Source organism: Nycticebus coucang, chromosome 3, assembly GCF_027406575.1.
Source record: "Nycticebus coucang isolate mNycCou1 chromosome 3, mNycCou1.pri, whole genome shotgun sequence".
Taxonomy (NCBI): Eukaryota; Metazoa; Chordata; class Mammalia; order Primates; family Lorisidae; genus Nycticebus; species Nycticebus coucang.
In genome coordinates, this window is record NC_069782.1 from 16,825,432 (window position 1) to 16,969,610 (window position 144,179).

A 144,179-nucleotide genomic window follows, 5' to 3' on the forward strand; every position below is an offset into this window, starting at 1 on the left:
TCAAAGAGGGCTCCAGCTTCAGTGGTGGACTTCACAGTCTGACAGCATGCCCACAGCTAGGTCAGGGCCCTGAGGGTATGTAACAGGCACATTAACTGTTGGAACCAAAGATAGGAGCCAGGGGAGACATGGAGGATTGATAGTGGCCATAGTGTTTTGATTTTATTGGCTCTGGTTACCGTTTCTGAGGGAGTTAGATGCTGTGGTGTCAGAATGAGAGTTCACGAATCCATTCCCCCACCTGTCCTTGATGAGGCATTGCAAGTCAGATGTTCACCCACCTTGTAATTTTTAACCATGTTAAGCTATTTTTCTCTAGGTGACTCTCTTACAAGCAGCATGTATTAAACATTTTTCTTTTTTTTTTTTTTTTTTTTTTTTTTTTTGCAGTCTGGCCGGGGCTGGGTTTGAACCCGCCACCCTTGGCATATGGGGCCGGCGCCCTGCTCACTGAGCCACAGGCGCCGCCATAACATTTTTCTTTTTTAATGCTCTCTGAAAGTCTTCGTCTTTTAATAATGAGTTAATTAACAGATTTGTTTATACAACTGATGTTTTTGGTATTATATGTATTATTTTATTTTATGCCTTCCATTTTTTATTTATGCCCATTTCCTTCCCCTCTCCTTTTCCAGGTGATATAGATGATTTTGTTTACCACTTACCTTTCGCAGTGACTTGAAAGCTAAGAATTCTATTTTATATTCTACCACTAGTTCAATTGTCTTTGATATTATAAAAGGTCTTCAAACCTGTATTTCTTTAATATGTCAGAGTTGAGGGCCAAACAATAACTTTTTTTTTTTTCTTTTTGGCTTCAATGAGAGGAATTTATTTCTTCACAGTTCTGTAGGCTGGACAACCAAGGTCAAGGTCCTGGCAGGATTGACTCCTGGTGAGGCCTCTCTCCTTTGTTTGGAGATGGCCGCCTTCTTGCTGTGCACCTCCCTACCGTGGCCTTTTCTCTGTGCATACCAAATGATAATTTTTAATCCCTGAATACATGAGGACTTTATTTATGTATTTATCTATTTTGAGATGCAGTCTCACTCTGTTGCCCTGGGTAGAGTGCAGTGGCATCATCATAGCTCACAACAATCTCAAACTCTTGGGCTCAGGCAATCCCACTGCCTCAGCCTCCCAAGTAGCTGGGACTAAAGGCACCCGACAAAATGCCAGGCTAGTTTTTATATTTTTATTAGAGACAGAGTCTTGCTCTTGCTCAGGCTGTTCTCGAACTCCTGAGCTTAAGGAGGCCACCTGTCTTGGCCTCCCAAAGTGTTAGGATTACAGGTATGAGTCATCATGCCTGGCCTACATAAGTATGTTAACTTAACTTTTAATCTTATCATCATATCTTTTTTTTGAAAACCATGTAAATGTTATTTTTTAGTATACCTTTGAGCTTTGAATTAAAATGTGTACAAAGGTTACTCCTAAGTACTTTGTGGTCCCTTGTGTTCACTACACTCTTCTATCCCATGATAGTTCTCCCCTCCCATCCATGTTGTACCAGCATCTTTGCCCTATTTATCTATCCTCTTCTTACTCTAGTTACAGTACTCTGATTTAAATCTAATCACCCAACACTATCTCTAGCAATTCTCCCCTCTGTCCCCTACATTAGCAATCTTTACTCTTCAGTACATCCAACCCACAAACATATACACATGCTGTTATCCCTCCTACCTTAAAATGAACAAACTTCTTCTTGAGACCCACTTCCCTGAAGCCAGTCTATTCTTTGCTTCCCTTTGTAGCTGAATTCTCTCCTTTCCTCCACTCTCTCTTAAGCCCATTCCAACTGGGCGTCTGTCCTATCATTCCCCTGAAATTGCTGTGGCCCCCAGTTCCCACCCTGAGACATCATCCCATGGTCAGTTCTCAGTTCTTATCTTACTTGGCCTGTGATATCAATTGCATATACACTGCTAATCACTTCCTCCCTCTTGATTTACTCCTTCACTTGGCTTCCGGGATACCACACCCTCTTGGTTTTACTATTCCCTCTCTGGCCATTCCTCCCTTTCCTTTGTGGGTCTCTCCTCTGTTATTGTTGGACAGCCCTAAGCACTGGACTAGGTCTTCTTCTCCATTACATCTATTCCCTTGATAATCCCACCCAGGCTCATGGATTTAAATTCCATTCATATGCTGAAAACTAGGAAATTTAAATTTCCATCGCAGACTTCTCATCTGAACTCCAGACTCTAATATCCAACTGCATATCCATCTCCTCACTTGTATATCAGATAGATACTGATAGACAGAACTTAACAGGTCAAAAGCTGAACTCACAATTTTCATGTCTTGAGCCTGCTCCCTGCCTAAGTTTCCCCAAATTTAGTCCAATTGATAGCAATTCCAATTTGATTAAGCCAAAAACTTTGACTCTTCTCTCACACTCCATGACCAATCCATCAGGAAATCCTATTGACTCTACCTTCAAAATATGTCCAGAATAAGTCCATTCTCCCACTTCACTATTTCCATCTTGGTCTGAGCTGCCATTTTCCTTCACCTGGACTATAGAAGAGTCTCCTAAGTGGGTTTCCTTTCTGCTATTTTGGTCGCAAAAGCTAGTCACAATATGGCACCCAGAGTGACCGAGTGACCATTTTAGAGTCAGCAGAGACCCATACTAAGAATAGGTCACAATACTAACATCTGTTGTACCAAAAATCTCAATCGTATTTGATGTGAACTGATCCTTTTGATGTGAACTGAAAAGCACCATATTTGCATAAATTTTCATAAGGCAATTTTTATTTAATTACAGGCACTTTACAGAATTTTCAATTCTGACTGACTCCCACTTATTCTTATTCTTGCTACATGCGCTCTGTGTATATGGACACTTAAAATGTGCTCTCTTATCAAATTTCAAGTAAACAGCACAGTATTACTATAGCCAATGTTGGGGCTCAGAAACCAATACCCCCAAGTATGGTGCTTTAACATGCTGAACAAAATAACCCCAAGATCTTTCTGATCTCCCCCCCATCCACTATCTCTTCCAAAAACACAAGACCCTTTACCTGTCCAACGTCAGAACCTATTGAGGAGGACAATTATTTTTTCTTCCTCTCCCTATTATCTTATCATCTATTGCAGAAAAGAAGACCAGGAATGTAACCACCCCTGGATGGACCCTTTTACAAGGTAATGTCTATCTTGGAGGCTCCTTCAAATTACACAGAACTATTTACAAGTTTTCTGGTCCATTCATTCTTCCTAGTAATCATTTGTTGCCCCTAAATAGAATTCTTCTTCTCTCTCCTCCCACAACCTGTTCTGTCAGAATGGTATATAGGCTTCTAAACCTCTCTGAGAGCTCAGTAATCACTGTGATTCCTGCTCCCTCACCAGCTGTGTATACCTTGATAAATGTGTATGCCTTTTCTCTGCTTAATCTGCCTTTTGTGAATTGATTTCTCAGGGAAACTTAAGAGGATGAGGGGGAAGTTTTCTCCTTGGCTCCGATATCACCTTGCTCTATATCAGATCCTTAGAACTTACTCATCTTACAACCGATAGTTGGTGCCCTTTACCAAGCATCTCCCTTCTTGGGTTCAAATCTTAACCTTAACATTTACAAAATCAGTAATTCTAGGTAAATGTCTTAGTCACTTTGTACCTCAATTTCCTCATCTGTAAAATGGAGATATTGATAGTATGAAAGAGCCCAGGGAATTGCCCCTCAAAATGTAACTCCTTGATAAAGACTATATTGAATGAAAGGCCCTGAGGGTTGGAAGGTGCTTTGGATGGGGCTTTTCCTCTACCTCCCTAAAGACCAGAAGGACTCATCAAGAAGAACAAGTGTTTTCCCTTCCTGCCCCAGTTATCTCAGTATTTTCTGAAAGAAGATCAAGAACTCAACCAGACCTGGCCCAGCTCATTTTTAAATAATGTTTGTCTCTAAGGGAATTCATTCCCAAAGGGAATTGTTTACAACTCAATCTGTGCCCCCCATCCATCCATTCTCTCAAGTATCTATTTGTCCTCCCTAGTTATCATTTGTTGCCCCTGAATATTCCTCATCTCTCCCCTTCCCTCTAGAACGAGGGTACATAAACTTCCCATGGGTACATAAGACCCCATGCCGATACTGGGTAATGACTCTGTGATTCCCCTATGCACTCATGTGTTTGCTGTGTAAATTAAATGAGACGATACATGTAAGTATTAAAGAAAATTAGTCATATCTACACATCTCTAAAACCCTGGGAGGTCCTATTTCCTACAAAAAAAAAAAAAAGGCTGAAAGCCTTCTAAGGGCCTCTAAGGCTCCGTGGCTCAGTGTCTCCTCACCCTGTGTCCTCATCTCTTCCCACTCTGTCCCTTGTTCACTCTACCTCAACCACCCTGGGCTCTGAGCTGCTCCTTGAACATCCAGGCAACCCTCCCCTCCAATGTAGGGGGCCTTTGGACCTGCTGTTCCTGTATGTACACCCCAAGGGCCATGCAGACTATCACCCTAGGCTGGCTAAAGGGAAGCCATGTTGCTTCCAGCATGCTTTCAGCTTGTTCTGTCTTAAAAGTTCAGAATTAACCAGCTGCCTGCCTGCCAGGCACAAGATTAGAAAACTACCTTGAGGAACAACAGGTTAAGAGTCTGGAACAAGCCAATCACAGAATACTAATGACAAGATCTACTGGTCAAACATTGCACAAAGCTCACTTTCTGCCACAACCCCCTTCTACCCCTTCCCTTTGTAGGTGGCTCAGTCTGAAGAGAAAGGGAAGATGGTTTTTGAGACAGTAGTTTGCCTTTTCCCCAGGCTGCTGGGACTTGAATAAACCACCTTCCCTTCACCAACACTGGCTTCTCCCGTTTGGTTCTCGGGTGGCAGGCAGTTGGACCCGTGTTCGGCAACATTCCCTCCGCCTGACACACCCTTTCCCCAGATACGCTCATGCTTCCTCACTCACCTCCTTCAAATCTTTCCTCAACCACCACCTTCCCAGGCCAGCCTGACCCAAACACCTATTGGGAGTTATAGACTGCACAGTGCTTCTGATCCACCACCCTGCTCCATCTCCCACTTTGTTCCACAATGCTAATCACTTTTTAATTTGCTAAATATCTTACTTATTCATTGCTCTTGTTTTCTATGTGTCTCCCCCTGCTAGAATGTAAGCTCTATGGGGCAGGGATCAATATTTGTTTTGTTTCACTGTTGCATCCAGGTGTCCAAGGCAGTGGCTGGACACACCCCTGATAAATGAATAATGGTCTTTCTGGTCACCTTTGTCTTCATCTCAGTTCATTTGTTCCTTGAATTCTCTTAACATGCCAAGCAGATAGATGCCTTTAAGCACTTTATGTTTTTTTGTAGAAAATTACGAGATTGCTTTCCCCTTTAAGCTGCAGAATCTCTCCATAGATGTATCATTCTTCTTTTTGTTGCTGTCTGTTTGATGGAGATCTTTAGGTCTCTCCTGGCTTCAGGTTTGCCAGTGCAGAGGGCTGGAGGAATAAACATCTTTAGTGCCACTTATATCCACTTGGATACCAGGAGGCCCCCTGCCTAGGATGTCAACCTGAAGCTCAGCTTTGCTCTGCTTCGTGTGTGGGCACACCCGAGGGAGGTGGTCTCCTGCTCCTGCTAATGCGTTCTCTGAATGAGAGGCATTCTGCAGGGGTTGGGGGGCCTAATGCATCCACACACAAACCTTTCCCCTCTTCTTCCCCATCTTCTCCTCCTAAGACAAAGACACAGAGGAACTGGTTAGCCCCACCTGTGAGGTTCTTCCCACCAAAGGACCCTAAATTTCTGGACAAGCCCTGGAATTTGCCCACCCCCTGTGGCCCCATATAAAAAGGGTCTCTAACTGCCCCTAGGGTGCAGCCCACCACCTTTGCACTGCGTAGGCTGATCACCGTCCCCTTTCAATGAACTTGGCCTGGACATCTCCACTCCGGTCTCATCTCTGGGCCCCACCGCTTACACCTTTCAGCAGTCACTCTGAAAACCAAATTGTTCCCATCACCTTGCCCCTCCTTCCTGTTTGTTCTCCTCTCAGAGTTTTATTTGCTTTTACCTGAGATGAACCTGCTTATCCCAATATGCTACCATGTCTATTCTGGGAGTAGTGCTCTCTAGAGGGATCTGTACACAGAGGAGCTGATGTGGTTGAAAACAGGATCAAGGCTCTGGCTGGCTCACACAAGTTCTGGGTACCTGGATGAAAGGCAACTCTCTGAATCCTGATCCATGGGGAGAGACTATGAGTAAGTCAGTGAGCTGGCTTCTCCTTTGGGGGAAGGGGGGTTTTGCAGTTCTGGTTTAAGGTACTTCATGAGAGGCTCTAAAATGCACTTTCTAGGGCATCCCCCACCATAAAATGGGTGGCAGAACTTCTCATTTACCATCTTTGCTTGTCTATTAGCTCTGGTAAAAAACAGGTGTTAGTCTTTTGGTGCATCTCCATTTAAATGGGATTTAAAGGGAGGTGTGGGGGACGCCTATCTGTGAGGTTGCAACTGCTGCTGTGTTAACCTAGACCTTACTCTGCTCCCCAATGGCTCATTCTTGTTTAATTTTCTTTGCATTCCAATAACTCATCTGGTTGGCATACAGGACATTTTATGATAACAGATTCTCCAGTGTCCCCTTCTGTCTTTCCCCTTGCATTGACCTTACTGTCCCTATTGAACTACTTGCAACGTCCTTTGATCACTTTTTCTTGCCTAGTGATTCTTCAAGGATTAACTCAAACATCATTTTCTTCCTGGAAACCTTTCCTGATAGTTCTAGTCAACATTTAATCATTATTTTTAACAAATATTTATGGAATGCCTACTATGCACCAAGTGCTGGAGATGAAATGGAGGGTGAAACAGACTTAGTCCTGCTCCTGGTGGAGTGCTGAGGAGAGAAAGGGATAACACCGTCATTGGTTAACTGGGGCTAGGTGTAAGGTGGGCCTATTCCCTACTCCTCAGATTTCTTTCCCAGTGGGAGGAGCTCTGGGAAAGAGCTCTGTAAGTCTCCCGGATTTTCTCTACCTCCTCCCCCAGGTGGGGAGGAGCAAATTTTTGGTGAATTTGGGAGAAGGAACTGAGAATGAGTGGCTTGAACCCTTCTTCCCTTGTTCACTATTCTATAATCCGCTTTGCAAGAAACACACGTTCTGCTTGACTTCTGCAAAAGTTGAATTGACATGACTAATCCTCAACATGGAACCAGGGATGACCCAACGCTGTCTGCAACTGACCTGGCCAGTGGGTCTGAGTCTGAGATTTCGTATGAGGAAGTTCACTTTCTCATAGACCTAAAGTCATATTCTCTAGTATCAGTTTCTTTGAACAGTTTATCTCTTGAAGGATTCAGGCGCAGGGAAAAAAGTCATTATGAGCTGAGCTCTCTCAGACCTCAGTTACTTAGCATTGAAAATCATATTTTGAATAGATCTTTTAGTTATCCTTTTGTAGTGCCCTTCTCAAACCTCTTTCATGATATTTATACACTGCTATAATAATATATTTATATATGTCTGCTTCTCTACCCAATGAACCTCTGCCTCTGGTTGTGCAATTTGTGCACCGGACAAAGCTGTCTGACTTGTGGGGCAAGTGGAAGCTAAAATCTGGCCAGCGCGCTATGTCCCTGTAGTTGCATCTTTGTCTGGGGTGGTATCAGTTCAGGGGTGAGGAGCTTTCTTTGAAATTTGCACAAAAGTTCCTCATATGCTAGCAAAGCCCTGTATCTTTGTATTTGATAAATAAATAAGTGCATATTCTTTAGATAAGAAGTGCTATTGCTTTATTCACTTGTAAGCATGCAGAAGGGAGGAATCCCATCCATTTAATTCCTTCTTTATCACCTCTTGTAAAAGCAACAATCCAATCTACCAGGCAGGACTCAGGCAGAATTGTGGAGGGGGAGGTATATCTGCTTTCCCAAGGTTAATTTCCTTTATTTTATCATTACTATTTGCAATTAAAGAGCAATAGAACAAACAATGGATTGAATTTAAAAAAACCAACATTCCGAATCTTAGTTTTCTTATATTTAAGTGGAAGTCTTTTAGATCTCAATGGGTGTGGCACGGGCAAAGCAACACAATATAGGAGATAAAGTATTGCACACCGTACTTCATACCGATGTTAGGGGTTGTTATTATCATTCCTTGGCTGCTTAAATTATATTCAGGAGTGTTTGCCAGCTCAATTAATGTGTGAGCCTCATACTGACAAAATATTGATTCTAACGATAACAGTGTAACACACTTATTTCTGGAAAACACCTAAAGGCATCTCTTTGAATTATTCATTTTCCAACTTCAAAAAAATTTAGCATCTGCACTCCTTCCTCCCCTTCTCTTTCTGTTGCTTAGGGGTTTTTTAATGGGATGATTTTTAGCAGATTCCACTTGATGAAGCCATTCTGGTTGTTAATGAGTTTACACCCCATCTCAGAGTTTTCTAATCAGGTGTATTCCAGAAGGGCAGGAGCATTATTACAATGTCTGCTTTAAAGTCCTCATGGGAGTGTAATTTGATGATTTGGTAGAATGGAGCAGGAAACCAGGGTCATTGTTAATAGGTGTACTAGAAGGCAGAGATTGGCGGTATCAACATTAATTCTGTGTGTCTTCCTTACTGTAGTTCCCCCAAAGTATAAAGTACAAAACATATAGAGCAAAAGAGGTATATAGTTCATCCTCAAAAGCAAAGGCAAAACCAAAACAGGGCATGAGTACCAGGAGCAAATGGAGGTATCCAACTGGTGAGAAGTATTCAGTCCATAGCACAAGCAGACAGATCAAATAAGCAATATGTTCTAGGACAATGCCCAGCAAACTGTAAACATTCACTACCGAGTTGTCATGACTATAATTATTATATCAATACTAGTTCATTAACTGGTAGTTTCTGGACACTATAATAAATAAATAAAGCAGACATGGTGGTTAAGTGTTTAGGAAGCTAGTTGGTCTGAGTTCAAATCCCAGCTTTCCCACATACCAGTTGTATGAACTTGGACAAGTAACTCAGTTTCCCTACACCTCAGTTTCTTCCTTCAAAAAAAAAAAAAAAACAAAACAAAAACTGGGAATAAAACCAATATCTACTTCGTGTGTTTTCAAAAGACCTGAATTATAGAATACGATGAAAGCAAAGAATGTGGATACCGGACACCTCAGGTGGACTCAGAGCCCTCAAATTTTTTGTGTTCCTCCCCAAGCCTCAAAGGAGTGCATAGGGAAAGAGATAACTGGCTGTGGGACACTCAGTCAGAAGGCTGAGTGCCACCTTATGGCTCTGTCATGTACCTGGAGTTCTTTTCAGATAGCTGCCTTGTGGGGCTTAGGGGTTTCTCAGGGTCGTTCGTGTTGCCACAATTCAGTGCCTCTGTCAGGAGCAGCTGACAGGGCAGGGCCGATTCCTGCTTCTTTCCTGTCTGTGGGATTGCCTTACTCTGTGCCACTGCAACAAAATACCTGAGATTGGGTAATTTATAAAGAACAGAAATCTATTTCCTGTAGCTCTAGAGGCTGGAGAGTCCAACAACAAGGCATCAGTAGATTTAGTGTCTGGGGAGGGCCCTGGCCTTTGCTTCCAAGATGATTCCTTGAACGCTATGGTCTCACATGATGGGAGAGGGGGCCTAAGCTAGTTCTTGCATTTTTATAAGTCATTGATTCATTCATGAGCATGGAGCCTTTATGACTTAACACTGCCCCACAGGCCCCTCCTTCTAGTACTACAGAGGAAATTGTCAGCCTGCATTTTGAAGGGGACACATTCAAATCATAGCAGGAACCTTAGGAAAATTACATAGACTTTCTGAGGCTCTGTTACTTTATCTATAAGATATAGACAATAATACCTGCTTTGTAGAGTTGATATGCAGATTAAATGAGAATATAAATGCAACATACTTAGTATCTGGCTAGGTACTAAGATAAATGGAAGATATATTTATTAGTCCAGTAAAATCATGAAATCATACAATTCAATAGCTGGTTATTAAGTACTCATTCTATGTCAGATACTGTACTGGATACCGTGAGACCACCAATAATTTATTCAGTGTATTTTTTGAGTGTTTTCTATGTCTTAGACATTATATCAGATGCTTACCTATCCAGGTGTTCAAGTCTAGACTATTCTGTTCTACTACTTGGTAGGACCCCAGGTTATGAACCAGTTTTTCTTGATACACGCGACAAGTACGATGCCAAGAACTTTAACGAACACTTAAAAATACAGGACTTCCTGCCTTATTTGTGGTTTCCCTTTCCACAGTTTCAGTCACCTGAAGTCAACTATGGTCTGAAAATATTACATGGAAAATTCCAGAAATAAATGATTCACCTCTCTTAAATTGTCTACCTTTCAGAGTAGTGTGATAAAATCTTGAGTCATCCCCCTCCCTCCTGCCTGGGATTTGAATGATCCCTTTGCCCAGCGTATCCATTCTGTATATGTTCCCTATTAGTCACTTAGTAGCCACCTCAGTTATCAGACGGCAAAACACTTAGTAGACGTGGGTTTAGTACTCTCTGTGTGAAACCAGCATCCCCTGTGGGCCTTGACAATTATCCTTTGAGCATAAGGTACTGTATAAGAGGCATAAAAGTTAGCTCTACCAAGGAGAGAGCCATTTTGGGACTTTTGCCTTAATTTTTCTTTTTTTCTTTGAATATCCTCTATCATTATTTGTTGTGTACTTTCTGATTCTAGGAATTAATTCATTGGATATACACATATTTATTGTGTATCTACTATGTGTGTACTAGATTCTACATGAAATATAATAAGGAAATAAGATACATTCCTAACTCTGGAAATTTTCTTATTAAACTTTGTCATTTTATTGTTTTTGAAATATACTTTTTTTTTTTTTTTGAGCGTTCTGGCATCATAGCTCACAGCAACCTCAAACTCTTGGGCTCAGGTGATCCTCCTGCCTCAGCCTCCTCAGTAGCTGGGACTTCAGGTGCCCACCAGAATGTGTGGCTAGTTTTTCTGTTTTTAGTAGAGACCTGCCTTGCTTTTGCTCAGGCTGGTCTTGAACTCCTAAACTCAGGGAATCCACCCACCTCAGCTTTCCAGAGTACCAGGATTACAGGTGTGAACCACCACACCTGGCTGAAATACACATTTTTAATTGACTATTTACCTTCCTGTGGGATAGATCTTGTAGCTCATTCCTCCTGTCTATCTGAAACTCTGTGCCCTTTGACCAAGGACTCCCCATACCCCACCCCACCCCCAGCCTCTGGTGACTGTGATTCTATTCTCCACTTCTATGAGTTTTAATTCTGAAAATTCCATGTATAAGTGAGGTCGGATAATATTGGTCTTTCTGGGCCTGGTTTATTTCACTTAGCATAATGTTCTCCAGGCTCATCTCTGTTGTTGCAAATGCAGAATTTTCTTCTTTTAAAGGCTGACTAGTATTCCATTGTGTATACCATCTTTAAAACGGGACTAGACATTGTAATTATTTACTGAAACAATATTCATAAACGCTTAGCACCCTCCCTAGCATAGAGAAGCATAATTTTTAGCCGTTGCTGCCAGCATTTATATTATCATTGTCATATTCATTCACAAACCCTCACAGTCCCCTCTGTGTAGGGCTATGCACATCGGTGCCCATTGTCTAATCATTTGTGTAGTTAGACATTTTATTTATCGCCCCATGATTTAATCTGATCAGAGAGATTCATTTAACCAAGTGCGCCCACTGAATAAATATTTACCGAAAGCCTGCTATATGCCAGGTACTGTCCTGGGCATAGGGGAGAGAGTGGTGAATAATCAACCCCAAGAGGCAAGGTTTCTGTCCTGATGGAGTTTACCTTCTAGTGGGGGACCAGGAGTTACATATACAAAATAGACTGCAGTGTCAGGTAATGATAAAATGGTGCACTAGGAAGAGAAGGGATTGAACACTTTTCTTCTTCCTGTGAGACTAAGAGCATTTTATTCCCGAGCCTGTCTCTTCCTATCCAGAGCAGGAAAGCACTGACCTCTTTGTTCAAGCCACTGTTCTCATTTCACATTTTAATCTCTGAATCCACAGAGGCTGCCTAAGAGGCGTCATGGTAATCAGCCTCGAGCATCTCTGGCTCTCCGATGAAGCACATGAGCTGATGTGACTAGGAGATCAGAGGCCGAGAGATTAAAGACAAAACCCGATGAGAGTAGCTAGACTTTGCCATAATGTTAAAAGAACGTAAATGTGGGTGTTCAATTTGACCTGAATATTGGTCAAAGATGCGTGGTTTGAGTTGCTAGTAGCCAGCAGGGAACAGTCTGACTTTGGTGTGACTGGTTCCTTTTGGTAGGAAGACATCTAATTGGCCTGATTTATTGAACTATTTAACATCCTCTAGAATAGATGCTCTTTATTTCACCATGATTTATGAATTGCTAAGTTCTGGCAGTGAGCTCTGTAGGAAATAAGGTGCAGGCGGAAGGTGTGGCCTGGGGCTGAGGAGCTTCCAAGGCAAGGAGAGGAAAATCAAAGCCTCCCAGCTGTCAGGAAGCAGATGGTGAGGCAGCCAAGGTGAGAGTCCGGCTGACCCTCATTCCCTGGATTCCCTGCACCTTTCCCTTCTGCTCTGCTCCCGGCTCCCCTGCCTCCTGCTTCTTGGGGGGCCTCTGCGGTATCAGATGAGGCGGACAGACCAGTTATCTCTGGGGTCCGGTTTGTGAACCCTGGAATCACATTTTACTTTTGTAAATATCCAGAGGAAAGAGACTAAAGAGGAGAGTCGTGAGGGGTAAGGAAGGAGGCGAGCTCTGAGGCCTCTTCGCTCCCAAGAAGCGGAGCAGATGTTTCTCATGTTACAATTTCCACTTCTGGAGCAGCTGAGCCAGGCGAGTATCATCCCTGGATGCCCCAGGGTCCGAGGTGGGGGGTCTGACCAGAAGCCTGAAAGGAGCCAGCAGCCCTCGCTCCTCAGCCTCAGTCACGCTCTGGGCCTTGAGCAGACCACGGGCTGTTCAGATTCCCTTCCAGGGATCCTCCAGGTGGCAGCTCTGTGACTGCCGACCAGACTCGCCTTGGCTCCCGAAGCCTTGGACGCTCAACCCACCACCCCAGCCCATGCATAGCTGATCCGATTGGCCCACGTGGGGCACCTTTCTGACCCTCTGCCCTCACTCCCTCCGGCCCAGGTTTCTCCTCAACCTCAGCTACCCTGAGCTCAGCTGCCCCTTGAGCCTCCTGGTTCCCATGCAGACCCGAGGAGCACGGTCAGCAGCCTGGCTGGACGCCCTGAGCCGCCGCGTGCACCTGCCGGGCCACGGACTAGACACTGAGTCACGGCTCACTTGCTGTCCCTGAAGCTCCGGTTTCAGAGGGAGGACCTGAGGGCTTGACTGGGAGGAATAGTTTCCCCCTTTCTTGCTGGGTGGTTTAAAGGTGTGGCAGCGGCAAGATTGCTGGGAAAGTTGTGGGTAGGCCGAGGGCCAAGCACAGTGAAGGTATCACTGGGTCAGCATTTGGTTCAAGCGTCCCCGGGCGCCTCCCTCGCCCCATCCCAGACTCCCACCACTCTCTAGCCAGGAAAAGTGGCTTAGAAGATTACCCTGCCTTCTGTTTATAGAAGTGGCACCATGCCATCCAATCCTCTCTGCAGCCCTGTGGGGAAACGAGGTAGGATTCTCCCATTCTGCAGAGGAAGACTCCAAGAGCTGAGGGGACAGAAGGCCAACTGGGCTCAGGCTGGGGAGCTGGTCTCCCGGCCCAGTACTGTCATCCCAGCAGGCAGCTGTGGAAAACAGCTGGATTGCATAATAAGAAAGGAGGGACTGAGAAATTCAATGATGGATTCTTAGGAAACTGACCTCCCACAGTGAAAAGATGGAGGCGTGGCTCGCTGGCCAACTGGGCATTTGTTCAGTGGCTGCACTGACCCAAACACTGCAATTTTTCCATGGGTGGGGCAGGGGGCAGTGTGATCTATTGGCTTGTAGGATCTTGGCCAAGTGGCCAAAATCCTGAACATTTGCTGAGTTTGCTAAGCAGACACTTGTGAACTTGAACGCTTGGTGTGGCTGTCTGAAGATGTGGGTTCATCACCGACAGGAGGGAAGTCTGGTCATTTTGTGCCTCATCTTAGGTCCAGAGTCATGGTCAGCCACTGTTAAGGCATTAAAGAGTTCGTCAGAGGAACCCACATCAGGGTTGGTGAGCAGCAAATCCTTACCTATCCAAGTGTGAGCATTTCGGACCGGTCTGCCTCTGCCTGGTCCCTGATTCTGTCTCCTGCATGTGGATAGACCTGTTACTGGACAGAGGTAGGAGTGGAGAAGGAGAGGAAGGAGGAGGAAGGAGAGGAAGGTTAGCACGGCATATATTTCTGGCACCTCTTTAAAACACAAAAATCCAAAAGCTGGAGGATTCTCTTCCATCCACATTTCAAATCTTAGGAAACCATCCAATTAACCCCACTGACCAATTCAGACTCTCATAAAACCATTTCCCAGGGAATAGAACTTAATAAAGAGGGAGTCTCATTCAGGCCTTTCCCAGTGCACCATTCTTCAGTATTTTTGACCATGATCTACATATTCATATACACGCGACTGAAACAAAAGTTTTACAGAGCTGTGTTTACCCTTACTGCCTGCAATGAATTCTGGTATGTTCTATTCCACTGTATTTTATGTCACTTAAAGTACGGATTGATCCGCTAATGGCATGATCTGAAAACTGTTAGAGAAATCTTTGTAAATGTCCTTAACAGCCTCTCATAAAATGGCTGCACTTCTAGGCCCATGGCCTGAACCCTGTAGAAAATGTCAGTAATAGCGAGGTGCTCACTGTGGCCCCACCTCTACAGAGCAAAAGGATGATGGGGAGCACGATCGTAAATCCTCAGATTATTACCTCCCCCCCACACACAAAAAAGAGACTAATGTGACATGGGGGACTATCAAAAGAGAAATGAGAGCGATCAATTTCACTTCCTTTATGCTGCGCTTCCTGGCTTTCATTCATGCTGTTTCTTTCCCCTGAAACCTCCACCCCAAGTCTGCCAATCTCTTAAAGTTCACCTATTCTGGGAAGTCTTCCCTGACTGTCTGTCTCTGCTTGGGCCTTTTAGAAAACACTTGACTCTACCCCTTATTTGACGTGACAGCATATGGAGCCAGCTGCGTCTGAATCCCAGAGTGCATAGCTGATGTCTCTTAGGGAGTTTGCCAAGCTTCATACACCAGCTGGAAGCCATGTTTGTGACGTGGTCTCCGGCCCCCTGGGCCTAGCTGAGCAAAGGAGGAGTGTCACCTGACCAAAGCTGGGCCAATCACAGTCTTTCCTTGGGGAAAGGAGAGAGACAGAGAGAGAGAGAGAGAGAGAGAGAGAGAGAGAGAGAATGAACACAGACCAATGCCTGTTTTCCTAAGGGCTTTCTTATTCTTAGCTCCAGAAGGAACTGAAGCCCCCTTGCTCTTGGGCCCCGTGACACAGTGCCTGCCTCATCAGTCCTGAAAATTACGCTTATGATCCAGGTGTAAGTCTCACAGGGCCCCATTCTCTTCAGTACACTGATTTGGGTGGCGTGGTCACCTCACCTTACACTGACTAGCTAGGGTTGCTTTTTGTTATTTACTTCTCTGTAGCCTACAGAGACATTTCCTGTGCATCAGCCGTTCTTTCTCTCAATGACTTATTTTTCCCTCAGAATGGCACCCCCTCCTCTGTGCTACCACTACCTCTCTGTCCTCTGAGCCAGAGACCTGAGAGTTAGCCTAGGCTCTTCCCTCTCCTTTACCTCGTGAACCCAATTATTCAGTCCTTAAAAGCCGAGTGCCCACCAAGGACCAAGCACTGTGCTATTGCCAGGTGTAGTGCAGTGAGTGAAACAGAGTGTTGTCCTTGAACTTGTACTCTAGCTCACAGACACAGTTGCAGGTTTGATAAACATGTTACAGGAAAAACACCCAGGCTTTCTGAGAAGGAATAATAGGGCGGGTGTGGGGCAGACTTGCTTTATACTGGGTGCTCCAGGAAGGCCTCTCTCAGGAAATGACTTTCAACCTGAGACCTGAAGGGACTGAAGGAGCCAGCGAAGGAAGGGATTTCAGTAGTCAGTTGACATCTTGGGATGATCACTCTGAAAAGTGATGGAGAATGAACCAGAAGGGGAACAAGTGGAAATAGGAAAACCAATTAAGTGGCTCCTGTAGTTGTCTAGACAAAAGTTGATGGTGGCTTTCATGAGGGGTAGTGGTGAGAAGTTAAAATGGACAGAATTGGGGAAATATTTTGGAGCTGTACATTAATAGGGGTTGGCAATGGCTTGGGTGTGGAAGAGGGTAGGGGCTGGTGGAGAGGGACAGAGGTGTCCACACGACTTCAGCAAGAGGGTAGAGAGCAGAACCATTTATTGAGATGGGCAAGAGAGAAGTGAGAAGAATATTTGATGATGATGTAGAGGGGTGATCAAGACATCCCTTTGGAACATGTTTAGTGGAAAGCATCTGTGAAAATTACAAATAACTATGTCAGCTTCATGGGCATGTGCAGTGCCCCGGGTTCAGCAGGGAGCTGTACCTGGTTTAATACTCTGCCATTACCACCTTAGAATTGTTAATAATTTGATTGCTGAACTTACATTTTGCAAGTGATGTTTGATTGGACAATGGAGGGTGTGTGAGCAGGAAAAATACATCTAATTTGCCTCCCTGCTGTTCCTTGCCACACCGTTCACATATAGTATTTGTTTCTACAATTATTTGCACAAATTCCAAGAGGATCATGGTACATAAGAGTTTAGAGAGACTCAAATTGAATTAAGTGTGTTATGTTCATGGCTGGCTAAGTGGGGGTATCCCACTGACATCCCAAGAGATCATCCCTTCCATTCAAACTAGAACTTGGCTTTGAACACGAAGACAAGGGCAATGATGTTCTAAGAGACATGAACCACCAAGGAATCCTATCACATTCACTTCAGGGGCTCATGCCAGGACCTTGGGACCTGGTGCAATGTCTGGCTGAAATCCATCCTAGTCCAGACCTGGTTGGTGGTTCAGCTTCCATGAACCCCACTGTCTCCCCATCTTTCCCACCCACCACCCCCATTGTCACTACACTGTCAGCCTAGTCAAAGGGCAAAGGATGATCTGCTATGAGCTTCCCAGGGTGTGAGGTAAGAACTAATATCAACCCAGGAGTCTCTGTGAGGGCTGAGCTAGTGCCCAGTGCTGGGGCTTGCAGGGAGATTATATGTCCCAGCCTCCTTTGCAGTCGCCGTGTGGCCATGTGAGTGGACTCTGGCCAGCGGAGTGTGGGTAGGGCTGAGCTAAGGATGTTAGATGGATCTCATGGTGTCTGGTGCTCTGAGTGGGAAGTCAGAGTTCAGTTTACCAGGCCGTTCTATGAATGACAGGAAGATGGGCTGTGGAGAGAGGTGGGCACTTCCCAGCAGCATAACTTAAGGATGGATAAGATATTTGTGATAAATTGTTCAGGTAATGACCCTAAATGAATCCCTCTTGCTGATAGCTGTGCCTTCATGTGGCCCTTCCCACATAGACTCTGGACTTGGCCTGACTTGTTTGCTTTGAACAATGTGACATCAGCAATGATGACACTCTCAGAGGCTGGGGAAGTGCTCAGGCTCTGGGGCTCACTCCAGCCACCCCAGCGGTCCCAGCTGAGCTCAATCCATAACTACCAAGTAACTGCAGCCGAATGAGGGAGCCCAGGTAAAACCAGTAGAAGAACCACCTGTAACCCACAGAACGCTGAAGAATAAAATAGTTGCTTTAAACCACTAAGCTCTGGGCAGTTGATAAATATACAGTCTCTTATTTATGTTTGTTTCCCTATAATCTATTACACCATCCGGCACGTAATTCACCCTTAACACATTTTTATTGACCTAGACTTTATCCTCCCAACAATACCTCCCAGGTGGGTATTACTATTGTATCCTGTTCATTTTTAATTATGAGAGTCACAGGAACACTTACTCATCGCAAGCCTATGTGCTGGGGGGACCATCTGATTATCCACATTCTTGTAGAGGATGAAATCAAGGTCCAGGTACATGCAGCAACTTGCCTAGGTCACCTACATTTTATGTCCCTGCTTTTAATAAAGTACTCATAATCTTTGTTATTTACTGAGTGATTACTATGTGCCACCACTAAGCATTTAGTATATATCGTAGCATTTTCATCCTTGCAACACGCACAGGAAGTAGGCACTGTTATCATTTCATTTTAGAGATGGAGAAACTGAGGCTCTGAGCTGAGGTCTGATCCCAGGTCTGCCTGACTCTCCCTCATGCCCTTCCCTGTTCCCTCCATGTGGAGTCACAGTCATGTGAGGGTTAGCTTCTAACACTAGTGCTGGCAGCAAAATTCATACGCAATGCAAAGTACTCTTGAAAATCTCTGAAGTCTCAGGCTGGGTGGAGTGGCTCATCCCTGTAATCCTAGCACTCTGGGAGGCTGAGGCAGGAGGATTGCCTGAGCTCAGGAGTTCCAGACCAGCCTGAGCAAGAGAGAAATCCCATCTCTACTAAAAATAAGAAAAAAGTTAGCTGGGTGTTGTGGTGGGCACCTGTAGTCCCAGATACTGGGGAGACTGAGGCAGGAGGATTGCTTGAACCTAGGAGTTTGAGCTTGCTGTGAGCTGTGATGCCATGGCACTGTACCCAGGACTACACAGTGAGACTCTGTCTCGAAAGAAAAGAAAAGAAAAGGTCAGAAGTCTCTGTTGAAACAAAGTACATATTACTCTATTTAGTAATAGATGAATAAAAAACATATAATGTATTTCAGGGCTGAATCATGTTAACAAAATGGCTTTTTTAAACATAAGAACTCCACTATGGCAGGGTGTGACTGCTCTCAAATTCTGCTCATTTTGTTCTGGGACTCACAGAAAGATACCATTTCCTAATCTTTTGCATTTAAATAGGGACTAAGGTGACTGGGTTCTGGCCAGAAGTGACTATCAAAGTCACTTCTAGACTTGGTCTTTAAATGCTTCTGTGATAAACCTAATGTGCATGATGCAATGGTACATTTCAAAACTATTAAGAAATGAGTATAATTGTGATTGATGTGTTACTTAGTTCAATGTAAACATTTCACATTGTATATTGAAGCAGTACCCCATAAATGCATCAATGTATAAAGTTATGATTTAATAAAAAAAATTAAAAAAATAAATGCTTCTGTGATCTTCTAGCCTAGAAGTGTGCAAACCATGGCCCCCAGACTGTTTTTGTAAATAAAGTTTTATTGGATGTAGTCACCCTCATTTGTTCACACATTGCCCATGACTGCTTCCATGCTACAACAGCAGAGGTGAGCAGTTGTGACAGAGACCATTTACCAAAATTTTGCCACCTCCTGCCCCAGTCCTCCCGTGCTGGATGCTGTGACGCATGCCCAGATCACCCTTAGTGATAGACGCTTGTTTTCTCAGCTGCTGGGAGTGCTGCTAGAAGGCGGTTCTCATCTACAGCCAAAGACTGATCAGCCCAGAAGTGTAACAGCATCACCACCTTGCTCCAACTCAGGACAAGTCTGGAAGGCCACCAGCTTGGCAGAAACCTTTTTGGGGACTGCATTGCAGCTCATCTTTTCCCTCTATCCAATCACAGACCTCCCCTTTACAGATGTTAATCTCAAAAGAACTCCCTAATAAACGGCCAGCCCCTGATTTCCACCTCAGCCTGCTCTGGAGAATCCAACCACAGCAGCTCTGCTCCCTTTCTGGGGTGTTCTATGGGACAGTGTCACAGAAGGCAGATCCTGATTTTGGAGCATAGCCACCAAGGAGAACCTCTCAATTCACTTCACATTGTAACAGTAAGTGGACAATCAGCCTTTATTGTGTCATGCCACTTAGATCTTGGTATTGATTGTTTCAATAGCTAGTTCTGCTTATGTTGATGAATACAGTCATACAGGGTGGGGTAATGACATCTGTCAACTATTAACCACATATATGATGGTGGTCCCCTAAGATTATAATACCATATTTTTACTGCACTTTTTTATGTTTAGATACACAAATACTTCATAGTGTATTACAATTGCTTACAGTATTTATTTATTTATTTATTTATTTATTTATTTTTTATTGTTGGGGATTCATTGAGGGTACAATAAGCCAGGTTACACTGATTTCAATTGTTAGGTAAAGTCCCTCTTGCAATCGTGTCTTGCCCCCATAAAGTGTGACACACACCAAGGCCCCACCCCTCTCCCTCTGTCCCTCTTTCTGCTTTCCCCCCCATAACCTTAATTGTCATTAATTGTCCTCATATCAAAATTGAGTACATAGGATTCATGCTTCTCCATTCTTGTGATGCTTTACTAAGAATAATGTCTTCCACTTCCATCCAGGTTAATACGAAGGATGTAAAGTCTCCATTTTTTTTAATGGCTGAATAGTATTCCATGGTATACATATACCACAGCTTGTTAATCCATTCCTGGTTGGTGGGCATTTAGGCTGTTTCCACATTTTGGCGATTGTAAATTGAGCTGCAATAAACAGTCTAGTACAAGTGTCCTTAAGATAAAAGGATTTTTTTCCTTCTGGGTAGATGCCCAGTAATGGGATTGCAGAATCCAATGGGAGGTCTAGTTTGAGTGCTTTGAGGTTTCTCCATAATTCCTTCCAGAAAGGTTGTACTAGTTTGCAGTCCCACCAGCAGTGTAAAAGTGTTCCCTTCTCTCCACATCCACGCCAGCATCTGCAGTTTTGAGATTTTGTGATGTGGGCCATTCTCACTGGGGTTAGATGATATCTCAGGGTTGTTTTGATTTGCATTTCTCTAATATATAGAGATGATGAACACTTTTTCATGCGTTTGTTAGCCATTCGTCTGTCATCTTTAGAGAAAGTTCTATTCATGTCTCTTGCCCATTGATATATGGGATTGTTGGCTTTTTTCATGTGGACTAATTTGAGTTCTCTATAGATCCTAGTTATCAAGCTTTTGTCTGATTGAAAATATGCAAATATCCTTTCCCATTGTGTAGGTTGTCTCTTTGCTTTGGTTATTGTCTCCTTAGCTGTACAGAAGCTTTTCAGTTTAATGAAGTCCCATTTGTTTATTTTTGTTGTTGTTGCAATTGCCATGGCAGTCTTCTTCATGAAGTCTTTCCCCAGGCCAATATCTTCCAGTGTTTTTCCTATGCTTTCTTTGAGGATTTTTATTGTTTCATGCCTTAAATTTAAGTCCTTTATCCATCTTGAATCAATTTTTGTGAGTGGGGAAAGGTGTGGGTCCAGTTTCAGTCTTTTACATGTAGACATCCAGTTCTCCCAACACCATTTATTGAATAGGGAGTCTTTCCCCCAAGGTATGTTCTTATTTGGTTTATCGAAGATTAGGTGGTTGTAAGATATTAGTTTCATTTCTTGGTTTTCAATTTGATTCCAAGTGTCTATGTCTCTATTTTTGTGCCAGTACCATGCTGTCTTGAGCACTATGGCTTTGTAGTACAGCCTAAAATCTGGTATGGTGATGCCCCCAGCTTTATTTTTATTACTAAGAACTGCCTTAGATATACGGGGTTTTTTCCCATTCCATACAAAACGCAGAATCATTTTTTCCAAATCTTGAAAGTACAATGTTGGTATTTTGATAGGAATGGCATTGAATAGGTAGATTGCTTTGGGAAGTATAGACATTTTAACAATGTTGATTATTCCCGTCCATGAGCATGGTATGTTCTTCCATTTGTTAATATCCTCTGCTATTTCCTTTCTGAGGATTTCATAGTTTTCTTTATAGAGGTCCTTCACCTCCTTCATTAGGTATATTCCTAGGTATTTCATTTTCTTTGAAACTATGGTGAAGGGAGTTGTGTCCTTAATTAGCTTCTCATCTTGACTGTTACTGGTGTATACAAAGGCTACTGACTTGTGGACATTGATTTTATATCCTGAAACATTACTGTATTTTTTGATGACTTCTAGGAGTCTTGTGGTTGAGTCTTTGGGGTTCTCTAAGTATAAGATCATGTCGTCAGCAAAGAGGGAGAGTTTGACCTCCTCTGCTCCCATTTGGATTCCCTTTATTTCCTTGTCTTGCCTAATTGTATTGGCTAGAACTTCCAGCACTATGTTGAATAGTAAAGGTGACAGAGGACAACCTTGTCTGGTTCCAGTTCTAAGAGTTTTACTCCATTCAGTAAAATATTGGCTGTGGGTTTGTGCTTACAGTATTTAGTGTAGTAACATATTGTACAGGTTTGTAGCCTGGGAGCAGTAGGCTGGACCATACAGCTCAGGTGTATGGGAGGCTGTCCCCTCTAGGTTGAGTTAAGAAACCTCTACAATGCTTGCTCAGTGATAAAAAAGAACCCAAAGCTGCATTTCTCAGGATGTTTCCCCATCATTAAATGACAAGCTTCTGATGCAGTGTGAGGCCTGCAGGAACTGGGACATACTGTGGGCAGCACAGATTCACAAGCGCTATTGTACACTTGCTGCAGGGCATCAGGCCTGTGAGTGGACAGAGGGTCTCACCAGTCACGCCCGTTCTGTTGTTCTCTTGCAATCTCTCTGTTATTTTCTCTCTCACGTAGGTACATATAGCAGGATTCTCCTATGTCAAAAGTGGGTGTGATGCGACTGCCCCTCTATCCCTCATTGGGCCTCCATCATCAAAGCATCTTTGAGCAACTTGCATTCTGCAATGGCTGAAGAATGTGGTGTGTGGACGGCTGAGAGGGGTAAGTGGGGGGGCCAAATCAAGCCCAGATGTCTGTCTCCCCGCACCCAAGCTGTGGGTTGGGACAGAACTCAGAGGAAGAGCCCCCGTGGGGATTCCCAGGAGCTGAACTTAAACAACCCCACTGCTGGCTGCCCACTGGGCATGGCCACCCTGTGTTGGCCCCACAGCGAGAGCGTCTGCAGAGGCAGCTGAAGCCCAGTGTGGCCTGTTGTCTCTTCTCTGTCTGAAGTCATCCTGGGACACAGGTGTGCACCCCCCACTCTCAGCCGACAAAGAAGATGAATCAGCTTCCCTGCAAGACGTGCCCCACAGCAGTCTGTCAGCTGCAACCCGTCTGAAGGAGCACAGTCCCCCTCCTGACCGCAGCTAATGAAACTGTGCAGTTTGCCCAGGGAAGAATCTGCACTATTCTTTAAAGGAACAATGTGAAGCACAGATGCACAGCTTCTGGCATGGGGCAGGGGTTCCCTGCAGGAGAGACAGCAACTGGACCAGCCAGTGCCTGGGCTGCCTTTGGGTCTAGGCATGCTCTTTCCCCCTTTTGCCTCTGGATTTTGGTTCTCAGAAATTCAGGTAGAAGTTCAAATGACTCTTCCTAGCACTTGGTATTTTCACAATATGCTCCCCCTCTCTGGCTTTCTATGACTCTTGATGTATTTGACTGAGACGTCCCAATCCCTGCATCCCTACCCCAGTCTCTGCTCTTGCTGTTCTCCAGGCCTGCTCTGCCATTTTATGGCTCCAATTTGTTAGGAGTCTTGCCACTGCAAATAAGCAAAGTCCAACTCCTATTAGCCTTAGGTAAAGAAAAAAAAATTCCACAAAAACTAGTTAGTGAGTAATTTGAGTAATGTAAGTTAAAATCCAGAACTGTTTGACTTCAAAGTCAGATATAACTGGATTCAGGGGTTCAAATGATTTTTCTAAGACCTGACCTGAGTCTATTTCTTCACATCTAAACAAGTTTTCTTCTATATTGGTCTCAGTTTCTGACAGGCACTGGATGGACTTACCCTGGCAGCTCCAGGCTCATATCCTCCCAGGTCAGAAATTCCATAGAAACAGATCACTTCTTTCTCCATAGTCTTGGGAATGGGTCTGACCATTTGGGGCACAAACATATCGCATGAACTAATCACACTAGTCACAGGGGTGGGATTTCCTTTATTTTCCAAGTGTGAGTTGCATACTTAGCCTCAGGGCCAGGCAGTGGGGTCTGTCCCCAAAGGCAGTTAGGATCCTATTATGAGAAAAAGGTTGAATGGATGTGAAACAGCGAAATCAAGACAAAATTTACAGTGTTCCTCTGAAGGTCAAGTTCATCCTTAGGCTTTTGTATAACTCTGACCTTCCCTCAGGTGCTTTCCTGTTGACCCCAGGCCATGTTCTCCCCTCTGGTCACTGTAACTGCTCAATAATTGGATGTTGGATTGAACATACCTCCCATGTCCGGCCCCCCGTGTCCGGAGGGCTTTCCTGGCAGGACAAGAAGTACCATATGGGCAGGATAGGAGAGGCAGAAAGTGCAAGTGCGTTTCCTTTCCCCATTTGAAACCCCATGGAATGAGATGGAAACAAGCCAGCATTAATCTGGGGGGAAAATTTTTTTTAACAGTGAACATGTAGTTTAGGGCAGGTATCAAGCGCTGGGACCAATTCTCTCTCTCTCTCTCTCTCTCTCTCTCTCTCTCTCTCTTTCTGTGTGTGTGTAAATGAGAACACCCCCAGTAGCAGCCTCCAATTTCAGGTAGGTGCCAAGATTTGCCAGGCTTCGGGGCCAGCTGGGCACTTGTGCAAATCATTGAGTTCTTGCTGGCCAGGGCTGTATGCCGTATATTTCTCTTGCACCACACTGTGTGGCCTGCATTTTGCTGAATGCCTAATAATTACTCAACACACTTTTGTTGGGTAAAATTGCATTGTAGATGCCAGCACTCAAGCTGGTAGCCAAGAGGTCTGGGTTGTAATCAAGTCTCTTGACCTTGGCCAAGTTAAATAGCTTTACAAAGCAGCCCCCAGCAGGATTACAGCTGTTTTTGTCGAGTGCTTCTAGTACACACTGCTTACATTTTGGTTCCCTCACAGGACCCTGTGAGATAACCCAAATCTTGCAGGGTAAGCTTCCCAAGGTCAAGTCTGAGGAAAAATTGTATATAATCAAAGTTTCCCTTGAAACTTCTTATAAGTCATCCATAAAGTAGAATTTAAAAAGACTACAACCTAATGCAGTAATACTTGTAAATTATGTGGAAGGACAGAGCAACATATTAAATGTTATTTGGTGAGTGTGTATAATCCACAGGGCAGTATGAGGGAGCAGCCATTCATGGACTCAGTACAGCAAGATTCTTACCACCAGGAAGGTCGGGAAGGACAGTACAGCGAGATTCTTACCACCAGGAAGGTCAGGAAGGACAGTACAGTGAGATTCTTACCACCAGGAAGGTCAGGAAGGACAGTACAGCAAGATTCCTACCACCAGGAAGGTCGGAAAGGACAGTACAGTGAGATTCTTACCACCAGGAAGGTTGGGAAGGAAAGTACAGCAAGATTCTTACCACCAGGAAGGTCAGGAAGGACAGTACAGTGAGATTCTTACCACCAGGAAGGTCAGGAAGGATAGTACAGCAAGATTCCTACCACCAGGAAGGTCGGAAAGGACAGTACAGTGAGATTCTTACCACCAGGATGGTCGGGAAGGAAAGTACAGCAAGATTCCTACCACCAGGAAGGTCGGACAGTCCAGTGAGGTTCTTACCATCAGGAAGGTCAGGAAGGACAGTACAGCAAGATTCCTACCACCAGGAAGGTCAGGAAGGACAGTACAGTGAGATTCTTACCACCAGGAAGGTCGGGAAGGAAAGTACAGCAAGATTCTTACCACCAAGAAGGTCAGGAAGGACAGTACAGTGAGATTCTTACCACCAGGAAGGTCAGGAAGTACAGTACAGCAAGATTCCTACCACCAGGAAGGTCAGGAAGGACAGTACAGCAAGATTCTTACCACCAGGAAGGTCGGGAAGGAAAGTACAGCAAGATTCTTACCACCAGGAAGGTCGGGAAGGAAAGTACAGCAAGATTCTTACCACCAGGAAGGTCGGGAAGGAAAGTACAGCAAGATTCTTACCACCAGGAAGGTCGGGAAGGAAAGTACAGCAAGATTCTTACCACCAAGAAGGTCAGGAAGGACAGTACAGTGAGATTCTTACCACCAGGAAGGTCAGGAAGTACAGTACAGTGAGATTCTTACCACCAAGAAGGTCAGGAAGGACAGTACAGTGAGATTCTTACCACCAGGAAGGTCAGGAAGGACAGTACTGTGAGATTCTTACCACCAGGAAGGTCGGGAAGGAAAGTACAGCAAGATTCTTACCACCAGGAAGGTCGGGAAGGAAAGTACAGCAAGATTCTTACCACCAGGAAGGTCGGGAAGGAAAGTACAGCAAGATTCTTACCACCAGGAAGGTCGGGAAGGAAAGTACAGCAAGATTCTTACCACCAGGAAGGTCGGGAAGGAAAGTACAGCAAGATTCTTACCACCAGGAAGGTCGGGAAGGAAAGTACAGCAAGATTCTTACCACCAGGAAGGTCGGGAAGGAAAGTACAGCAAGATTCTTACCACCAGGAAGGTCGGGAAGGAAAGTACAGCAAGATTCTTACCACCAAGAAGGTCAGGAAGGACAGTACAGCGAGATTCTTACCACCAGGAAGGTCAGGAAGGACAGTACAGTGAGATTCTTACCACCAGGAAGGTCGGGAAGGACAGTACAGTGAGATTCTTACCACCAGGAAGGTCAGGAAGGACAGTACAGCAAGATTCCTACCACCAGGAAGGTCGGGAAGGACAGTACAGCGAGATTCTTACTACCAGGAAGGTCAGGAAGGACAGTACAGTGAGATTCTTACCACCAGGAAGGTCAGGAAGGACAGTACTGTGAGATTCTTACCACCAAGAAGGTCAGGAAGGACAGTACAGTGAGATTCTTACCACCAGGAAGGTCAGAAAGGACAGTACAGTGAGATTCTTACCACCAGGAAGGTCAGGAAGGACAGTACAGTGAGATTCTTACCACCAGGAAGGTCAGGAAGGACAGTACAGTGAGATTCTTACCACCAGGAAGGTCAGGAAGGACAGTACTGTGAGATTCTTACCACCAGGAAGGTCAGGAAGGACAGTACAGCGAGATTCTTACCACCAGGAAGGTCAGGAAGGACAGTACAGTGAGATTCTTACCACCAGGAAGGTCAGGAAGGACAGTACAGCGAGATTCTTACTACCAGGAAGGTCAGGAAGGACAGTACAGTGAGATTCTTACCACCAGGAAGGTCAGGAAGGACAGTACAGTGAGATTCTTACCACCAGGAAGGTCAGGAAGGACAGTACAGTGAGATTCTTACCACCAGGAAGGTCAGGAAGGACAGTACTGTGAGATTCTTACCACCAGGAAGGTCAGGAAGGACAGTACAGCGAGATTCTTACCACCAGGAAGGTCAGGAAAGGACAGTACAGTGAGATTCTTACCACCAGGAAGGTCAGGAAGGACAGTACAGCAAGATTCCTACCACCAGGAAGGTCGGAAAGGACAGTACAGTGAGATTCTTACCACCAGGAAGGTCAGGAAGGACAGTACAGCGAGATTCTTACCACCAGGAAGGTCAGGAAGGACAGTACTGTGAGATTCTTACCACCAGGAAGGTCAGGAAGGACAGTACAGCGAGATTCTTACCACCAGGAAGGTCAGGAAGGACAGTACTGTGAGATTCTTACCACCAGGAAGGTCAGGAAGGACAGTACAGTGAGATTCTTACCACCAGGAAGGTCAGGAAGGACAGTACAGTGAGATTCTTACTACCAGGAAGGTCAGGAAGGACAGTACAGCGAGATTCTTACTACCAGGAAGGTCAGGAAGGACAGTACAGTGAGATTCTTACCAGCAGGAAGGTCGGGAAGGACAGTACAGCAAGATTCCTACCACCAGGAAGGTCAGGAAGGACAGTACAGTGAGATTCTTACCACCAGGAAGGTCAGGAAGGACAGTACAGTGAGATTCTTACCACCAGGAAGGTCAGGAAGGACAGTACAGCGAGATTCTTACCACCAGGAAGGTCAGGAAGGACAGTACAGTGAGATTCTTACCACCAGGAAGGTCAGGAAGGACAGTACAGCGAGATTCTTACCACCAGGAAGGTCAGGAAGGACAGTACAGTGAGATTCTTACCACCAGGAAGGTCAGGAAGGACAGTACAGCGAGATTCTTACCACCAGGAAGGTCAGGAAGGACAGTACAGTGAGATTCTTACCACCAAGAAGGTCAGGAAGGACAGTACAGCAAGATTCTTACCACCAGGAAGGTCAGGAAGGACAGTACTGTGAGATTCTTACCACCAGGAAGGTCGGGAAGCACAGTCCCACAGCTTGGGCTTCAGTGTCATTCTGGGGCAGGGAGGCATTGAGTGGATCATCCAGTAAAATCTTTGGTACTATTTATATTTTCATTTTAATGTATTTTTTGTTTCTTTTCCTCTCTGTTTTTCACTGAATGAAAACGGACAAATTCACATAAATGAAATGTGGGATGCATTTCTTTAGTCTTATTCAATTAAAAACGTTGACCATAGATTTAGAAGGTACCAGCTGTTGAGATGGGCACAGGGACCTCCGTGATGAATAAAATGGGCATAATCTCTGGTCCAGTGTAATTTAAAATTTTTTCAGATTGTCTTATAAATGAAGAAAGCGAAGTTCAGACAAGGGATGGCCAGAGGTTACCTAGCAGGGCTGGGATTTGAACCCAGCTCTTCTGACTTCAATCCTGAGCTTCTCTCCACTACTCCCCACTGGCTTCTGTGATAACTCATATTACTTCCAAACCCAAAGTCAGAGTCCTGGAGTTTGTTGCCAAAGAAACAGGTCACTGGACCTGGCTATTTGCCTTGGCAGTTGGGATTTGGAATTGAATTCCTATTTGGTGTTGAATTGTTCCTTCCAGAAAGGGGATGGGTTGGGATGGAATGGTAATGGGAGCCCTGTTTGGTCCAGAGGGTCCACTCCCTGTGCTGCCCACCAGCCATAATGGTTGACCACCCTCTTGAATCCCCCGATTGATTACAAAGAGTTGATTTCTTTTTTTGTTTTTGATTTTTTTCTTACATTTATTATTTTTTTAATTTTTTTTTTATCGTTCAATCATAGCCATGTATATTAGTGCAATCAAGGGGTACAATGTGCTGGTTTCATATACAATCTGAAATCGTCTCATCAAACTGTTCGACATAGCCTTCACGGCATTTTCTTAGTTATTGTATGTAGACATTTGTATTCTGCATTTAGTAGGTTTCACCTATACCCATTCTAAGATGCACCATAGGTGTGTCCCCACCCATTGCCCTCCCTCCACCCTAACCTCCCCCCTCCCTTCCCCTTCCTGGGCCCTTTCCCCATATTCTTGTGCTATAGTTGGGTTACAGCCTTCATATGAAAGCCATGAATTAGCTTCATAGCAGGGCTGAGTACATTGGATACTTTTTTTTTCCATCAAAGAGCTGATTTCTTCTGATGCAAGAGGCAGTTAGACTGAGCCATGGCCCCCCAAATTACTGCTTTCTGGACTAAGTATGTCAGGCAGCTTTCCCAGGGGCTCTTGTCAAGGACAAAGGGGCTGGTTCTGGGTTTACGTCTCAACGGTTCTGTGTCTGATGTGTGTACCTTCCTTTCCACATGACCCGAGAACCAGGGTGCCCTCACTCCTGGTCTCACCACACCCACAAGCCTCTCAGGCCCTATTCTCAGAGGAGCCCTGGCGACGCTGCCAGCAGAACCCATCCCAAGCTTGTGGTTTGCCCTGGTCCTCAGTGTGCTGACCCAGCCCACCACAGGGTGGTGGCGCCAGGCTGGGGGCTCCTCCTAAACTGGGCACAGCCATCTGGATGAGTTAAAGAACCATCTTTAGATTGAAAACAGTGGCAATTCCCCTTCTGTGACCCAAGCCAGGGCAGATCTTGTATCGTCTGCTCGGTTTCATTAAGGAGGAGTTTATAATAAACAGAGGCTCAGGTTAGAATTGATGCCTTTATATTGCTCCCATCAGAAAGATAAAAAGAAAGCATTCAGCCCAAGGAAAGTTGGCTTCTCACACAGACTTCTTACCCTTTGGAGAAATGTCACTGCTTCATCACGCTCTATGTTCCTAGAGATGGATCATAAGAACTTCTTATTTACAAAGCAGCTTCTAGCCCCTTAATGACAGGCTAAGTATCAGCTGCTGGCAGGATATGTCGTGGGGAAGTGCTGTGCAATTACCAAGCAAATTCATCATTATTTCTGTCTTATAAACCAGAATATGTGTTAACTAATACTTTGGGGCCACTGAAAGTAATTACGGAGCCCCATCTTTGTAAGAACATGTAATTACCTTACGGTTGCCCTGTGTTTACTAAGCAAATCTATGCAATTATTATCTGAAGCCCAAATCCTGCCATCAGAGCCACAAAAGTGCACCCGAGGGCAGGTTTGCAGTATGTGCAGGAGGTCACCGAGAACTGGGGCCTCCACTTCCCCAATTCCAGCTCTGCCCTCATCCCTGGACTCTGAAAGGCCACTAGCAAGGCTTTGTGCAGTAAGTTGCTTGTCTCTGCCTGTCCCTGCCCTCACCTACCCCAACCCCTTCTCAGGCCTCCCTGCTGGGACCCCACGAAGACATGAAGCTCAGTAGGACATGGCTCCTATTTTAGAGAGCTCTAGAGAAAGGGGCAGACAGATGTCAGGGAAGGCAGACTTGGCATGGCAGGGAGGTCAGGAGCACAGGTTCTGGAGCCAATTTGCATCTGCAAAACGGATAACTGGAGGGCCTCCATGCTAGTAACTTGTGTGTTGCTTAGCCTGGTACCCGGCACACCCAGCGCCTGTGCTACACCAGGGCACTATTATTATAACGTGGTAAACACGCGGGGGAGTGCACGGCCAAGTTGTTCAGCACTGAAATGCTGCCATGAGATAAGAGCCTCCCTGCTCCTGGCCGAGAGACGTGCTCTCTCTCTGCTCAGAGCTGACCGAGCACCTCCTCCCGGATGGCTCCAAGGACATTAGCATTTTCTACCAGGAGCTGCGTTAACTGACGTTGCTCTCTGACTGCTCTTACTGAGCTTTTTGAGTTCTGGGTATGAGCTGTATTCTCATCTGTGTGTCTCTAAGACTGAGCATGGGGCCAGAAACGCAGTAGGCCCTCACGACGTGTTTGTTGAATGAATAGCGGTCACTCCATAAACACTTACTTGTTAAAAAAAAAAAAAATAGGGCGCCCTTCAAAGGCCTATTTGACCACGTGGCTGGGGCAATGAGCCAAAACCACAGATTTTATTTTGTTTTCGCTAATGTGGGTGCATGTGGGGGAGTTGGATTTTGAAAGGATTGCAGAAGAGATTTCCTTACTGTTCAGATGAGGGAACAAAAAAGTAATTAATTAAAAACAAAGAAACAAGGGCTCCAAGCAGGAGGCTCCCTTCTGTTCACTCCGAACTGACAAATTGACATTTGACCACGAGGCTGGGGCTCCAGGCTGGACCCCAGATCCTTGTCTCCACCCCCACCCGGCCTGGGCTGGCCTGGTGAGCCATAGGGCTGAAAGGAGTATTATTAACTGGTTTTGGTCAGCAGGTCTCCCAGCTGGTCCTGGGTCACCACGCTTCACTGTTCATTTGTGTGTTCTTAAACAAGGGGCCCCGGTATTAGCAAAAGATGAGATTTTTCTTTCTTCTTCATCAAATGTCCCTTCCCGGCCCTTTTCTCTCCTAACCTCATCTTTCTTTCAGTCTCAGCGTGTCTCTGGGTGAAGCAGATAAGGCTGAGCACAGGCTGGAAGGTCAGTGGCCCACCCCTCTTTGGTAAGGCATCCCAGCTTTGGCAGATTCTTAAATTTGATAAAAGAAAAAATGATTAAACGGTATACTTAACATTTTAAAGAACTTTCCTACAATGGACCAACGAGATTATGTGGCAAGCAGTTTTGTTAGTCCCATTTATGGTTACGGAACGTCAGGCTCAGAGATGGCAAATTGATCTGCCCATCACCACAACCAGTGGACGCTGGAAGGGAACCTAAGGACATATTTTCTACCTCCTACCTCTGGCTCTTTCGAATATACTGCACTGCTTGTGACTATCTGAAAGTCCCAGAAGAGCCTGCCTGATATCTTGTAGGCTAACAACATTTTAGATGAAGGTAGTTACAATTGAAAGCACACAGAATCCATTGTCATTGCATTTTAGAACTTTTTAGTTCTAAAAAGTTCTGGCCATTTCTTGGGTTTGACTGTAGGAGAGATGAGGATGAGCTGGAGGTCAGTAGGGAGCATGTTGACACAAAACTAAATGTCTGCAAAGTGATTTACCCACCTCTTGTTCATTCCACTCAACCAAAGAACACTCCAAGGGCAGAGCTGGGTATGGCAGCTCGGGCCTATAATCCCAAGACTTTGGGAGGCTGAGGTGGGAGGATTGTTTGATCTAGAAGTTAGAGACCAGGCTGGGCAACATAGAGACTTTGTCTCTACAAAAAATTCAATTACCTGGGCATGGTGGAGAATGCCTGTAGTCCCAGCTACTTAAGAGTCTGAGGCAGGAGGGTCCCTAGAGTCCACAAGTTTGAGGCGGCAGTGAGATATGATCAGGCCACCGTGGTGTAGCCCGGGCTACAGAGCAAGACCCCGTCTCAGGGAGGGGGGTGAAAGAACATTCCAAGGCCAGTTTATGCTCAGTTGGGCTGCTTGGGGAGTAGGGAGAGGAGCCTCAGATGGAATAATTCCCATGCTCTTAATGGAGCTTTCAGCTTTATTGGAGAAGCAAGATGAACAATACTTGACAGAAAGGATCATATCCAACGAGTGGTTTGGAAAATACGGCCAAGGCACTTAGAAAGAAATGAGGTTCGAAGTAGGTCTAGAAGGATGGTCAATATTGGCATAGGGGACAACGTCGTGGCTTGACCAGTGAGCAAGAAACTCAACTTGTAGGGCCCTGTGTTTATTTAAACTGTGATATATGATGCATATGTAATAGTGACAACCATACACAAATTATAAAGATTAACATTTAGGAAATGCTCACTATATATCAAGACTATCCTAAGAGCTTTGTATAAAATTAACTCATATAAATCTGCATGCTAACCCTATTCTGTAGATATTCTTATTATCCCTTTAAGGATGAAATAAAGTCTCAGAGAAGTTAAATAACTTGTCTGAATTACCCAGCTAGTAAGTGCTGGAATGCAAGAAATTTAGCTCTGGTGCCCACGTTCTTAAACACTACCTGCCTAACAGTTTGGAATAAGCATGAGTTGTTCACAGGAGTCTACTGTATACTAGAATCATTCGTTGTCCACTGCTCACATGTATTAATTTATTCACTGTATGTTACTCTGAGAGACTGCTTTGCATGGTGTCACAATCAGTGAAGCAGAGTTTAACAATATTAATATTTCTTAAAAGCTCAGCCAATTCTCTATTGGCATTTCTTGAAGAATATTGCAGGGGATCCAATTCATAAATCTTAGCAATATTTTCTCAAAATCCTCTTTTACCATTTCCATCAATTTTAACATCTCCCTAACTTCACAGTTATCCTCAAACCCCCTTTTTTCTCCTTCCTTCCTTCCTTCCTTCCTTCCTTCCTTCCTTCCTTCCTTCCTTCCTTTCTCCCTTCCTTCCTTTCTTTCTGACAGAGTCTCACTCTGTTGCCCTAGGTAGAGTGCTATGGCATCACAGCTCACAGCAACCTCAAACTTCAAACTCTTGGACTTAGCAATCCACTTGCCTCAGTCTCCCAAGTAGCTGGGACTACAGGCATGCGCCACTATACCCAGCTAGGTTTTTTTCTATTTTTGGTAGAAACGGGGTCCCATTTTTGCTCAGACTGGTCTCAAACTTCTGAGCTCAGATGATCCAACCACCTTGGCCCCCCAAAGTGCTAGGGTTACAGGCATGAGCCACCATAGCTACCCCCCTTTTTTCTTGTTCTCAACTTTCTACCAAAACCTGTGTTAAAATACAGGCTGGTGACTCTTGGCTCTTCCTTCCTTCTTCTCCTCTTTTGGTGCTTTTTCTTTTTCTTTCTTCCTAGTAACTCCTTCTCCAATGAAAATACGTTTCCCTTATTTCATATGTTCTTACTCCAGTGATTGTCCTGACCTATGTAAAACCTTCCAGGAATGTAACAGAAGGACTGAAAAGATCTCTTAGAAGAGAGAAGGAAGAGAGTAAATGGCCACAGTTGGACTTTTCTCGATGGGGAAGGCTGGTAGGATGGGGGGGGGTGAGCCCTTTGTTGTTTTATCTTTTCCCCCCATCACAGGGCTGTTGACTCCTGAGATATTGCTAAATTCTGGGGATACAGAGATGAGTGGGAATGGCCATTGCCTTCAAAGAGAAGGTCATTCAATGAGGGAGACCACAAAATAAGCAGATAAATACAACCCTACATGTCACACAGCTGAAGCACATAGAGTGTCAGGGAAGCTCTGTGGAGAGAGACACCAAGTTATTGAAGCACATGGAAACACAACAAGACTGACATTTTCATTCTAGGAAGGGAGCTTGGTCTGTGTCTGGAAGACCTCGAGGCTCTTTCACGTTTCCCAGAAAGGAAGCATAAGTAGGTGCTGGACGCACATTCGTTAAATGAATGAAAATGGGCTGGTGTTCGGGAATTTGCCTAACCCACCCCTACCCCCACCCTGATTTTAGGCTCTGTACTGTTCAAAGTAAAATCTTGAGTCTGTTTCTTTCGGGAAGCTCTCCCAGGTCACGCCAGCCCCCACGATATTCTCCGAATGCAGTAGGGACACCCCATTCTCAAGCCTTCTCTATCTTGTGCTTTGGCTTAATGTCATCAGATGTGTTTCTAGCCTTCCGCCTCAGACTCGGACACCTTAAGGAGAGGGGTCATGTCTGGCCAATCTCTTCTTCCTCCCATTTGGGTATGGTGGATGTGCCATTAGCAGTCCAGGAGTGGAATCAGACCATCTAGTCCAGCTTCCTCATGTACAGATGAGGTCACTGAGGCCAAGAGGGTGGGTGACCCTGGACGGGGGCCTGTGGCTGACTCTGGCACTGCCCTGGGAAAGTCAGGCTGACCTCCACCTCGAATCCACCAAAGGGTGACAAAGGCTGCAACAGTGACCCCAGTCACCACATTTCCTATTGCAATTCTAGAAAGGGGGTGGAGCTTGGAGTCAATGACTCTTCCATGGCAGGGGTAAGGCAGACATTGAAGAACAAGAATCAAAATTGTTTGTCCACCACTATAACTCCAGATGCTAAAAGAAGGGCTCATGGACGGTCTCAATTAACATTTGCTGGATGTCAACACAGAATCCCTACAATATTCATGTGTGTGTACATTTTCCTTTCTCTTCACAGCATTCCTAATTTCCCCATTTTATAGATGAGGAAACTGAGACCAGGAAAGCAAGAACAATCTGCACAGGTGGCACAGCTGTCAAGTGGCAGAGGAAGGATTCACACTCTGATTGGTGTAATCCCAAAGCCTGGGCTCTTTCCTCAATCTTTCAGCCATGTACACCTGTGGGAGTGGACACCAGGCACATTGAGATGTATCTGCTTACGTGTTTGCTATGCCACAACCCACACGTGGCATTATGATTATGAGCTGGATCAATTGTGTTCAGTGTGGTCTACAAAGTTATTCTGAGCAGGTGTGAACTAGGGCCAGAGTCATAAATGGGAGTCTGGGATAAGAAGGGGGGTGCTCCTCTCCTGTGGCTGTGCCTGCTGTTGATCGTCCAGCTCTTGTTGGCCTTCAGAGATCGGCCTAAGCTCACCTCCTGCAGAGCTTCTCCGAACCCCCTGTTTGCTATGTACCTTCAGCCTCAGCCCCTGCAGCACCTGTGCTCACTGCTCTTTTAGCTCCGGCCTCCTGGTGTCATGATCACCAACTTTGTTCATCCCTCCTGTTACCTAAAGATCTTACAGGTAGACATGGTCATGTTTATCTGTCTGTCTTGAGCACCTAGACCAATGGTTCTGAACCTTCCTAATGCTGCGACCCTTTAATACAGTTCCTCATGTTGTGGTGACCCCCCAACCATAAAATTATTTTCGTTGTTACTTCATAATTATAATTTTGCTACTGTTATGAATCGCAATGTAAATATCTGATATGCTGGATGGTCTTAGGCGACCCCTGTGAAAGGGTTGTTCGACCCCCAAAGGGGTCGTGACCCATAGGTTGAGAACTGCTGACCTAGGAATTACCGGGCACAGCAAAGTGGGCGCTTAAGAGATGTTGGGTGAATGAATGAATGAGCACAAAGAGCCATTAGGAATTCTTCACTCTTTGCTCCTCCTTGCCTCCCTCCATGGCTGTAAATGGCAGAGAGGTGACAGGTGACCGAGTATGTGCCTGGGTGGGCACCCACGTGTGCACTCAGACAAACCTGCCCTTATAAAGGAAGCTCAAGACTCAGTGAAGTGTCAGATGGACTCTCTGCCCGACCTGACCTATTTTCCTTCTGAACATTTGCTGTCCACGCTACTGTCAGCACATCCCATGCCCTAGCTTCTATTTTTATTTATTCATTATGCCTCATTTGCAGGAGCAAATGGTGCAATGGGGCTTAAAAATAAATATTTGAAATCAAGTGTCCGATGTGGCTCTCCCAGGTCCTGACACATTTTGCTCATTCTTAACCTTCCTGAGCCTCCGACGTGCACTCGTTGGAACAATCTTACCAGTCTTACCGTTCGTGGTGAGCTCTGATTTCAGCTGAGTTCTGATCGCTCCAACTCTCCCACATGGCATTGAATCCTCATGAGAAACGCAAATATTTGCCCCATGAGTAAACCGCAGATGTTCTGTTATCTTCACATTTGGGGTAAGCCAGGGAGGATTAATCCTGTCTAGGCCAATGCACTTTTTATTTTATTTTTTAACGGCAATCCTAGGGACAGATGAGGTAAGAGTACAAGAAAGCAAAGACTTTAGGCTTCTTTGTTAGAACTTATCACTTTGTAACAAAGCGAATTGTTGGCAGGTGCGGCGGCGCTCTCCCAGGAGACGGTGAAATCCTCAGACCGGTGTATTTCTTTTCCATTTTTTTTTTTTTGTAGCTGTAACATCCCCCATGGGACAATTGTGAGAGATGGAGCTTTGGGTGCTGTGACTGGCAGAGGTAAACGGGAGTGCTGGAACTGATAATAGAAGATGTGACAGTCACCAGTATCTTCATTACAAAATAAGAACTGGCTATTGAGCTCTCATCTAGTATCCAGCATGATTGAAAGCACTTTAGATTTATTATATTATCCCTGTGTATTAGTTTTCTATGATTGCTGTAACAAATCACCACTGTTTGAGACAGCCCAAGTGTATTATCTTACAGTTTGGTAGGCCAGACCTCTGACATGGGTCTGGCTGAAAGCAAGCAACAGGTGTGTTTCCTTCTCAAGGAGAATTCATTCTTTTTGCTTCTCCAGAGTTGAGAGGCCAACCCCTTTCCCTGTCTGCTTCTGACCCTACTCTCCTGCTGACCTCTTCGGCCTTCAAGAACCCTTGGGAACACTGCATAATCCAGGATAATCTCCTTATTTTGAGATCGATGAATCAGCAACTTGAATGCCATCTGCAAACTTAACTCCCTTTTGTCATATTTTGTCATATTAACAGGTTCTGGGGATTATGAGAACATGCTTGGATGATCATTATTCTGCCTACCCTACCTTGAAAGTAGGTAGTTATTACTCCCATTTTGCCAGTGAGGAGACTGGGGCACTTAAAGATGAAGTAACTTGCTAAATACCTAACTGGTGGTGAGAGGATAAAATGGGATTTGAGCACACAAGTCCGAATGTCTCAGTTCAGACGCCAGTCATAGTCTTGACCACAACATGGTACAGGGTCTTGGTAACAGTAGAAAACTTTTACATATTGTTTACTCTGAATTGAGTTCTATGCTAAGCATCTGTTTCCACCTAAAAGTGAGACACCAAAGTGGAGCCCCAGATTACATGACCATCATTAATTGAGCATCTAATAAGTGCCAGCCACTGTGGAGGATGCAATACACATGTAAGTTCATCATAATTCACCTTCTCACAGTATGGCGATACTATTCCTATCTCCATTTACCAGTGTAAGAACTAAGACTCAGAGAGATCGAAAGTTCTCTGTTGTGAGACTGTTTTCCTAGTCCAGGTTACTGACACCCCAAATTATGGTGATGGCAGTGGGTAGAAAAAGGGAACAAGAAAGCAATGCTCTAGAGGTAAAACCAACAGGATTTGGTGATTTCAGGATCCAGACTCATACCAATATGCCCACCTGACATCTCCACTGGACCAGTCCCCAGGTCTTAAACCTAATGTATTCAAACTCAAGCTTTTAATCCTTCCCCTGTCCATTCCCCCCACCCACAGGTCTCTGCCATCTTGTCCTGTACTAGTAGCTTAAGCTGGTTTTCATTTGAGATAGCTCAGCTTTTTCTTTTCACTCTTCTATATTTTATATGGTCAATATTCCATCATTTTCAAATCCTAAGTCTGTCTCTGAAATATATCTCACAATTTTCGACATCTTTGCATCTTCACTGCTGATAGGGAGATTCCACTCTCTTTCACCTAGACGATTGACGTGAACTCTGACTAGCACCCCCACTTTTACACTTGTCCGGTTCAATCCCTCCATAAAGTGGCAATGCAATGCAAGCCTGATCCTGCACTCCCCTGCTTAATCTCCTTCAAGAACTCCTGTTGCACCCAACTCTCTGTCAAGAGTGCAGACCTGGCAGGTGTAACTCCTTGGCAACCCCTGATATTATGTCCATCCCTATCTTTGACTTCATAGAATGTCAAACAGCCCTTGCGTCTAGCTCCTTTCCCTTAGCATGATGCCTTTGAGATTCATCTATGTTCTCTGTGTTGCAACAGCTCTTGCCTTTTAATTGCTGAGTTCTATTCCAAGGTACAGATTTGTTTGTTTATTCATTCACCACGTGAAAGACATTTGAGTTGTTTCCAGTTTCTGGCAAATACAAATAAAACTATTACGAGCATTTACATACAAGTGTTGGCATAGATATCTTTTATTTTTGCCGAGTCAATGTCTAGGAGTGGGATTGTGTCACATCATGTCAAATGCTTGTCAGCTGTAGTCCAAGTGGTGGCACCGTTTTATGTCCTTGCTGGCACGATGCACGAGTTGAGGTTGCTCTGAATCGTTGTCTGTACTTGGCGTGGTCAAGTTGTCTTTAATTTTTTATATCGGCTGTGTAGTAAGTGTGTATTGATGTCTCAGTGAGGTTCTAATTTGCATTTCTCTGATGACTATTAATGCGGAGCCTCTTTTCAGATGCCTATTTGTTGTCTGTATTTGTATATCTTATTTGATGACGTGTCTGCTTAAATCTTTTGCCCATTTTTTTAACTTGAGTTTTTTGTTTCCTTATTGTTGAGTTTAGACAGTTCTTTACAGGTTCTGAATCCTCATCCATTATTAGATGTATGATTTGCGAGTATTTTCTCCCAGTCCCTCCCTGGCTTATTTTTTTATTTTGACAGTGTAAAAGTTTTGATTTTGAGGAAGTCTGTTTTCTCAATTTTTCCTCTTACGGATCGTATCTTTGTGTTGTTTCTAAGAATTCTGCACAACTCGAGGCCAGAAAGATTCTCTTCTAAGTTTTTCTGTCTCCATCTGCATTTCGGTCTGTAACTCATTTTGAGTTACTTTTTGTATAGTCTTCAGCCATACCACCCTGAATGCACTCAATTTTGTCTGATCTCAGAGTTAATTTTTGTAGAAAGTGTGAGGTGCATATTTTCTTTTGCATGTGAACATCTAATTTTTTAGCATCGTTTCTCAAGAGGACTATACGTTCTCTATTAAATTGCTTTCCTCCCTTTGCTAGAAATCAATTGACCACGTTAGTCTAGGATTCTTTTTGCTAATTTATGTGTCTTCCTTTTTCACCAATACTACTTTGTACCATGAGATTTAAAACTTGGGTACTCTGTGTTGTCCTGCTTTATTCTTCTTTTTCAAAATTATTTCGTTTTTGCTAGTTCCTTTGCTTTTCTATAGAGGTCTTTTCTAACCAGCTTGTTGTCATATCGAAACAAAAAATAGGCTAAGATTTTAATCTTTATGAAACTGAATCAATTTAAGGAGAACTGAGACATTAACAGTGTTAAGAATTCTGACTTATGAACATCTCTCTCTATTTATGTAAGTCTTTTTAAATTTCTCTTGTCAGTGTGTTTTCATTTTCAGCATACAGATCCTGCAATATTTTGTTAGATTTGTACTTAAGTATCTCATTATTTTTGATGTTATCATAAATGGTATTATTTGTTTAACCTCAATTTCTAGCAGCTCCCTCCAAAGTCTTGTTAAACTCACTTCTGGTTCTCGGTAGCATTTTTGCAGTCTTTGGGATTTCCTGTGTGAAAAGTCATGTTGTCCGTGAATAAAGACAATTCTATTAAATATTTCTTCTGTAGGCCTCATGTTATTTTCTTTGCTTCATTGCACTGGCTACAACTTTCACGGTTAAGCATGGCATACACAACAGGAGCTGGGGCAAATGGCTATGAATACAAATAGTACCATTCATAAAGAGGAGGAGGGGTAAAAGCAGACATTGTCATCCTTGCTTTGCTCCCAGTCTAACAGGAGAAGAATTCAATCTGTTACCATTGAATGTGCTGTGAGCTGTGGTCCTTGGTGGATGCCCTTTATCAAGTTAGGAATGTTCCCCTCTGTTCCCGATGGAGTGCTATTCTGTTGCTATTTCGTATGTTGCATTGGAACGTGATGTTATACTGTAGCTAGTTCTGGGGTTCCTGCCTATACAGGACTCTCTAGGTCTTGTTAGGGCCATAGCTGTGTCTGATTTGCCTTTTGTTGTGTCTCCATAAAGGCTGAATTGCATTGCATAGCCATTTGCACTAACTTCTGTTAAGTATGCTATGCTTAACCCTAAGAATGCAAATATTCCTGTTGGTTCATTTATTTATTTGGTGTTACCAGATTACTATCTGGGTATCTTCCATTACTCTGAGTGAAATGAGATTTGATTTGCTGAGAGTATTTTTAATCTTTGAGATATCATTATGTGATTCTATTAGTCATATGAGCATTTGGGAGATTTCCCCCCACGTTTCTGCAGCAGAGTGTTTAGCTCAAATAAACCACTTCACAAAGCTGTCCTCATCTCCAGCTGCACTCCTAACATTACACAAAAGATTGCTGCTTGCTTGCTTTTTTCTTTCTTTCTTTCTTTCTTTCTTTCTTTCTTTCTTTCTTTCTTTCTTTCTTTCTTTCTTTCTTTCTTTCTTTCTTTCTTTCTTTCTTTCTTTCTCTTTCTTTCTTTCTTTCTTTCTTTCTCTTTCTTTCTTTCTTTCTTTCTTTCTTTCTTTCTTTCTTTCTTTCTTTCTTTCTTTCTTTCTTTCTTTCTTTCTTTCTTTCTTTCTTTCTTTCTTTCTTTCTCTCCTTCCCTTCCTTCCTTCCTTCCTTCCTTCTTTCCTTCCTTCCTTCCTTCTTTCCTTCCTTCCTTCCTTCTTTCTTTCTCTCCTTCCCTTCCTTCCTTCCTTCCTTCCTTCTTTCCTTCCTTCCTTCCTTCTTTCCTTCCTTCCTTCCTTCCTTCCTTCCTTCCTTCCTTCCTTCCTTCCTTCCTTCCTTCCTCCCTCCCTCCCTCCCTCCCTCCCTCCCTCCCTCCCTTCTTTCCTTCCTTCCTTCCTTCCTTCCTTCCTTCCTTCCTTCCTTCCCTTCTTTCCCTTCCTTCCTTCCCTTCCTCCTTCTGTTCTTTTCTTTTTTTCAAGACCGAGTCTCACTCTGTTGCCCAGGGTAGAGTGCGGTGGCATCATCATAGCTCACAGTAAACTCAAACTCTTGGATTCAAGCCATCCTCTTGCTTCAGCCTCCTGAATAGTTGAGACTACAGGCATACACCACCATGCTTGGCTAGTTTTTTCTTTTTTCTTTTTCCTTTTTTAAAAGTAGAGATGGGGGTTCACTCTTACTCAGGCTGGCCTGAAACTCCTGAGCTCAAGGCAATCCACTTGCCTTGGCCTCCTAGAGTGCTAGGATGATAGATATGAGCCACCATGCCTGGCCATGCTACTGTTATTTTTGATGCCAACTGTGAGCACTTCCTACATGACAGAGTACTGCCTTGTAGTTAAAATTTTAAAATTTAGGGTCAGAGTCACCTAACTTCAAATTCCTGCTCTGCTAATTCTTGTTCGTTCTTGACTAAATTACTTAAACTCTCTGCAACTCAATGTTTTCATCTGTAAAATGGAAGCTATAATAGCATCTACCGCATAGGTGTGTCAGGAGATGATTTCAGATTGGCCATGCCCTGCACTAGTGCATCCTGACTGCTCAGTATGTGCTGACGTGGAGAGCAGAGGAAGTTGTTAATGATGATAAAGGAGCTGATGACAATCAAACTGTGTGTTCAGACTTGACTCTGTGCGTAGTGGGACAGGAGCCTGGCAGGTACTAGTGAAGTCTGGCTCTGAGGGAGTCGTACTTGCAGAGGCCGGGACAGACCAGACATGCTCCCTGGCAGCCACACTGACCCCCTGAATTCTCAAGAATGAAGAAGCAAAACAAAGAACAACCCACTCACTCTAATATGTTACTCCTTTAAGAATGAACAATGATTAACAGACTCTCCCATTCCCCAGCCTCACATGTCACAAATAGCTTTCAAAGACAGTAACAATATTGTTTTCTGAAACACTTTTTCTTTTGGAAGAAAATTTTAACCTGGGGGTGTCAGAGACAGTTGCTGTGGATGGTAGTGTCTACTCACTTAAAACACTTGTGAAAAAAAATCCAAATTTCTTCCATGTTCTACAAGGCTCCTGTGACTAGACTCCCATCTCACTTTCTTGGTCTCACTTTCCCCTATTGGCAATGTAGAATAGTGGTTAAAAGCTCAGATTTTGGAGTTGGACTGCCTGGATTCAGACTTTGTGTTTCCTGGCTATTTGACCTCAAGGAAATTATTATTATTACCCTCAGGGTTTCTGAAGTGCCATAAACCTTTTTCCCCTCATGGTGTTGGAACCAATCGAGCAGCAGGAATTAATTCATCAACTTAATTACTAATAAGGCTTGATGGGACCTGCAGGCAAAATCAGGTTTCCCAAGTCTAGACATCTGGATTTGTCTGTGGGATGACTCTTACCCTAGGTGTTCAAGGCAGGTAAAGAACCACGGGTTTCTTCCTGAGGTAGTAGTCAGCTTACCAGATGGAGGGGTAGGGAACGTGCGTGTGTTGAAGGTGGGGGTGGAGGCAGGTTACTTTGAAAATATCAAGAGCTTGGAAGGGAGTGAAATTCACGTGTTCCGAGCTTTTATTAGACTCCCTACTTAGATACTGTAATCTTGGGATTTATAATAACAAATCTGTGTAAACAGGAGAATGTCCCTAGCTGAAGCAGTAGAACGTCCCTAGCTGACCACCTCCCTACATTGACCACCTCTTTAAGTTGACCTAATTTTCACAGATGGGACGTGCACCACATGTATGTATCGGTACAGTAGGCCTAGTTGTTTATGTTGACCACTTCCATCTGCTGATGAATTCATTACAGTTCCTTGGATGGTCAGAAATTACAGAAATTCTATCGTATTTGGTTTTCATCCCTGTTTCCGGGTACATAGCTCCTAAAACTCTTGAGAATCCTGAAAGTATCACTATCTTTTTGTATGCTGATGGGATGATCAGTGGTTGGGGTTCCTAGACAGTCTCAGTATGGGGGACTGGTACCAGGAGAGTGAACCATGATCAGAGTATTGGAACTTTCAGCCCCTCTCATCAATGGCCAATGTTTTAATCAATCTTGCCTATGTAATGAGGCCTTCAAAAGTACTCAAAAGGTCAAGGTTAGGAGACCTTCAGGATAGCTGAGCTTGGAGGTTCCTGGAGGGTGGTATGCCCAGGGAGGGCAAGGAAGCTTCCCCTTTTCCAAGACCCTTTCCCCCATTCCTGCCTCCCATCTGGCCATTGCTGATTTGTATCCCCTTATAATAAGCCGATGATCTAATAGGTAGATGTTTTCCTGAGTTCTGTGAGCTGTTCTGGAGAATAATCAGACACGAGGAGGGCTTTGTGGGAGCCTCTGATTTATAGCCAAAGGATCGGAAGCACAGGTAAAAACCTGGACTTGCAATTGGTGCCTGAAGTTGTGAGAGGGTGAGACTGGGCACTTAGCCTTCTGGCACTACCTCCAAATAGTGTCAGAAGAGAGTTACATTGTAGGGCATCTGTTGGTGTCTGCAGACAACTGGAGAATTATTTTGTGTGGGGAAAACTGTTGTCAGAGTGAATTACTGAGAGCAGTGTGAATATAGAATGAAAAACACCCCCCTCCGTATTCCGATACGTCATTTTGAGAGGAGGACATAAAAGGTGGAAGGCCAGGTAGAAGCTCCTTCCCAATCCTTTTAAGAAGCCTGAAGTCTCTCCTGGGCGCAGACAGAAATCCAGGCAGAGAAAAAGATGGGATTCCACTTACTCAATCTCTTTGTCCTGGTTTGCTCAGCTGCAGACGGAGAGTAATAAGATAACTCTACTTCGGGCTTGTGGAGAGGCTTCTAAGAGACAACACTTTTCTGTCTATGGTCTCCTCCCAGGCTCCTAAGGACACTCTGGGTTGCGCTGGATTTAGAGCTGCTTCTCCTGAAAATCACTGGTGTTTCCAGGTCTTCGGCTCTTACCTCGACCCCTGTCAAGGTCCTGGGATTAGGGTAGGGTGGCTCATGTTTCTCCAGGTGGGAATTAGAGGCTGCCACCGTGGGTGTCCTTTGCTTCAAACACTCTTGACCGTGGCTCTTCTGCTGGGGTTAAACCAGTAACTGTCACGCAACCAAGGATAGTGCTCTGTCCCCACCCTCTCTGGCCCAGGGAGACAGCTCCATCACTAGATTCCAAGAGAATGGTCTGCTGCTTTTCCTTCATATAATATTCGCTTCTCCTAAAAAAGCTTTAGGACATTCCTTCCAGGCTAAGGTGAGAGAAGGTTTGTGTGGTAGCACTCAGCGTACTATTTAACGTGATGCTACCTACCAGCTCAGAGGGGCATCCGTCCATCTCAGCTCCTCTCTGGCTGGGATGAATGTCTTGACTACAGTGGAATATTCCCCAGTGCCTGGGGACACTTTATATTTTTCCCTCTTAGCTCACCAATCTTCATCTCGATATAATGAGATTTAATTTAGTCCCCAACTCTTCCCATTCCTCTGCCAGGAATAATAGCAGGTCTTCAGCACATATCACATTGGTGGGGCTTTGCCTGGTGATGGCAGAGATCCCTGGAAAGGAAGGCACCTGGACCTGATGTCTAAGCCCAGTAATCAGTTAAAATGTGGAGCCATGGGCATTTGAGAAGAACCTACTGCAATCCGGGTTTCTCCTTTCTTTTGGGTTTGCAAGAAAACTGGGCCTAGTAGGATGACCCAGGATCTGCCAGGGACCAGCTACAGGGCTTCAGGCAGCTCACGAGCATTTTCTGAGCCTGAGTTAGGGGGATCCATTGGCACTGAGTCAAGATGATTCTGTCAGATCAAATTGACAGTTAAAAATTACTGCTAATAGTGCATTGAGGGCCCTGGAAGCAGGTCTATCCCAGTCAATGTTGACGGACCTCCATCAGGAAGGTAGGACAGTGGATGGTTAACCTTGGTTCTAATCTCAGTTCCACCAGTATTAGACTTGTGATCTTGGACAATGCACAATGATTCTGTGCTTTACTTCCTTTTTCTGTAAAGTGGATGATAATAGTAGTACCTACCTCTGAGAGTTACTGGTCAGAGAGGGGGCCAACCAGCCTGGGAGAAGGCACCAATCACTCTTCTTTGTTCAAAGTCAGCATTTAAATTTTCTTCAATGATTTTTTTTTTTTTTGTAAAATAACACGTGATAATGATTGAAGAAAGTTTTATAGCACAGAAAATTGCAAAGAAGGAAACGAAAGGTGATCTCCAGTCTCACCCCATGGCAATAACCACCTTCAAAATCTGTAATCATAATTTCATCCTCTCTCTCCCTCTCTCCCTCTTTCCACGTACAGATGAAAGAAGAGATAGAAAAAAATAGAAATAGGCCATGCAAGTCTTTAAAAACAAAAATTTTTAAATTAATTAATCTGTTATTTCATAGAAATAAAGGAACCTGAGGGAATTACTAAAACCTCACATGACTGTTTATGTCCAACTAGTGATAAGTTCCTCACTTTTTTTTAGTGATGGTAAATCAGAAAGGTTATAAAAAAAAATCAACAGGTTGAGGTTGCTATATTTTTAAATATAACTTTCCAATTTAGATTTGTTTATAATTTCCCTAATATGGCAGGCTAGGAAATTTGATCTTCTTACTTTCACCTACCCTCTATTTCACAATTTTTATTAGTTATATAATTATTCTTTGTATTTTATTTTTAAATGGCAATTATTATTGCTAAATAGCTCTAGTTTTATATTCTAATATGTTAACATTCAGCACCCATTCTTTTAAAACAATTTAAAATCTGTTTTTCTGAGTTCTTTATTTCATCCACCTTTTGGTTGGCTGGATTTGATGGACAAGTATTTTTATTTCTTTCAAAGAGCTCATTATGCTATAGTCTCTGATTGTGTGTGTGTGTAGGGGGGAGATGTATGTATATGTTTCCATTTGGTTGTTGCTTTGAATTTGAAGGTCAATTCCTTGGCTCCTAAAATTCTTAGGTCACTCTCCCTTTCCTCAGAATTTATAATTCTCTCTCTTATGCTACTGAGCTGAGATTAGCCTGAGTTTTATCCTTGTAGGGAACTTGGATCTTCTGCTTACGTACCCATGGGATTGAATGGGCGGGTGGGGTGGGGGGTGAAGTTAGGTATGGATGGTGGTAGAGGTAAGGGTGAGGTGGTCTCAGAAGACTGTTCTTTCTGCTATAACAAAATGCCCAAGATTTGGTAATTTATAAAGATCAGAAATATATTCTCCAACAGTTCTGGAGGCTGCAGAGTTCAAGACCAAGTGTTGGCAGGTTGGTGAAGGCCCCATCTCTGCTTCCAAGATGGTGCCTTCTGGCTCCCCTTCTCTGATGTCTTCTGGCTCCATCTTTCATGGGACCTGAACACTGAGTCTTCACATGGTAGACAGGATCCAAAAGCAAAAAGGGCCTGGCTAGTTACTCTAGCCCTTTTGTAAGGTCCCCAATCCCATCCATGGGGGCAAACCCTCATGGCCTAATCACTTCCTAAAGGCCCCACCTTTTAATACACAGACATTCAAGCCCCAGTATGGTAGGAGTGAGGCAGTTGAGTTAGTGTGAGGTGGTAGAGGTGGGAGTGGGAGGGAGTTGGGAAGACTGACCGGTAGGTGCTGACAGAGGTAGAAACAGAGTGGGTGGAGAGGAGAGACGGACAAAGCTCAACACTTGGGGAGATGGCACTGAATCTCTTTCTCCATAATTTTGCAGCTCTGTTAAGAATAGAGCCAACTTTGCAGGAAATGAGAATTTTCATGAAAAGTGAGAATATGATTGCTTTACCTTATGGAGAAAACAGCCTTCCCATTCGGAGCATCTTTGCAAGAAGACACAAGGAGAAACGGTACATTTCTATGAGTGTCTTAATTTAGAGAAAACTCTCTGCAAGGCAGCAATGGCAACCCTACCATTTTTCATGTTTAAAGAGTCAAGTTTCACTTTCCCTGCTAGCAGAGAGGCCTTGGGCTCAGATAGCTCCAATTTATTTCTGTTTGGCTTTGTAGACCATTAAGCAATAGATTTGGCCACAGACTTGCCCTTCCTAATGATGTTTTTCTTGGGCTAATATGAAAAACCAGTTGGCAATTGCTGAGTAACCACAGGATGACAGCTTAGAGCAAGGACACAAGGGTCCAGGTCTGCAACAAACGGCGAGAAGGAATGAGCATGTGATTTAGGCAATACTGAACCCACAAAGTGGGCAAAGTACCCCTGAAGAGACGTCTGTAAATCATTCTGCCAGAGAGTCTAACACAGATGGAGCCATCATGGCTCTGGAAAGCAACCATCACGATCCTTGAAGGACAAATGGGAAAAACCAGCCATTCAGTGCCAGGCTCCTTCCTTACTGAAGCCTAATTGGCACAAAGGGCTTTTATGATGTCCCAAAGCCAAGGTCTGTGATGATAGGACAGTGGAAAAGAAAACATACCATGCAAAATGAGACAGGGAAGCATTTGAAATCTGAGTTGGGCTCCAATTTTTCCATCTAGAAAAAAGAATATTCAAGGAACTTAATGATCTAAAGGAAGCAAATGGAAGGTTCTGGAGATGCTAATGAGAGCTCCCATTTCTTGAGCATGCGCTCTGTGCCTTGCATTGTTCTAAGCACTGCACACGCACATGACCTTATTGGATCCTGCCAGCTGTAAGATCTCAACTCTCCTAAGATCCTCATATCCAGGGTATGGTGCACATTGTCACTGACCCACAGAAGTACCTATAGCTCTAGTAGGGGAAAGACAACCAAGGAAATAGACCTTGGTGTGTGTTCTCTATGAAGGGTTCTCCACTTCCTCTGGGGATCCTGAGGTCCCTGTAACTGAGGAGGACACCCGTCCTACATCCCTACCCTTGCTGCATGGATGCACTGCGAACCCTGAATCTAGCTCCACTCACTCTTTTCGCCTGGCTCATAGTGGTGGCCAAGGGTTGCTGGAAATTCAAATGCTCTGACCTCTGGACTGTCTCCATCCTCACCCATCTATGACTGCACCTTTTGAGACTCCTTTCCTTTAGCAAATTGCCTCTTCCTATGTCCTGTACCTCTACCCCCTTGACTTGGAAGGCTTCAGGTCTTTGAGGGAGGCAAAGTTCTTTCCCTGCCAATTTCCACGCTTGCATGGGGAACAGTGACGTGCTCAGACTTGGTGGAGTCCTCGTCTCTGCCTCCGGGAGCAGTGTGCTTAGCGTGCCCTCTCCAATGCTGTTGGTTTGTGTGACCACAGTTGAAGGGGGAGGACAGTGACCTCCTCCTAAACACAGGAGATGAGAAGACTGAGGCTTAGAGAGGTGAAAATATTTGCTCAACTGAACACATCTAAAATGTGGCAAAGCCAGAATTTGAACTTAAACTCCAAAGTTCCAACTTTGAACCACCAAGGCTGACACGGAGGCACATCTCGGAATCAGCTCCAGAAATAAGCAGCAGTCATCCCCTCACACCTACCTAAACTTGACTCTTCTGCCAGCAGAGACAATCGTGGACTGTGGAGTTCTTACTGTCATGCCTCTGGCATACCAAGGCCTAGGTCCTCCTGGCCAGGGCCTGTTCCCCAGTGACAAGTTATGCTTAGACAGCAGGCTCTGCACCCCTTTGTCCTGCTTTCCTCCCTGTTTGCAGACCCCTCTCCTTCCTCTTTGCTTTCTCTCCCACCTCTAGTCCCCGCCAATATTATCTCTTTTTTACTTTGAAGTCAACCAGGAGATTTCTTTGCAGGGAGTAAGGGGAGAATGTGTCTAAAGAGATTGAAGAGAGAGAGATGGGAAAGGGCCCTGGTGTCCCTCCCACTTTTCTTTCAACTCTGACTGCTGATCAAAGGTCTGGGTTCCAAAGACAGGACCAGCGTCAGTACCTAAGGATGGCATTAAATGCTTAGAAAGGGGTACGGAATCAACTCATAAAGTGGATGAAAAACAAATAAATAAATAAATAAGTAAGCCAGGCAGAAGCAGGAAAAAAAAGAAAAGCCCTGCTGTTGGCCCAGTTTCCAAGGAGCTCTTTGATAATGCAGTGACTCTAGGCCATACACATTGGTCACATTATTTATCACTGGAGCATGAATGTCCTAACCACATCCAAGGGCTTTCACTGGGCTTCTTAAATCATCCAGGACCACAATGAAATGCAAATAGCCTAGTAGAGGATTGAGAACAAAGGAAAGGCAGTTCTGGCCCCCAGCTTCCTCCCTCAAATCTGGAGTTAGCCCCAGGGTCCAAGTGGGACTTTCTCCTTTGTTCACTCTGCCATCTTTGTGTGTTGCTCTATGTGGTTGGGATGACTGAGCTGGTCTGTGAATTTGGTTGCTGCAACTTTTGTTTTTTTGCTGTTTGTTCTTGAAAATTGTTGAGCCTGTTCCTGAGAAATGGAATGCACCTGCAAGTAATTTGCTTTCTCCACGTACCTGTAGAGCGTTTCTGTCTTTTCTCCCTTAAACTTCAGAAGTAGAAAAAAACAGGATGAAGCTGGCACAGTTTTGGTTGGGAGCAAGTTTAATATAAAGAGGAAAGAACAAGGCTCTTTTGGGCAGTGGGCTAGAGGTTTAGTTTCTCCTTCTGTCACTGAGCTCACTATGCAGTGTGAGTGAATGATAGAATCTCTCTGGTTTTCTGTTGCTCCCTGCATAAAATAGGGCCACTCTCTATGCCCTACTTCCTTTGCCTACTGGTCTGTAAGGTCCCCAGCCATGTGGTCTGGGTGAGACTGACATTTTCTTTAGCTCCAAGTATGACTCTGGCTTGGACCAATCAGCACGTTGCATTCTCTAGTACCATCCTGATTGGTTTAGATATAGGCATGTGATCTAAGCCTGTCCAATTGAAGGGAACTTTAGGTTTTGGCTAGAAATGTGGACCAGATTTTGTTTCTACTGGATGTGAATGAACAATTGTGTGGTGCTGAGAGGTATTTTCAACCATTTTACACCCTAAGGGGATGGACTATCTGAGAATGGAGCCAACATTAAAAAAAATGAACTAATTATAAATGAAGGAGGAGGAAGTACAGGAAAAGGAGGAGGAAAGAAGAAGAAGAAAGAAGAAGGAGGGGGAGGAGGAAGAGGAGGGAGGAGAGAAGAGGAAAGGAGGAGGTGAGGGGAAGGAGGAGAAGGAGGAAGAGGAGAAGCCAGAAAGAAATCAAGTCCCAATCTCAAAATATGAACACTAGACTAAACTTTGCTGAAAGCTTCCACCATCTCTGGGTCATTCAGTTAAATGAGCTAATGAATTCCCTTTATTGTTTGAATTTGGTTTTCTAAAAGGCATATAATCTAGAATTGACCTGAGTGCCAGGGAATAGACCTTTTGGCCTTCAGAGTTTCTTCTAGAGGGGAAGAGAAAACAACAACAACAAAATGTTTTTGGTTTACTGGTTTGTTCTAGGAACTGGGTTAGGCAAGAGAAAGCAGTGGGGAAGAGACTGTAATTCTGTCTTTAGACAAATTTGGCTGAGGTCCTTCAAATCCCAAAGGCGAGTCAAACCCCAAACCCGAGGGTGAGTAGTTCCAAGGCCTTCATACCTCAAAGGCAGCCTTTAAGGTGCTTTATCTCGCTGGCTGCATATAAGACTTTAATTGTTCATTGGGAGATTTGAGTTTCACAATATCATGAATGCTTCGAGTATTTAGCTTAATACAAATTTTCTCATAGGGCAAGAATATTCATATATATTACCAGGGTGAGCCCTGGTATTGAGGGAATTAATCTTTAAAGTGCAACTAAATACTAATCAGAAAGATAACTGGTTCATAAAAGCCCATGTTAGTCTCCCTTTTTTGGCTTGAGTCTTGGTTCTTTGAAAGCTGATCAGCACATTAGTGTTCACAAGACCTGGTACTTTGCAGATCAGATAGAATCTCATTGCACCAGCTTCCCTGATACCCTGGGGGAAAATTGGCCAACTACATCTCGCTGGGCAATGAGAGTTGGATATGTTTCTAAAGCCACTTTCTCTGTGGGCGTGGAAATTGGGGTATGGTCAATCATCAATAATCTGGGGTGCTGCAGACAGGATATTTACTGCCACACAGAATTGGCTTTATTGCTTCAACTATGTGGCATAGATGCCAACACTTTCTGTCCCAACTTTGAACTTAACACCAAGGACAGACATTTCTAGTCACCGGAGGACTCTTTCAATAAACAAGGAGGGTATCTTCAAATTTCTCAAGGCAGTTGTCAGGAAAGCCATTCCCTATTTCTTTCACTTAGGATTCTTTTGGTTACAAGACTTAGAAAACTCAACCCATTTAAGTTTATGCAGAGAAGGGAATTTGATAGCTTCTATGATGGCACAGTTCAGAGGAAAGGCTGGCGGTAGATCTGGCAGGAGTCAGGGCTCAAGTGAAAGCAGTCACAACACTGCTTCTGTCTCTCAGGTCTGCTGTTAGATCAGGCACTGCCCCGGAGCACCACCAGCCTCACTCCCGCGGGGAGGAGGCAGCCTGTGGGGGTGCCTCCCTTGCCAAGGTCAACCTCTGCTGAGACCCTGGAGGCGGCAGCTACTGCCAGAGGAGTTCCTGCAGCTGTGGCAGGGATGGGCAATAGCTCTGGAAGCAACACTGTCCCCACTGCTACTGCCCAGTGGCCTGTCCCTCTTCTAGTGCTGCCGTGCCTGAGAGGAATGAGGTGGGAGGTACAGCCTCAGCCTCCAGTTTCTCTCCTCTTGGGGTGTAGATTGGAGGGGGTAGATATGTAGTCTTGGCCCTCAGCTTCTCTCCCCAACAGGTAATGCTGGAGTGGCTGGGTCTGGGAGGAGATATATTCCCCTGCCCTCCCCAGCTTCTCTCCTTGAAACCATGGGAGACTGAGTGTGGCTAGGGGGCAGGCCTAGGAAACAAACTACTGGCTGGGGACTGTTCCCCACTCGGAAGAGATAGTGAGGCGCCCCTAGTGACTTATACTGCTGCTTACATTGGGCTCATCATCATATAATTAAACTTGCACATTTCAACCCTCATGGGTTCTTCAGGAAGGTTTTGTACTGAAGAAGCATGCATGTTGAAAAGGTTATTATATAATCCCAACCCATCAATTACCCCAAAGAAGGGAGACAATAGCCAATGGAAGGGGCACTGGTGAAGGTGGGACACACTAGTTGGCATGTAAAAGCCCATGTGTTTAGACTTCAGGGTCTGTTTCCTCTTGCAGAGAGGGACTGTCTTGCTCTTGAGACTATTTTCCTCACGGTTTGTGTGCTTCGTTCTGTACTAAATTCATGTTCATGGTGAGCACTTGGCGTTTTTAATCACTAGTCATGGACCAGGTACCACTGGGAGCCAAGACCAGGGAACATCCTCTCCCAGAGGGACATGGCACTGTATTGCCTTGATTCCCAGGGTGCAGCTTCCTCCACGTTTTCAAGGAGCTGTTCTCTTCTCCTAGCACTATATTCATTTAGACTCACAGCCATTGGAGAAAACGCAGCCTGGGATCCCCAAGCACTCCAATAAGAGCACCGGAATTGAGTCCCATTAGCTCGGATTGGCCTTATTTGGGTCACATGCATACCTTTCAGCCAACCTCTGTCACCTGTGTCATGTACTTTTCTCTGAACCAAGCACTGTCACCAAAGGAGGGATATATGCTGATTGGCCTAGCCTGATCATGTTTCCCCCCTAGCATCTAAAGGGGTAGAGATGATGGAGGAAGCTTCATTGGAAACAAAGGAATTTGGAAATGGTGTGTTCCTTTTTATGGGCTAGTAATACTACATACTCAATTGTACTAATTACCATTTTTTATATATCCATTCATCAGTTGATGGACATTTGGGCTGTTTCCACTTTGCGACTGTTGTCACTACACTCCCACCAGCCCTGCGCAAGGGGTCCAATTATCTCCCATGCTTGCCATTTACCCATCTTTTTCACTGTAGCTACCTTTAAGGCATCGAGTGTACCCACCATGCTTTTTATTTGGCTAAAACTTCCATCAGATAGATTGGGGCATTCACCTATGACCCCATGATCAAACTGGTTTCCCCACTGGTGCAAAAAACTGAGAGGGGCAATGTGACACCCTTTATCAACTGAAAGAATCATAAAAACATTGGTTTCTGGAGAAGGAAGTGATATGTCAGACCCCATCTTCTTCAGTGGACACAACTTTTCTGCATCATGACCAGCTTAGAAAAATTGTAAAGGCTTATGAGATGTATGCATATTCATATTACACATAATATGCTATTATATATAAACTTTAAAAAGGAGGATAGTTTTATTGATTCTAAGAGGCGATGAATACCTTTTAACTTAGAGGACAGATTTTTGAATCTGTCAATGAGAACTTTGGCATTGTTTTTGAGCTACTGAAGTGTTCGTATATGGACACTTTTGAGAAAAGTAGCATGGAAATAGGTTTTAATATTTAATGGTAAAATTATATGTAGAGCATTCATGAAGCTTCAGTGATATCAGGGACCATGGATTAAGGTAATGACTTAAACCTGTCTGCTCGTGAACAAGGATCAGGGCCCCAGACAGAGAAAGGAATTTGTCTAAGGCCAATTTGATTTAGAATCAAAAGCTATCTCTACTTTATTTCTCCTGATTTCCAGGGCCCAGCTCTTCATGCTGAGGTCCAGTGATGTCCTAACTCTGATACTTACTTTCTGGGCAAAGTTAAAGAAGTTAAGAGAGATAGAAAATTCTGGCATAATGTCTATTTGGGAATATGTTGCTCTTGCTTTCCTGGCATTTCTCTCCACTTATTTTGGTGACAAAGTCTTTCCTCTGCAGAAACTATTCCATTTACTTTAGTTGAAACCAACACTTCCCTATACCCATAGGGAGCACTTTGGTTCTCACAAAGCAAAGGGTCCACAGGGGTGGGCATGTGCCCTAAAGTTTGTATTCCTCTGGTCAGAGGGATTGGTTGAAGGATGAGTATGTTCCACAAACCAAGTCAACTGAAGACCTTGCTAGGATTTTTACTCAGTGCTATTCAGTGAAAAGTCTATGTCTTCCCTCTCCTTGCTATGGAGAGCTATAAATTTGAAGCTGACAATCAGAGTAACCAATTTAGTCACTCTGAAGAGGGAGCCTGTTTGGGAATGAAGCTAGCACAAAGGTGAGTAGAGGAGAGAGAGGGAGGAAAGGGGAAGCTGGGATTACTTAATACTGTACTGCCTTGAATTTCTCCAGTTAGGTGACCTACCAAGTTCCCTTCTCTGTTTATTCACCTTGGTTTGAGTGGCAGCTTTCACTTGGAACCCTAATAATTGGTGAGTTTGGCAATGATTCCCTGATGGTTGACACTGTGTCATTATGAAAACTTTGATGGCTGTCATAGGCACTAATAGCTTGGGCAGATGCAGGAAGTAGGAGTGAAGGATGGCTTTGGTGTTGGCCATGATAAGCCACTATGCTATTCTCTTTGATATTCTATTCAATAAAGCTGGTCCTCTAAGTTGAGTTCAAAGACAGTGGAAGGGTGTGGAGCTCTTACGCTCGACTCCAGGCTACAACGTCACATTCAGACTCCACTGGTGGGAAACCTGGTAACGACTTCGAGTAGTGGCCGATTCTACCACTCTAAGCTAGATTGCTTGGTATAAAATATTCCTGTTAGAACCGTCTAACTCAAAATTAGACAAAACTGTCACTGCGGGGGGTTGGGGGGAAAGACAAGATGGCTGACTGAAGCCAGCTTTCCACAGAGGCTCCTGTCCAGAGGGAAAGTTAAAGGACAGAAATTTAGTGAGTAACCTGGTGGATTAGAGCTGCACCAAGAGAGAAGGTTGAAGAACACACATCAATCCCGCTGAAGCGAGCTGTGACCCCAAGGATACAAACAGAAGGTACAAAATCCATCACCAAGCAGACGGAGTCCCCTCCCCCATGAGAACGGCTCAAACGGCTCAGAGTGCCCCACAAACAAACGAGCAGAGTTCAAAGGTTCTCCCACTACCCTCCATGGGAGAGATCCTCTAAAAACTGGGCCTACCTCCCCTACTGGGGTGCCATGGCATTCTCCTACCTGGCATAAAACTGTATATATTCTCTACCTACAATTCTGAGCTCTCAGCACTCCCCTCCACTCTCACTCTGAGGTCTGGAGGCCTGTCTCCCAGGAGTCCAGATTCTCGGGTGATTTCTCAAGGGTGTGGACAGGGCCTAGATTGCAGCTGGTCAGTACTGATTCTGCGGCATGGGAGTGAGGAGAGGATGGTTGGCTGAGAGGGAACCACACCTGAGTGGCGATGCCCCGAGGCGCAGAGCAACAGCTGTTTTTTGACAACAATAGGGCTCACTCCTGGATATTCTGAAGCCACACCCCCTGTCTCCCTGGGCAACCAGAGGAGGCTGGGCATCTACTCAGGTGGCAACCACCACGGAACAGATCTGGGATGGAAATGCAGGCCCCATGAGTAAAGGGTTTGCCTGAGGCAGTACCGGCGTGGGTGGAGTGCAGGGACTAGAAAACGCATGTGCAGAGCCGGGAAATTCCCAGGGCAGGGCTGACCCAGAGGACTGCTTTACTGAGCCTAAGACACACCCGGCCCTCAGGGGATCGTCAGCCTATAGACAAAGGAAGGCAGCAGGCTAGAACTGACAGCTAACTGAATACAAACCTGCAGGAGCAAAGACAGGGCCTGAGGCGCAGGCTCTGGGAACTCAAAACAGCTTCTCTTCTGTAGGGGAATTTAGCGGGGACAGAAACAAATTCCTGCAAAGTTGTTCTGTTCTGTCAGTAACATCAATTAGGGGTGGGGCTGGAACTGAGTGAACACCCCCCAGCCTCCATCAAGCGCCCAAGGTTGTCAGGCCTCAACTCCCCCTGCTAGATAGAGGCAGAGTGCAGTGGCCTGGCTGAGCAGATATAGATTTCCTTGTGATTCAAGCAGATACAAATCCCTGGAGTATCTGTTCACTAGAGGCAACTGGGTCACAGCCCTGCGGAGCTATCAGTGACTGGGTGTGACAGAGGTGCAAGGTGGGGAAGGAGGCATCAACCTTCCAAGACTAATCTATTTGCTGGGTGGGTCCTCCTGACATCACGGAGCACCAGAGCAAGTCATATCTAAGTTGTCACCAGACCCCTGCGATTGAGTTGCCAGAGACCTTTTAAACTCTCCCACCTGAGACAGGTGCTGACTGAGACAACTGATTTGGACTTTTGAACTGAGCCAATCGCCCAAAGATTATTCAAGTGGTGCCCTGGATGTGTGGTTGTAGGAAGGCTTGATTTTCCTTTTCCAATTGTTCCCGGGGGGGGCGTCGGAGTGACTTAATTGCTGGTATTTCCCCATAGCTGAGACTTCAACCCAGTGTAACTGTTTCACTAGGGTCGAACAGAGACCAGATGAAAACAAGACAGAGCCACTTAGCCCCACCACACCAAACAGGTCCCCAGTTTCTCAGGCCATAGCACTGTACAGGTCCTCAACAAAGCTCAAGGGGAAGAATCAGTGTAAAATAATCATGGGGCGGAATCAGCAGAAAAACTCTGGTAACATGAATAACCAGAATCGATCAACCCCCCCAAAGGAAAGATGGCAGATGTAACTGAAGATCCCATTCATAAACAGCTGGCTGAGATGTCAGAAATCCAATTCAGAATTTGGATTGCAAACAAGATTAATAGAATGGAGGCAAATTTGGAATTAGAAATTTGAGAAGCAATTCAAAAGTTGGAATTAGAAATTCGAGGAGAAATTCAAAAGTTGTCTCAAGAATTTAACGAATTTAAAGACAAAACCACCAAAGATTTTGATGCACTGAAGCAAGAATTTGCAGCCCTCAAAGATCTGAAAAATACAGTAAAATCCCTCAGTAATAGAGTGGAGCAAGCAGAAAAAAGGATTTCTGACATTGAAGACAACGGTTTTGAATGCTCCCAAACTCTCAAAGAGGAAGAGAAATGGAGAGCAAAAATGGATCATTCTTTCAGAGAGCTCTGTGATAATTTGAGGAAGGCTAATATCCGCCTCATTGGAATCCCTGAAAGTGATGAAGTGGCCTCGCAAGGCACAGAGGCCCTTCTCCATGAAATTATGAAAGAGAATTTTCCAGACATGCCAAGAGATTCTGAAATTCAGATAGCTGACAGTTTCAGAACCCCAGCACGACCAAACCCGAATAAGACATCCCCCAGTCATATCATAATTAACTTCGCTAAACTTAATATGAAGGAGAAAATTCTGAAAGCAGCCAGATATAAGAAAGCCATTACCTGCAAAGGGAAGAATATTAGAATGACTGCAGATCTCTCTGCTGAAACTTTTTAAGACAGAAGAGGGTGGTCATCGACTTTTAATATCCTAAAACAAAATAACTTTCAACCCCAGATCTTGTATCAAGGTAAACTGAGTTTCATTTATGATGGAGAAATTAAATACTTTAAAGACATTCATATGTTGAAGAAATTGCCATAACCAAACTAGCTCTTCAGTATATTCTCAGACATATTCTCCATAATGACCAGCCAAATCCTCTACCACAAAAGTAAACTCACTCAGAAACTTTTGATCAAACTCCAACTTCCACAGTGGCAAAAGGATTAAAAATGTCCACTGGACTTTCAAAAAACTCGACACGCAAAATTTTACCAGACTTATCAATATTCTCCATTAATGTGAACAGCTTAAACTGTCCTATAAAGAGACACAGGTTAGCTGACTGAATACAAAAACTCAGGCCAGATATTTGCTGCATACCAGAGTCACATCTTACCTTAAAAGATAAATATAGATTAAGGGTGAAAGGATGGTTGTCCATATTTCAGGCAAATGGTAATCAGAAAAAGCAGGTGCTACGATTCTATTTGCAGGCACAATAGGCTTTAAACCAGCAAAAGTAAGGAAGAATAAGAATGGTCACTTCATATTTGTTAAGGGTAATACTCAATATGATGAGATTTCAATTATTAATATTTATGCACCCAACCAGAATGTGCCTCAATTTATAAGAGAAACTCTAACAGACATGAGCAACTTGATTTCCTCCAGCTCCATAATAGTCAGAGATTTCAACACTCCTTTGGTAGTGCTGGATCAATCCTCCAATAAGAAGCTGAGCAAAGAAATTTTAGATTTAAACCTAACCATCCAGAACATTTCATCCCAACAAAACTGAATACACATACTTCTCATAAGTCCATGGAACATACTCCAAAATCGATTACATCTTAGGAGGTCACAAGTCTAACCTCAGTAAATTTAAAGGAATAGAAATTATTCCTTGCATCTTCTCGGACCACCATGGAATAAAAGTTGATCTCAGTGACAACAGGAATATGCATACTCATACAAACACATGGAAGTTCAATAACCTTATGCTGAATGATAGCTGGGTCAGAGATGAGATTAAGAAGGAAATTGCCAAATTTTTGGAACAAAATGACAATGAAGACACGAATTATCAGAACCTCTGGGATACTGCAACGGTAGTCCTAAGAGGGAAATTTATAGCACTGCAAGCCTTCCTCAAGAGAATGGAAAAAGAGGAAGTTAACAACTTAATGGGACATCTGAAGCAACTGGAAAAGGAAGAACATTCCAACCTCAAACCCAGTAGAAGAAAAGAAATAACCAAACTGAGAGCAGAATTAAATGAAATTGAAAACAAAAGAATTATACATCAGATCAATAAATCAAAAAGTTGGTTTTTTGAAAAGGTCATTAAAATAGATAAACCTTTGGCTAACCTAACCAGGAAAAAAAGAGTAAATCTCTAATCTCATAAATCAGAAATGACAAAGATGAAATAACAACAGACTCCTCAGAAATTCAAAAAATCCTTAATGAATATTACAAGAAACTTCATTCTCAGAAATATGAAAATCTGAAGGAAATTGATCAATATTTGGAAGCACATCACCTTCCAAGACTTAGCTAGAATCAAGTGGAAATGTTGAACAGGCCAATATCAAGTTCTGAAATAGCATCAACCATAAAAAATCTCCCTGAAAAGAAAACCCTGGGACCAGATGGCTTCACATCAGAATTCTACCAAACCTTTAAGGAGGAACTAGTACCTATATTACTCAACCTGTTCCAAAATGTAGAGTAGACTACCCAACACGTTCTATGAAGCAAACATCACCCTGATTTCCAAACCAGGAAAAGACCTTACAAGAAAAGAAAATTATAGACCAATATCACTAATGAATATAGATGCAAAAATATTCAACAAGATCCTAACAAACAGAATGCAGCAACACATCAAACAAATTATATATCATGACCAAGTTGGTTTTATCCCAGGGTCTCAAGTCTGGTTCAATATACATAAGTCTATAAGTATAATTCAGCACAAAAACAAATTAAAAAACAAAGACCATATGATTCTTTCAATTGATGCAGAAAAAGCTTTTGGTAATATCCAGCATCCCTTCATGATAAGAACACTTAAGAAAATTGGTATAGAAGGGACATTTCTTAAACTGATAGAGGCCATCTACAGTAAACCCACAGCCAATACTGTAGTGAATGGAATTAAATTGAAATCATTTCCACTCAGATCAGGAACCAGAGAAGGCTGCCCATTGTCTCCATTGCTCTTTAACATTGTAATGGAAGTTTTAGCCATCGCAATTAGGTAAGAAAAGGTGATCGAGGGTATCCATATAGGGTCGAAGAGATCAAACTTTCACTCTTCGCAGATGATATAACTGAATATCTGGAAAACACCAGGGATTCTACTACAACACTCTTAGAAGGGATCAAGGAATACAGCAGCATCTCAGGTTACAAAATCAACATTCATAAATTGGTAGCCTTTATATATACCAACAATAGTCCAGCTGAAAAAACAGTTGAAGGACTCTATTCCATTTACAGTAGTGCCAAAGAAGATGAAATATTTGGGAGTTTATCTAACAAAGGATGTGAAATATCTCTATAAAGAGAACTATGAAACTCTAAGAAAAGAAATAGCCAAAAATGTTAACAAAAGGAAAAACATACCATGCTCATGGCTAGGAAGAATCAACATTGTTAATGTATCCATACTACCCAAAACAATATACAATTTTAATGCAATCCCTATTAAAGCTCCACTGTCATACTTTAAAGATCTTGAAAAAATAATACTTCGTTTTATATGGAATCAGAAAAAAACCTCGAATAGCCAAGACATCATTCAGAAATAAAAACAAAGCAGGAGGAATCACGCAACCAGAATTCAGACTATACTATAAAGCGATAGTGATCAAAACAGCATAGTACTGGCACAAAAACAGAGAAGTAGATGTCTGGAACAGAATAGAGAACCAAGAGATGAACCCAGTTATGTACCGTTATTTGATCTTTGACAAGCCAATTAAAAACATTCAGTGGGGAAAAGATTTCCTATTTAACAAATGGTGCTGGGTGAACTGGCTGGCAACCTGTAGATGACTGAAACTGGACCCACACCTTTCACCATTAACTAAGATAGACTCTCACTGGATTAAAGATTTAAGCTTAAGACATGAAACTATAAAAATACTAGAAGAGAGTGCAGGGAAAACTCTTGAAGGAATCAGTCTGGGTGAATATTTTATGAGGAGGACCCCCTGGGCAATTGAAGCAGCTTCAAAAATACACTACTAGGACCTGATCAAACTAAAAAGCTTCTGCACAGCCAAGAACATAGTAAGTAAAGCAAGCAGGCAGCCCTCAGAATGGGAGAAGATATTTGCAGGTTATGTCTCCAACAAAGTTTTAATAACTAGAATCAGTAGAGAACTCAAACGTATAAGCAAGAAAAGAACAAGTGATCCCATCTCAGGCTGGGCAAGGGACTTGAAGAGAAACTTCTCTGAAGAAGACAGGCGCACGGCCTACAGACATATGAAAAAATGCTCATCATCTTTAATCATCAGAGAAATGCAAATCAAAACTACTTTGAGATATCATCTAACTCCAGTAAGATTAGCCCATATCACAAAATCCCAAGACCAGAGATGTTGGCATGGATGTGGAGAAAAGGGTACACTTCTGCACTGCTGGTAGGAATGCACAGTAATATGTTCCTTTTGGAGAGATGTTTGGAGAACACTTAGAGATCTAAAAATAGATCTGCCATTTGATCCTGTAATTCCTCTACTAGGTATATACCCAGAAGACCAAAAATCACATTATAACAAAGATATTTGTACGAGAATGTTTATTGCAGCCCAATTCATAATTGATAAGTCATGGAAAAAGCCCAAGTGCCAATTGATCCATGAATGGATTAATAAATTGTGGTATATGTACACCATGGAATATTATGCAGCCTTAAAGAAAGATGGAGACTTTACTTCTTTAATGTTTACATGGATAGAGCTGGAACATATTTTTCTCAGTAAAGTATCTCAAGAATGGAAGAAAAAGTGTCTAATGTACTCAGCCCTACTATGAAACTAATTTATGGCTTTCACATGAAAGCTATAGCCCAGTTATAACCTAAGCAAATGGGGAAGGGGGAGAGGGAGGGGAGAGAGGGGGAAGGATGGGCAGAGGGAGGGTGATTGGTGGGATTATACCTGCAGTACATCTTACAAGGGTATATGTGAAACTTATTAAATGTAGAATATAAATGTCTTAACACAAGAACTAAGAAAATGCCAGGAAGGCTATGTTAACCAGTGTGATGAAAATGTGTCAAACGGTCTATAAAACCAGTGTATGGTGCCCCATGATCGCATTAATGTACACAGCTATGATTCAATAATAATAAAAAATAAAAAACAAAGGCAGTGGAAGTCTGGTAATCAGAAGAGGGTGTAGGTTTTGTTTTTTGTTTTTTGTTGTTTTTTTTTTTGTGAGAACCAAAGTGGTCCCTGTGGAAAAGGGAAGTTTCAGGAACTCCTGAGATCTCACAGGAGGTCGGGTACGCTGGAATCAGAGAGATACAGTTTAATCTTATTAGCTTATCCTTTTACTCCCAGGCTGACATGTTTTAGGGAAACACTAGGGACATAAGGGTTAGCTTCCATGAAGATGAGCTATCAGGTGTTGTTGCTGTGGTGATTAAATGGGATAATGGAAACATTATTAAGACAAGTGTGGAAGGACAGTAGAATGAATTATATGGGGAACCTAGGAAAATTCTGGGATGGGATTCACCTTAAATGAAGAATAGAGGTACAGGGGGCCTGGAACAGTCATAAAAGGGCAGGTGATGTTCAGTACAGCATGTATGCCTCACTAGTTCTCTGACCCAGCACTGAGAGGCTCTTGATTGTATCCTTAGGAAATGAGCACTGTGGTTAAAGTGGAAGGAGCTATTTCTGGCAATGCCAGGAGAACCAGGATAGAGCGATAGTGATGAGTGGCTAGAGGTGACTTTGGGGACAGCAGAGGTTGGGACAGCAAATGTTCCTGATGGAGCAGAAGCCAAAGAGCAATAAATAATGGGTCCATGAGTACACCTGAGGTCTTTTAGTCACCCTACAAATCATTCAAGGACTGTGTAGAAGGAGAAGAGTTCTAGCAATTTTTACAGTTAGAGAAACATTGAAGGTGCAGTTGCTTCTGCTTTTCTGATCCTTGTGATTAACCTTTGTGTTTCTGATTAGCTCTGCCTCAGCCTCTGCAGAAGGCCCTTTCCCTCTGGCTGCATCTTCTGAGTCCCAGAGCCTGGTGACTCTTCATCATTGATAAATACACTGGGTCTGTTTTAACCTCAAAGAAAGGGCCTGGACATTATTGGTGGGTGGCATCTTTGGCTATTTAGGTAGTAAGATGGAGATAGTCGTGGCAGAATATATTTAGATGAAAGAACTCAGGGTGTCTTCAGCCTCCCAACCATTCTGCTCTGGAATAAACTACCTTTGTCTCATTCTTAGATCTGCAGAGTGATATGTCAGATGCCTTAACATGCCCATTTTGGAAACTCACAATATTTATTGCCAACTGTGAAACCAAATTCCTTTAGAACACATGCACAGGTTATGAATCTCTCCTTAGGCAGTGAAGTAGTGATTAAGTAGATAGGATAGTTGCCTTCCAAACACAGGTGACATTTCAACCTTTGAGATCTTTGATTCCTGAAACCAACTTGTTAAATGGAGAAAGGGTTTGTGGGTGCCTCGGAGATTATGGACTGCAACTCGAAAACCATCCCTTTTGAAATAGTCATAAATTAAAGCAATTCCAGGGGCAAGCTCAAGCTCATACTGAAACTATCAGTTTGGTGACATGAGGCTCATGTTAACTATTGGGCCAGACCTGTGAGGTTTTTATGCAGTAATTGCACAGTTTGACAAGTGACTGATGTGGATAATAGGACAGATGTCAAATCTAGACCTCTCCTAAAATATCTGGCACATCTGATTGCCATAGAGAAATGGTAATATCAAGGATGGAGCCCATATTCAATATTCAGACGGGTGGTATGAAAGTGACATTGCCATTTATTTCTGTGACCTGACAAGGGCCCAAGAGGGGAGACATTGAGAGACATTTGAAGAGTTAAGGGCATCATGTCTCTTTCTCCCAAACATAAGAGATCAGATTGTGAAGATGACTGTTTGATTGCCTGGGTCTGTGGTTCTTATACCATTCAATTGTAAGTTTCAGAGATGGACAATTAGTTTTTTCCTGTCTCACCTGGAGGGCAGAGAGATTGAAAAATTCCAAAGTCGCTCTGTTCCTCACTGAGATCTGTCTACTTTAACACTTCTTCAAAGGCAGCAGCATCGCTAGTGCCCAGCACCCGGCAAGACCTCCACAAATGTTAGGTCATGTTGTTAATATCACACGTGTTGGAGGTCAGGGCCCCAGTGCAGAAAATATGAGCCCTGGAGTCTGAAAGCCAGATCTGAAATCAGGCACCACGATTCACTCTCCATGTGACTTTTACCAAGTTACTTAACCACTCTGAGATACATCTCCTTTTTTGTTTTATGGCCATAATTTCAGTCACACATAGAGAATACTTCCCTGAAGATAAGTGGTTAATTTGGACTCAGATCAGAGAGTTATCAAGGACAGACGGGTATAGGGAAAAAACAGGAGATAGCATATGCTCTGTTGAACCCGTGGGTCCTGCAATCCTATTTAAATCTTATGCAGCCTTTTCTGACACAAATGCTTCAAATGAGAAATTGAGGATGACTATGTCTTCAACTTCCTATAAATGTCTTTTCTCTTTCACATGTCTTCTGAAAAGTAAAGAAAGTCCTTACTGTTGATTTGTCCTAAGCTGGGGATGGTGGAAGGGTGCTAGATATTGAATCAGAAAGTAGATTGGGCTGGTACCTACTGTTAGTGGGGTGGGTGTGCTTAATTATTTTGTGATATTTATGTACAAGGCTGTTCTAAGCCTTCTCAGGATTAAGAATACTTTTCTATTCTTAGTTAGAGTGATGTTGCTAAGAAATAATCAGGAGGCTATTTGTCCAGGCACAGGGGCAGGGAGAAACAGAGAGAGTGTGAATGGGAGGAGACCCCCATACAAAAATGTATTGTATAGCCAAAGAACCTTCAAAATACAGGAATGATAGAGCAGTGAACTTACCCAGTGGAGTCCCTGGGGTGTTTCTTTAAGAGGTATGCAACTTAATTGGAATCCAAATTTATTTTTAAAAGTCCATTTTAAACCACTTTTATATCTCCCCAGCCTGGTCAGTGTCAGCTGCTAAGTGGAAGTGGGAAGCATTAATTCTCTTAATGCAGATGGGTCTGAGTGCAGAGGGGCCAGGGGCTCATAGAGCACAGGATGGCCCTGTCCAGGCAGGCTGTTGTGGAGGAGACCAAGACCTCACACTCTGGTTGCACTTTGGCTGGAGGTGGCTAGGAAGTGGCCGGCTGGCTTGGGAGCAGGGCACAATTGGGGCTGCCAATTGAATACCCAGTCAAGGGTATTCAAGAAAAATTCCTTTGAGTATTCCTGCTTAGAACCATTCCTCTGAGTTCAGTGACTATACCTGGGCCGTTTGAAACAAACAAAGTTTTTGGAGCAAGTGGAGACTGTTTCTCCCTGCCCCTGTGCCTGGACAAATGCCACCCACTTTGGAAGTCCCACACCATCTCAAAGCCCTGACAAAAGCAATTCCTGAATTCAACAGCCTTTGCAAACTTCTAGGCTGATAAACAACTGCTGAGTTCACGCACAGACCCTGAACTTTCCTAGTTCCCAGACCAATCCTGGGACAGGTTGAGCTGTGTTTCCAAAGGGTGTTCCAGGGAACTCTGTTCCCAGAGGAGATTAATATATGCTCCATGAAAAAACAGATATCATGACTGAATAAGTTTGGGAAATGCCGAATAAAGGTAAAAAAGATTTCTTCCTTATGTAACATCTTGGGAATTTTAAGCAGTAGGCATGTGTGAACTTTCTGATGTTACTTGTTTCAAAGCAAGTGTTTATCCAGCATCTGTTCCATGGAACTTCTTTTGGGGACTGCCGAGACAGAACAGTGGTGAAGCAGTTGCCTCCATGCTCTTATTCAGCAAAGCTCAGAATTAACCCAGACTTCTGTATTTGGCGGTTGGGGTCTGAATCAGATTGTTGAGTTCCTGTGTTCATTTTCTCAACTGATAACTTTTGGAGCACCACAAAGTGTCAAGCCCTAGCTTGGTGGTGGGACCACTGGAGAGAGTAAATGACACAGTTCCTGCCCTCTCGAGTTCCCAGTCTCCCTAGGCAATCATTTCCAACACAGCATCACTAGCTCTCTGCAAGGGGATGCCAGGCCAGCACCTCCAGCTGCAAGCACAATGCAGGCAGGAGCACCGGCTTGGGCTGCCTTCAGCTCTGAGTTATGGGTGACAGACAATCATACAATAGTTGTTTACAGAAGTAAACAGGTTTTTCCCTTCCTATTGCACTAGTACAAATAATGGATATTCTCATCTCTATCCCTGTAACTGGGAATATGTTTCCTTACAAGGCAAAAGGGACTTTGCTGATGAGATTATGTTAATGACCTTGAAATAGGCAGATTATCCTGATGTCTCTGATGTGTTCTGATGTGACCTGAGGTATTCACAAGAGTCCTTAAAAGAGGGTGTGGCAGGGACCAGAGGGGAGAAGATGTGATGATGGAAGCAGAGATTGGAATGATGCACTTTGAAGATAAAGGAACAAGCCACAAGCTGGGGACCACGGAGGGGTGGGGAGTATACAAAAAGTTGAAAAGGTCAAGGAAGAGGATTCTTATCTCAGGGCCAGCAGCTACTGAGCACATCATTAAGGATCACCTGCCTTTCCCTGGGGCACCGTCCTTAGCACATGGCCTTTCTTCCTGGTGGCTGTAAGGTGGGTGCTCCGTCTCCAGGTGCCATGTCAACACTGTAGGCAGAGAGAAGAGAAAGAGCTAAGGGGAAAGGGAAAAGCGCTTTTCTCTTGGGAGCACTTCTTTTTCACTTTTACATTCAAGGAAAGAAAACATTTTCAGAGATACCTGCCGGTGAGTGCCTCTAGTCTAACAAAGGCTGCTGAGGACATGAGTTTTCTTTTTTCTTTCTTTTTTTAATGATGCCTGCTACCTTCGTGAACAAACTGGGCTTCACTTGGTAAGGAAGAAGGTGATAAAGGAGTTTGGGAAGACACATATCCTACTGTCTCACTAAACATTGGTTGGAGGACTAAATGGATATTGGGAGGAGGGAGAACTGGAGTGAAGTTGTACATCTGCTCAGCCAGGTGAGAATGTGGAGGAGGCTGAGCTAAGCAGGGGTGTGCAGGTGGGTTTGGAACAGATAGATTGGAGAGATCATTTGGGATACTGGGCTTGGCACTTGAGTGGAGAATCAGGAATGACATCCGGATTTCTGACTTGGGCAGCTTGGCAGATGGGGGTGTGGTTTACCAAGGCAAGGAATACAGGATGGCTCTGGATATTCTGTGCTCTAGAGCTCTTTTCACTGCCTGCTTCTCCAAGCTGTTTGCCTGGAACCAGCAATATGCCAGGGGCGATCTCTCTCTCTGTGAGCACACACAGCCCCAAGGTGACAGTTCTCTTATCATCCTTCTTTTCCCCTTTCCTGTCTGGGCTGTACCCAGCCACTTTGTAGACTTTTCTGTAGTCTAAGCATCTTGGTGGGGTCCTTCAAGCTCCAGCCTGGGGCTGCCACTCACAGACTCACTGGCAAAGATCTTGTTGTATTTGTTCAGTTTGTTTTTGGGGCGCGGAGGGAAGTTGGTTGGAAGGAGGAGCCTCTGTTTATGGTGTTCTAAACCACTTAGGCAACAGCTCCAAGTCCTCTGCTTTGGACTGCTGTTTCCCATTTGTATACCTGGCCATTCAGGTACCTGCTGACCTCTTCTGGAATTAGGATGGAGGACTTTGCCTCTCTCTGGGTATTGGACCCTCCAGCTTTCCATTTGGGGTTGGCTCAATATCTCAATCCCTTGTGCACTTGGATGAATCGTTTGGTTCTTTCCTTGTGTGACAAAACTGTGAGAGTTCACTGATACCCACGTGTCTTCCTGGATGCCCAGCTAAACCATGTATCCCACCTCCCTTGTAGCTACAGATGGCTGTGCAACTGATTATTGAATGCTAGGTGAAATGAGGGGCTCTACTTCCCAGCCTGACTGTTAGTCTCTCATGAGGTCTTCCTGGAGAGATTCAGAAGAAGACTCAGTGGCCCTAAGGAATAGTACAGTCCTGAGATGGGAAAAGCCTGGGTCCCTAAGTCACTGTGTGGAAGGGCACCAGCGGAATACCTGGGGGCCGGCCAGACCAATAGATTCTTTGCATTCCTCCTGGATCTCTCTCTTTTTGGAATAATAGCAGGAATTATGGTCACTGCCACCTGCATCATTAGCATTGAGATATACAACTTATCTTAGGCTCTTTGTATTTTAATGTAAGTTTTTTCTCTGTTTATGATGTTTCTTCATTTAGATCGAAAACCCTGTGAAAGCAGGGATTATGTCACCATTCAGAACAAAAGTAGATACTCTGTTTCCCTGAAAATAAGACAGTGTCTTATTTTAAGGTGTGCTCCCAAAGATGCGCTAGGTCTTATTTTCAGAGGACGCCTTATCTTTCCTGTAAGTAGGTCTTATTTTCGGAGGATGTCTTATTTGGGGGGAAACAGGGTAGCAGGCATTGTCACAAAACCACACCCTGCTTGCTTCTTACAACATCCCTAGGGGATATGTAAGAAGCAATGACAAAATACAGCCACAATCCTGTATCCCTCCCTGAGCATGCAGAACTTTTTAACTGATTGTTCAGAAGCTTTTGTAGCTTTCATCACACAATCCTAGATGCTGATATTTATTGAGCACTAACAATTTTCCAGTGTGTTGAAAGATTTATTAAATTCTGCCTTTTAATCCTCCTAACAATGGTAAGCGCTATTATTTTTCTCACTTTGCAGATGAGAAAATTGTTCTACGAGAGGTTGAGTAATGAACTTCAAGGCATACAATTAATACGCATACGAGCTGGCATCCAGACAGAGCTGTGATTCTGAACACCCAGATTTACACAATTCCCTCCCCCATTCTTTCCCACACTAAATCCCTTGAGTGGTCCAGGCCTTGTGGGGATTTGCCAGGCCTGCTGTGTCAGGGTAGGCATCTGGCCCTATCTGTATTCAGCGCCGGGGACCCCACCCCACCTACACAGCTGTAACTGACTCTTTTTAGATCCCGTGTGCCCGGGTATGTGCCAAGACAGATGCGAAACTTTCTGTTGAGCAGATTAGCATCTCAGACTCAAATCCGCCTCTGCATCTCGCCTCAGAACGTGTCCAATTCCTGGGCTGTTCCCTGTGCTAAGGTGGGGCGGGCAGGGAGCCAGCCAGGAGCACAATGCTCTCTGCCCACCGGGCATTGTCTGACACCTGCATGGGATTAGGTGGGGGGGTGGGGGGAGAGCCTGCAGGCTCCAAGGGACACTCCCTCAGCTTGGAATGGTGATGAATTCAGTGAGTTACTGGAACTTCAAGGGAGGAAGAGAAATCTCACAGTTATTATGGAGACCCAGGGGGAATCTATGCTCTACAGGGGATGCCAAAAGAGAAGTCGGGGCCAGGTCTCGCCCCAGTAGCTGCAAGGCCCCTGCTCACCCATCACCTGCTCTAGAGCCTTGTGTTCAGGACCAGCTTCCATTCTTGTCATAGATTCTCGTGGGGCTTTGGGGGGATGAAGATGATCATAATGCTTATTTGCAGTATTTTTTGAGGCCTTCCAGGCACTCAGCTAAATACTTTATATGTGCATGTTGTATTTAACGAAACACACCTAAGAAGAAGGCGCACTCCTCTTACCCTTACAAATGCTGAAACTGAGAAAGGGAAGAATTGCCTGAGCTTATATAGCTTGAGAGTTTGGAGGCTGGAGTTTCACCCTAATTTCTTAACCATCTACTAGCTTTGGCCTAAATGCTTGATGAACAGCTAATCATGACAGTAGCTTGGCCTAAGAAAGCAAATGCTGCCTTCAAGCCCTGGAGGTACCTTCATTTGGTTACTGTATTTAATCTCCCTAGATCTCCCCCCAGATCTGGATTCAAATCCTGGCCCCACCGCATCCTGGCTGTGGCTCTCTGGGAAGATTAGCTCAGCTGCTTGAGCTTCAGTTCCTGATCTGTGAAATGGGAATGATAACACCAACGTGCAAGAGTTGTGGAGATTATTGAGCGAGTGTAGGGCACACCGTAGGTACTGAGCAAGTAAGTGGTAGTTATAAATCTTACATTCCTAAGGGCGACTTCCCTGAACATATTGCTAATACATTCAGTCATTCATCACCCATTTACTGAGCACCTGTTACATTCTAGAGATCATGTTCTTTGTTGTGGACATATCTTATTTGCTGACCAGGTCTTCCAGTTAGGATTGCATAAGTCCACATGAATCAGAAACACACCTACAGAGGTGGCTATTTTTCTCCCATGCCCAGAAGTTTGGAGGCAGGGAGGGTGACGCAGGTGGAGAGGCCCTGTGACTCCCTCCAGGCCCGAGTCACCTTCTGTCTCTCCACTCCTCCAGCTTTGGTGAGGAGCTTTCCTCCTCTTGGTCACCTGGGGCTGTCATATGGCTGCCTTTCCAGTTCTCTGGTCCTGACTTCCCTGTTGGCATTCCCTGGCGAGCATAGGTTCCCCCCCGGGTCTCCATAATAACTGTGAGATTTCTCCTCTTCACTTGAAGGTCTGATAACTCATCAAAGAAAGGCCAAAGAAGAAAGGAGCCACACTTATTTATGGCAGAACAACAAAGCATTCCTGGGTCTCCTCAGTGGGCCTGTTTTGTGTCACTGGCCAGAATTGTATGACATAGTCACTTCCAGCCACCATCAACAAAATCGGGGTTCTTTTAGTAAAGAAAAAAGAGAGTATAGTTGTTGCAAGTAGCTACAGCACCAGCTCAGATTCCGTTGAATAATAAAAACATCTTTAAAGCAAGCCTAGGCAGTTTGCCAAGCACTGGAGGTAACTTCGCTTCGGTTACTGTATTTAATCTCCCTAGATTCTCACACCAGCCATGTGAAGGAGGTAGGCCCTCCCCTCCCCACTCTCCACTTCTCATCCCCAGACAGTGAGTTCTCTGGGAAACTCAGGGCTTTGACCCTGGCCGTGTATACACTCCAGAGTAGGCCGCTGGGGCTAGCCCAGTCTCCTTCCTTTATTTCCCTTCTCAGCTGCGGTATTGCTAAAGAAGTATAAGGGGTTGGGTGAGGAAAAGAGGTGGGGCATGAAGGAGTGGGGCAGGGCCTGGAGTTGGGGGCAGGTGTGAAGGTCTCTGTGAAGCATGGCTGAGATCATGGGCTCTGGAGCTTGAATCTTGGCTTTGTCACCATTCCTGTGATCTTAGCAAGTTGGCAACCTCTAAAATATGGATAAAAGGAGTGAGAATTGACATAAATTAACACATGAGCAGATCCTGGCATGAAGTGCACACATTGTGAGTATTGGTAATTATTGTGTCAAGCTGTATGGAGTATATCCTAAAGATAAGTCTTAGAGTGGGGTTGGTAAACTACAATCAGAGGTCCAGATCTCACCTGTAACCTGTTTTTGTAAATAAATATTTATTGGAACACATTCATGCCCATGCACTTACGTATTATCTTTGGCTGCTTTTGCAGTACCATGGCAGAACTGAGTAGTCTTGATAGAGACCATGGCCCCAGCAAAGCCTGAAATATGTATAGTCTGGTCCTTTATAAAATTTGCTGGGCCCTGTTATAATGGAACACACAAGGCTAGTTTAACTTAGAAAGTCAAAGTTATAGAGTTAAAACGCAGTTTTTCTCTTCCTACTCCTGTGAACTTGGGCTGGTGACTTAGCCCTTTAAAAGATTATTTTCTTTGGTTGCCAAATCAGGCATATTAATGTCGTCTTTTAAGGGATATTGTGAAGCTTAGATACAATAGAGATGGTGCGCCTGGCTCTCAGTAGGTGCTCATTAAATAGATCCTATTATTTTCATAATTGTGGAGGGATTTTAAGCAGAGGTTGGTGTGATCAGAAGTGTAGTTTAGAAAATAAAAACCTCGGAAGCTGTTTCAGTTTACTAAGGCTACCGTGACAAATTATCACAACCTGGGTGGCTTAAATAACAGAAATGTAATGCTTCAGAGTCTTAGAAGCTAGAGTCTGAGACTAAGGGGTTAGCAGGGTCAGTTAGGGGTGTGAGGGAGAATCTGTCCCATGCCTCTCCCCTAACTTCTGGAAGTTTGATAGCAATCTTTGGCTTTCCTTGGCTTGTAGGCAAATCACCCCAATCTCAGCCTTCATGTTCACGTGGGATTCTTCTGTGCACACATCTGTCTGTGTCCAAAGTTCTCCTTTTCATAAGTCATAGTGGATTAAGATCCTCCCCAATGATCTCATCTTAACTTGATCATCTGGAAAGATCCTATTTCCAAATAAGGTCTCTGTCACAGGTACTGGAGGTTAGGACTTCAACATCTTTTGAGGGGACACAATTCAACCCATAACATGGGCGCTGAGGGGCTTCGTAGCAGAGCTAATGCTGGCAGTTGGATGACTATAAGGAGCCTCTTTGGTGACCAAGAAAGTCAGAGGTGATCACATACTTGTGGAGAGAGAATGATGGGAAAAGCATCAGGATTAGGGTCATGATGGAACTCAGTAAGTAAAGGTGGAGAAGAGGAAGCAGTGGGGCTCCTCACTTAGCCAGTGGGTGGCTAGATGAAGCCGCTGCTTAAACTGGAAGGAGGTGCATGTTTGAAGAGAAATGTTTGAGTTCATTAAGTAAGAGAGTAGTTATGCAGAGAGAAGAGGAAGGAATCCTTGTGAAAAGGGAGTGGCCAAAAGAATAGAACATTTATTGAACATGTTGGGTGCCATGTTTTGGTCCAGGGTAACAAAAGGTAAATTAGTAAGAGGGCGGCATGATTAATTACTCTTAGGGAGAATGTGAAATTACCCAGAGCTGGAGCAGATAGGACTTTGGGAGGACTGGACGTCAAGAGACTGGTCAGATGTCTTCTGACATCATGTTCTTGAACTTCTCTTGAATAGCCATATTGAGGCATGAATCCCACTTCCCTCTTAACAAACGTCACCCTGCACTTGTCAGGAGCTGCCCTCATTCCTGCCCAAATGCTTCCCATTCTGCCAGGTGATCACACCTGCTGGCATCAGGCCAATCCCACGTGTTGCTGGTTCCTGCCCAGGCAGAAAATGTACAGAAGCTTCCCGCGTAGGGAATACTTCTTTTCTTGCATAAAAGCCCACCCTCTCATTTCTCAGTATCCCTGCTGGACAACTGGGATAAAAAATTCCTACCTCCCAGGGTAATATTTAGGATGAAATTAGACCATGCAAGAGACCAAGAGCTGGGCACCTTGTAAGTTATTTAATACACATCCACTTCTCTTCTCGTTGGTATTACTGTTGTTCTCTCTTGTCTATTGTCTCTCTGCCTTTTGTCTATTCTTTTTTGCTCTGGGTCCCTCCTCTACCTGGTGCTACCAGGATGTTCTTTCTCAACAGTTAAGTCCAAGGGCCTCTTTTGATGCTGTTCCCAGCACCTAAATGTGAAGATGCAGTGAACTCGTCTTGTAGTCCACTTCTCTCTCTCGTCTCATCACCTGTCACACACCTCCTCATGTCCCACAGGACATTTGACTCTCCTTGGGGACATAGCAAAGCCTGTGACCTCTCTGTGTCCTCTTCCCTCTGTTTTCTTTAGCTGATAAACTTTTGGTCGTCTTTCAAGATCCAGAACAACTGTGGCCCCTCAACCTTCAAGGGCACCTTCGTCTTCCACCAGGAAGAGTAATATTCTCTACCTTCTGTGGTCCATATTTTTTAGTTCCTATTATTGCAATAATCCTAACCTCAAGGCACTATAATTATCTGGTCATCTGTCTAAAACCAGCAACTTGAGCACAGGATGGATGTTATTTGTACTTAGTAAGCCCTCAGGATTCATAGGGACTGGTGTGGCCATGTCTGCTGCCTTTGCTGTCCAATCTTTCTTTCATCTAGTGGTAGTTCATAATATATAGGTTATAATTCATAATATATATGAATCAAACCAACACCCAGTCTGTCCTCATGGAGCCCACAATCGAATTTCTTGTCCATCTCTCACATGATTTAACAACAAAATGGATTTTCCATTTTTGCTGTCAAGAGTTTGTATTATCAAAATGATAACTTTCCCTTTCATTTTCCCAAAATCAAATTATCTTATCACGTTGAATTTATTTTTCCAAGCTACAAATGCTACCCCAGAGCCATTGTTTCTTCCTCTTCACTGGTGTGCTTTTATTTAAATTTTATCTTTTAAAAACATAATGCAAATTTATTTAATTAATTTTAAAAGCAAAGTAGCCTTCCAATGCTCTTAAGGAATAAAAGCTAATCCATTGTCCACTCTTCCCTGACCAAATCTCCTACCCTAAACCTGTCTTTAAAACCTGTTTCACCTTTTTTTCTAAGTATTATGTTTGTACTGCTATTCCTGGCATCATTTCTGGGTATTGTCTTGACTTCCTATTAAGAAAGATGGAGACGTAGCACTCTTACCCAAGCCATGTGTTCATTTGCTCTTCCTCCTTGGTCTCAGGATGGTTATAGGAGAATGTGTGCTAACTAAGGAAATACTCCTTTTATACTTGTGTCAGCCATTCAGCTCAGCTCCAAACCCACTTTCTTATACTCTGCTCTGTGATGCTGGTGCTGGGACGCTGCAAACCCCATTGTCTCTTTTACCAGTGGCATTTGTAGAGAAAGAATGAAAGGCAGAAGGAAGGTAAAATGGCGTCTTCCTTTCTGTTCCCATGAGAATCACACCAGCAGTTGATTTCAGCCTCTATCTTCCTTTGGCACTTGAAATAGTACCAGCCCCAGGAGCTCTCACAGAGGAATCAGTACCAGCCACCAGTGATCTCTTTCCCCAGCTCCATGGAGGTCTTCTCTGAATTTCTTGCTTCTGTATATCCAATTTCTTGACTATTTAGCCATCCAGCAGTATTTTTATTTTTGTACTAGCAAAATAAATTGGTACAAGGCCACCTTGGGCATGTACTCAATTTCCATATGTGCTTGAGTCTATTTCTTGGTTTCTAATTCTATTCCACTGGTCTATTCACCGATTCATGGGTCAGCACTGTATTGTTTTACTTACACGTCAATGTCTGATGGGGTTAGTGCCCCTGGAAGTTTTCCTTTGTTACTGTTTTCCCGACTACTCTTTCTTATTTGTTTTTCCACTGTTCTAGTCCTACAGGTGTGGACAATTCTGATAAGGTTAGTCATGAAGACTTACAATCTTCTGAGTCATTTCACTGCATGTCTGCAACAAGTGGCACACAATAGAAGTTTGTTCTGATGAAAACTGCTCATCAACGGCTTGATAGGGCTGGTGATGCTTGTAGGCCTATGTCACTCTCCAGGTCTGTGGCAAACAACTCACAATGGAGCAATGCTTTCCGCAAAATGTGATTTTTTTTTTTTTTTTTAGTTGTTTTGGATTCATTGAGGGTACAAAGAATTAGGTTACAATGATTGCATTTGTTAGGTAAAGTCCCTCTTATAATTGAGTCCCGCCCCCAAGATGTGTCCCATACACCGTGACCCCATACCCACCTCCCCTCTCTCCATTCCCTCATTTCCCTTCCCCCACCTTGTATTAGCTCATCTACCGTTTTCATATTAGAATAGAGTACATTGGATTCTTGCTTCTTCATTCTTGTGATGCTTTACTAAGAAGAATGTGTTCCACTTCCATGCAAGTTAATACAAAAGATGTAAAGTCTCCATCTCTTTAAAGGCTGAACAGTATTCCATGGTATACATGTACCACAGCTCATTAATCCATTCCTGGTTTGGTGGGTGTTGTGGTTGTTTCCACATTCTGACAATTGTACGTTGAGCTGCAAGAAACAGTCAAGTCTAACTATCCTTATGATCAAATGCTTTTTTTCATCTGGGTAGATACTGAAGTTTTAAATATGAATCACAGCCATTAGACAAGGAAAGGTCCTGATGTTTTAAAATGATTATTGGAATCTCAAAACAACCAGGGTAAACCTTTAGCATCATATTCAGGTTTAGGGAGTAAATTACTTAGTAGCATAAATTATTGTCCCCCCCCACACACACACAAAGGATAAGTCACACAGTGGATGAAAACCCCATAATGCAAGTAAAATTAAAATGAACAAAATGGTAGGACAACTTGTAGGAGGAAAAATTGAAAAGGTTCCACTTTCCAGCTGTTTGATGGGTCAACATATTGATGATGGGACACGTGATGAAGAAGAGGTTTGTGTAATAAGCTGAAGAACAATAGCTTCTCTGTCCAGTATGATGAGTCCACATATTTCACCAATAAGTTCCATGATGTGGTGTTTGATATTTGTAGGATTTATAAATGATGATGAAATTGAAGAAATCTTTTCTATTACATCTAGAAACACACCTATCAACACAAAGTCTATCTTCAAGGAACTCCACTGGCATCTGCATTGATGATGGCTCTTTGGTGATTGGCTCCATGAGAGGTTTAACCTCTCTTGTAAAAAAAAAAAAAATATATCCTGAGGCCAGGCATGGTGGCTCACACTTGTAGTTCTAGTACATTGGGAGGCTGAGGCAGATGGATTGATTGCTGAAACTCAGGAGTTCAAGACCAGCCTGAGCTAGAGCATAAAATTTATCTTTTTAATGGAGTTCCAGCAATCCATCTGCCTCAGCTTCCCAACGTACTAGGACTAAAAATAGCCAGGTGTTATGGCAGTGCCTGTAATCCCAGCTACTCGGGAGGCTGAGGCAAGAGGATCACTTGAGCCCAAGAGTTGGAGGTTGCTGTGAGCTTGCTGTGAGCTATGAAACCATAGTACTCTACCCAGGGCGAAAAAGTAAGACTCTGTCTAAAAAGAAAAAACACAAAACCTGCCATTATCACAATATACTCTTTTTTTTCAGAAAGATGCTGATGGGAAATTCTGTTGGAGATGACATGAATCCAGATAATGCTACAAAAATGGTTAACTTAAAAAAAAAGGACCAATTTATTCAGCACATTTATAAAATGATATGAAAGCCTAACCAAAGATCACATTAAATCACCTGCTACATAAAGAAGTTGGTGGCTCAGCAGGGGTGAGTTCTCCACAGGTATGTGAGCTGCAAGTGAACTGTCAGGGTACTTCCAAGAAAATCATCAGCCAGATTTGCTGAGATCAGTGAGGGTGAAGAATGCCTGCAGAGATCAGCCTGCCTAGGAGACATCTTTCATCACATGGGCTGGGGGAACAAGTGCCTGAGAAGCCTTAGAAAGAATGTTTTGACTTTGAGTGACAAGGTTCTTGGAAAATTATGTTAAAAAAGGAAATCTTGAATTTTTCTACTGCTGCTTAGGCTTGAGAGACAAGAAAGCTATGGATATGCCTCAAGACTTACCACAAACCCCCTGGATTCATAGGACCAAACTGAACAGCATTAGACTCGTGTACATGATGGAGTAAAGGACCCTTTTTCTCAATCTTCTGTTTTGCCTGAGAACTTGACTTTGAAAGAATAGAAAGGATTTGGTGAGGTGCAGTCAGACGGTACACTCAAGATGAGGTTACTGATCTGTCCCTCCAAGTTCTGGGTGCTGTGAGGAAGAGTTTGCTGCTTTGGATAGGAAAGCAAAGGCATTTTGCTCTTTTTCCACTTCCTACACATGTGACCAAGCTTTTCCTTGTTTAGCAAGTATTAAGAACAAGGACATATATGGTCTCACTTAAATTGGAAATAAAATCTGTGCATACTTCTCTTAAGTTTGACCAAAAATTGAGTATTTGTGCTGTTAAAAAAAAAAACATAGCTCTTACATTAAAAAGATAAACTTTTACTTTTCATTTCAAAATAACATTTTTAATGCACACACAGGACTATAAGAAATCAAGAAGCCAAAACATGTCTGTAATTATTTTGGAGCATTTGGGCCTATAAGTAAGCCTGATTATATAATAAAAAATTGTTTTTGAAGTCATATATATATTTTCTTAGGCTACATTTTTATTCACATTGCTTTAGTTTATTATTTCATAGCTTTAGTATTCAATAAAGTGCTAATACATTTCCATGTTATAATTCATATTTATTAATATAGTTTACAACCTTAATTGAAGATATCAAGCCTCCTTTAGAGAAATTAAATTCCATTTTGTCTTAAGCCAAGTATCTAACAGAAAAGCACTGGATTCTCCTTATGAGTTTTAAAAATTCATAGAAAGGAAAGATAGATTAATTTCATGAAATGTAAGTTAAGTGTAATTACTTATTTTTTCTCCAATATAATTTGTCTAAAAAGGGTATTTTTAGTTTTACATCAGGAAAAAATCCCTACTCTTGCACAGGCCATGTACCACATACCATTTTTCTCTTTACATTAGAAATTTGTTTTAAGTTATTTAGTCATATTTGAATATATTTTTTAAAAATTAAAAAGAAAGGAAAAAAAACAGGAGAGGGGGTAATAGTTTCTTCCACCTACACTCCTGGACTACATTAGAGTTAATATTCTTTATGGGGAGAGGGAAACCACAGAAAAAGATTAGGTTATTTGATAGGCAAATAAACAGAGGCATGGAAAATATTCTTTGCTCAAAAGAGCAATGAAAAATTATTATTGGCCTATGATTATGTTAATAGAGCTTCAGAAATAATAATACTTAGATTCCTTGAGACGAGAAAATTATGTCAAGGGATGGAAAAGATAGTCTAGAGACTATCTGGCTCAGTTTTACCAGAGATTCACTTTTCTTCTCCCCCACCCAGGGTATGGGAGCGATGTCAGGGACCGTGGCCTCCAAGGTCCGGCTGAGCAGGTGCTTGCCCAGCGAGGTTTCCTGCCAGGCTCATTTCCCACCCCCAGAGGCCCCTGCTGCTCTGCTTCCTGAGACTTTCCAGGGCTGTCAGTCATGCATGAGCTTGCTTCTCATTGGCTGATGCTTCTGCCCTGGGTTGGCCTTCCAGGGGGCAGTCCCAGGGAGAGAATCACTGGAACCACTGGACATGCGCTGGGCCTCGGCCGCTGGTGGGGCAGTCTGGACCAGTGCTGGCCTTCAGCTCTCTCCTTTAACACTCTACCCTCTTTTCTCAGGCTTTACCCTCTCTCCGCTTCCTGGGTCCAGGCCAGCCCCTCCTCTCCCAGCCAATGCCTTGGGTTGGAGTGGCTTACCTGATTTAAGGATGATCCTGCTCCTTTCCATCTCTGAGTCCTGATTTGCCACTTCTATAAAAGGACCTGGGTAAATTATATTAATAGACGGTGACTCAGCGCCACAAAACAATATAGCCTCCAGAGCCACTTGAAAGGAAAGATAGGGACAACGATCCGGGCGGTCTGGGTCCTCTGACGGAGACAGCTACCTTTGGGTGGTGGTGGTGATATGGGGTTACTTGCCAGTCTCTTTATACAGATAATTTATTTAAGCTTCCCAGTCCTATACGAAGTGGATATTTTCTATTTTGCAGTTGAGGGAAAGGATACTTACAGGTATTATTGAACTTGCCTCGGGTCACAGTTGGTGGAGCCAGTGCCGCAAGGAATATCTGCCTGACGCCCAAGCCCATGTTTTTCTCCCTGCCAGTTGCCCGGATGTTACCTGTGTTCTGAGTGGCTTCAAGCAAGAAGGAGGCTCTTATGCCTACCTGTCCATTATATTTCCATTTAGGGTTTCTGAACCACTATGTCTACTTTGAGTTTCTAAACACTCTTGGCAATTTCTGTTTCCAGATGTACTCGGTTGAATCACTTGTCTGTAGACACTCATTGGTTCATTGGCTGTGGTTTTGCTCATCTCTACCAACCTCTTCCTTGTACCCCAGTAAGCAAGAACTGCAGGTGTTTGAACAGTGCATGGACCTAATTAGTAGCTTTACACGGAATGCCTTTCCTTTTTTGCTCTGGAGACTTCCAAATGTGCCCGCAGCATGATTCTTTGTGATAGATGGCAGTGCAGGGCACGTGCCTGAGTCTCATGGCACACGTGGGTTCTGCTGGGAGGTTTGTGTTCCTCAGAGGAGTCCAGCCATCCTGTTTGTTAGCCTCTGGGCCACGTGATTCCAGCGTTCATCTCAAACAATGTGTTCTGTTACAGAAGGCAAAGAACTAACATTAATTGGGTGGAATTCTCAAGCCAGACACTGTACTGGCTCCACATATGCTCTTTCATTTAATCCTTAGAGCAATCAAACCCACAGGCAATATTAAGGTCATTTACTGATTCATCATTGAATAATATTGAAAGTAGAGTATGTTCCATTTGTGTTAGGTTATAAAATACTGTGGCTATGGAGCAAATAAGAAGAGAAGGGTTCTGTCCAAATGGAACATGTAGTTCAAGGAAATCATAGTCATTAAACAATTAAAACAAATTATTATGAGTACACTGGGTGTTAGTGCTAACATGATCAGTGTTACCACCTACCACAGCAATGACTACAGGCTCCATTACAATGCCCACAACTACTCTGCACTGCTAATCCTATTACCTGCATTTCTTAGTAATTCCTCATAACATTCTTATGAGGTTTGCAATATCAAAGTCCTATTTTGTCTTGAGGCAACTGGGGCTTAGGGAGTTAAGTAACTTGTCCAAGCTTCCATTAGCAGAATCTTTTTTAAAGATTTGAGAAGAAATTATATGTAAATATAGCCAGCAATGTAGCTTAGTGGTTATGAGCAGAGAAGGCCCAGATTACAACTTTCAGCTGAGCTATTCACCAGTTGCTTCATGTGGAAACAACCACTTAACTCACTGTGTCTCAGCTCTCCTCATCTGTAAAGGGGAATTGTAGTAAGGGTGCCTTCTCGTGGTTATTATTTTGATAGTTACAGATGAGGAAACTGAAAAAGAAATATTAACTCACAGGTGCATGGTCAGTGGCAGAGCAAGGGCTCAGCCCAAGTCAACCTAATTGCAAAATTCATGCTCATCTTTGGTACCAAGAACTCTAGAAGAAGTTGTATTATTTTCCAGGCTATCAGAACATCAAGCTGATTCGTGGACCCCTTTTCAATGGTGTCAAATGGGGCAGGATGCCAAAATATCTCTTGAGAGATCCTGCTGGGTCTCCACCATTTGGAATGTGGTTCTGGACACATTTGAAGAGCATATTCTAGAAGCACCATTTATGGGAATAGTTCACTCAAGAGGAATGTACTTAAAAGCAGGTGCTGGTGTGTAAATATGAATTGGCAAGTGGACAGTCAAGGAAAGACAAATGAAGCTGGACAGGCCTTCAAGGCAGAAAAGACCTCTGGGCTCGACTATGTGTGTGACTATGTGTCTCTGGTTGAGGTGGGGTCATCTCATTTGTGGAAAGAACTTCTCCTTGGGATAACAGGGACCCCTTTCTGCCAGAGATGAAAGAATGAAATGACTCTATGCAAATGGTCTCCATTGAGAAGTGCCAAACCTCCCTTACAGGTGTCTGTCTTGTACAACCAGTATTCAGAGATTGCCTTGCCAAGATCATTTGTTCTCTGTGGATATCTGTAGACAGTAAGCCTGGTGTTTCTGCTGGGATACACACACACACACACACACGCTTTGGCTGTGTTGGGGCTTTTTGGCTGCCAGCACGTTGCCTGCCTCTGTTCCAGTGACAGCTGATAACCCCATTAGCATCTTTCTGCAGATGCTGGCAGCCTCACGAATCAGTCCGTACCTTCGGGCACATTGCTCCAGAACAGTTCTTCCTTTTTTCTCCCTCCACAACACCCCATGTTATTAGGACAGAACATGTTTTTCCTTTCACCTCAGACATGCATCTTCTTGTCTGGCCTCTTGTTTTTCTCCTGTACAGATTTATGAAAAGGGTTCATGGAAAAATCCTGAGTCTCATAACTTGCTTGTATGAGGAATCTCATAGATCGCATCCCAGTACTGCCCCCACCCTGTAGACCACGAGGCAGTCACCCACACGTACAAATGTAAACCCACTGTGCGTGCCCCTTTTAACCAATGACCAAGTTTGGATTTTTCTTCCTCCTGAGAAGCTCCCCAGACTGTCCATTTCCTTTCACTTCCATCACCACTACCCTGATCAAGGCCACCATAATATTCCTATTTTGCCTGAGCTTCTTCAATAAGACTCCTAAGTTTTCCCTCTGGTCTCCCTGCCTTCTCTCTTTCCTCACTTGAATTCACTTCCCATGGTGAATCTTATAAAATGTAAATCCGATCTTGTAAGTCCTTTGTTTTAACCCCTTAAATGTTCCCCATATCTCCAAGGCTGAGGATAGGGTCTGGCTTATGGTGGATGCCTGATAGAAATTCCTGGAATTAAGCAGAGTTGAATATTCATATTAAACTGATGGAATATCCATTCTAAAAACTCTTAAAAAGTGCTTGTCTTATGAATTTGTTCCTCTTCTAGTTCATATCTTCATACTCACCTAAAGTCTTTTATTTCATTTTTAAAGACACTTTCACCTATAATCATGTGTTCAGTGACTTTGAGGGTCTTTTGGGCAAAAGTCATTTTCCAATAGGAAATGGAATGGAAAGTGAGAACTGGAAGGGATCCTCGAAACTATGCTTTAGCTTCAATAAGCTCTGCATTGTGTTTGGGTTTCTGAGGATTTGGATAAAGGCATAGATTTAAAAGGTAAAAATACCTCTATAAACTCCACAATATGTGAGTCAAAACCCAACAAAGGGCATGGTCTTTCATCCACAAACAAGCATTCATGGAAACACAGGAACAGCTTTGATTGAGATGGCCTCTTCACGAGGCATCTCGTAGACCAATGAGGATGTCATTTAGGAGATGGGGAAACTGAGGCACAGGGAAAGGAGGTGAATGTCTATAGGTCACAAAGATAGTGAATGATAGAACCAGAATTGTTACTCTCATCCCCTGATTCTCAGCATGAACACATAGCTCCCTAAATCATCCCCAAGAAAGGTAGTCTTGACCCACCATGATCAAATACCATAGACCATATTAATGAAAGCAGAGAAGCCAGTGGAGTTTCAGTCTAGATTCTTTCCCTGTTCCTATAGGATAACATCACTTACTTAAGTATCTAAGGTTAGCTCATCTTGTGTACTTCCCACTCCTCCTTGAATCACCCTCTTCTTGGAGGATTTCTGGTTCCTTTTTGTGAGGGATAATGTTACCCTGTTTTCCCGAAAATAAGACATCCTCCGAAAATAAGACCTACTTACAGGAAAGATAAGACGTCCCCTGAAAATAAGACCTAGCGCATCTTTGGGAGCACACCTTAAAATAAGACACTGTCTTTTTTTCAGGGAAACAGGGTAGACGTCAAGATCTGGCCACTAGATGTGCTCATTGCTGTATGGGTGTCATTGCTTCTGTGCTTCCTCATTTGAAAGAATGAGGAATAATATGTGTGTAAACTAACCTGTGCACATATGCATATACATACCTATCAATATTTCTATATGGAACAGTAAGCATCACTGAGCATCACAGAAATTAGAACTACAGTGAGCTATCCCCTCACATGTGTTAGGATGGCTGTTACCAAAAAGATAAGCATTAACAAGTGTTGGTGAAGATGTGGAGAAAAGGAAACACTTGTACACTGTTGGTGGGAATGCGAATTAGTATAACTATTATGGAAAACAGTGTGAAGTCTCTTCAAAAACTTCAAAATAAAACTGCTGTATAATTTATCAATCTCACTTTGGGGTCTAAAGAAAATAAAATTAGTACATCAAAGAGATATTCACACTGCCATGTTTGTCGCAGCATTATTTACAATAGCCAAGATACTGAGCCAACCTAATTGTCCATCAATGGACGAACGAAGAAAATGTGGTGTATATTCATGATGAAATGCTACTGAGCCTTACAAAAGAAGGAAATCGTGTCATGGATGGACCTGGAGGACACTAGGCTAAGTGAAATAAGCCCAGCACAGAAAGACAAATACGACATATTTTCACTTAAATGTGGAAACTTACCAGAGTCAAACTCATAGTAGAGAGTAGCTCGGTGGTCTGGAAGGTGGAGAAGGAGGGACTGGGGAGATGTTGGTCAAAGGATACAAAATTTCAGCCAGGAGGAATGGTCCAGGAGATCCATTGTACAGCATGCTATTTATAGTTAATAACAATGTATACTTGAAAATTGCTAAGGGAGTAGGTTTTAAATGTTCTCACCACAAAAAATAAGTATGTGATACAATTGATATGTTAGCTAGCTTGATTTAGTCATTATACAGTGTGAAATATACATATACATTATATGCACATGTGTATATACATATATAATATATGTGTGAAAAATGAATATATACAGTTTTTATTTGTCAATTAAAAAAAAAAAGACTTCCAAACTGTCTTCCAAAGCAGCTATACCATTATGAATTCCCACTAGCAGAATGAGAATTCCCATTGCTCTTGATTCTAACCAGAACTTAATATTATTAGTTTTTTTATTTTAGGGAGTTAAGCCATTCTTTTTTTTTTTTTTTTTTTTGTAGAGACAGAGTCTCACTGTACCGCCCTTGGTAGAGTGCCGTGGCGTCACATGGCTCATAGCAACCCCTAACTCCTCTAACTTACGCGATTCTCTTGCCTCAGCCTCCAGAGCAGCTGGGACTACAGGTGCCCGCCACAACGCCCAGCTATTTTTTTGTTGCAGTTTGGCCGGGGCTGGGTTTGAACCCGCCACCCTTGGCATATGGGGCCGGCGCCCAACTCACTGAGCCTCAGGCACCGCCCAGGAGTTAAGCCATTCTAATGGGTAAGTAGTGGTATTTATTGCTGCTTTTATATAGACTTTTTTTTTTTTTTACTTTTGTAAAAGATATCATGTTGCATGTCTCACTTGGTTATTTGTCCATTAGACACTGTGTTTTTGTGATCAATTTCATTCATGTATGGAAACTGAATCCATTGATTCTTATTGCAGGATAATATTACAATCCCTAAAGGTAGTGGTGTGAATATTAAACTCCCGTCAACATCAACACCATCCTCTAGATTTTGTGAAAAAAATATCCCTGTAATCTAGCAAAATCATGGCAGTTTTTATGCAAATGTGGCTTCAAGACAAGTTTCCCTCTCCTATACTGAAGATAATAATAAATAGGTGATGATAGTGGTGAACTTTTTGGGTGTGTGTGGATGGATGTCTTGATCAGATGTGAGATATATTTGCCTTATTTATTAACATTTCCTTCTCCTCCAATAAGATTAGCCCACGTCACAAAGTCCTAAAACTGCAAATGCTGTCCTGCATGTGAGGAAAATGGAACACTTCTACACTGCTGGGGGGGACTGAAAACCAATACAACCTTTATGGAATGAAGTATGGAGAATCCTCAAAGAAGTAAAAGTTGACCATTTGATCCCACAATCCCATTACTAGGTATCTACCCAGAAGAACAAAAATCATTTAACCACAAAGACATTTGCACCAGAATGTTTATTGCAGCCCAATTCATAATTGCCAAGTCATGGAAGCAACCCAAATGCCCATCAACCCATGAATGCATTAACAAATTGTGGTATATATATATACCATGAAATACTATGCAGCCATAAAATGATGGAGACTTTACATCTTTTGTGTTTACCTGGATGGAGTTGGAACACATTCTTCTTAGTAAACTATGAAACAAGTACCCAATGTATTCAATACTATAATGAAACCAATGTATAAACACACACTCATAACGACAAAACACAAATATAGTCTAGCAAGGGGAAGGGGAGAGGAGAGGAAGGAGAAGGGAGGGGAAGGAGGGAGGGTCATTGGTGGGAAGAGAGAGGCTATTTGGTGGGATCTCACCTAATGTGCACAATGCAAGGGTATATTTCAAAATAAGAGTAAATTTTAAATGTCTTACCACAAAAAATAAGTAAGTGAGGTGATGGGTGACATTAATCAGTTTGATTTAAGCATTCCACATTGCATATCAAATCATCACATTGTGCCCCATAAATGTATACAGTTATCATTTTAATTAAAAATTTAAAAAATATGTTGGGATGATTCTGAACTCACAATTCCAAGAGGCCACTGTCAACTATGGTGAAACTGACGTGGAGAAAGAAACTTCTCTTTGGACTGGATGAAGTCCCTGTAAGCTCCATACATTTCCTGTTCTATGGGTAGCCCAATCTAGCTGGAAAGTTGGGTTTTTGTAGGGGTTTGGTAGTAGACGAGATAGGAAAAGTTAAGAGGGAGGTGTGTCATGTTACATATTGAACGGTGCCTTTAGAGAGTGTCCACCACATTACATTGTGCCTGGCACCATACAGGCATTTTCATAGGGTGCACACAAAGTCCTACTTACTCTCATTTTCAGATGAAGCAGCAAGGACTTATGAGGTGAAGTCACTTTCCCAAGAGGACTCGCAAGGAAATGGCATCTGAGATTAGAACTGAGTCTGACTTCCAAGTGGACAATGTTCTCACTACATCGTGGGTCCTTTCACGGGCATATTCAGTAACATCCAAGGAGTCTGGGCTCTATGTGGTAGGTACATTACATGGCTGGTGTTTTTGGAACAGGAAATGCCAAGAGAGGTGTTAAAGGAAGAGTGTCAAATGACAAGTGAGTTGGGTTGGCTGAGTAATTAAGAGTCTATTGCAACAGTCTGAGCAGGAGATGAAAAGTCTGCGTTTGGGTAATAATGGCACTGGAGAGGAAGCAACTGGCACTCCTAGGTGTGAGTCACTGGGTCCTGCAAACAAGGTCTGGAAACGCTGAAAGAGACGTCTGCAAGCGAACAGAGTAGAGATTGTTTCTGAAGAGGTTGGACAACATGAGCCTGAGGCAGAAAATATACTATTGAAAAATAGATGTCTTTCTTTTGGAACGAATGCTGATGTTGGATTTATTCCCCCTATACTTTGGCTACTGATGGAAGAGAGATTACCTGCCATGACAGCTGGAGCCTTCCTGTCCATGCAGTGGTAGACTCAGTTGGACGGAATGAACAAAGCTGATTGTGTGTTGTTGAACTGTATCGTGCCCAGCTTTGACTTGCTGAAACACACAACCCTGACAATAATATAATGCACTGGACGCATTCTTGTTTACTGCTCTTTATCTTCTGGAATGCTAAACAGATCACAGGGACTTATTTGGGGTGTTGAGTGTAACTTAAAATAAATTTTTTTTTTTTTTTTTACCTTGTGGTCTAGGCCTAGTCTATTTAAATTGGACCACTTTCCTTATTGACTTTCTTCCCTTCTTTGTACATTGGTCCATTAATTTCCCCGAAGTCATTTTTCTTGATCTCCTGCCTTTGTAAGTTCTACCCGGGCGGGGGAAGGGTGAATGAATTGCTGACATATGAAGTGCTGGCTGCCACTGAGCTGTTTGAGTTTGTGGTTTTGCCAGTCCATTAGCAAATTTGTCATTTCATTACCAGATAGATATTTTCCTCAATTTTCCCCCTAGGATGTCGGCAGCAGAATTATTCTTTGGGCCACTGGATGTGTCCAGTGATTATATGAAGTTGGACTAAGGAACCCTTCATACATTCATAGGTGCATTCACTCCATAAATATTTTGAACAACGAACCATGTAGCATTGCTATGTTGTAACCAATCTCACAAAGAATTCTTTTTTAAAAAAGGATTTCCCTGGTCAAACAAGTTTGATATTATTGCCTTAGAGGATCACAACATACCCTAGCCTGTTATAGGATGTGAGCAACCTCATAGTAAGTAAATTAGTTTAAGTTTCTTTAAAGCAGTCTCCAAATTTGTTTGCCCGTATGTACTAGTCATATTTTTGCTACAGTAGCAACCCTCAAAAATTTGGGTAGTTTAGACCAACAAGTAAATTTTTTTCACTATTTTTCTTTCTTTTCTTTTTTTATTGTTGGGGATTCATTGACGGTACAAAGAATCGGGTTACATTGATTGCAACAAGCCATTTTTTTTCTCCCTGGCAGGTCTGCCTGTTGGCTGTGGGTTGATTCAGCTGGAGTCTGCTGCATTCCAGGTGTCCTCTCATTTTGAGTCTAAGCTGAAAGAGACGCTCCCTCCAGGATATTCTTTGCTTGTGGCAGATGCAAGAAATACGAGAGTGCCTGAGCTCACACTCCCATTGAAAGCTTTCGCTCAGATTTGCAAGAGACACATCTGTTCACATCCATTGTCCAAAGCATGTCACCTGGCCAAGCCCACAGTTAATGAAGTGAGGATAAATATTCCTCCCAAATGGTGCAAGGTCAAGTCACACGAATGCGAGTAAAAAGGTGTAACATGCTTACTGGAGGGAACACAAAGCAGAGAAAAGAACATAATCTCCCATATCACGGGATTTGTTTTCCTACTTGTCTCAGGTTGGATTTCCTAGAAGCAGAGCCTATGATAGGGATTCCTGACCAAGTGATGTACTGAAAGATGGCTCTCTAAGGAGATCTGTAAGGACGAAAGAGAAGGATGGCACAGGATAAAAGGCAAAAGTAAAGATGTGGTTTCACCCAAAATCCAGCCTCTGCCTGATCCCCTGTGGAGCTGGAGTGGATGGTTCCACAACATTATCCTTCTCTGAGGCAAGGGATTTGGGCTTTAGCATGCCCATGCCTATCGGTTTGGGGCCCCAAGCCACCCCCAGAGGGTAGGAGGTGAGGTGGCACCCCTCATTTAACAGCAATTCTCTGAGAAGGGCATAACTCTGGGTTCTCAGCAACTGGAGGATGAGGGTATTAGCCTGGTAAAGGGGATCTGCATAGGGTCCCAAGAAGTATATACTATAGTTTGTCCCCTGCACTGCACAGAGCCACATGATTTTCACATTAAGTTTACTCTATCTGAGCATAACTCCAATTTTCTGGAACACTCGCAAAAGTAGTGATAGAGGAATAAGGCTATAATTGATGCTTTAAACTTCCTTCTCTACCGCCTGTATAAATTCCTCTCCCCTTTAATTGCCACTTTAGATGGCTTGTCTACTGGGATGACCAAGACTTTCATCTTGGAGGAGTCTTGTACACAATCAACTTGCTTTGATCAGACAAGGTTTCTTTACTTTGCTATTTACAGTGAAAACTAAACATGGGATGCTAAAGTATTCATCCAGTGCATCATGTGAACACAAAACCCATTCCTCCCTACTTCCAGCATGTGGTAGCAACTTCTATCTTTCTTACTGCGATCAGAATCACTCACTCCTGCTCAGCGTGGAAGTCATTTCTAGGCCTGCTTTTGGTCTACTGATGCAAAGGGCCTAAAGTTGCCAGGTGGACGCCATAGCTTTATATTTTATGAGACTTTTACTATGTCCCCCTGGGGTAGCCAGAACATCTAGATCCATAGAGCAATGTTAATCCAGGATTCCATGTCCAGTTATCTCAGATAATCTCTGAGTCCTTGTATAATGATGTCTCAGGTTTGCTGGTGGGTAAGGAAAACCCCTACCTAGAATATGTGTCACTCCCAGTCAGTATGAATAGCTGCCCTGCCCATTGTAGAAGAATTAGGATGTAATAATTTCCCACTAAGTGGCTGGTTGGTCTTCTCCAGGGGTGGTGCTATTCCAGGGCCTTAGTGTTGATGTCGGTGCAGAGGCTGTCTACTGCTTGCATGAGTCCAGTGAGGCAGAACACTCATGCACAGGTCAGGCAAAGCAGATTTATTACTCACAGATGGGGAGGGAGGAGGCTAAACAGAAGTTTTGTATCCACTGTGAGCTGGTCCAGCAAAGCTCAGGAAAGCTCTCTAAGGAAGATAGAGTCTTGTCTGCACATGTCCCATATTGCACATGGTGGAGGGACCCTGAAAGCACTTTGGCTTGGGTTTTGTACCCCGGGTGCCTCTGCCTTCAGTGTTGCAGAACATCTTGTTCTGGGAGGGATGAAGACCTAGCCTTGGCTCTTCTGGACCATTCCTTCTTATCTCAGAACATTGCATTCTGGGTACATTCGACAGTTATGTACCCAAAACTACAAGTGGGAGAGAGAAAAGCTGGGCAGCCAAGGCCATCTGGGACCTGTTCTCCTATACTCTGTTGCTAGACACTTGGACATTCAGCATGGTAGTAGCTTGATTAGCCTTTGTAGGAGGGAGCCCATGCATTGAACCCCATGAAGAACCTTCATCTCTACCACCATGGTTACTCTTAACATGAGTCTTTCTCTGGAGTCATGAGGACAGAGGCTGGTTAACATCTAGTAGGTAAGTCCTCCTATCCACTTATTTGTTTGAACCTCTGTAATGATGGAAGTTTTCGGATACGCATTGTAATTCAAAGATCCTCACAGGTTGTGTCCATTCTCACAGGCACATCCTAATGTATCTTCACAGACTTTCTTGTTCCTAATCTGACCAATCACTTTTGGCACCTGACCAATCAGCTAAGACGTTTGCTACAGCCCATGAGTTTGTGAGTGTCCTAATCTCAGGCCATGTCTCTCTATGCACAAAATGAATGACCAAGATGAATCAATTCACCTCTTGCCAGTGCCTTTTAGGGTTGTCCCTGAGTGGAGTGATAGTGCACTCTATAGACTGTATTAGATGGTTATAAAGAACTTCCATCAAGCCATGGGTGTGAACCAAGGAAGAAGCATCCAAGCAAAGATGGCTAAACCCCTGTTTGTGCAATTCACTTCTTCCCTCTGGACTTAAGTCCAATATTAAATGTACCACTTTGATCTTGATGGATGGCTACTGGGCCCACATGATCCTATGAATTAGTAGTTGGACAGGATCCCACTCATGATAAGTAGCTTTGACTAAATGGTTGCTTGATGCTCCAGGGTTAGAGGCCAAGTCTCTACCTGGACCTGAACTATGCCAGGAGCCACTTTTTGAGTGGTGTAGAGTTCTCTGCTGCAGATGGTACAGCTTTATTCCAGAACCCTATTGTTTGTAATGTGGATTTTTTGTAAGACTTGCTGGAGACTCTATATGGCCTCTTTATCTATCAAGATACCTTTCATATAAGGGGATTTATTGATCACATGGCCCAAATGTCAAGGCTGCTCATGTTGAAGTCTGAACCCGCTATAGTAAACTTTCTTGCGCACATCATCCAGTCAAAGAGTCAGAAAAGTTTTCTCAATAATAGACTAAGTTGCCTTTGAAACCCAAAGAATCCATCACGTGTCGCGCTTTTTCCTTAGTAGTAAATAGTACAAGGTGTAATAAATTGTCTTTTATTTTGGAAGGATGTCATATTATGTCACAGAGAACCACAGCCCTAAAAGCCTCACTGATGTTCTGTAGGTTTTATTTCTCGTCCTCTGGAGGGAACATATCTTACAAAGGTGCTCAAAGAACTTACCATTTATTTTTGTCTGTCAGATACAGTTAGCATGATGCAGTCAATACATTGACCCAATATGATTTTCTGCACCATGTCCAGATGGTTCATACTATATTGTGATGAAATTCAAGGGGTTAATGTTCTCTGGAGGAAGACCATGGAAGTATACTATTAACTAGCCCATGTAAGTAAGAACTGCTTCTGACTCTTCTTAATGGGCATTGAAAAGAATGCATTTGCCAGCTCAATGGTCACAAACCACCCTGTATTAACCTGGCGTAGCAAAGATACTACATCTGGCCCAGCTACAGTAACTGCAACTATTACTTGGTTAAGTTTGTGGTGGTCTAGTTTCATAATCTGTCCAGTGTTTCCAAGAGCCAGATGGTGAATAAAATAAAGATGTGCCATTGTCCTCAGGGTGCCATATAGTATTTGATTTACTTTATTAATCAAGAATAGGGATAATTCAGAAATTTTCATTTTTCCTTTATTATAGTCTATGTTACTCTACAGAACAAGGAACAAATATGAAGGGTTTTATACCTGCTAAGTATGTCATGAGGAGATATTTGGGAATTGGTAAATGACAAATTAGGGGGTATGTAGTCTATGGACCTGGTGGGATGGGTGACTGGAGCTAGGATTATATTACCTGGCCCTCATAAACCCCAGTTCTTATAATTCTAACAGGATACCTTTGAGTCCCCAGGTATCAGTTAACAACTCAGAGTCTGTATTAAGGAGCTTTTGAAAGATTCTTAGAACTAAAATCTATCTTTTGAAAGTAAGACTGGATCCTCAGGAGGAAAGATGTGTAACACCAGAACAAGCATATCCAATCACTATTTCTCCCCAAAAGACCTACAGATAGCCATATGCATAGGTAAGTATATAGTAGAGAAAGAGAAATATCCTAATCACTCAGTAAACAGAGTGTTCTCTGGGCCCCCATATTGAACAAACATGCATAGCTAACAAATCCTCTAGTCTCAGTAGACCCATTCTAAAATGCCCACATTTATGAGATTTTTGATCCTTTCCTCCATAATCTCCCCCAGCGGTTTTAGTATCCACTTCATTTTTTGTTAAAAATTGCTTCTTCCAAGCTTTCCAAGATCCATCTCAGCAGTTTATCAGAGTGGCTCCTAGGTTGGTTATTTTAACAACAATCAACGTATTCTAACAGTTATTGGGGACCTGTGTTACTCAGTACCTAGATACAGACTAACTCTCCCTTTTTTATGTGACTTTACATCTTGTTATCTTTGATTCACTGCCTTCAGGATGCATCTCTGACATTCTCACCCAGTTCCTGCTGGAACATTTATCCGGGTGTGTTCCATTAGTGGAAAGTTCCCCACCTGTCTTAGCAGGCCCAACACTTCCTCAGTCAGGCAAAGCTGAGACTTAACACTAATCATAGGGCTTGTGGCCAGGAGGGGAAATATAACCAGATACCAAGAAAGAAAAGCATTGCCTTATAAAGCAACTATCTCATTTGAGGCTTTGTGCAATCATTCAATTAAGGATGAGTGGTTTTAAGAAAGCTCTGTCTTTTAATGAGGGAGAATGGCTCAGTTTAGTTGGCTCAGAGTGTTCAAGGAAAGTTGGTAGTTCAAGGTTTTCAAGTGCATCTATCCAGATATCCTCATCTCACGCCTCAGGGCCTCATTTTTTTTTTTTTTTTTTTTTTTTACTATCAGGGCCTGTTGTAGCCTGTTTGTGTTGCTATAAAGCAATATCCGAAGCCAGTTAATTTATAATGAGAAAATGTTCATTTGTCTCATAATTATTGATGACTGCAAAGTTTATAATTGGGCATCTGCATCTGGAGAGGACCTCAGGCTGCTTCTGCTCATGGTGTAAGGTGAGGGGGAGTCTGTGTGTGCGGAGATCATAGGGCAAGAGAGGAAGCAAGATGGAGAGGGGGGCAGGTGCCAGGCTCTTTGGAACAAGCAGCTTTCATCAGAAACTAACAGTGAGAACTCACTCTCAGGAGGGCATTGACCTGAGAGATTCACTTCCATGACCCAACATCTCCTATTTTGCCCCACGTTTAATAATGGGATCAAATCTCGATATGAGATTTGGTGGGGACAAACAAACCTAATCCAAATTATAGAAGAAGCTAACTTGGCATTAGAAGACTTTTCTAAGGCTTGGAATTCAACTGTCTCTGAAGTTCTATGACTCTTACAATTAGGTTTGATTTTGGTTGGATTTTGTGGCTCAATTGATCTTCTTGCTACAAGAGAAAAGGGTTCTTAAGAATACCATCAAGGAGCCTATTGAATTTTATACTTTGCTTTGAATTAATGAGCAAGTATGCTGAAACTATCCTGTTCTCCTTCTTCAGTACATCAGTGGCACTCACCAGCAGCTACTCAATTTCACTCTTTGTAGTTACTATTTCTCTTGCATCTTTCAAATAACAAAGATTACACAAGCCAGTGCCCTATCCTTATTGGTAAGTACTTATATTCTATTCAAGTTCATGTAAAACTTTGGTGCTTACCATGCTATGGTAGAGAAGAAGGTCTTCATCACCAGCTGCAGTGAGGTGGGTATCCCCCTCCAGAATCCCATCCTTAAAGGTAGATTCTTGGGATCACTCTAAGTTATAACAATTTTATGTTCAGCTTATTAGAAACAGAGCTTAAGATGAGAATTCTTTTGCAAGTCATTTATTAAGAGAGTTATCTTTGGGGAAACATATAAAGAAAGGGAGAGAAGTCCTATTTTCAACTAAATGCCATGGAGAGTTCTAGAGCATGAATCATGCTGCAGAGTTGTCCCACCTGGAAGAAAGTAGTATGAGTTTTATGTCAGCACCTGATAGTTATTACCTCCAAGTGACCCTCCTCTAAGGAAAACAAAATCTCTTAAATTTTGAGGAAAGCAAATTCCCATGGGCTAAGGACAAATTTTTTTGAAAAGAGTTTAGCTATGAGTTGTGAGTAGCCAGCAGTCCTGGTAGATATGGGATGGATGAATCAGCCAAGGAAAGGAGATATGGGTGGGGCATCCGACATGACCTAACACAGCAATGACCTCTACTGAGACATGGAACTCGGGTTCCCTGAAACACATTTTAGGAAACATGCCATATGCCTGTCACTAGAGTGAAAAAGGACAAATGGACATGCAAACAAATCATTGTAACACAGTTAGCTCCACCCAACATTTATTTATCGTGACCTACAAGGTAGCAGGTGCTGTGTTTGGTGTAAGGTGACTATCTAACAATTTACCCAGGAGAGAAGGGTTCCTGGACGCAGAGCTCTTAGGACAGTCCTAGGCAAAGCTGGATGAGTTAGTCACTCTAAGCAGGTTCTAGGAATGTTAATGACTGTATGAACCACAAAATCTGCTAAGTTTAACAAATGAAGTGGCAAGAGTTCTTAGCAGAGATGGCTGCTAACTTTCTTTGGGGGAAGAAACAAAGATCAATAGGAGCTACTGGGCTGATGTGTGCTTTTCTAAAATCAGCAGGCTGTGCCATTTCTGCTGGGCACAGGGAACTCAACTTGCCCTCTTCTCCTGAGAGCTCATCCTCCTGCCTGGGGCCAGCCCCGGGCTTCTGCTCCATCACATATGACCTTGTTCCTAGAGAAAGGATTGCAGAAGTACTCATGGCCTGTGAAGCCTGCACCATGATTTCTTTCAGATGAAAGGAGCTATTCTAAATTGCACCAGGTATATTGAAGTTGGTGCCCACATTCCTCTCTTTGCTTACTCCAAAAATACTGAACACCTTCTATTGAGCAAGAGACATCTGTTGCCTATTATCAGGGGCAGAAGTTCAAGAATCCTGCCCATTGCACCTTGGTCCTGGAGTTTCCAAGGAGAACAGCACAGTTAAGCACTGGATGTAACACTTTATCATGGAGAGAAGAAACACAGCATGATTAGCATTGGCGGTGGGTGTCGGTCCTCCATGGCCACCGTGTTCTTTCTAGCAGCAGAGGCAGGGGAATTGGCTGCAGGCATCCCTCTTGTGCTGTAGCAGAAGGTTCCTGTCCCCTCCCTGCAGGGGAGAGAGCTAACAGTGGTGCTGACCAGGTGTCATATTATACACACAACTTAAACAGAACAAAGGAGCACACAGAATTTGAAACAGGAAAAGATATTCCCATTCAAGATGATAAGTCCAGCACAGGCTATGAGGACCCCATGTCTCCTGGTAAGGAAGGGTTCCTGACCCAAGGGCCCTGCTGGTGGTGCTTAGTGGGAACCGAGAGGCTGCATGCACAGGACTGCCCTTCCCAATGTCCTTGAAATTCTGGACAGTGTTCTAGCAACTGGGGATGCAACAGTGAACATAACGGACAAGTATCTTCTTACAACTTACATTCAAGTACAGAGACACTGTGTTTGTGTACTTATAATTATGACAGGGTGATAAGTGCTATGGTAAGAAGCAGAGAGACAGATTAGGAGGCTAATGAATTAATCCCTGTGACATATGATGGTGATTTGGATGGGGAAGTGGTAATGGACAAAGTAAGAAATATTTGGGTTCTGGATATATTTTGACAATGGAGCCACCAGGATTAACTGATGGGTTGAATGAGCTATGAAAGAGGGGAATCGGGGTTAGAAGCCAGAAGTTCAGTAAATAAGCATCCAGGTGCAGAAGTTGAGTTGACAACTGGACATAGGAGTCTGGAGCTCATCAGAAGCCCAAGTACAGTTTGGGGAATCTTTGGTTTATATATGGTATTGAAAGCTATACCCCTGGATGAAACCACTAAGGGAGGAGGTATAAGGGAAGAGAAGGGCCTGGGGGCACCCCAACATGAAGAGGAATGGGGAGTGAGGAAGAGCCAGCACAGGTGACTGAGGAGTAGAACCAGAAAGGTGAAAGTAAAACCAGGGATGTGAGCTGTCCTGGAAGCTGCGTTGAGACATTGTTTCAGGAATGAGGTCATGATCAGCTGAACGTCAAGTAGGATAAAGACTGGGAATTAACCACTGGCTGAAGCAACATAGAGGTGATTGATAACCTTGACTAATCCGAGCTTTGACCACTAAAATGGAAGTTCCTTTCAGATCATTTTATCCTCTGGGATATCTCCCAACTTTCCCTTGGAAACTGGCTCAACGTTTCCAAAGGATTGACAAAATGTAGTCTTTTGTTTCCCAGCCAGGCTGCGGCACCCTCAAGCCCAAGGACCTTATCTTATTTATCTGAGTATCTCTGGACCTCTGACACAACGACTACACATAGTAGATATGCAGAAAATATTCTCTATATAAATGACCTGAATGTCATGTCCAGCATGTAAGTTTCCTTCTCTCTCTCCTCCTCCTTTTTCTGTATACTGCTTTTTTAATTCTTTCCTTGAAAAGTGCAGTATTTTATTTTTCAATAGATATCTAGGTTTTTCGATAAAAACTAATAAAAGGTTAAAAGAAATTATGACAACAGCAATAACAATAATTATTCCCAGAGGGTTTCTGGTGTGCTCGGTACTTGACCAAGCATTTTACAAATGTCATCCTCGCCATCACATTGGGAGACAGGCAGTTTTGTCTCAGTTTTACCATTTCACTGGTTTGAAACCCTGAGGCTCATGGAGGTTAAGTGCAGGGTCCTTCGAGTGGTGATTGCCGTGTTTAGCAAAACTCATTTCTTTTTTCTTCTGGGGATGCAGCTCAAGACATTTCCCTACCGCTTTGCAGTTGGGAATGAGCAACTCACTGAATTCTGAGTCCACAATGCAATGTGGGCACAAAGAGATGTGCCACTTTCAGGTGTGGCCCATGAAAACCTCGCGTGCATAATCGTCTTTCTCCATGTAAGAGTTTGATAGAGCAACCTCTGGGAAACTAGATTCCCAAAGGCCACTTGGGAGGCTGTCTGTGATATAGGAATATCTACATTAGACTTTGGAGGAGTAAAAAGCACACTTGTTACGCCATTGAGATCTTAGAATTTGTCTTACTGCAGCTGGTTACTTGCCTTATGGTTGGTTACACAGCCAGTAAGTCTGAAGGCTTCTTTTATAGAAGGGACTAAGGAATATCAGGCTTAAAACACAGATATCATATCGAAAACAAGGACTTTGGTGACTGTGTGCCCAATGCATGCTGTATGCTGAGGTCTCCAGCTCTCGCTTTTGACCACAGAATGCTGTCAAGATCCTAACCTTCCATGCCAGAAATGGGAAGCCTTCTCTCAGGACTCCAAACTCTAGCCAAGAAGAAAGATTCAAAGATACTGATAACAGGGGCTTCCTAACACGCGGTCTGCAGAAGTCAGCGCTAACGGGTTCCACTGCTTGAGTTTTATGGCTTCTCACTTTCATTCATAACAAGCGGCAGGGATTACTAGACATGTAATGAAAGATTCTAACATGAAATGCAGGGAGACCACAACAAACCAACAGAAGGAATGTGACTGAGGGGGAACAAGGTCATGGGGGAGAAGATTTGCTGGATCATCTCTCATTAACAGTCTAACAAGAGCCTTGGTGGTATATGAATGAAATGAGAAGAGGACCTTGTAAAATAAGGAGAGAAGAAAACAAGCTCTTGGTAATCACAGATATGAGAACAGAACAAAAATCCTAATAGATGGTTTGGAAGATAAGTATGAAGAGATATCACCAAAAGATGAGCAAAGAGACAGAAATAAAAATAGGGAAGAAGTTGTGACAATATTATAGGACTGGTCCCAAAGAAATTCCAGTAAAAAGAGATGAGAGAAAACTGAAGGGAGGTGTGGAAAACAATCTATGGACTAATTTAGGAAATTTCCCAGGTTGGAAGAGCAGAGTTGACTGATCCAAAGAGTCATCTCCTTGTGCACAGTGGATAGAAATAAAGGTTGACACTGAAGACTTTCAGGGAATGTCGGAATGTTAGAGTCAAAAAAGGATTCTGAGTTTCTGGAGAGAAAAACAAGGTTATCTATAATACAAAGGTTAGGGTATCAGAATGGCATCAAATTTTTCAACAGCTGTGACTACAAAGATTTGTAGGTCAGTAATACCCAACTAACAATTATGTACCTAGCCAAATTACTAACCATAATTGAGGGTAAATAATTTCATTTTAAGATCTCCAAGGTTTCAAAATGGTCTCTGGAATCCAGTGGAGAATGTACTTCAACCAAATGACAGAACCAGCCACGAAACAGGAAGACACAGGTGCAGTGGGTAGCACAGCTGACTGGGACAGGAGTGATGGGCATTTCTGGGATGACAGTGAAGGGACATCCCATGTGGCAGCTGTGTCTACATGTGAGCGACCCATCAGGTCTGAGCAGACAGATGCACTGAGGGCCACCACGCTGATTTCCTAGCTAACCTGAGGACAGGACGTCCAGGAGAGGCTGGTCTGGATTCTGAGCTCTACTTGGCTTGTTTTGACCAGATGCTGAGAAAGTTCGTTCCTCTCTCCCCTGTGTGCTGCTGCCTGATTAAGCTGAGGACATTCACTTCACCCACAGTAATGTCCTGCATTGACCTAATCTTGAGAGCTGGACTCAGGCCACGTAAATTCAGAGCAGCCCACTTGCCCTGATAAGATTCATTCCATATGTCCAGGTCTTGGCCCACACTTTGGCCTTGCCAGACAATGGGTTGTGTTTCTAAAGTAAGCTCTAGATTTTTGAGGATTCATTTGTGACCTTGCCCTGTAGCTTCCCTAGAGGAGCTCTCAGAAGCCTTCAGGAAAGCCAAAGTCACACCATGACCTGGAGAAGTGTTTTTCGACCTCTTTTATCTCACGGTACACTTGAACCTATAAACTTGCACGGCACACTTAAATTATGTTGATCACACACACACAAAAGAATATACTTAGTGGGCTTTGAACTTCTTTTGAAAGTAATTTAATTATCAATCATCAGAAATTTTTGTGGCACACTTAAGGTCCTTTCACGGCACACCAGTCAAAAATTAAAGACCTAGAGGCTCAGCTGAGCCTGGTTTTTCCTGTGGGGCTCTATCTGCACATATAGGTTTGTGCATTACCCCACTTTCCAAAACTAAACCTTATTTAGATCTTTATGCGAAGGGAGGAGAATCATAAAGAAAAGCTGGGGCATGATTAACACAGAAGATGGATGAGAGATATTTCTGATGGGGATGCAGGCTGGCAGGAGGGTCATGTCATTGGGAAGGGAAGTGTGAGGTTATCTAAGGGAGCGGTAATGTTCTTGGTGTTAACCTGGTTAATGGTACATGAGCACTCACTTTGTGATTATTATTTAAACTGGTCAGTACATGCGATCTATGTCATAAATTTGAAAAAATGAATGGTAGAGCCAAGTCATTGCCAAGGCTCCTTCCAACAATGAGGTCTAACTTTATGAGGTTGTGAGTAGAATTGGGTAGGCAGAATGAATCCAGTGGTAAAGATCATTGCGGCCTCTGAGGTGAGGTGGCCCTAGTGGGGAGAGCACAGATGTGGTATGAGTGTCCCCTGGCTCTGGGGACAAGGGGTAGTGAAATGCTAATGGAGGATGGGACACACCTGTGTGGCTGGTGGATCACAGCCTGTTTTCATCTTGTGTTGCCTTCCTCTCACCTGGTCTACTCTCAGAGTGTACAAAAAGATTCTTTAATAAAATTCAGATGGTCGCTCCTCTGCTTAAAACCCTCCAAAGAGTTCCTGTGTTTTATAATTATCTATTATCTGTCCCCACCACCTTGTGACCTCATGTCCCACTATTTTTATTCTAATTCACTCTGCCTCAGCTACTCTAATCTGCTGCTCTTCCTCAAAGAGATTGGGTGGGCCCCAGGGCTTTTGCACTTGGCCTCTGCCCCTGCCAAGTTCCTCTGCCCCATGAGCGCTCCTTCAGGGCCAGCATCCTCATTTCCTTCGGCTTCCTATTGAAATGGCACTTTGTAAGACTTTTCCTGACCATTCTTCATGAATCCAGTCCCCATTCCATCTCTAGCCTTGTTTCTCATTTCCTATACTTTATTTGTTCATTGTTATTCCCTGAGTCTCCTTCTTCCTTCTCCCCTCCCCATAGAACAAGTTCTATGAGAGAAGGATTTTTGTTTGCTCTGTTCAGATTAATAGTCCTGATATGGAGACAGGTGACAAGGCAACACCTAAAATTTCCTCTTGGCTTGCCCCACTCCAGGACTCAATCTTCTGGTCTATAGTGTTTGCTCTCAGAAGGAGTAATTAACGATGTGGCTCAGTAGTGGATGTTGATAAAGTACCTACACCCTGAAGAGCACGAAGAGTGTAACGCAAATGCCAAGGCTTGTTATTCCCATTAGAAACACACAAGGGCCTCTGATAGGCCTGGGAAAGTCTTATCTTCCAGGCTCCAGTGGCACCTTCTGGATCATCTGAGCTTCCCCATTGGCACGCTTTGAGCCCTTTCGGACGTAATTCAGCCAGTTTCTTGACATGCACACTCTTATTGCCTTATAATGCTTTCATCGAGTTATGACTTACAACAGATCAGGACAAGCCTAAGTAAAAACAGAGATTTGCTCCTTCGGTGGAGTGTGTCCAAGTTGACAGCACAGCAAACACCAAAGACTACTTGAGGCTTAACGGAAACCATTCCTTCTATTTGCTTTGGAAGACTTTGCGGACCTCAACTAAGAAGAATTCAAAGACTCTCTCAAGCCTGGAGATTGAGTTTGCTCAAATGCCCCATTAGGGTAGAAGAGCTGGGCTGATATTTTAGAAGAAAAAAATGCAAAATAGGAGTGAGGACTTCCTAAGTGGGCAAAGGAAAAATTCATGAGCTGCAAAATTCATTTAATGGACCAATGGATTTCCTATGTACATAGCAGAGACTTCAGTTATGAAGGGAGAGAGGGTATTCATAAAACTTCCTGCCCTTAAAGTTATTCACTCTGGGCAATAATTTATCAATCCAGAAAGAAAAGATCTAGACAGAAACATTCCTGTATTTCTTGGCAATAAAGCAAGGTATGGTCTTCTTTGGTAAAGGAAATGATCTAGGCTCTTTTCACAATCTTTACATTTGTGTACTGTTTTATATTTTACAAAGCATGACTTTGGTTCACATTCTCATTAGTTTTGGGAAAGTGACAAGTCAAGAAATACACCCCCCATACAACCAGGAAGAAACTAGGGTTCAAAAAGTTTTCACCTGACATCATTTGTGCAATGCTGCCCAATAGAACTTTCTTTTTTTTTTTTTTTTGACAGACTCTCACTCTGTTGCCCCAGGGTAAAGAATCAAGGCATCAGCCTAACTCACAGCAAACTCAAACTCCTGGGCTCAAATGATCCTCCTGCCTCAGCCTCCAGAGTAGCTGAGACTATAGGTGACTGCCACAGTGCTCGGCTAATTTTTCTGTTTTTAGTAGAGACAATGTCTCGCTCTTGCTCAGTCTGGTCTCGAACTCCAGAGCTCAAGGGATCCTCCCATGTCAGCCTCCCAGAGTGCTAGGATTACAGACATGAGCCACTGGGCCCAGCGAGAACTTTCTGTAATCATGGAATATTCTGTATTTAACTTTGTCCAATATCACATCCCCTAGCCACACAGGGCTACTGAACGCTAGAGGTGTGGTTAGGGTGACTGAGCAGCTAAAATTTCAATTTGTAAAACATTCTAATTAACTTAAATTTAAATAGCCATTGGTAACTAGTGGCTACCCTATGGAACAGCTCAGGAGTGGCTGAACTGAGTCTCTAATCAAGAGAGGTGGAGTCCATGCCCATTGTTTCCTGTCTGGACAGATTCTAATTAATTATGCAACAGGAAGTGAAATTTGCTAAGAATGCATTAGCTTTAGGAATGCATAAAGTGAAATCAGTCCCAGCTACCCTTAAGTCCAGCATACCTGGGCTCACTCCTGCTGGTGCTTTTCATGTAGGCAAATCCCTGCAGCTTCCTTTACGGTAATGAACGGCGTGAAATCTGGTTGCCATTATTCTTGCTGTATGATATTTTCGTGGCTTCCATCTTCTTAAAACAAGAAAAAAGGCCTCAGCCTCCCAACATATGTTAGGATGATAAGCACCTATTTAATCTCTGTCACTGGGAAGAAAACAGAATATTTCCTTTGAAGTGTGAAAAGTTGCTTTGTGAATTTAGGCAATTCCTTTGGGAGCATGGAGGAGAGTTAAACCAGGCCTCATGTTTCCCAGAAAAATCTGAGGGTGTGTTGGTATTCTGTGCGACAGGAGGAGAAAGGGGAACAGGATCTCAGGCTTAGTGGGAGTGGATTGTTTAAGGGTTTTCAAATTTTGCCTCATTTTTTTCCACATTGGCCTTGTGGATTTGGAATTATTACTAGAAGGCAGAGTTTCTCATCCTCAACAATACTGATATTTTGGGCCAAATAGTTCTGTGCAGTAGGGGGCTGTCCTGTAAATTTTAGAATGTTTGGAAGCATCTCTGGCTTCTACCTACTAGAGCAGCCCCCCATCTTTCAGTTGTTACAACCAAAAAAATGTCTCCAGAAATTGTCAAATATTTTCTGAATGCATCCAGGTTCAGAACCATTGTTGCAGAGTCACCAAATATATCCAATCTCGCACAACTAGTATTTTTCTTGGAGCATTTTTAAGTTCAGGTCATAGTCCTACCCTCCAAAGCCCATTGTTCTTATGTTACACTCTTTTTACCTTTTGGTGGCATTTGAGGAAAGGCATTGAAAAAATTAAATAAAAAAGTAGGAGCCTGTAAAGTGTCTCCCTTCCTCATTGCAGTAATCATGTATTCTCAGTGTTTCAAATACATCTCCATAAAAAGAAAATCTTCAACAAATATTTTCTAGACTGTGTGCATGAATGAAGTTCAAAGATATCACATTTTGTATTTTGGCACATTGGATGGGACAGACAGGGCCAGGAATTAGGTTCCAAATGGACAGAAGATAGAAATCAAAAGACTTAGAGACTTTTTTTTTTTTATTTTGAAAATCTTTTTTATTCTCCCTTCCAACTCAAAAACTCTTTCTCTATAGGCTTTGGCAATTTGAGAATTTGAACTTGAGAAGATCAGTGGAGTGAATCCAAATTAATGACTTTGAGAGAAATTCTAGAGCTGACACCCCAGAAGTCAAGTACAAGTCAAGACTTAAGAGGTAGGTGTCCTAGTGGATAAGAGTGTAGACTTAGGATCGGAGAGAACTGGATTGGATTTTGGCTTTTTTGATTGGTATGTATGAGGCCATCACTCTTAATCATGAAGAAGAGATAAATATTAATACGAAGGTGGCAATATCAGAAGTGAATAGGAGTGGAGCTGGGGCGAGTCAGACACAGAAGAGGAGACCCAGAGTGATTGCCTTTGTGAGACTGGTGGGGACACAGAGAGGGTGAGGTGCTGGGCTGCCGATAGATGCAAAATTGCAGGAAGCAATCCTTGAGCTGGCGTTGTCTTAAGATGGGTCTCCAGAAGAGGTCTCTGAGATGATGTACAATCCATTAAGGGTCTGCTTTTAGGAGAAATCATAAAGGAGAGAGGAAAGCAGATCAGAGGAGAAGTCCATCAATTTTGTGATTTCAGGCAAAGTCCCAGTTGCAGCCTGATCCTGCAGGGAACTCTGTGGTGTGAATTGCATCCCAAGGGTTTGTCCACCTTGCGGTGAGGGGCTGGGTGTTCCTACTCCTACACCTGTCAGCCGGGTCAGGCTGTCCTGGGAGGACCTCAACTCCTGGGAATGCCTAGCTCTCTGCACATACAGGCAAACTGCTCTTTCTCCAGAGAAGGTTGTAGATAAAAGTAGTTAGAAGCACAGCACAAGACAGCTGGGAGACAGAGGCACAAAACCAAAACAAAGCCGATCCCCACGGGTCTGGGTGTGGCCCTGACAGTGTCTGCCCCAGGTGTTCAGAGCCAAATTGAGTCGCCCCTTAATGAATCTAATTAGCTTATATAAATAACTAATAACTAATAAATAATTAATCTAATTATCTTCTAGGAAATTGTGGGGCTATTGAGAACAAAAGAATTGGCTATACCAGGGCCGAATGGGAGGCAAGATTGAGACACAAATCACGGCTTTGGAGGTGGTAAGACCTGGTCCTCAGTCCCGTAAGCTGTGCTCACCCTGCTGTAGCCTCAGGCCTTCCCAGCTATGCACTTGTAGGCTTCTGGCTCTTTCTCACAAATCCAGGACGTCTGTCTCATGGATATGGGCACCCAAGGTGGCTGAAAGGCTCAAGATCCCTAAAGATAGATGGTTAATTTGATATTAGGAAACAATTTCCACTGGCCCAGTAAGAATGACAAGAATAACCATAATAACTAATATTTATTAGAGCAATTCCCGCATACCAGGTGGTGGGCTAAAGACTCAGTTTGCGTGAACTCTATGTTTCATCCCAAGACTGCCAAGCCGTTCCCCTTCCCATCAGCAGGTTACAGATTAGAGTTAAGGCTGGGAGAGGCTGCTTACCTTTGTCCAGGTTACAGAGCTTGAATGATGGAGTCAGACTCAAATTAGTTCTGATTCCCAAGTTACTTGTCTGAACCTCTAGGAGCCAACATCTTCTGTTGTCACTAAGCATTTATGAAGACTTCCCTAATAATCTCATGGCTCTTGCAAGGGCTGTACCCCAGGGGGCCAGGGAGTCCTGCACAAGTACATACTACATAAACGTTAGTACCCTGTAATTATTAGAGACCCGAAAGCCAAGGATCAGAAAGGTTAAGTGACTTGCCTAAGGACGCTCAGCTGGAAAATGACAAATTAGCCTGTCACTGATTTGGGCAGAGAACAAATAGACTACAGTTACCTAAAAGCCACCGCAGTCTGTGCAGGAAATGAGGATTCTGGTGCATACGATCATGTTGGACACCTAGAAGCTCTTTGATTTTGTGTCTTCTGGGCCACTAGCAGCAGCAAGGCCCAAGTGAGCAAAATGTCTCAGCAGCAATGACATAGGGGTTGGGGGCGGGGAGGGTGGGCAGCAGATAAGGCTGGGGTTGGCCACTGAGATGGAAGGAACTTGAGGACTAGCTGCCTTTTCCCTCTTGTACTGGCCTCCGGGGGCAAGGGAAAGGGATAAATAAGATGTATCCGGCCCAAAGGAAACCCTGGTGCTGATGATTGGATGATTGGAACAGTCCCCTATCCTTAGCCTTAGTTGGTGTGGTCCAGGCCAAACAGAGACAGCACCTCAACAGGTCTAGATGTGACTGAGGTGTTGCAAATCCTGGGGCCTGAGGTGACAGGCTGACTTGTCACTTGCCAGCTGAGAGTTCTTGGGCAAGTCACTTAACTTTCTGATCCTCAACTTTCACATCTTTAGTAATACTAGGGTAACTAACATTTATGCAGCACTTACTAAGTCCCAGGCCTTGCTCCAAGAGCTTTATACATGATATATCACTCAACCCTCACAAGCACCCTGTAAAGTAGGTACTGTTATTACAGCCATTTTATAGATGGAGAAATTGAGGCCTGGGAAGGTTAGACAGAGGGGAACCACTTGTCCTGCATGGCCTGAGATTGTCTCCATTTATAACTGTCATCCCTGCCTCTCATCTGTCTTAATATTCGTCCTATCACCTTTCATACTTAAAAGTGTCCTGCTTTGTATATTACATTGTATGGTCACTTATGTCAAACAACTTATCAAAACTATAGCCTGGGCTAGAGTGCAGTGGTGTCAGCCCAGCCTCAAACTCCTGGGCTCCAGTGAACTTCCTGCCTCAGTGCAAACACCCGCCACTGTGCCTGGTTGATTTTTCTATTTTTAGTAGAGACAGTATCTTGCTATTGGTCAGGCTGGTCTTGCATTTCAGAGCCCAAGGGATCCTCCCACCCAAGCCTCCCAGAGTGCTAGGATTACAGTGTGAGCCTCTGCCCCAGGCAAGGAATAGATACTTAAACCTGAGAAGTTATTAACAGATTCTAGGGCCCACGTTCTTGATCACCAAATGGTGTAATACTGGGCCACACCTGTCTTCCTTCCTCTCCTCACTTCTTCCCTCTCTCCCTTCCTTCCTTCCTATTCTTTCTTTATCTGATGCCTCCCTGTTTTCTTCCCTTCCTCCTTCCCTCCTTTCCTATTTTTCTCTATCCCTTACCACCCCTTTTTCCTTCTTTTCTTCCAGGTTTATTGGGGGCTGACTTCAGTGCCAGGCATCAGGAATGCAGGGTGATCTGTGCCCTTAGCAAGTTCAGAGACTGCTGGTGAGGCAGACACACACACATCAGAGCTTGCAATACAATCTGAAAAGGGCAATGCACCAGTAAGATACCAGCTGTTCCAGATGGGGAACCCCAGTTGTGGGTGAAGAGGTTTCAAGGGAAGTTGAAGAATAGAGGGACATTTAAGCTGAGTTTTAAGGATGTGCAGCTTTGTCTAAAGCTTATCATGGATGTTAAGGAAGAAGGGAGATGCAAGGACTTTCCAAGTGGAGGAAACTATCAGTTCAGGATACGTTTAGGCACACCCAATTAAAGGTCGTTTCTGAATTAGGCATTGTTTTTCTTAAGTAATAAAAAGTGTGGGGGCAGGCAGATGGTTGTACCCATTCAATTCTCCATTAGCGATCTAGGTTCTTCCCATCTTTTTCCTCAGTCATCCATACATAGGTTGGCTCTTTGTCCTTGTGTTTGTCATCTCATAATCTCTACATGTCCTCTGGAGAAGACAGGCCTGCACTCAAGCTTGGTGCAGCCACTTCTCTTTGGAACCTTGGATGAGTCACTTAACCTCTCAGTTTCCTTATCATTCAGATATATAAGAAACGGTCTTACAGAGATGTGGAGTGGGAGACAGAGCTACTGTATGTGAAGCACAAATTAGGCAAGCCAAAAAAAAAAAAAAAACTGCAGAAACTAAGGTCAAAAAAAGAAAAAATAAATCCACATTTTGAGTTACTTTTAGGAATTAAATTCGTAATCATAGTAGCTAGATTCATAAGAAACCACCCGTACTTTCTGTATATAGCTTATATAATTAGTAGCACTATAAGCCAAGCCAGCCACAAGCTGCTGACCCACTGACTTGTGGTCAGAGCTCAGAAACTAGGGCATCCAGAAGGCCCCACCACAGGGCATCTCAGCCTCTCTGGGCTTTTACCTTGTGTGGTTGGCAAAGGCAGCTCAGCGTTCTAGAGATTGATATCCAAGTTGGCTGGATTTTTCCCCAAAGCCAGAATCTGAGATTAGCCACAGTTACTGTCTCAGAGATTAACTGTTCCATTAGGGAAGGTTGGACGTTAATTAAGTCTAGGAGGCAGTGGGAATGAATTACGTCCCAGCAAGAAGGGTGGATGTGTCTTGCTCTTAAAGGTGGTGGGAATCAGATTCCAAAGAGTTCTCTGTAGCTTTATTAGATGGGTCTTATACGCCCTGATTTATTTTTTCTTAAAAAGTTTTTATTTTCAAAGACTATAAAAGCCTGAAGATTTATTATTGGTTCAACTATGATGGTGATCCCCAAGCCAGTGAGTGAATTGCCTTGGTATTTTGAAAAATAAGATACCATAGAACCACTATTTTGCTAAATGACTGTCCTCTCCAAATAGGTGATTTACGCTTAATATCTTATTTTTCATGGGAAACTAGAATGTATTTATTTAAGACAAAGGAAAACCTAGGGCCCCAGTGCAGAAGACACTGGAGCCAGAAGAGACTGTGCAGATCACCAAGACCATAATGGCAATGGTGTCTTCATTAAAGATATTCTAATCAGTCCTAAAGATTATCAAAGAAGTGTGAGATTTTTTAGGAGGATCTGGCTTCTTGTAGGGTATATTCTATTCTTTAGGAGTTGATAAAGATCCAGAGAGTAAATATTTTAGGGATGCAGTTTGCATGATTCTGTGGCATTCAACTCTACTGAAGTAGCCCCAAATCACCCACAGACACAAATGAGTATGTGTGGTTGTGTTCCAATAAAACTTTATTCATAACCACAAGTGATGGGCTAATTTGGCCCATGGTCATAGTGTGCCAGCTCCTGCTATAGAGGATATATTACAAAGAAGATTGTAAATGAATGACATTCATTTAAACACCAACATTTTTGTTGGATTAGAAGCAATGACTTCAGTAATAGTCAAGTTATTGCAACAGTAAACTTAAAAATTACTTTCTTTTGAAGATAAAAGAAAAGCTTTTATTATTAGCAAATAGGAGACCACAAAAAATAGAAATACAAAAATACATATAACCTAGTGTGGTAGACCAATTGTGTTGGCTAATCTCCCCACCTCCTCCTTGCTGCCCTCCACTATGGTGATTAGAAAACTCACATACTCACTTTCTCATTTTTCTTACTGCTAACTGTTGGATAACCATGTGACTCATCAATGTCCAATAGAATGAAAAGGGAAGTTTGCATACCACAGTTGGAGGTGTTGGGAGGCTTCAAAGGCAGTTTTTCCTAAGAAAGGTAGAAAGCCATTTCAGAGAATTTTCCTTAGTCCCTCCCTTCTTCCTACTTGGAATGTGGATGTGAGGCCTGAAGTTAGGGCAGCTGAATTGCCACCTTGAGGTAGGATGTCAACAGGCTTTGTCTGACAGAGAGAAAAGATGAAAAATCCTGACTCTATGGTGGCACCACTAAACTAAGGAATGTTGTCCTGGATTGCCTGCCACCTTGGAATTCTTGCTTTGGGAAATAAAAAAACAAACTCTATTTGTTTAAGCTACTGATAGATGGCTGTAAAGTGTGGCCCCAAACACCCATAACTGAGAATTCGTGGAATTATTAAAATCTTGCAAAATAGCTCATATTGGAGAACCAGTTCTAAAATCTTCTCCATATGTGATGGCCAGATCTAAACTGAGTATTCAGCATGTGGGGAGGGTTCTTTGCTGTTGAATACATAAAGTAGATACCTGTTTACTGCTGTGGTTTTAGCCCAACATAAAGCTTCCTTTATATTTAAATCTATAAACGGGGTCCACTCCCGGGAACTGAACATTTATAATACACCTTGGGTGTAAATACTTAAGAAAATTGAATGACATTTCCATGTCACTTATGTCACTGTAGTTTAAATTGCTTCTCCTAACAGGTGGATAGCATCCAAAGAGAAGTATAAATTTAATATTATGATAACTTACTTGCTTGGTGAAGGACCATTTATCTGGAAAACTAGATACCTAAAACACAATCTGGAAGTGTATATTCAGTGTAAAAAAGACCACTGAATCTTAAAATAAATGCCAAAAGATCTATGCTCTGAATTTCTCATAGGAGAGGGTCTTGGGCTTAGACTCAGAGCTTTTTTCCCCTGGTTTTAATTCATAGTATTATTATTCTTTTAGTTTAGCAGACACTCTACCCTGACTAATAAATTATGGCAAAAATTGTGAAGATGAAACCCAAGACATTAAGATTTAGGGGCCATTGTTAGGGCATTAGCTCCTTTAAACACAGAGGAAGCTGAGTTTCTGAGAAGCAGTTGGTGACGTGGCAGAGGTCCACCTTGAGTGCTGTGGCTTGGCCTGCAGGAAGGTGGTCCATTTTTTTCAGAGGCAAGAGTATTCCAGATTTTATGGGCAGGTAAGCTCAGGCCGAGTTGTATCATCAAGGCCGATTTCAGAAACCGCTCTCCTGCCTCACCACAGGCAAATGAGAGATCAGATTGCTATTTGTTGGCTTCTGTGTCCCTCTCCAGAGCCATTGCATCCTTCCTAAAATAGCCCCTTTGAAAGGCCGTGATGATAATGCTCATTTGGGATCTGTAATTGCGGCTTTCCTGAACTGCATTCAGAGCACGATATCTAAGGACAAAGACCAGTCACTTGGACACTGAACTGCAATCCTATAAAGGGTTGCAGGTCGGCGAGGCCTTCGGAACCTTCAAATTTCTAGTTGCATGCATGCCTTTGCTTGGCAGTCTGGGTTGTCTTATATGTATAGAAAGAAACTTCAAAAGGCAAATGGTCATCTGAAAATGTGAAATGCCAAAGCATGTGTCCAGGGATTCAGTTTGATCTAGTTTGAAAAGTAAGTGATGTGGGAGTTTCATTTCATTTTAGAGAAGCTCATTTTGAAGTTTTTCGATTATCTTCTCTGTACTAGACAAATAGAAATCATTATATGCTTCCTGATTGTTATGGGGTGGTGGTGGTGGGGGAGTTGGCAAACTACTGACCATGGGCCAAATTTGATCCATGACTCACAAAAATAAAACCATAAAAGTTTTGTTGGAGCACAGCCTGTTGATGTGTTTCTGTGGCTGCTTTTGTGTTATGATAGTAGTGTTACAAGGACAAGCAGGTTGCAAAGCCTAAAATAGTCACCCTCCGGCTCTTTGGAGAAAAAGTTTGCCTAGTCTCGGTTTAGAAGAACTAGAATTAAAACTACTCTTGTGAAGTCTCATAAAGATGGTGGAGTGGAGTGTGGTTATTAGTAGGTGCTCAAAAAACAATTGCGGAAAAAATGAATGGGGGAGAAATCATGCCAAAAAAGGTAGGTTTTTAGTTCCTGATGCACAGTTACCCTAGTACATTTTGGGCAAGGACTGTCTGTATAAACAAGGTGAATTAATCACTTACTGAGAACATACCGTGGTCCATCTAAAGCATGGGAAATTCAGGGTTCCATCTAAGCCCCACAACAACCTAGCATGTAGGTTGGCACACTAATTTTCTTGTGTTCAGAGGCTTTTTTAAAAATCTCATTTCAGGACTCTGGTTCTTTTCTAGATGGTTGCGGTATTGACCATCTGATTGCTTCATAAATAATACAAGTTTTAAAAACTTCTTTTAATCAAGAAGTTATTTTCAATTTACACAAAAGTTGAAAATAGCACAGAGTTCCTATAGACCCTTCACTCAACTTCCCCTAATGTTAACATCTTGAATCCATGCTTCAATGATCAAAACCAAGAAATTAACATTGAAATGAGACTATTAAATACACTATAGATCTAATTTAAATTTGACTAGTTTTTCCAGAATGCTCTTTTTCTCTTTCAGGGCCACATCCAGGATCCCATATTGCATTTAGTTGTCACATCTGCTTGGTCTCTGCTCTGAGACAGATCATCAGGTCTTTGTTGTCCTTCATGAACTTCCAATTTTGAACACACCAGGCCAGGTAGTTTTTAAACTATCAATTTGGGTCTGTCTGGTGCTTTCTTATAATTAGATTAAAGTTAATTATTTCGGTGAGAATACCACAAAAGTCACGTGCTTTTCTTCCTGCTTTATTATATCAGGGGGTCCACGAGGTCAGTGTGTCTTATTACTAATGATGCTAACTTTGATCACGTGGTTAAGGTGGTGCCCATTTCAGGCTTCTCCACAAATAGAGCAGCAGTTAAAAATATTTAAACACCTAGACACAATTAGATGTCTTGTCTTCTACAACTGTTCTAGACAACAACTTACATGAAATTCAATTGTACCTGAGTATTAGTCTCTTCCTGATTCTAAGTCCCCACCTTTAGGTTTCTCTGCTAAAATCCTTGCAACTGATTGCCATTTTTCCTTGAGCTTGAATCTAGACAAGAAGATTTGACTCCTTTTTGTTTTTGCCATCCTCCCTCTCCCCTTACCTCATGATCCAAGAAAAAGAAGAGGGAAACTGTTGCCTCTGTAGTCCACCAGTATCTACACACAGCCTTTCTTTCTGTTCAGTTAAAGAAGTGTCTCTCCCTCAGGAAGACCAATCCCTCACCTGTGTGTGGGGCCCCAGTCCCTCCCACATCATCGGGTTTAAGCAAATGATGGTGGGTCCCTGGGATGGAAAACTCTGCAGCGGATACATACTCATTTGTAGAAGACAGTTGACCTGGGAAGGTGTTCACAATATATTCCCACATCGTTACCATTCCCAGTGCTTCTTGTTCCTTTGTGTACATACATATTTCCATCTGGTATCATTTTCCTTCCATCTGAAAGGGACTTCCTTTAAAATTTCTTATAATGGAGCTCTGCCAGTAAAGAATTCTTTCATCTTTTGTGTATCTTCAAAAGTGTTGTTTCTACTTTTTTTTTTTTTGGAAGTTAATCCTTTTCATTTATTTGTTTATTTATTTATTTAGAAAAGTAATTTTTTTTCTTTTTTTTATTTATAGTTTTTTTCTATTGAGGGTACTGAGAACCAGGTTGCACTGATTATATTTGTTAGGTAAAGTCCTTCTTATAATTGTAAATTTCTTGTAGGTTAATGAGAGGGTATGAACAACAAGGTCAAAATATTTGATTTTGTTAGGTAGAGTCCCTCTTGTGGTTATGTCCCACACACAAAAGGTGTGCCAGACACCCGCACCCTGTACTCATTCAGTGAGAGCACCTCATGCCCCTCCCAGTCCCTTGTTACCCCTCCTCACAACTTGAATCAGAATGAGTTTTTCTCCTATGTGGGCATGCCTCACTTCATCTAGTGTCTTCATATTAATATTGAGTACATTGGATAATTGCTTTTCCATTCTTATGATACTTTACTAAGAAGAGTTTGTTTCAACTCGGTCCAGGATATTATAAAAGATGTGAATCACCACCTTTTTATGGCTGAATAGTATTCCACGGTATGCATGTACCACAATTTGTTAATCTATTCCTAGTTGATGGGCATTTAGGTTGTTTCCACATCTTGGCGATTATAAATTGAGCTGTGGTAAATAATCTAGTGCAAATGTCCTTATGATAAAATGATTTTTTCTCTTCTGGATAGATGCCTAGCAGTGGCAGTGTGGTGTCAAATAGGAGATCTAATTTGGGATCTTTGAGGATTCTCTATACTTCTTTCCAAAGAGGATATTTTAGTTTGCAGTTCCACCAATAGTGTAAAAGTATTCCCCTCTCTCCACATCCATGCCAGCATCTGCAGCCTTGGGACTTGGTGATATTGGCTGATCTTACTGGGGTTAGGGGATTTTCCAGAGTGGTTTTGATTTACTTTTTTCTGATGAGGAGGGATGATGAACATTTTTTCAAATGTTTGTTAGCCTACTTTTTTTTTTAAAGAAAAAAAACAGTTTTATGGAGATATTATTTACATATTATATTATTTGTATACTATACATTTCACACATTTAGAGTGTACAATTGAATGGATTTTCATGTATTCACAGAATTGCACCTCCATCACCACAATCTAATTGTAGAACATATTTTCAACACCCCTAAAAGAAAGCTTGTACCTATTAGCAGTCAGTTTCCATCCCTCCCTCCTCCAAGACCTGCCAAGCCCCAGGCAACCACTAAATCTACTTTTTGTCCCCAAAGATTTACCTATTTAGGACATTTCGTATAAATGGAGTCATAGAATAAATAGTCTTTGGTAATTAGCTTCTTTCACTTAGCAATATTTTCAAGGTTGACTGATGTTGTAGTATATGTCAGTATTTTATTACTTTTTATTGACAATAATATTCCATTGTATTCATCTGTTTTTGAAAGAATGCTAGGTTAATCTTTTTTTTTTCTTTCGAAACATCAGAACAACTTAGGTTGTTCTATTCTCTTCTCACTTGCATTGTTCCTGAAAATAAATCAGCTGTCATCTTTTCCTTTGTCTTTTCTGTATATAACATGTCTTTTCCTCTGGTCACTTTTAATATTTCATCTTTTTTCACAGGTTTTGAGCAATCTGATTGTGATGTTATGTGATGTATTTTTTTCACATTTCTTGTGTTTTGAGTATACTGGACTTTTTAGATGTATGGATTTATACTTTTTATCAAACTTGATATATCTTTGGCCATTATTTCTTCAAATGTTATTTTCTGTCCCACATTCTCCCTCCTTTGGGGATTCCAGTTATATGAGTGTATGAGTGTGAGCATGTATACATGTGTGCATGTGCATTTAAAATTGTCCCACAGATCACTGATGCTCTTTTATTTAAAATTTTCTCTGGGTATCATTTTGGATAGTTTCACCTTATTGGTTGCTGTATGATTTTGTATTTTTATAAGTATTCTCGAGCCTTGTTCTGGGACACAATTAAGTTACTTGTGAACTATTTGGCCCTTTCAGATCTTACCTTTAAGACTTATCAGGTGGGGCCAGGGAAACTTTTAGTGAACTAGGGTGAACCATTCTTCATGTTCAAGATGAGACCCTTTCAAGCACTCTACCCAATTCCCTGTGATTTATGAAGTTCCTGTTACTTCATTTTGGCCGGAGGTGAAAGTCCTCCACCACAGACTTTTAAAGCCAGAAAGAAACTCAGATCATTTAAAGAAATTCTTTTCTTCATGGATGAGAGGTCTGAGACTTAGCAGATTCCTGTGGTCTATATTAGAAAGTGCCCTGAACTTGGTTGAGATACTGTGTTCTAATCTTGGTTTTGTTATTAACTAGTTGTATCCTGTTAAGAAATTTGCTTGAGAAATAATGCATTGGCTAGTGCTATTTCTTCTTTGTTGCAAGAGTAATTGAAAAACTTTTATGATATTTTTTATTTACAGAAAAAAAAAACTTCTATGAAAAACTCTCCTGTATCAGCAGTTAGTTCCTTCTGAGCCATAGCTCAGAATGTATTAGAAACACAAGGGTGGCTCTGCAGAGACTGCTTCACTAAGAAATGAGTTAACACACAAAAGAAAGTAACTGAATCATTATTTAAGGTGACCATTGAGCACAGAGCTGATAGCCCTCTCTACCTGCCCTGGAGCATTTGATGAAGCAGGTAAATGCACATTATTTATTAAAAATTTCCATCCAGCTAGTATTTTAATAGTAGTTTAAGTTCTCTAAAAGTGTTGTTAGATTGGAGCTTATGGTAATCAGAAATATGGATGGTCAGGACACTACTGTATGGTTAGTCATGATGTTCAATAGCAACTCTTCAGAAATCCTCCCCAACACCTTCATAACTTGAAATTATCTTATTTCCCTCTTGTCTACACTCTGCCCTTACAACGACCATTTGGGTGTAAGCTCTTTGGGGGCTCTGGACTTCCCCATGCTGGGTCTAGTGATTCACAGAGGGCCAGCACTTGATGGGGCCTCATTGAAGATTCATTGAATTGACAATAAAAGAATGAAGCTGACACAGAAATTCAGTACATCTAGGATGGAGTAGGACAGCCAGAAACTAAACTTGGATTCAGAAACTTCATGTTCCAGTTCCATTTTGACATGAACTGTATTCATTAACTTAGATGTGGGAGAAGGATTGACTGTGTTAAAGGCTCTGTGCCATGTGCCAGATCTTGGACAGGTCATTTAAACTGCCTAGGCTTTATTTTCTTCCCCTGAAAAACTGCAATAAATGTAAGATACTGTCAACTATGATTTTTGTTTGTTTGTTTGTTTATTACTATGGGGCACATGTGATGTTTTGATATAGGCATACAATGTAAACTAATCAAATCAGGATAATTGGGGTAACTGACTATTTTTTATATAATTTTATTCTGAATTTTTAATCCTTCTAGAAAGATATACATGGCCCCAGTCTGAGAAACTTGAACGGGCTTCTTCCTATATTTGTTATATAAATCTCTCTGCTGATATTAAACAACTAGTAATTTTTCTTTTTTTTTTTGTAATTTTTTTTATATGTATTTTTTCCTTTGGTGGGAGCACCCTAATGTTTTTGGCTTTTCTTGGAGAATGATAAGATGTCTTCATCCTCTCTTGACACCTCCCCCTGAGATATATGAGTGTAGGAGGGCTGCTTGGAATTAGGCCACTGGGGAGGAGGAGAGGAGAAAGGAAAAGTTAGTGTTTGCAAGTTGCCTTGGTTACAGGCATCACCTCCCTTCTGACTAGGGCCTCCCCTCCCAGAAAGCCTGGTTTTAATTTTTCCTTTGAGATGGGGACTGGGTCTTGTTTCCAATTTGGATTTCACTGGTCAGCTGTTTGGCAGATTCTGGGCCCCTGAGGTCATTTCTTTTGCTCAGGCTACTCACTGACCTTTTATGAAGCCACGTCCCCTTATCTGATGGCTCTGATTTGGCTTAAGGTAAATGGCCTTATTATTGCTGCTCTCCTGATCACCCTAAAAGGAACTACCATGACTGTGGGGTAGGGAAGGGTGTCATCCCAGGAAATAAGAAGGTGATAGAACTTGATTTTATCTGATGAAATACCTTATGGCTTTTGTGTTCTTGGTAAATCCATTTATGTCTGGATTGTCACTAATACACTTACACATGGCTGTGGTGAAGTGGTGTGGGGGAGGAGTGTGGGAGGATTCTAAGAGCTGAATTTCACTTGAGGGCAACACAGTGTGGTTGGTTGTATGATCCTGGCAGGTTTATCCTCTGCCAGATTGAATGAACTGGCTCTGTCCATGAAGGTGTGGGAGGCTGCTTAAATGGCAGTGTACCTGCAGGAAGGTTCTGAGGCGGCCCAGCGTGAGCTTGCAGGGAGGTACCTAGAGCAATGTGAATGCACAGTCATCATGTTCAAGAGAAGAGATAAGAGCACGGGGCCAGGATGTAAGAAGCTAAGGGAAAAGAGCTGTAAGTTGAACTGATGGAACTCAGGCAGAATTACAACTGAGACTCTGAGTGGATGGTGATGGAAAAGGGACAGAAAATGGAATTAAGGCCAAAATGGGAAATGGAGAGGCTGATATTCAGGGATCTGAGTCCCTGGGTGCTGAACATCCTCCAGGCTACAGCCCCCAACCCCAAGGCCACAGACCAGTATTGGTCCGTGGTCTGTTAGGAGCTGGGCCACAGAGCAGGAGGTGAGTGGCAGGCAAGTGACAGGGTCATCCTACTTGAGTCATTCTGAAACCATCTGCACCCCCCACCCTGGTCTGTGCAAAGATTATTTTCCATGAAACCAGTCCCTGGTGCCAAAACATTTGGGGACTGCTGTTATAGGACATTTCTGGGATGGGATCCCAAGGATCTTCCTAAGTATGTTGAGGGTGGCACAGGAACTCTTCCTGCTGAGAAATTGGGTCAAATAATGGTATTATGAGGATGCTACTGGTATATGTGCCTGGTAAGCTGTAAAGAAGTTCAGATGTTAAGATCATTGCTGTTGACGCTCTGATCATGACGAGCATGTGTGTTTTTTCCCCTTCCTAGGTGCCTGGAAAGAGCCTTTCCTACCAGCTGACCTCAGTCGAGTCTGCCTGGGAGCAATGTGGATTCTACAGGGACAAAGGGTCAGCTCCTTCAGTGTTTTCTTTTGCCTGATACAAAGCTGGAAAAGGCTGGATGGAGTGGCCTTCTCTGAGCCAGGAAACTGTCCTATGGAGCCTTTCTTCAAGAGCAATGGGGCTCTCCTGATCCTATCTCTTTAACTAAAAGGGACCTTTGACAATTTCTTCCTAGAACAGAACAATTTCCTGGGATGTGACTTGTCTTCCCCATTAAAGAGAGAAGCCATTGGCAACCACATATCAGCCTCCCTTGCTAAAATAAAAATGGTAAAATGTTCTGCACTCTGATGAAAGTACCAGGCACTATTATTAGTGATAATAAAGTGAATACATTTAGACTCAGAGCAGCTGAGTAACTTGCCCAAGGTCACACAGCTAGTACCAGGCTGAACTAGGTTTATTAATCAGGCTACAGACTTCAGGCCCTATGGAGTTTCTTTGCTTCCTACGTGTCATAGTATCTTTGAGATATTATCCGAGTGACCCCTAAATGTTCACCCTGTCTCTGGAAGAAAGACTCCATCCTTGGTGAACCATGCAATTCTGTATTAAAGAAAGCATTTTAAGTCTGGGGCACATTGTGAATAGTGTTTAACATTCCTGAACTTGAGGTCTGGCCATCTTGGGCTGCTCCCTTTGATGGTAAGTTAAACATCAAGGCTGTAATAATAGACTCTGCATGTCTTAATAGAGAATAAAAGCTGGGCATTTTGCACGTGCACAGGAAATTCCTTTAAAATAACCAAATATTTGGAGTTTATTTTTTATTCTTAAAATAAGAAATTGATTTATCTTCAAAAGTAATTCTCCAGAGCTCTTCTTAAACAGAGTATTTTTCAGAAGGTTGTAACCTTAGCGTCTGTGCAACCAGCACGGGAAGTCATGTGGCCCCAAATTCATGCAGGCGACATCCAAGCTGCCATCTTCTTTCTGCTGGGTCACCAGAGGAGCTCTTCAGGGGCTTCTCTGCTTTTGCTCATTCTCTCTGTCCACCTCTGCAATTGTTTCTTCACTCAAAACCCAGAACAAGGGTTTTTAAATAAGAGCCAAGCACTTCACTCTTTCTCTGCTTTTTTTTTTTTCTTTCTGGTTCTTTTTTTCATTCAACAAATATTTGCTGAGCCCTTATAGGGTGCTGTCTGTTGTAGGGGATGAGGATATATCAGTGAATCAAAGATTCCAGCCTTTGCAAAGCTGGCAGAGGAGGCTAAGAATAATTAAGATGTCTTAACACAATAACTAAGAAAATGCCAGGAAGACTATGTTAACCAGTTTGATGAAAATATTTCAAATTGTACATAAAACCAGTGTATGATGCCCCATGATTGCATTAATGTACACAGCTATGATTTAATAATAATGAAAAAGATAAACAAGAGAGAAAGGAGCAAAGACTAGGAAGAAAAAGAAAGAGAGGGAAGGGGCACCAAGTCCAAGGGTTAGGCAAGAGTCCTTCTGATTTTAACATGGCAGGGTCAGGTAAGACCATTGAGAAAGTCTTATTTGAACTCAGAGCCCTTAAACAGCTTCCCATCTCACTCAGAAAAAAGCCAAATTCTTTGCAATTTCATGTAAGACCTTACAAGATCTAGACCTCCCCTCAGCTTCCCTGACGTTATCTATTATTATAGACTGGTGACAAAACTCATGCTGTTCCCAGGCTGCTAGAAAGTATAGGCTTCCTACCTCCCTGGGGAAGAAAGCACACCTCTGCTCTGAACTCATGGCTAAAGAAACTTCCTCTGCTGTTAATGAAGCAGAAAGCCTGATCCTGGCTCCTTGGTGCCTAGTAAAGAGACAACTGCTGTCATGGGGCCTCCTGCATGACAGTTCAGAAGTCTGGGCCATAAGAACTGACTGAACACAGTGGGCAGGGCCATGGCATCCTATTGCCAGTGGGGCCCGGACAAAGACCAAGCCACGGCCTGGAAACTGAGCCCCGAGCCTGAGGGCTGGGTGTAGAAGGGTAGATCAAGCTGTTGATGCCTGGAGAACACAGACGACCCCTCAGATGCCTCTGGGTTTGGTTCCACCAACTATACTCCAGACAGGTCCTGTGATAGCAGGTGGAGACACTAGAGTGAATCAGCCACAAACCTGGCCTCACTGGGCTGGCAGTTTAGTCTGCACAGATGCTAAAGAGATCAATACAACGTTGTAAGTCAGAAAAGGAAGATTGCTCCTTTCCCACATAGTGCCCAGGAGCTGGGGGCCATCTTAACTCAAATATGCATGACCTGGTCATGGAGCCCACTGAGGCTACAGCCTTCCCCTAAGCCCACAGTGTGTGCACCCGGCAGAGCCTACCACCAGGCTCAGGGGCCCCTGCCTTCCAACCTCTCTTCCATAAAAGGGCCACTCTCTCATGACACCCGTGAGCTCAGTCTCTGAATGTGCAGTTCTAGGCCCCTTGTCTTCCTCTTTCTCCTTTCCATATCTGGTTGCCAAGAGCTGCTATCCAGGAGTCTAGGCAGGATTGGGAGTGCAAGCAGGAACTCATGACTCAGAGAGCTCTTCCTTACCTGCTGTGTGGCTTAGGCAAGGCAAGAAGCCCCGGGGCACTGGTTTCTCCACTCAGAGAGTGGTTGTGAGCATTGATGCTGATCCTACATTTATGGTGCTCAGGATAGAGTCTGCCATATGTAATAAATGTTAGCAATTGTCATGAACTAGGGACAAGACCAGACATGAGATATAATCTGTACCTCCAAAAAGGCTGTGCATGTGGGGGCACTCAAGTAAACAAGTCCACTGTTTCCAGGCTTGGAGATAGCAGCTGTTTGGTCACACACTGCCTGGGCCTGGCTGGAAGGCAGTGTTAGCTTCCTGCCCAGAGTGCAGGCCTGGTGAGCTGAATAATGACCCCAAAGACATCTGTATTCTAATCCTCAGAACTTGTAGATGTTTTCTTTATATGATTCAAAGACTTTGCAGGGATGGTAAAGTGAAGGATCTTGAGATGAGAGATTATTCTGGATTTCTCGTGCGGATCTGAGGTAATCATGTGGTCCTTCTAAGAGGGAGGCAAGCGAATCAGAGAAGATGGGACAATGGAAGGAGAGATGGGAGTGATGTGGCCACAACCCATGTCATGTGGACAGCCTCTAAAAGCTAAAAAAGGCCACGAATGATTTTTCCTCTGCAGCCTCCAGAAGGAACCAGCACAGCCAACACCTTGCCTTTGCCCCTGGAAGATTCATTTTGTACATCTGACCTCAGAACTGTTAAGAGTAATTTGTGTTGCTTTAAGCCACAAAGTTCATGGTAATTTGTTACAGCAGCAAGAAAAAAACTAATACACCAGCCTCATACTATTCAGGGAGTGAGCAATGGGGAGCCCAAGCAGGTTCCCCTACAAAGGGACTTTGGGCCTCTCTGGGAGGCCCTGCCAGGTGTCAGCTACATGGGCTTAGGAAGAAAGAAAGCCAAATTTCAGGAGGTGAGGTATCCCATTTCTCCTCTGTCCCCAAGCAAAGGGCCTCCAGGGAAATAGTGCAAAGTCTCACACTGTGGCCATGACCCCAAAAGACCTGAGAAGCAGGTCTGGGGGGCATGTTGATGTCCAGAGCAAGGGTGTCTGTTTCCAGAGAGCAAGAGGCCTGGGGCAGCTTCTGGAGCTCAGCCAACTCTGTGTGTGTGGGAGGGGAGTGGTGGTGGATGGGAGAGCATCAGGACAGTCCACCCAGCCAAGGTACCCAAGAGTAGCTCCTATGCTGGCCATAAATTCTTTCTGGAGGAAGTGAGGTCCTCAACCTCCACAGCTAAGGCAGAGCATGCCTTGAGTAGCTGGGGAGAGAAGACGTCAGCCTCTAGACCAGAAGACCCAGCTTTTGATCCTGGCTGTTCATTTGCCCATGTGACCTCCTGCTAATCCTATAACCTCTCCAAGCCTCAGTTTTCTCATCTGGACAATGAGGATAATAAAAGTATTAGTAGCAGTAATAATCATAATAAAAAGTTTCCAGCACATATGGAGGACCTAAACATTCCAGGCCTATTGTAAGCATATTCCAGGTACTGTTTTGTTGAGATATTATAGAAGCACACACTCCTGGGTGGGTCATAGTTTTGTCTCCATTTTAAAGATAACAGGAATGGGTTTCAAGGAGTTGAAATTTGCAAATCTCTTATTGGCATATCAGTAAGATAGATAATAAATAATAATTACTATTTATTTCTCCTCCCACTGAGAATTAAACTCATCAAGATCCTTTCTTTTCTTTTCTTTTTTTTTTTTTTTTTGCAGTTTTTGACTGGGGCTGGGTTTGAACCCACCACCTCCAGCATATGGGGCTGGTGCCCTACTCCTTTGAGCCACAGGCATCACCTGATCCTTTCATTTTTTCTTGTGAGGAGTTTGAGCTCCTTCTCAGGCTGCAGCAGATGAACTGTGGGTTGCCTGAGGTCTTACAGCCTTGATTTACTTCTCCAGCTGCTCAGGGCTGGACATGTGGTGGGAGCTGGGATGGCACATCTGGGGAGCACTTTCAGCAGACATATGTGGCTACAAAGCTCTGTCACAGAATGCTTTTGTAGGATTGGCCCATAAATTTCAAGAGGGTCTTGTGAATGACAAAGACAGTGATCAGATTTGTTTTTCCTCTTGAGCCCAGCAAATGGCTTTTCAGTGTGTCCATCCCAGGTGGCTTCGATGTCCAAAGCCCAGTTGAAGCAGGCCTCAGTTGAACAGAGTTGTCCCTTGGGAGCCGAGCCCAACCACTTCTCAGGAATGCATGCCTTCTGAGCAAGGCTTGCTTCTAGCAACTTGAATCTCAATTTCATCAGCAGTAGAGCCTGCCCTTGGATATGACACTCAGCATAATCATTGATTGGAACAGGTGTAATGAATTGGTGAGCTTTCCAAGTGGGGAAGAATCAGTATTTTTCTTATCACTGTCTTGGCACTTGGTAGTCTCCTCTGGGTGGTGGATGCAACCCCATCTAAACTGTTCCCCATGATCACTGAGGGAAGGGGGCTTCACACACTGAGATTGGATTATATGTCCAGCATTCTTCTTCCCAGGTTTCTGGGAGAAATCATTTTCAGTCTCAATTCTCACTGGTTGACAAGCCATGCAGTCTTTCCTGCTGGATAGAAGGATGGGAAAAAAGCTACCACTTCATTAAGGGCATAGGTTAATGGAGGGTGCCGGGTTTTCCGTGGCACTGAGAAAGTCTACAAATCCTTTGTGTAAACACCCGTTGACAGCAAAGACAGTTTCTTCTTCTTTTGTTGGGGGCAGCAGACAGAGTAAATATTGACACAAGGACAGGTGCACTTTCCTGAGAGGCCCAGGACAGGGAAACAGGGCAGAGGGAGAATGCTTTGGCTGAGTCATTATCCACAGAGGGAAGGCCATTCTCTCTGGGCACCATGACTGAAGAGGCAAGTTGGATCTTTGTAAGATAGCAAAGTAACATGGGGCTGGGCTCCACACCTAAACCACCCTGGGATTCTGATGCATCCCCCTGCATGTTGACAGAGCCTCCAGGGGCTTTGATGTCATCCAGGATGGTGAGCTCCTCTTAAGACAAAAATGTTTGAGCTTAGTTTGACCCCTGCTCTCCAGGTTCCTCCTAGATATGCTGGCTGGTCCTGAGAGCTTGGGTCAGTGTAAGTGGTGCAAAGATGTTACATTAACTTTAAGCTTTCAGAATGTGCAGCTGGGACATCCCTGGTAAGAAAGCCTCATAATGGAGGTGGAGGCCCAGTCAACTTCCAAAGACCCTCAGGACAATATGCAAACCCCACCACGCCCCTCTGGTCCCTCTGACCTCACTGCCCCTTGCCCATTGCATTTTGGCTCCTACCTCAACGAGCTCCTTTCTCCTCTGCCCCCTCCACACACACTCTCCTTGGCTGGGCTCTCTTTATCCTGCTCTTCCAAAAGGCCACCTCCAAGTCACCCCTGCTCCACATGCTGCAGATGTTCCCACACTCCTGCCTGCACTCTGCGTGTATTCTTACTTAATTTTTATTCATCATTCATATCCCCCTTCAGACTATAAGTTCCACAACAGCAGAGATGTTATCATTCCCACCACCACTGTGTCCTCAGAGCCTGGTGGCCTTCTTGGGTTGGCACATAGTGCACCTTTAGACAGATGTTTACTTGGTGGGGAATGAATCCACACAGAGCTGCATGAACTCACCTTTCTTCCTGAAAGGGTCCCTAGAAAGCACAGCCTGATGTCTCAGGAGTTGAAGCTGCTTTTCTAAGAAAGACACATTTAGGGTGAAATAACCATCAGCATTCCTCGCTTCCTTGAAGTCTCCCAGCATTGCTTCTTCCCATTGAGTTGGCTCTCCCCATTTCATTGGAGGCTACCACCCACCTTCCCTTACTCGGGTCGCAATCTCACAAGCCATTGGGAAAACCTTGTGCAAGGCTCTTATTCCTTTTCTCCTTCCCCCCAAAGGTATTTTCACTGATGCCCATTCCCTTCCTCCCTTATGTCTCTCGGGGGTGTCAAATCTTGGGCTACAGGTAGAACTAGGTCTGGGCAGACAGTGAGAGAACACTTGGGTCCTGGAAGAAGCTGGCTAGCAAAGGATAGCCACCTTTAGAAGGCTCAGCCTTCTGGACTAGCCTATGAGGAAGAGCATGGGCCACCATGATCCATGCCTTCTCATCAAGTCCTCCTTCCACATACCTTGCCACCAAGTCATAAGATCCCTTCAAGGTCATTTGAGCCCAACTTTAACATCTCAGCTTCAAATATACACACATACACACACACACTCACTCCATTGGACACACAAAAAATAAAGTTGGAGAAAAAGGAGGAGGTCTATTTTATTATTAGATTGAAATTTTAAAAATATAAACCTAGTTGAATTAATACTTTATGAAAGTGACTTTTAATTGGTGGATTAGATGAGCACAGTAGCTTGGAATGGCTGGAAAGACAGAAGACAAAGAATTTGATTTGCATTCTACCTTTACTGTTTGCCAGACTTTGCTAAGTCATTTAATCTTCATCTGAAAACTAGGAATAATTCCTAAGTTTTTGAGGATTAAATAATATTCTTGAATGTTTCTGATACAGAAGAAGAATATAGACTGAGTCACATTTATTGGGTGTTTAGTATAGGCCAAAAACTTCTAGAGATGCTTTGTCCCTACTAACTAATTTATAAGCTTCACAACAGCTCTGTAGATGTTTTCCCACTTTACAGACATGGAAACTGAGGCACAGAGAGGTGGAGGAACATGCCAGTAGAGGGAGATCTAGGATTTCTGCACAGAGGCTGGACTGTCACAACCTTTCTACTGTGTCTCTCTTTGGGTAACAATCACTCTTTTCATCCTCAGGTAGTCAGGGCTCTTTTCCTGTGTTGAAATGAGGGCAGATATGAAGGTAAGATCACAATAAATCCTCCAGTATGAAACTGGCAGGTGAAAGCAGAAGGGTATGTTTTGGCATTGCAAAAAAAAGTTGAGGTGGGGGGGCGGAGACAAGATGGCTGACTGAAGCCAACTTTCCACAGAGGCTCCCGTCCAGAAGGAGAGTTAAAGGACAGAAATTTAGCAAATAACCTGGTGGGTTAGAGCTGCACCAAGAGAGAAGGTTGAAGAATGCATATCAACCCCACTGAGGCGAGCTGCAACCGCAAGAATACAAACAAAAGGTACAAAATCCATCACCAAGCGGACGGGAATCCCCTCCCCCATGAGAATGGCTTGGAGTGCCCCACAAACAAACAAGCAGAATTCAAAGGTCCTTCCACTACATTCCATGGGAGAGACCCTCTAAAAACTGGACCTACCTCCCCTACTAAGGTCCTTCGGCGTTCTCCTGCCAGACATAAAACTGTATAAAACTGTATATATTCTCTACTTGCAACTCTGAGCTCCCAGCACTCCCCTCCACTCTCACGCTGAGGTCTGGAGGCGTGTTTCCCAGGAGCCCAGATTCTTTGGTGATTTCTCAAGGGGTGTGGACAGGGCCTAGACTGCACCTGGTGAGTGCTGATTCTGTGGCATGGGACTGAAGAGAGAATGGTCAGCTGAGAGGGAACCACACCGGAGTGGCGGTGCTCTGAGGCACAAAGCAACAGCCATCTTTTGGCAACAATAGGGCTCACTCCCGGATATTCTGAAGCCACACCCCCATCTCCCTGGGCAACCAGTGGAGGCCGGGCATCTACTCAGGTGGCAACCACCACAGAACTGGTCTGGGAAGGAAACGCAGGCCCTGTGAGTAAAGGCAGGGTACCGGCCTGGGTGGAGCGCGGGGACTAGAAATGCACGCGCAGAGCCAGGAAGTTCCCAGGGCAGAGCTGACACAGAGGACTGCTTTACTGAGCCTAAGATGCACCCAGCCCTCAGGGGATCGTCACCCTATAGACAAAGGAAGACAGGAGATTAGAACTGACAGCTAACCGAATACAAACCTGCAGGAGCAAAGACAGGGCCTAAGGCACAGGCTCTGGGAACTCAAAACAGCTTCTCTTCTGCAGGGAAATTTAGCAGGGACAGAAACAAATTCCTGAAAAGTTGTTCTGTTCTGTTCTGTCAGTAACATCAATCAGGGGTGGGGCTAGAACTGAGTGAACACCCCCCAGTCTCCATCAAGCGCCTGAGGTTGTCAGGCCTCACCTCCCCCTGCTAGATAGAGGCAGAGCGCAGTGGCCTGGCTGAGCAGAAATAGATTTCCTTGTGATTCAGGCAGGTGCAAACCCTTGGAGTATCTGTTCACTAGAGGCAACTGGGTCACAGCCCTGCGGGGCTATCAGTGACTGGGTGTGACAGAGATCAAGGTGGGGAAGGAGGCATCAACCTTCCCAGACTGATCTATTTGCTGGGTGGGTCCTCCTGACTCCAAGGAGCACCAGACCAAGCCATACCTGAGTAGTCACTAGACCCCTCCGATCGAGTTGCCAGAGACCTTTTAAACTCTCCCATCTGAGACAGGTGCTGACTGAGACAATTGATTTGGACCTTTTTAACTGAGCCAATCGCCTGAGGACTATTCAAGTGGTGCCCTGGGTGTGTGGTTGTACGAAGGTTTGATTTTCCTTTTCCAATTGTTGCCTGTTGGGGGCAGGGTGACTAAATTGCTGGTATTTCTCCATAGCTGAGACTTCAACCCAGTGTAACTGTTTCACTAGGGTCAAACAGACACCAGCTGAAAACAAGACAGAACCACTTAGCCCCACCACACCAAACAGGTCCCCAGTTTCTCAGGCCATAGCACTGTACGGGTCCTCAACAGAGCTTCATGGGAAAAATCAAACAGTTTAAAACAATCATAGGGTGGAATCAGCAGAAAAACTCTGGTAACATGAATAACCAGAATAGATCAACCCCACTAAGGAAAGATATGGCAGGTGTAACTGAAGATCCCATTCATAAACAGCTGGCTGAGATGTCAGAAATCGAATTCAGAATTTGGATTCCAAGCAAGATTTAAATAGAATGGAGGAAATTTTGGAATTAGAAATTCGAGGAGCAATTCAAAAGTCGGAATTAGAAATTCAAGGAGAAATTCAAAAGTTGTCTCAAGAATTTAACGAATTTAATGACAAAACCACCAAAGATTTTGATGCACTGAAGCAAGAATTTGTAGCTCTCAAAGATCTGAAAAATACAGTAGAATCCCTCAGTAACAGAGTGGAGCAAGCAGAAGAAAGGATTTCTGACATTGAAGACAAAGCCTTTGAACGCTCCCAAACTCTCAAAGAGGAAGAGAAATGGATCATTCTCTCAGAGAGCTCTGGGATAATTTGGAGAAGGCGAATATCCGCCTCATTGGAATCCCTGAAAGTGATGAAGTGGCCTTGCAAGGCACAGAGCCCCTTCTCCATGAAATTATGAAAGAGAATTTTCCAGACATGCCAAGGGATTCTGAAATTCAGATAGCAGACAGTTTCAGAACCCCAGCATGACTCAATCCCAATAAGACATCCCCCAGGCATATCATAATTAACTTCACTCAAGTTAATATGAAGGAGAAAATTCTGAAAGCAGCCAAACGTAAGAAATCCATTACCTACAAAGGGAAGAATATTAGAACGACTGCAGATCTCTCTGCTGAACCTTTTCAAGCCAGAAGAGGGTGGTCATTGACTTTTAACCTCCTAAAGCAAAATAACTTTCAACCCCGGATCCTGTATCCAGCTAAACTGAGTTTCATTTATGATGGAGAAATTAAATACTTGAATGACATTCATATGTTGAAGAAATTTGCCATAACCAAACCAGCACTTTAGGATATTCTCAGACCTATCCTCCATAATGACCAGCCCAATCCTGTACCACAAAAGTAAACTCACTCAGAAACTTTTGATCAAACTCCAACTTCCACACTGGCAAAAGGATTAAAAATGTCCACTGGACTTTCGAAAAACTCGATACCCAAAATTTTACCAGACTTACCAATATTCTCCACTAATGTGAACGGCTTAAACTGTCCTCTAAAGAGGCACAGCTTAGCTGACTGGATACAAAAATGCAGGCCAGATATTTGCTGCATACAAGAGTCAAATCTTACCTTAAAAGATAAATGGTCGTCCATATTTCAGGCAAATGGTAATCACAAAAAAGCAGGTGTTGCAATTCTACTGGCAGATACAATAGACTTTAAACCAACAAAAGTAAGGAAGGATAAGAATGGTCACTTCATATTTGTTAAGGGTAATACTCAATATGAGATTTCAATTATTAATATCTATGCACCCAACCAGAATGCACCTCAATGTATAAGAGAAACTCTAACAGACATGAGCAACTTGATTTCCTCCAGCTCCATAATAGTCGGAGACTTGAACACTCCTTTGACAGTTTTGGATCAATCCTCTAATAAGAAGCTGAGCAACAAATTTTAGATTTAAACCTAACCCATCCAACATTTGGATTTAGCAGACATCTACAGAACATTTCATCCGAACAAAACTGAATACACATACTTCTCATCAGCCCACGGAACATACTCCAACATCAATCACATCTTAGGTCACAAATCTAACCTCACAAAATTTAAAGGAATAGAAATTATTCCTTGCATCTTCTTGGACCACCATGGAATAAAAGTTGAACTCAGTAACAACAGGAATCTGCATACTCATACAAAAACATGGAAGTTAAATAGCCTTATGCTGAATGATAGCTGGGTCAGAGATGAGATTAAGAAGGAAATTGCCAAATTTTTAGAACAAAACGACAATGAAGACACAAATTATCAGAACCTTTGGGATACTGCACAGGCAGTCCTAAGAGGGAAATATATAGCACTGCAAGCCTTCCTCAAGAGAACAGAAAGAGAGGAAGTTAATAACTTAACGGGACATCTCAAGCAACTGGAAAAGGAAGAACATTCCAACCCCAAACCCAGTAGAAGAAAAGAAATAACCAAACTGAGAGCAGAATTAAATGAAATTGAAAACAAAAGAATTATACAACAGATCAATAAATCAAAAAGTTGGTTTTATGAAAAGGTCAATAAAATAGATAAACCTTTGGCTAATCTAACCAGGAAAAAAGGAGTAAAATCTCTAATCTCATCAATCAGAAATGACAAAGACAAAATAACCACAGACTCCTCAGAAATTCAAAAAATCCTTAATGAATATAACAAGAAACTTCATTCTCAGAAATATGAAAATCTTAAGGAAATTGACCAATACTTGGAAGCACGTCACCTTCCAGGACTTAGCCAGAATCAAGTGTAAATGTTGAACAGGCCCATATCAAGCTCTGAAATAGCATCAACCATACAAAATCTCCCTAAAAAGAAAAGCCCGGGACCAGATGGCTTCATGTCAGAATTCTACCAAACCTTTAAGGAGGAACTAGTACCTATATTACTCAACCTGTTCCAAAATGTAGATAAAGAAGGAAGACTACCCAACACGTTCTATGAAGCAAACATCACCCTGATCCCCAAACCAGGAAAAGACCAAGAAGAAAAGAAAATTATAGACCAATATCACTAATGAATATAGATGCAAAAACATTCAACAAGATCCTAACAAACAGAATCCAGCAACACATCAAACAAATTACACGTCATGACCAAGTCAGTTTTATCCCAGGGTCTCAAGGCTGGTTCAATACACATAAGTCTATAAGTATAATTCAGCACAAAAACAAATTAAAAACCAAAGACCATATGATTCTCTCAAATGATGCAGAAGAAGCTTTTGATAATATCCAGCATCCCTTCATGATGAGAACACTTAAGAAAATTGGTATGGAAGGGACATATCTCAAACTGATGGAGGCCATCTACAGCAAACCCACAGCCAATATAGTATTGAATGGAGTTAAATTGAAATAATTTCCACTCAGATCAGGAACCAGAGAAGGCTGCCCATCCTCTCCACTGCTCTTTAACTTTGTAATGGAAGTTTTATCCACCATAATTAGGGAAGAAAAGGTGATCAAAGGTATCCATACAGTATCAGAAGAGATCAAACTTTTGCTCTTCGCAGATGATATGATTTTATATCTGGAAAACACCAGGGATTCTACTACAAAACTCTTAGAAGTATTCAAGGAATACAGCAGTGTCTCAGGTTACAAAATCAACACTCATAAATCGGTAGCCTTTATATATACCAACAATAGTCAAGCTGAAAAAACAGTTAAGGACTCTATTCCATTCACAGTAGTGCCAAAGAGATGAAATATTTGGGAGTTTATCTAACAAAGGACGTGAAAGATCTATATAAACAGAACTATGAAACTCTAAGAAAAGAAATAGCTGAAAATGTTAACAAATGGAAAAACATACCATGCTCATGGCTGGGAAGAATCAACATTGTTAAAATGTCCATATTACCCAAAGCAATATACAATTTTAATGCAATCCCTATTAAAGCTCCACTGTCATACTTTAAAGATCTTGAAAAAATAATACTTCGTTTTATATGGAATTAGAAGAAAACCTCGAAAAGCCAAGACATTACTCAGAAATAAAAACAAAGCGGGAGGAATCATGCTACCAGACCTCAGACTATACTATAAATCGATAGTGATCAAAACATCATGGTACTGGTACAAAAACAGAGAAATAGATGTCTGGAACAGAGTAGAGAACCAAGAGATGAACCCAGCTATTTACCATTATCTGATCTTTGACAAGCCAATTAAAAACATTCAGTGGGGAAAAGATTCCCTATTTAACAAATGGTGCTGGGTGAACTGACTGGCAACCTATAGAAGACTGAAACTGGACCCACACCTTTCACCATTAACTAAGATAGACTCACTGGATTAAAGATTTACGCTTAAGACATGAAACTATAAAAATACCAGAAGAGAGTGCAGGGAAAACTCTTGAAGGAATAGGTCTGGGTGAGTATTTTATGAGGAGGACCCCCTGGGCAATTGAAGCAGCTTCAAAAATACACTACTGGGACCTGATCAAACTAAAAATCTTCTGCACAGCCAAGAACACAGTAGGTAAAGCAAGCAAACATCCTTCAGAATGGGAGAAGATATTTGCAGGTTATGTCCCCAACAAAGGTTTAATAACCAGAATCCACAGAGAACTCAAACGTATAAGCAAGAAAAGAACAAGTGATCCCATCGCAGGCTGAGCAAGGTACTTGAAGAGAAACTTCTCTGAAGAAGACAGGTGCACGGCCTACAGACATATGAAAAAATGCTCATCATCTTTAATCATCAGAGAAATGCAAATCAAAACTACTTTGAGATATCATCTAACTCCAGCAAGATTAGCCCATATCACAAAATCCCAAGACCAGAGATGTTGGCGTGAGTGTGGAGAAAAGGGAACACTTCTGCACTGCTGGTGGGAATGCAAATTAATACATTCCTTTTGGAAAGATGTTTGGAGAAGACTTAGAGATCTAAAAATAGACCTGGCATTCAATCCTATAATTTCTCTACTGACATATACCCAGAAGACCAAAAATCACATCATAACAAAGATATTTTTACCAGAATGTTTACTGTAGCCCAATTCATAATTGCTAATTCATGGAAAAAGCCCAAGTGCTCATCAATCCACGAATGGATTAATAAATTGTGGTATATGTACACCGTGGAGTATTATGCAGCCTTAAAGAAAGATGGAGACTTTACCTCTTTCATGTTTACATGGATGGAGCTGGAATGTATTCTTCTTAGTAAAGTATCTCAAGAATGGAAGAAAAAGTATCCAATGTACTCAGCCCTACTATGAGACTAATTTATGGCTTTCACATGAAAGCTATAACCATATTCTTCTTAGTAAAGTATATCTCAAGAATTTAAGAAAAAGTATCCAATGTACTCAGCCCCACTATGAAACTAATGTATGGCTTTCACATAAAAGCTATAACCCAGTTATAACTGAAGAATAGGGGGAACGGGGAAAGGGAGGGGAGTTTGAGGGGAGGTGGGCGGAGGGAGGGTGATTGGTGGGATTACACCTGCAGTGCATCTTACAAGGGTATATGTGAGACTTAGTAAATGTAGAATGTAAATGTCCTAACACAATAACTAAGAAAATGCCAGGAAGCCTATGTTAACCAGTGTGATGAAAATGTGTCAAATGGTCTATAAACCAGTGTATGGTGCCCCATGTTCGCATTAATGTACACAGCTATGATTTAATAATAATAAAAAAGTTGAACATATCATGTTTTTCAAAATAGTTAGCTATAAAAGAAGTAGAGGTTTGGATTATAGGCCTGCCATTTGTAATATCATTCCCCCTCTGCCAATGCAGAATTCTCCTGGTTGAATTTGACCTGTGTTGAGAGCTCTTACCTGAGGGGGGCAGCCCAATGGGCTTGTGTTTTCTTATCCTTCTGCTATGTGGTTGTCACTGGTCTTGGGAGCTCTCTGCACCCATGGGCTGTGCCTAGAAGGTGCCTTTGTCCTATGCAAATGGCTAGAGTTCAGAGTTAAATCAGTCAGCATTTCCTAGGAGTTATAGTCCTAAATATTACCACTTATGCTTTCTTCACTAGGTATTTGCTATAAATGCCTACATCCAGGAATAACATTTTCACGTGGGCAACAGAGTTGGCCTCAGCTTAATGTTTCTTGTCTCATCCTAACGTTGCCATGGTTCAGTGTTAACTGTGGCAGTGTGAAGGGTTTTAGCATCCAAATGACACCTCAGAGGAAAAATGTCTGCCCCCGCTTGCCCTCCACCAGGATCTGAAGTCACTGACACCTTTGCCACTATGCCTCATCCTCTGTAGCTCAAAACTAAGTCCAGATTCCAAAAGGTTGTTCTTTAATCCTTTCATTTCATTCATTTCTCCAATCATCCATGAATCAATTCATCCACCCAATGGATGTATCTGTCATACATCCATTCATTCTCGTCCATCCACCATTCATCCATTACCCATTATCCATCGACCCATCCATCCATTCATCCACTTATTCGTCATCCATCCACTATCCATCCATTCATCCACTCACTCATTATCTAGTTACCAACCATCAACTATTCATCCATATATCCAACCACCCATCCGTCAATCATCCACACCCCTCCATCTATCATCCACCATCTAACCATTCATCAAATACCCCTTCATTACCTATGCATCCATGATTCATGCATTATCCATCCATCCATCCATCCACCAGCAACTGATCATCCACTATCCATTCATACATCTATCTACCCATGCTTCCATCATTTATCAACAATCTGTCCATGATACATCCATTCATTAGCCATCTATCCATCCATCTATCAGCCCATTGCCCATCTATCCATCCATTAGCCATCTATTATCCATCCATCCACTCCTCATCCATCTATTATCCATCCATCCATTTATCACAAGCACTTATGAGCACCTTTTGTGAGCCAATTTGACTCTCAGTATTGGGGAATTAGTGGTGAACCAGATGCTTAGCTTGAGTCTACAAGGGGCCACCATGTCACTTCTACCATCTTTCAGGTTGTCCTTGCTCATACATCATCTCCAAGCTTCTTAAATTTCAGTTACTCATAATTTTCACAAATTTATCCCTTTTATATATAACATGTAGTATTATTTGCTTAATATTTGTCTTTAAATAAACTAACCTATTTTCTCAAATAAACTTACTTTTAAAAGAAGCTTTATATCTTCATATCACTGCTGATATTGTACATTTGACAGAGTTGTACATATTCATAAAGAATTAAAATAAGTGCATACAATGTTTACCTGTGTGCTACCTAAAACCATCTCAGGTACCACCAACAGCAACCACAGTTGGAAGTACTGAACTATTTCTTATTTCTCCCAAAGTCACTCTGAAATAATTATGATCCCCATTTCCAGATGTAAATTCTCAAATGAAGCAATTCTCCTAAGGATACATTGTTGGCAAGAGTCAGAATTCAGACTGAAACTGAGATCTTCTGGCCCCAATTCCAGTAAATCCATTAGAAGATTGTGAAGTCACTTGTACCAGTTGCTACCAACATTTTAAAAATTGCATATAATATAATAAAGGGTGGTATACTGCACTTAGTGAGGTTTGATGTGGTTTTGTGAAGCTTATTCATGATGAAAAATGTGAATCTTACTATGGGGCTTATAGTAAAATACATTTGAAAACCACTGTTGTACCCTCCCATACTATTCAATAACTGGCTGCCCTGTTAGTACTGTTGGCTGGCGAGGAATGCTGCATTCATTCATCCATCTCTCTGCCCACTACCCATCCACCCATCCATTATCCATCTATTCATCCCTCATCCAGCTCATCCATCATCCATCATCCATCTGTCATTCTCTATCCATTTATAGCCCACTGTCTGCTTCATTAAGACAAATTTTGTCAGAACACAGCCATGCACATTCATTTACATATTATCTATGGTTCTTTTTGTATACAAATAGGCTTACTGGACTTAGCAAATCAAAAAATATGGTGCCCTGTATTTTATCCAACAACCCTAGTTATAAAGGCAGAACTGAATAGTTGTGACAGAGACAGTGAGATCTATAGGAACAAAAATATTTGTTATCTGGTCCTTTGCAGAAAAACTCTGCTTATCCTTGCTCTGTTTGACCAGCACCCTTCAGAATTGTGCAGTGCCCACACTGTGCGGCTATATGTGGCAGCATTTTAGCTGGCCAGTTGCCTCTTGGAAGCTGCTCTTCGTCCAACTTCTTGTTCTTCCATTGCATTTCGGTGTTTGCTTCTTTTGGGGGCTCTGCACAGAGGTTGTGTGAACAGAGAGTGCTAAGCTTTCCCTCCTAAGAACTGTCTTGCTAATGTCTCCCACAACTGCCCTTTATCCTGACTCCTGGCCGCCCTCATGGCCACTGCTACTCTTCCCAAGACTCTGGCCCCCTAGGACATATGAATGGAGGCCCTTGGATCCTTTTTGCAATAAACTCTGAGTGACACCCTTAAACTGAGAAGTGAGGTTTGGGAATAATGTGAAAAACTGTGAAATTCTCCCAGTATGAGGGGCCCAGCCCAGTTTTGGACAGTGAATCATGATTTTGGCTGAGATGTTCTCATTACAGTCTCTGCTGACTTCCTTGGAGGAGTGAAAGCTGTTGCCTGGAAAATAGGCTTCTCAGCTTCCTCCTCCTGAGTGGTTCTGCCTCACTCCCTGGTGGTCTTATTCTATATATCCTTTCCATCTCTGTGTCCATCTTCTTCCTGCCCTATCTCAATTATGAGGGGCATGGGACTGGTCTGAGTCCTGCTCACGTACAATAACTAGAATGATAGAAGTAATAGCTCGACCCCTTACAATTTTACTTCCCTTGTCATTTCTTTGACTATGTATGTTTGAATGCAGATCATGCCTGGAATGATCCATTTGACTATAGGACCCCACATCAAGGTGAACACCAGTCACCAGAACAATCTAGAAGGAAGCCAGAAGTGAAGCCAACTGCCTGAGGCTGTTTATTTGGGCATGTTTGAGTGAATTTGGCTTATAGAGCATTAGTGTTAAATGGAATCTCTTGTCCCTGTCATATATCTAGGTCCTTCGTTTTATATTTGAAATCAAGGAATGTGTAGAAAGACCAGGCAAATTCATAGTGAAAAAGATGGCTGCGTGGAGCAGAGAGAACTTGGATGTAATGGTAGTTAGTCTATCAATGTCTCCAGAGGATGAGACTAGAGAACTTTCTTTGTTTTCTGTTTCAAGGTTTGTCACTCATGTTGTTTTTGACATCATCATGATCATCAGCGTGATATGAGCTTCATGACTAACATTTATTGAATGCTCACTGTGGACTAGCCACCAGGGTAAGCATTGCTTTATTTAAATGTTACAACAATCCGATGAGGTAGATAACACTGTCCTCATTTTATGGAGTTGGGAACTAAGGCATTAAGAAGTCAATTCACATGGCTAGTGATATTAGACTGACCCTCGACCACAAACCTTTTGTCTTCTATGCCGTGACTGTCAGTGTGTGTGCAGAAATGTGTGTGCGCATCTACTGCTGGCTCTCCTGTGCCTAGAAAATGTCTGGTGCATAGCAAGTTTTCAGTAAATACTTGTGGAGTGAATGAACGTATGGTACCAAAGTTGGTGCTCCTGGTCATTTTCCTGGTGGATCTCAAGTTTAGTTCATAATTAGAATTGCTTCCAGAACTTTTCAGAATGCAAATGCTACTGGCCCCTCTGGAGATTCTAAGGTGAGGTCCAGGAATCTGATTTTGAATCCACTTCCCAGCAGATTCTGATGCAACCAGAATCAGCCTCAGGCTACAGACTAAAAATTGGCACTCATTGTGGCCACACTATATTGCCTCATGACAAATTTGCAATTATTTTAATGCTTCTGTAGAACAAATGAAACCACAATTTATGTTTCACGATTGGTGTAGCTTACGTTGTGTCCTTCTGAGAGACCTCTCACGTTGCAGAATGTTACATATTTCTTTCTTTTCTGGGATATTAGAACATAACATCAGATGTTGGGTAGCAGTAGCTCTCTCTGGCATAGCCCCCCAAAGTCACATAGTTATAATATTTCTTGTTCCTAGTCCATTTCTCTTTTTACTAAATAAATCAGCTTCTCTCCTCTAGAATAAAGGAGCCAATAAAATTCTAGAGGAGAGAAGACTCGGGAGGTAATTCAAGTCTTTAAACATCAGTGATTCTTAAGGAAAGGGAAGAAAAATTGTTCTCCTTATCCCTGGAGGGCCACTTTGCCAAGAAAGTTCCCTGTTGTCTTGGTACAATTATTAATAGTGTCCTCATTAGTCTTGGACATGAACCTAACTTTGGACAATAAATGATATGGGCAACCTACTTAAGACCAGTAAGAAAACAGTTACATGGAGGTTAAGTTTCTGTTTGTGACAAGAAAGGAATTTTTAAGAGACATGAAAAAAAAATTAGATCAGGCTGCCAAATTAGAGGGCAAGTTGCCTGTTATTGGAGGTGTTAAAACAGAAGGTATAGGGCTGAGGATGATGGAAAGGAAATGAAGCATCCAGGGGACACCGGAGGTCCCTTTGACTAAGTGTTCAATTCCCATGGGACTTCAGATTTTGTGGGGCTTGAGCTATGTTATGTGTACATGTCACACCCAAGTTCACAAGGGAAGAAGTTGGAAGCAACACAGCCTTCCTCCTCATTGGGTGGCAGGCTATCCCATGGCCAACCAACACAAGATGTTTTCCCACTACTGTAGAACTGGAGAAGACTCAAGGCTTTTAGGATTTGGCTTTTAACTTCACACCCAAGTTCCAAAACCCTCTGCTGAGCTGGCTGGGCAAGTTCTCAGGATGTGAATATACTAGAATAGGCTTCCTTCCCTAGGATCCAGAGCTGTGTCTGCTCCCATCTGTCCTTGTGAGAAGTGTGCCAAGTTTCAGCCATCTCTCTGCTCCCACCACTTGCATTCCCCAGGTCACTGGGCAAATGTCCATTTGACCTTTGGTGGAGTTTGACCCCTGCTCACCCTATCTCAGAGCTGTGCAAAGTGTTAGGGAGTTTCCCAACATTCTTCAGGGAAGTTCTCACTTCCAGCCCTGCCCTTCTTCCTATTCTCTTACATAATTAGAAATGAAGGCACTGTTCGTTTATGAATTTTCCCCAAGATCACACAGTGCCTTAGCTTGGGAACTCAGGATTTAAACTCAAAATATCTAAGGGTAAGGCTGATTGCAGCCTCACACATATTCCCAAGTGGGTTCCAGAGTGGGCAGAAGCAAATGGCAAGTCTTTAGGCTGGGACACTTTCTTTTTCTTGATGCAAAAGTGATGCTTCTTATTCCCTTGGCTGCACCAAGTTAGGAAAGAACATGGAAAGATAGTGAGTGTCTAAGTTCAGGTTTAGTTTTTAGATGAGTGTTATGACATGATCATCGGATCAAATCTGTTAACCACGTATGCTATCTGGAGATTCCTTTGCTCCTCAAAAGAGTGCGATTTGAATGATTAAAAAGATATTATTATGAAGACTTGGAATGGCATTGGACAAGGTCTTAAAGCCACTGAGTCTGACATTCCCCTAGTATAGGAAAATCTGCTCTATGTCCTTAATAGGTAGCAGAATAATATTAATTTCTTATGCTCTAGGTGCATATTGTATTTTTAATATCTGATTACTTCCTACATTTATTATAGAATACATTTAATATACATTTTTATAACATACATTTATTATAGAAAACCAATCTCAAAACACTGTGAGAGGCCATCAGAAGCACTTCACACATAGAGTGTTTGCCTCCTTCAACCTCTTTCCAAAAATATATCCCTAAGACAGAAAATGACACCTTCCTTGTGTTTGATATTCCCAAGGAGCATTCACATCTGTCAACTCATTTGATAACACCACCGTTCTGCTGAGATAGATGTGACCTTCATGTCCCTTTACAAACAAGAAAGGCTCAGAACCAGGAGTGTCTCATTCAAGGACACCACTGTCCCTTTGTCAGGCTGATAAGCACTAGAAATGCTCTTGAGCACTAATGGAGAAAAAAGTCATCAGGGCAACACACGATTGTGATAGAAAGCAGAAAGTCAACAAAAGGGGTTTTCTGATTCCTGCTGGTTTTCAGTCAGTGTGCACAGAATGTATGACGTTAGACGTCATCTTCATAGTTAAGAGGAAGTTAGCAATAATTAAGAAAGGGCGGTGAAGGCTACGTTAACCAGTTTGATGAAAGTATTTCAAATTGTATATAAAACCAGCACATTATACCCCACAAATGCATTAATGTACACAGCTATGATTTAATTAGAAAAAAAAAAGAGGAGGTTATCAACAAAGCAATAATCCAGGTGAATAGGAGCCTTGCTGCATAAAAGCTTCAAAAGAGATAGAATGTTATATTAAGGCCTTAGTGTCTTCAAGAAGCAGATTAGGTAAAATCTGTGATGTAACTATGTGAGACAGAGTTCCCTTGAGCCTGGCTTCTTCCAAAACAGTAAAATTAGCCGTGTCACTGCCCATCTGAAGTCCTTCCATAACATGTATCCTCCATAGCAGTGGTTTCCAAAGTGTGGTACCTGGACTCATCACATCATGACCTCTTGGGAAATTGTTAAACAATGAAAATCTCAAGCATCAGAAATCTGTGCTCTGCATGCTAAGTTTTGGGAATGATTTTGCTAAAAAATAAGGAACACGTTCCTTTAAATACAAATTAAAGTAGTGTTGTCAAGAAGAGAAAATGGGTCTTCAATAGCCCCAAATGGGAAATATCTAATATATTTTTTATTTTTTGAGACAGAGTCTTACTCTGTCATCCTGGGTAGAGTGCCATGGTGTCACAGCTCATAGTAACCTCAAACTCTTGAGCTCAAGGGATCCTCTTGCCTCAGCTTCCCGAGAAGCTTGGACTACAGGTGCCTGCCACAATGCTTGGCTAGTTTTTCTATTTTTAGTAGAGATGGGGTCTTGTTCTTGCTAAGGTTGTTCTCGAACTCCTGAGCTCAAACAGTCCAACCACCTTGGCCTACTAGAGTGCTCAGATTACAGGCATGAGCAAGCCACTATGCCCGGCCCCCAATACTCTTAATTTACAGATCATTTTAGTGCTCTTTTTCTTCTCAAATCCTTTTGTACATTTCCCTATTCACACTAACTCTAGTCACATTGGCTCACACTATCTTGTCGATATTAATTTCTTTCTCTTCCTGTTACAGAGTGAGTTCTTTGAAGCCAGAGCCTATACCCTACTCATCTTTACACCCTCGTTCCCTAACATAGACATTGACGTTTGGGGAATGTGCATCAAATGCATAAATAAACACACCATTGAACGATGACTGCTTCCTTCTAGCTAAATGGAAAAACCCATTCCCATAGCAGTGGGAATGGAATCCCTGCTAGAGACTGCAAGTCAATCTGTCTCTATAAATTCCTATCCCAGTGCCCAGGATTTCCACCCAACAGATGCTTTTTGTGTTGTGCAACCCCCTGGCATGTGGGCTGCCTGGATTCACGTGTTTGCTCCATCCTTCATCACTCTGTTTCCTGGGGAGGAGCAAGAGGCAGTGGGGGCCCTGCGCTCACTGCACATGTTTTCCATTTCATGTTTCAGCCAATAAACGAGAGGGCTCTCTCACAGGCCACTTAACAAATATTACAGACATTTCCTTGAACAAATGGTCTCTTCTCCTTCCTCTGGGAACCCAAAGCCTGAATAATCTATAGACCCCGTGGGGAGGGAAAGCAGGGCTTAGAACACTCAGGGGCTAAAGATAGAACAGCTTTTTTTTTTGAAACTGTGTATCTTGAAGGCGAGCAGCCTGACCTCACACACATCGGTGTCTCATGGCACAGGTGGGTCTGCTGTCTGAACATCTGGCGGAGCTCACATCTGCATGACCACACCCACCAAATGGTGCTGTCACTGGCAGAGACCGGGTCATTCGGTCATTTCTTTTCTTCCTACTCTTTATTTTACTTGGTTCGCTTTAGCTCCTTCTGAAAATGAGGGGCTGTTTCAGCAGAGGTGGAAGGGAGAACTGTCCCTGAGTCCTGTCTCATCTTCGAGACTCATCATCACCAGCCAAAGGAATATGAAATGAAAATGGAGGCTTGGCTGTCGACTGTAACAAGCAGAAATCTAAGACTATAATACATAAAACACAACCTCTTACAAAAATAAAAATCTCCACAAAGCCACAGAATTCAGAAATAACATTTGGTGCTGTAAAACTATCACTTTTTTTTTTCCTCTCTCTCTACCAGATAAAACCCTAGAGAGAACTGATGACATGCTTACCACTGTCCTTCCGAATGGAAAAAAAGGCAGGGTGGGGAAAGGGATGATTAAAAAATAAAGGGATGTTAATATTTTTGGAATCAGAAACACAAAGGCTAAAAATTTGGGGTGAAAATGTTGTCTTTAGAAGGGAAGAATTCAGGCAGGAGGCCATTATCCAGTGGCCCCAGGCTTGTCTGGCAATATGGTGTATCTCAGGAGACACTTGCTTCTAGACCTGAAAACTGGCCACATTTTGCCCCAGAAATTCTTCATTCTAAAATATAGCTTGTCAAAAGAAGTTGGAAGGCACTTTTATGTGATTGTTTTCTAAAAAAACTCTTTCTTCCAATAGATGCATTCCAACCACTTTGCTCTAAGCAACAGAAGGTTCAAATGTGATTGGTTAGAATGTGCAATGACCTTCCAAGGCCCCAGTGAATTGGGAATATCTGAGAACAGTTTGTCTGTCTAATGGAATTTCAATTTTGTCCGTCTTTGCTTAATTTTGGAAGCAAACATCAGTAATGTTACAACATCAATAAGGCAAGATCATGTCGGAGCTCACATCTCATTGGATATAAGCTATTTTGGAGAACAAGATTGGGATTCTTGTGCTTACAAAACTTTCAATGGGATTGGGCTTCAGAAATGGTATCTAGAAATGGTCCAATGGTCATTAAATATTTTGAAAAAACAGAGCCTATACATATTAAGGATTTGATGAAAAAACAAATGGAAATCACTTAGCACAGCACCTGGAAAATAATTTAATAATGATTAGCTACTATTTTTATAATATAATTATTACTCCACTGACTGAAAATACATGTGGTCCCTAAGCCTTCTCATTGAATATAGACCGTTAGCATTTTCTGTTTTGTAATATCTTATTAGCCCCTGGCTTGTCTAAATAGTTCAACCGTCTAACTGGTTGCCCAAATCCATAATAGCACTAATACTAATTGCAATTGTTATGATTATTATCATAGGTAGGTGGATATTAGAGGGTGAAATTAGGCATAGCTGCTCATAAAAGAGGAATGAGAGTATGCAAAAAGGTCATCCTCAATAGTTATCAATGCAATGCAAATTAAAACATGAAATGCTTCTTGCTTAACCACATTTCAAAGATTCAAAATGGTGATTTTTACTTTTTTGGAAAGTAGGGTGGCATTATAAACCAAGTGCCAAAAACATGTTTTTACTTGTTGATTCACTTTTAAAAATTCATCTGGAACCTCTAGAGGTAAATTGAGTGTAGTCAGACATTCAGGTACAAAATGTCAACTGCTACGTGTCTCTTTCAGGATCCCATTAGGAAACGTACACTCAAACTGAGTCATTTGAGGAAAGTTTAGTTAAAACAAAACAACTACATGTGAAAGTGAATGGCTATAGAGAAGCACAGAGACGATGCCTGATTCTGGGGCCAGCAATCGAAAGGAGCCAGTACCACCTCAAGGTCTGGAAGGTCAGGGACTGAGTAGTTTCTAGAATTAGGGCTCCCTAACTTCCCAGGTGGCCAACCCAGCGGAAGAAAGGCCCTGTTGTCACTCTTCTCCCAGCTTCTGATCTCTCACTGCCACACCCATTCATTGATTCCAACCAAAGCCAGAGGCAAGGGAGCCCTTTGACAAAGTCCATATGAGTCTAGGGTGGACAGTGGCTCCGGAGAGACAAATGAAACATATCTAGCACACTTTGATATTTCTAAGAACAAAAATTAAAATGGAAGATAATACAAATGTCCAACAACTATGAACTGAGCTGATAAAGTATGGTGCATTTTGCAGTGAGATGTTACACAGCTATTTAAAATCAGGCTTTCAAAGGAAAAATAACATAGAAACATGTTGTTAATATGTTGTCAACTGAAGAAAAGTGAGTTATAAAACTATGTATGACTCTAATCATGAAAATAAAATTGATATACATAAGGAAGAAACACACCTAAACTTAAACTTGGGCAATTCTGATTTGGGGAACTATGGATTTATTTCTTCTTCTTTAAGTTATTTTCATTTTCCAAATTTTACATGGGCCTCGATCACTTTTACAATCAGAAAACATTATTTTCCATGACTGGCTTTTTGCCTTCTGTAGCTTATAGTCTAAAGGGTAAGAAAAAATAATTTCTTAGTGATTACAACAAAAGTTAAGAGAAGAACCAAGAACAACCCCTGGACTTCAACCAGCAGACAGAATCAGGGCAACTTCTTAGAGGAGGGTTCATTTAAACTGGGTCTTGAGAGATGGGAGATATTTCTCCAGGGGAATCCAGGTGGGACATCAATGCAGACCAAAGATGATTTAGAGCTTGCAAGATTGGGGAATATCCAGGGATGAATGGAAGAGTCTTGAGTAGTCCATTGGCAAAATCAGAGGAATTTTATAACATATGAATTTCTGTGTCCCTCTCCTGATCTACTGAATTAGCATCTCTGCTAGAGAACCCAAGACAGATATTTTGCAAGTGTTTCCAGGTGACTCTGTCATGGCCAAGGTGCACACAAGTGAACACAGCATATCAGAGAGAATGGAGGACTCCTGTGGAATGGCTGCCCCCAGACCTCTAGCTATCTCTTTCCCCTTAGGGGTAAGGGACCCCTAACCACTTTATAAGATGTGACCCTGCCTCATGATCACAGGTGACTGGGCCACGGCTGGGCATGAATCTCTGATATGGAGGTGCAGATGTTGGCCTTGGCTTAGGTAGTGGACCACCTGCTCCGTGTTCTGGAGCAGCAAAGGGAGATGAAGTGCAGAGACAGACAGAAGGCAGCTGATGGAGGAGGAGAAGGGACATACAGCCGGGAAGATCCTGCTGCCTTCCTGCCCCCAGTTCCAGTACTTTCTGAGGTCCTGTTGCCTCCCTGCCCCTGAGTTTACTGAGACTCCCTTTTGTCCTTATGACAGAGTATTCTTTCTTTCTTTTTTGTTTTTAATTTGAGACAGTCTCACTGTATCATTCTGGGTAGAGTGCTGTGGCATCACAGCTCACAGCAACCTCAAACTCTTGGGCTTAAGCGATTCTCTTGCCTCAGCCTCCCAAGTAGCTGGGACTACAGGCGCCCACCACAATGCCCGGCTATTTTTTGGTTGCAGTTGTCATTGTTGTTTAGCAGGCCCAGGCCCAGTTTGAACCTGCCAGCCCCAGTGTATGTGGTCGGTGCCCTAACCCCTGAGTTACAGGTGCCGAGCCCATGACAGAGTTTTCAGTACTGGTCTGACTGCAGCTGGCCTCCGGTATCTGCACAGATAGGCAGGACAGGCTTCATCTTCAGAGCTATCTTATTTTGCAAAGTCCCTGGAGCCTACAGACAGCAGCTCTGCTCCAACCCATCAGCTGGTGCAGTTTTTCCATAGTCCATAGTAAAGTTACTCAGAATGGTAGGTTTTGTGGAATTAGTGAGTATTGCAGCACAGACAATAAAATAACGTAATCATTAACAGCACAGGGCCCTGGAGACAAACACCTGAGTTCAAATCCAAGTTCTGCCACTTAGTTGCTGTGTGTCCTTGGGCCCATTTACTTTGATGGCCCAGGCTAGAGTGCTGTGGTATCCTAGCTCACAGCAGCCTCAAACTCCTGGGTTCAAGCAATCCTCCTGCCTCAGCCTCCCAAATAGCTGGGACTAAGGTGTCCACCGCAGTGCCTGGCTAATTTTTCTATTTTTTAGTAGAGCTGGGGTCTCACTCTTGCTCAGCTGGGTCTTGAATTCCCAAGCTCAAGGGATCCTCCTGCCTTGGCCTCCCAGAGTGCTAGGATTACAGGTGTGAGCCACCACACTGGGCCTAAACTACATTTTTGAAATGCACAATGGAATGAGATTTTCTGGTTTCCCCTTAGCCTGAGCCTACGGCTGTGTCAGTTAGTGCATGTAGTTTGATAACATACACCATTTGCAATGTACCAGTACATGCTGCAGAAGACGGAGTTTAATATTCTAGAATCTAGTCCAGGTGCCCTAGCTGGGGTCCTGTTTTCAGCGAGCCTCTTTCTGGTCTGGGAGCTCTTTGTACTCTAGCTGGTGTGCTCTATTTGTAGGGAGGAGGAGG